Source organism: Pristiophorus japonicus, chromosome 21 (assembly GCF_044704955.1).
Source record: "Pristiophorus japonicus isolate sPriJap1 chromosome 21, sPriJap1.hap1, whole genome shotgun sequence".
Classification (NCBI taxonomy): Eukaryota; Metazoa; Chordata; class Chondrichthyes; family Pristiophoridae; genus Pristiophorus; species Pristiophorus japonicus.
Genome location: NC_091997.1, coordinates 8,708,333 through 8,844,462, shown reverse-complemented (window position 1 = coordinate 8,844,462; position 136,130 = coordinate 8,708,333). Strand labels below are relative to the sequence as shown.

General features: G+C 45.0%; 2 protein-coding genes and 1 pseudogene across 3 annotated transcripts; 1 reads left to right on the top strand and 2 right to left on the bottom strand.

Annotated features, from left to right (window-relative positions):
• The first annotated feature begins 37,819 nt into the window (after positions 1 to 37,819).
• On the top strand, positions 37,820 to 88,850 carry vat1 (vesicle amine transport 1). Its single transcript, XM_070864366.1, has 7 exons — positions 37,820 to 37,931; positions 38,067 to 38,389; positions 47,178 to 47,385; positions 55,780 to 55,950; positions 56,350 to 56,439; positions 65,556 to 65,791; positions 84,027 to 88,850. The coding sequence occupies exons 2-7, from the start codon at positions 38,075 to 38,077 to the stop codon at positions 84,129 to 84,131; spliced, it is 1,125 nt and encodes a 374-aa protein (XP_070720467.1). The 5' UTR covers positions 37,820 to 37,931; positions 38,067 to 38,074; the 3' UTR covers positions 84,132 to 88,850.
• On the bottom strand, positions 46,245 to 46,479 carry LOC139234232 (U2 spliceosomal RNA; annotated as a pseudogene).
• Positions 88,851 to 92,632: 3,782 nt separating the features above from the next.
• On the bottom strand, positions 92,633 to 116,224 carry LOC139233815 (uncharacterized). 2 transcript variants are annotated; one of them, XM_070864364.1, is made up of 7 exons: positions 116,200 to 116,224; positions 115,807 to 115,893; positions 114,731 to 114,911; positions 105,558 to 105,661; positions 100,833 to 104,117; positions 98,394 to 98,605; positions 92,633 to 93,000 (listed from the first exon to the last, which is right to left on the bottom strand). In XM_070864364.1, the coding sequence occupies exons 3-7, from the start codon at positions 114,903 to 114,905 to the stop codon at positions 92,931 to 92,933; spliced, it is 3,846 nt and encodes a 1,281-aa protein (XP_070720465.1). In that variant the 5' UTR covers positions 114,906 to 114,911; positions 115,807 to 115,893; positions 116,200 to 116,224; the 3' UTR covers positions 92,633 to 92,930. The 2 variants fall into 2 exon arrangements, with proteins under 2 accessions (XP_070720465.1, XP_070720466.1); XM_070864365.1 differs by lacking the exons at positions 105,558 to 105,661; positions 115,807 to 115,893; positions 116,200 to 116,224 and having other exon boundaries at positions 114,731 to 114,804.
• Between the last annotated feature and the right edge of the window lie 19,906 nt (positions 116,225 to 136,130).

The window sequence follows — 136,130 nt, the reverse complement described above, 5'->3', positions numbered from 1 at the left end:
AGTATTCATCCTCGAGTCCTTAAGGGAATGGGGTCTGTATTATGACAGTCACTGTCTCACATATTTACCAGTTCTCTGTGATCTGGGAATGTTCCATAGGTTGGAGGGAGACCCACGTAATGCATATAAAAGGTCATCCCCACTCCCTCCCCAAAGGGCCTTGGAGTGGCAGATGTTGTTCAATGTCAATAAATGGAGTAATGATACATTTAGTCACAGTAATTCCAGGTTTGTGTGTACCATGCAGAGTTGCTTACTAAAGGCGGTGGAGCAGGAGAGAGACCTAGGGACTGTTGTTCATGGCATGTTGACATTTCATAACCAAAAGTCGTGAGGCTGTAGAGTAAGGTTCGGATGAGTGAGGTGTTAGGATGCATACCTAGGACAATCAAATACTAAAGCAAAAATGCAATAAGTACCTTTGTAAGGCACTTTATAAGGCACTAGTATGTGCCCAGTTTTGGTCGCTTCAAATTGTGGAGGATATCGAGGCCCTGGAGAAGGTCACGAGGAGGACCAGGAGGATAGAACGGTAAGCCAACTGACTCCATTTTGAGGTCGTTGCTGCCCTCTTAACTCCAATTCGGCCTGATGAAAATTGGCCGTATTGAGTTAGGTTTAATAACAACCACAACTTGTATTTATATAGCACCTTTAATGTAGTAAAATGTCCCAAGGCGCTTCACAGGAGTGTTATAAGAGAAAAAAATTGATTTGACAGCAGAATGTGCATCTTTCACAGAGAGACACTGAGATTTGGAACAGATGGAATCACAAAAATATACGACACAGAAGGAGGCCATTCGGCTCATCGTGTCTGCACAGGCCAGAAAAGTGCTATCCAGCCTAATCCCAGCACTAGGTCCATGGCCCTGCAGGTTACGGCATTTCAATCCATATCCAATAACTTTAAATGTGGTGAGGGTTCCCGCCTCTACCATCCTTTCAGGCAGTGAGTGCCAGACCCCCACCACCCTCTGGGTGAAAACTCCCCTCACAGATTGTCAAACTGTGTATCAATTCAGTACAGTCCTGAAGGGAGACGCATAAGTTCCTGAAAGTGGAAGACATCTTGAGTTATTGAAGGGAGGTGGGGCTAGCTGCGATTAGTGTATCAATTACTGCAGCCACCAGGAGCTTACTTGATTATCTTCAGGAGTGGGAGAGGAATTTCCCAGTGCTTTTTCCTGAATTGGCTTATGTTTCCCCCCCCCCCCCCCCCTGTTTTTGCCTCTCCTAGGAGATTTGTGTGACTGGAGGAGTGGAACACAGACTGCTTGGGCCAAATGACCGACTTCTGTATTGTAACTTCTCTGTATTAAAGTGATGGAAAGAAAGAATTTGCATTTGTACACACTTTTTGCAAATGGGGACATCCCGAATGTGTTACTTTTGAAGTGTAGGCGGTATTGTTGTGTAAGTAAACAGGGCAACCAATTTGCAACACAGCAAAATCCCACATACAACAAATGAGGTAAATGTACCAGCGAGTCTGATTTTTGGAGGTGTTGGTTGAGGGAGCAATGTTGGCCCAGTTACTGGTAAAATCCTTGGCCCCGATATTGGTGGCCTTCCGAGGTTTGCTGCTGCTTTTCTCTCCTCACTATTTTCCACTTGGGCTGGAGGGGAGCAACAGCGGGAACCGCCGGCTGACGTCCTCTGGCGGCCAAGCCGGGTCAGTGGCCTCCCGCCCGCCGAGCCGCCAGATTGGTGTGGGCAGGAGTCAGCGGGAGTTGGCGCCAGCAGGGGGAAGGACTGCTGCGTGGAGGTTGTCCTAGCCCCGGTGGTAGGTGTGAAGATCTGCAAGAAACGGTTAGTGAAAATCTTAAAACATTTTTTTTTTATAGCAACTTACCTGGATGGGGTCCCCTGAAGGTGTTCTGGTGTTTTTTTTTTTGGTAATATCTTTTACTTTTCAGGTCTTTCACCCTCCCTGGGCCCGACTCCATCCTCAGCAGCACTTGGGCGGCAAGCTCAATTGCTGCCAAGATTGAGAGCTCCCGTTCGCTGCTGCCCAGGTTGACAGCGTAAGCCGTTATTTTGCCGCCAATCGGTACCACCACCTCTTTTAGAGGAATCTTTCAGGCAAAGTACCGCCCGGTCTCTCGGCAGTCATCGGCGGTCCTTTGGGCAGCAAATAGGCGGGCCTTGCCGCTCATGAAAACCGGGGCCATTTTCCTTCTTCAAATAGTGCCATGGAATCCTTTACATCCACCTGAACAGACATACAAGTCATTGTTTTGAACCTTCTGCCTAAATATGGCGCCTCTGACAATGCAGCACTCCCTTAACACTGCACTGAAGTGTCAGTCTAAATGATGTGCTCAAGTCCTGGAGTGAGGTTTAAACCTGCAATCTTTTGATTCAGAAACAAGGGCAACCACGGAGTCAAGTTGACACTTACTAAAGCCAAAGGCAACAAGTTACGCTGCCAGTTCTGCACCATTCTGTGCTCACACCTCTGTTGTGATGCCAGTGAATTTTTGAATGCCTTGTTGGCTCTTTACTAACATTCAAAATAGAAAGTGAATTTCTTGGAATTTTTTTAAACTTTAAAAAATAAAGATTTAAAAGGTGATTTTGCGCTCGGTGCAACTATACTTCAGCCAGTACAAAACTTGAGTGGGAGAGAAAGCCTTTAGCTTCTAGAGGTCATCTCACACTTGCCGACATTCAAATTGGCCTCATATTTTGAACCACAGTTATACTGTATTTTTAACATTGAAAACTGTTGTAACTTTGCAAAAACTGCAATAGAATTGACTTCTTCAATGAAATCTCCCACTAGTGGGCCAAACTACTGTATTTAAAGTCCTTTACATTGCAGAAGTCTGTGGCTAACATCGGAGTGATGCAATATGTGAGTGTCCTTTTACAATTAGGATTTTAATTTGAATCTATCCTAATTAAACAGGATAAGCTTCTCTAATAGTTGTTAATGACTCAAATGCAAGGCTTAGGAATTTTAACCTTTCCTCATTAATGGAAGTCCACACTGCTCATTGCTTGACACAACTTGGGCAGGAAGACCTCGTTTCTGTAGAAAATAGCAATGCCACACTTGTGCAGCAGAGGGTGCTATTCTGTGGCTGGCACAATGCATCTCGGACTCAACAGTATATCACAGGAAGTGAACATTACAGGGTAGAGTTCCCACTTGTTTCCGCTAGTAATATTAGCACAATCTGTAATGTAGGAAACGTGGCAGCCAATTTGCGTACAGCTCGTTCCCACAAACAGCAAAGTGATAATGATCAAATAATCTGTTTTAGTGATGTTGTTTGAGGGATAAATATTGGCCAGGACACCAGGGTTAACACCTCTGCTGTTCTGTGAAATAGTGATGTCTTTTACATCCACCTGAGAGGGCAAACAGGGCCTCAATTCAATGTCTCATCCAAAAGACGGCAACTCCGACAGTGCAGCACTCCCTCAGTTTCCTACATTACCACAGCGACTACACTCCAAAAGTACTGTAAGGCACTTTGAGACATCCGGTGAAAGGCGCTATAGAAATCCAAGTCTTTATATTCTTTCATTCAGTACGGCACTGGCGTGTCAGCCTAGATTTTTGAGGTCAATTCCTTGGAGTGGGACCTGAACCCATAACCTTTAAACTCAGAGGCGAGAGTGCTACCCTACCCACTGAGCCACAGCTGATACTTAAACCTAACCAAAAGCAACTTTGAGCGGAAACTCTACCCCTATGTTTATACCAGGTGCATAAAAGTGCAAAGATCCTATTCCCCACTCTCAACATAATTAGCACAAAGTTCACAGATTTCCTTTCATTTTGTTATTTTAAACATTAATAGGCTTGAACGGTCTCTTTATATTCATTTGATCAAAAACATAATGAAAAAACAAATTAATTAGACGAATCACATTTGCATTAAATAAAACTGCCCTCTGTGCTGGTCTTCAAAGCTCAGATTCAAGACCCCTGGAAATCTATGGGTAGTGGACACATAACAAATGTTAGCCATTATACATATCAAGGCCATACAGTCAAGAGCAGCAGGAGTGCATTGGTCTATTGACACAATAGGCCAGTTTAAAGAATCCAACACTTCATTTATTATTCCAAAAGACAGTCAGATTCATATGCTAATTTGCTGAATCAAGCATCCCTTTGAATGCTAAACAATCTGATCTTAACCACCGTGCTCCATTTCAATCATTGTTCTCCATTTCATTTATGCTGTGGTTGAGGCACTCAAACGGAGATCCTGACCTATGACTGTCATTCTCCCTGTTTTTATTCACATTGTGTAGCCGTTCCCATTGCGGGACCAGTACACGTGATGGCCCGATGGCAGATCTCAGCACCCATGAAAATTCATGTCCTGGACTGTCTCCCATGCCTCGAGCTCACTTGCTTTGTGCTGTCTTGATGCCCTCTGCTCTGAAAGTATCACGTGGATGCTGATAACAGCAAATAAAATAAATTGATGCCAAAATCATTAGAGCAACCTGGAGGTTTGGGAATATAAAAGAAAGACTTGGATTTATATAGCACCTTTCATGACCACCGGCGTCTCAAAGTACTTTACAGCCAATGAAGTACTTTTGAAGTGTAGTAATGTAGGAAACCTGGCAGCCAATTTGTGCACAGCAAGCTCCCACAAACAGCAATGTGATAATGACCAGATAATCTGTTTTTTTGTTATGTTGATTGAGGGATAAATATTAGCCAGGACACCGGAGTGTCAGCCTCAATGTTTGTGCTCCAGTTTCTGGCGTGGGACTTGAACTCACAACCTCCTGACTCAGCGGTGAGTCTGCCACAGCTGACAGCAGGAGTTTGTTGCCTGCTTAAAAACGGCTCTGGCAAATCTCATGCCCCTAGAGACATGGCCTGCTGCTTTCCTAACTCATTCATTTGTTCTTGCAGCTGCTTCACAACCTTACATTGCAATTTTATTCTGTTCCTTTACTTCATTCTGCAGGGACCAGCGAAAGAACACTACGGTTAAACTAAAAAGGTATCATGTACTGTCTGGCTGTGCATAAAACACACAACACATGTACGAGCTACACAGAGACAAACACACACACAAAGATACACTGACACGTGCTCACACCTACACTCACATGTACAAAAGCACACACAAAGACACACACAGTCCTTGCACGTGTGCTGCCCATGCCTCAGTAACACCCTCGCCTCTGAGTCAGCAGGTTGTGGGTTCAAGTCCCACTCCAGAGATTTAGAAACATAGAAAATAGGTGCAGGAGTAGGCCATTCGGCCCTTCGAGCCTGCACCGCCATTCAATGAGTTCATGGCTGAACATGCAACCTCAGTACCCCATTCCTGCTTTCTCGCCATACCCCTTGATCCCCCGAGTAGTAAGGACTACATCTAACTCCCTCCTGAATATATTTAGTGAATTGGCCTCAACAACTTTCTGTGGTAGAGAATTCCACAGGTTCACCACTCTCTGGGTGAAGAAGTTTCTCCTCATCTCGGTCCTAAATGGCTTACCCCTTATCCTTAGACTGTGACCCCTGGTTCTGGACTTCCCCAACATTGGGAACATTCTTCCTGCATCTAACCTGTCTAAACCCATCAGAATTTTAAACGTTTCTATGAGATCCCCTCTCATTCTTCTGAACTCCAGTGAATACAAGCCCAGTTGATCCAGTCTTTCTTGATATGTCAGTCCCGCCATCCCGGGAATCAGTCTGGTGAACCTTTGCTGCACTCCCTCAATAGCAAGAATGTCATTCCTCAAGTTAGGAGACCAAAACTGTACACAATACTCCAGGTGTGGCCTCACCAAGGCCCTATACAACTGTAGCAACACCTCCCTGCCCCTGTACTCAAATCCCCTCGCTATGAAGGCCAACATGCCATTTGCTTTCTTAACCGCCTGCTGTACCTGCATGCCAACCTTCAATGACTGATGTAGTCACTGTTGTAATGAAGGAAATGAAGGATTTGAGCGCAAACATCTAGGCTGACACGCCAGTGCAGTGCTGAGGGAGTGCTGCACTGTCGGAGGTGCCGACTTCCAGATGAGATGTTAAATCAAGGCCCTGTCTGCTCGCTCAGGTAGACGTAAAAGATTCCATGTCGCTATTTCAAAGAAGAGCAGGAGAGTTATCCCCTAATTATCACTATACCACCACAGGTCAGGGCTATAAATAGAGTTGGAGAGCCGGGCCCTGGAACATAGTGGGCGAATGAGGGTATGGGGCCCAGAAGAGCCGAGGGCCCAGAGGCAGCACAGGCCAGCCTATACTGCGATATTTGTGCGCATTAGGTCCATGCAGCAGAGCAGGTCTCCAGCCGTCCTGGTTCAACCCTTGCCACTGGATAAAGGCCCAGCTCTGTCAAGCCCGTGTGGTGGCTGATGTGCAACGGTCACCACACGTTAAAAAAATCCACACACAGGCATCTTCCACCCCCTCAATTGGAGTTCAGGACTAGAACATCGGGTCCTTCATTGAAACATCTGTGAACTATTGTGGAAGCAAGTCATCCTCGCTCGAGGGACCGCCTATGATGATGATGATCCCGAAATCAACATCTCTAAAAAACAGATTATTTGGTCATTATCACATTGCTGTTTGTGGGAGCTTGCAAATTGGCTGCTGCATTTTCTTCATTACAACAGTGACTACACTTCAAAAAAGTACTTCATTGGCTGTAAAGTGCTTTGGGGCATCTGGTGGTTGTGAAAGGTGCTATATAAATGCAAGTCTTTCTTTCAATGTGTTGATCAGTTTTCTTCAGATGACTACTATGCCATAGCTATTATGGGGTCAAGTTTCGGCCTGAGTTGCTCCTATTTTTTTGGAGCAACTAGTTCAGAATGGAGTATCTTAGAAATTGCAATTTTCGGCCTTTAGTTTGCTCCAGTTCTAGTGAGTTTGAACAGTTGCATTTTAGAACAGATTTTTTTTTTCAAAAGGGAGCATGTCCAGCCACTTTCACCTGTTTTGCAAGTTTAGGCAGCAAAAAATTACTCCAAACTAACTTAGAATGGAGTAAGAGTAGATTTTTGTACGCTCAGGAAAACCTTGCCGACACTTATAAATCAGGCGTAGGGAATGAGAGATGGGGGGTGGGGGGGAGGGGGGTTTACAAACATTAAACACTTCACTTTTACAAATAAAGAGCCATCATCAATAATAAATGATAAATAAATCAATAAATAAACCAATAAATCAATTCAAATAAATTAAAAATTAAAAAATTGAAAAAAAATTAAAAATCATTCAATAAATAAAAAATTATTTCTACTCACCTACTGCAGCACCAGGGAGAAGAAGGGGGGGGAGAAGAAAAGAAGATGGGGGGTGAGAAGAAGATGGGGGGGGGGGGAGATCTTCGGGCGGGGCCCGCCCCAGCGAGAGGCCGGGCGGGAGGGCCCCGCTGCCGAGGTAAGATGCGCAGGCGACTCGGCCGGGGATAGGGGCGACGTCCCTTTGGCCTGGGGTAGGGTCGTCGCCCCGGAGACAGGACCCCGGCAGCTACTGCGCATGTGCGCGGACTCCACTGTGCATGCGCGCAGCCGCCGGCACTGTTTTCGGCGCAGGGCCGTAGCTCCGCCCCCAGCAGCTCCTGCTGCGCGGCGCCGAGGTGGAATTGGGCCGACAGCTATCTGAGAATCGCGAGGTAAGTATTCGGCGCTATTTTTGTTCTATAAATTAGGCGGGCCTCTCCGATGTGCGCCGTTCTAGCGGGCGGCCAAAACTTGACCCCAATAAGTTGAGAGAAAATGACTGTATGGGATACAAGTTGTCCATGGAAAGGAATGACTGGGCAGGGAAGGGTGAGCAGTAATGTAGAGGCAATTATACAAGTAAGAATGCTGTACATCATGTAGAAGATTTAATTTCCAAGTTGGTGGTTGGTAGAGAGGTCATGGGGAATCGAGGGTCACAAACCCCCAAAAACATATTGTTCACACTTGATTTGGTACATCGCCAGCACTTTGGAGCAGACTGTTTGCAGACACTTCAATATACCACCTCGTGATATACAAAAACACACTATACAGTTAAAATATACAAACCCGACATCCCTGAGATCTCAGTGAGTTTATCAGGTGAGAAGCTGAGCCATATAAACAAAGAAGGGCAGTCAGCCCACAACCAGCCCACAGTCAGTCCACAGTCAATCACTATAGCCACCCGAGAACTGTAACAAAGCTGTATTCAGCATCCAAGACTTCTGGCCGGTAGCATGTCAGAATTGATAAGGAAAGGCATCATCACCCTCATCTACAAGCAGAAGGGGGAGAGGGAGGAAATCAAAAATTGGCGGCCCATTTCGCTGCTCAATGTGGACTACAAGATCCTGTCAAAATTCATCGCCAACAGGGTCAAGCCTGCTCTGGAGCTGGTGATTCACCCGGACCAGACCTGTGCTGTCCCCGGCAGGAAGATCTCTGATAGCCTGGCGCTACTCAGGGATACGATCGCCTACGTGCGGGACAGGGGGGTGGACACCTGCTTAATCAGCTTAGACCAGGAGAGGGCCTTTGACAGGATATCGCACACGTACCTGATGGACGTGCTCTCCAAAATGGGGTTTGGGGAGGGTATCCGCAATTGGGTCAAACTGCTCTACAGAGACATCAGTAGCGCAGTTCTAATCAACGGGTGGGAAGCTGAAAGCTTTCCGAACAGACCTGGAGTCAGGCAAGGCTGTCCTCTCTCCTCTGTCTTGTTTGTGTGTTGTATCGAGCCCTTTGCCGGGTCCATCAGGAAGGATGCGGGCATTAGAGGGGTGACGATCCCAGGCAGCGGAGGCGCTCAGGTCAAGACCTCCCTGTACGTGGACGACGTGGCCATCGTTTGCTCGGATCCGCAGTCGGTCCGCAGATTGCTCACAATCTGCGACCAGTTTGAACTGGCCTCGGGAGCAAAGGTCAATCGCAGCAAGAGCGAGGCCATGTTCTTTGGCAACTGGGCCGACCGATCCTTTATTCCTTTCACCGTTAAGCCAGATTATATGAAGGTGTTGGGAATATGGTTCAGAGCGGACGGGGCGTGCGCCAAAAACTGGGAAGAGCGTATCGGCAAAGTGAAGAAAAAACTGGGATGGTGGAAGCTGCGCTTCCTCTCCATGGCAGGAAAGAACCTGGTCATCAGGAGTGAGGTGCTCTCGGGGTTGCTGCACGTGGCACAGGTCTGGCCCATCCCTCGCTCCTGTGCCGCGGCAGTCACCCGGGCCGTCTTCCACTTTGTCTGGAGGTCCAAAATGGACCGTGTCCGCAGAGACACGATGTACAAATCTCTGGACAGTGGAGGAAAGGACGTTCCGAACGTGGCCCTCATCCTGATGGCCACCTTTGTGTGCGGCTGCATCAAGCTGTGCACAGACCCCCGGTACGCAAACACCAAGTGTCACTACATGCTGAGGTTCTACCTGTCCCCGGTGTTGCGAAGGATGGGTCTGGCCACGCTGCCGTGAAACGCCCCCACCAGCTGGACCATGCCTGTCCACCTGTCCTTCGTGGAAAAGTTTTTCACAAAAAACCCCTTTGACCACAAGTCCATAAAACAGTGGTCAGCATGTAACTTCCTGGACGCCCTACGAAAGGAGAGGGTGGACCCTGTCGGGTGGTTCCCTGAGCAGACTGTCGAACTCGTTTGGCAGAACGTCTCATCGCCAGAGCTTTCACACAAGCACCAAGACGTAGCTTGGTTGGCGGTGAGGAGGGCCTTACCTGTCAGAGCGTTCATGCACAGCCGACGTCTCAGCAGCACGGCACGGTGCCCCCGAGTCGGCTGTGGGGCGGACGAGACTGTCACCCACCTACTTCAGGATTGCGCCTTCGCAAGGCAGGTCTGGAAAGAGATACAGTGGTTTCTGTCGAGGTTCATCCCGAGCAGCTCTGTAACACAGGACTCTGTGCTCTACGGGCTGTTCCCAGGGACACACACCGAGACAGACATCACCTGCTGCTGGAGGGCCATCAACTCAGTCAAAGACGCTCTTTGGTCTTGCCGAAACTTGCTGGTCTTCCAGAGCAAGGAGATGTCCACGTCTGCATGTTGCAGACTGGCGCAATCCAAGATCCAGGATTACGTTCTGAGGGACACACTAAAAATTGGTGCAGTCGCCGCAAAGGCACGGTGGGGAAGGGCCACAGTTTAAAGCCCTTCTGCCACGGTAAACCCAGGGGATGGAATCTGTATAAAACTCCCCTCGGGCTGCAATGGTAAACCCTTTGTATACATAGAGCACCCTGATCTGCAAACACCTGTGTAGTGCCATGTATAATGCAAGCTCTGTTGCGTAATGCATGTTGGAAAGAAATGTAACTGTACCCTCACTGTGTATCGTTTGGTGACACATGTAATGTAACTTGATGAACGTACCACAATGTATCCTGGATTGTATGAATTGTACCTTGAAATGTAAAGTAAAGAAATGTAGTGAACGGAACTGCGGTCAGCATCCAAATGTACTGAATTGCTTTTGAATGTATTATGCACATTTTAATATGAATAAAGTATATTTTGAAATAATTTTTTTTTTAATCCAAGATTGCAGTACAGACTTAGAAAGCTGAAGTTTACAGTCTGTATTTGACTAGTATTTTCCAGTCTTAAAATTCTCCATTTGTGACATAAGCACAAGATCGAGCTTTCCTCCTGGAGTAGGCTGGTTGCCATGGCACCAGACAGTTCTGCTTTCCTCTGGGATGTTTGGCTTCATCTTGGAGAACTCCTGTGACAACTTATTATCCATTGTCATTGCCTGATTTCTTCAGTCATCTTCTTCCCTTCCAGCTTTTGCTAATTGTGCTCCCATTCTCTGTGGTGTTTTGTCCTGTACTTTCTCTCCATGTTTAGAAACTGAAGCTAATGAACCAACTGTTTCATCAAAGCACCCAAAGATCTTCGCTTATGTTTAGACTAAACATTTAACTATTCATAAATCTTCCAGTGGTACACCTTCTCAGCTTTTGAAGACATGCTTCAAAAATTCTTTACATCGGCCCAGAATCTAACCTTTCTAAAAACCACCTGACATCAAAAACTTTCTAGCCTTCCTGAAAGGCTTCTGAATTGGGTAATCAATGTGTCACCTTAAATATCTTAAAATATCACAAAAAAATTATAACTAATGGACATGACCAATAGTGACCAAACAAGGTGGTCAATACCAACACATGGATCCTTTTCCCAGGAATCGCTCAACTGAACAGACACATGTCAGAAACTATAATTGCCAGATTTTAATTAGTCTGACAAACAGCAGATTTCCAAATAGGCATTTTGCTCCTTCTTTCTAAATGCTTAAATTACAATAAAGAGACCTACTTTTTGATATCAGTTCTGTTCCAACATCTCGTTATCTTGCTCAAAGACCATGTTAATCAGTCTTTTATTCTTCAATATTGGCAGCCCGGCTCAGGCTGGTACAAGTGTGTTAATTAGGAGCACCTGGCTGTACCAGAATGTGTGAACGCCTTTTCTGTTTTACTTGGATTTCCCAGAATGCAAAGATTAACCATTTTAACTGAGGGTCTCCCAGAATGCACACAGAATGTCTTGCAAGAGGAGAGCGGGCAGAAATGGGAGGGGCAGCAGCAGGAGAGCAGGCAGGAGTGGGAGGGGCAATGTCAGCAGGAGAGCGGGCAGGAGTGGGAGGGGCAGCAGCAGGAGAGCGGGCAGTGGTGGGAGGGGCAATGTCGGCAGGAGAGCAGGCAGTGGTGGGAGGGGCAATGTCAGCAGGAGAGCAGGCAGGAGTGGGAGGGGCAGCAGCAGGAGAGCGGGCAGGAGTGGGAGGGGCAATGTCGGCAGGAGAGCGGGCAGGAGTGGGAGGGGCAGCAGCAGGAGAGCGGGCAGGAGTGGGAGGGGCAGCAGCAGGAGAGCGGGCAGGAGTGGGAGGGGCAGCAGCAGGAGAGCGGGCAGGAGTGGGAGGGGCAGCAGCAGGAGAGCGGGCAGGAGTGGGAGGGGCAGCAGCAGGAGAGCGGGCAGGAGTGGGAGGGGCAGCAGCATGAGAGCGGGCAGGAGTGGGAGGGGCAATGTCAGCAGGACAGCGGGCAGGAGTGGGAGGGGCAGCAGCATGAGAGCGGGCAGGAGTGGGAGGGGCAATGTCGGCAGGAGAGCGGGCAGGAGTGGGAGGGGCATTGTCAGCAGGAGAGCGGGCAGGAGTGGGAGGGGTAACAGTAAAATCTGCAGCTAGACGTCAACAACAACAACTTGTATTTATATAGCGCCTTTAACGTAGTGAAACGTCACAAGGCTCTTCACAGGAATATTATGCAATAAAAATTTGACACCGAACCGCATAATGAGAAATTAGCGCAGGTGACCAAAAGCTTGGTCAAAGAGGTAGGTTTTAAGGAGCGTCTTAAAGGAGGAAAGAGAGGTAGATGAGGCGGAGAGCAACAGAACAGGAGTGGGGGAGTCTGCAGACCAGGATTGAGAGAGAGAAAGAAAGGAAGAAAGGAAGAAAGCAAGAAAGGAAGAAAGAAAGACATATTTTTGGAATGTAGTCACTGTTATATTGAAGGAGGCAGCACCAGCACAAGATGTAGTGACAGGTGACCATACAGCTTTAGGACTGGCAGCAGGAGGACAGATGTGAAAGTTAGAGACGTAAGAGGTACGTTACCGTACACTTTACAAAACTGGCCCACCGTGCCTCGCTTACCTCTTGTGCTACAGATGTTTGTACCTCTCACAATGCAGCCCGTTCTCTCCTGCACTGTCATCCTATCGCTCTTTTTCTTCTGCAGCTGGGGAAGAATTCTGTTGGGTCGGTGACCCAGGCAAGCTTTTGCTGGTATTTACAGCTGCCAAAAAACTGAGCAAATGCTTGACACCTAAGTTATAGAATGCATTTATACTATAATTGCAGCAAAACCACTTTGCATGAACGCTATCGTGTAAATGCAACCTGAATCCAGAATCAGACTCCAGTCTGACAGTCCAACATGTTAATTTATGACACTATGAGGCACTGGAGAAGATACCAAATTGATAGCTGGGATTGGACTCCTGAATTACGAGGAGAGACTGCAGAAGCTGGGAATTTTTACACTGGAGACTAGAAGACATAGTCGAGATTTTGATAGACATCTGAAGGTTTAGCATCACTGCATGAATGAAATCTGATTCCACTTCATTTTGAAGTCAGTTCGAGGATTAACGTCTGATTTACCCTATGCAAGGTTGACCAAAACTACACTGCACCGATGCTAGACTCATAGATCAAGTATATTCTGAAAATGGGTAAATGCAGTATCCCTGCATGCACCCTTGTCTACACCCCTGGAATGTTCATGCTTTCTCCGACCTGCCAGCTCCAGAAACTACCCATAGCATAGACAGGTATTCCTTGGAGGTGACCACTACAAGCCCAGACTGTGGCCACCTATTACTGACCATTTACTGCAAATCAAAGAGAAAAGCAGCAATAGCGTTAATCTGTGTTTTACATTGTAAACTTCACAGCGCTGACTGTGTTTTGTTTTCAGCGAGTGCATTTCGAGCAATGGGAAAAAAAGTGAAATCTTATCAAGGAATGAAGTAAAACTGCAATTTTGAAAACTTATTAATGAATAAGCAAAACATTGTTGGTCTAGGAGCATGTTTCTCGCTCACGGAATGGTGCTAATCGTAAATGCGAGCGGTCCCGGGTTCAAATCACAGACGAGCCCCGCCATGTACTCAGCTGGAGTATTGTGTCCAATTGTGGGCACCGCACTATAGGAAGGATGTGAAGGTCTTAGAGAGGGTGCAGGAAGGATTTACGAGAATGGTTCCAGGGATGAGGGGCTTAAGTCACGTGGATAGGCTGGAGAAGCTGGTGTTGTGAGGAAAAATAATTTATGCAATGAGCAGTCATGATCTGGAACTCACAATGGAAGCAGATTCAATAGTAACTTTCAAAATGAAATTTTATATTTACTTGAAAAGGAAAAAAAAAATACAGGGCTATAGGTAAAGAGCAGGGTGAGTGGGACTAACTGAATAGCTCTATCAAAGAGCAGGTAAAGACACAATGAACTGAATGGCCTTCTTCTGTGCTGTATGACTATGATGCACATAGTCTATGATTCTATGCCACACCCCCTCCCTTCTATTTGTTTGCTTTGTATAGTGGAATCTTGTCAGCCCTTCAAAATCATGAGGGGTTTAGACAGAATAGATCGAGAGAAACTGTTCCCATTGGCAGAAGGGTCGAGAACCAGAGGACACAGATTTAAGGTGATTGGCAGAAGAACCAAAGGTGGAATGTGCTGCCTGACAGGGTGGTGGAGGCAGACTCAATCGTGGCTTTCCAAAGGGAATTGGATAAGTATCTGAAGAAAAAAAATTTGCAGGGCTGCGGGGAATGGGCGGGGAAGTGGTCTTGCAGAGAGCCGACACGAGCTCGACAGGCCAAATGGCCTCCTTCCGTGTTGTGATTCTAAATGAGATCAGTGTCATTGTTGCTCCCCTGTATCTTGGGTTTCATTTAGTGGGTCAATGTGGCTATTAACATGTAAATTTATGAAAATATGAGGCTCTGGAGAAGATACTAAACTGATAGCTGAGATTAGGCACCTGTATTATGAGGAGAAACTGCAGACAGCTGGGAATCTTTACACTAGAGACGAGAAGATGTGGTCAAGATCTTATAATCACGATCTTGCTAGACAGCAAAACATTTAGCCTCGCTACAAAATCCGCTGGCTGATGAACCTGACAGCTTTTTCCCGGCGGGAAGCTGCCAGTGGCTGACAGGACGGAGAGAGGCAGCATCAGCAGGAGAGCTGGAAGGAGTAGGAGGGGCAGCAGCAGAAACAGCAGCTAGGTGCCAACAGGAGCGGGGGAGTCCACAGACCACGAGTGAGAGAAAGAGAGACTTGCATTTATATAGCGCCTTTCACGCTCAACGGGCGTCTCAAAGTGCTTTACAGCCAATGAAGTACTTTTGGAGTGTAGTCACTGTTGTAATGAGGCAGCACCAGCACAAGATGTAGTGGCAGGTGACCATACAGCTGTAGAACTGGCAACAGGAGAGATGTGAAAATTAGAGGCGTACGAGGTACGTTACCATACACTTGCCCCCTGTGCTTCACTCACCTCGTGCTACAAATGTTTGCACCTCTCACACTGCGGCTGGTTCTCTACTCCACTGTCTGGCAATGACTATTTCCATCAAGCGAGAGTCTAACCTCCTCACTTTGATATTCAAGGGCATTACCATCGCCGAATCCTCCACCATCAACATCCTGGGGGTCACCATTGACTAGAAATTTAACTGGACCAGCCACATAAACACTGTGGCAACAAGAGCAGGTCAGAAGCTGGGTATTCTGTGGCGAATGTCTCAGCTATTGACTCCTCAAAGCTTTTCCACCATCTACAAGGCACAAGTCAGCAGTGTGATGGAATACTCTCCACTTGTCTGAATGAGTGCAGCTCCAATAACACTCAAGACGCTCGACCCCATCCAGGACAGAGCAGCCCGCTTGATTGGCACCCCATCCACCACCTTCAACATTCACTCCCTCCACCACTGGCGCACCGTGGCTGCAGTGCGTACCATCTACAAGATGCACTGCAGCAACTCGCCAAGGCTTCTTCGGCAGCACCTCCCAAACCCGCGACCTCTACCGCCTAGAAGGACAAGGGCAGCAGGCGCATGGGAACACCACCACCTCCACGTTCCCCTCCGAGTCACACACCAACCTAACTTGGAAATATATCGCCGTTTCTTCACCATCACGGGATCAAAATCCTGTAACTCCCTTCCTAACAGCACTGTGGGAGTACCTTCACCACACGGGCTGGAGCAGTTCAAAAAGGTGGCTCACCACCACCTTCTCAAGGGCAATTAAGGATGGGCAATAAATGCTGGCCTTGCCAACGATGCCCACATCCTGGAACAAATATTTAAAAAAAACATATCTACTGTTCCACACCAAGTAGCAGCAAACACACAAGGAATGGAGGAGACTTTCATCTCATTTAATATCTTGCTTTATTTCTGCATAAATTATTCTTTGAAGCTAGATTTCTTTGTCAGTTCTAAAATGATTCTGGGTATTGGGAAATTCAATTTATGAGCTAGTAAAAAAATTGCGATTAAGCCAATACACTTTAATATTAAACCAACACACTGCTTGAGGAATACCGTTTATTTTTCACACCAAATTGCTCCCACCACCAATGATCGACATGTAACCATGGCTCAGGAAGCTCTCTCCAGAAATGGCCATGTTGGGAAAGAACAACAACAACTTGCATTCATATAGTGCCTTTAACGTAGTAGAATGTTCCAAGGCGCTTTGCAGGAGCGTTTTCAAACAAAATTTGACACTGAGCCACATAAAGAGGTATTAGGGCAGATGACCAAATGCTTGGTCAAAGAGGCAGGTTTTAAGAGGTGTCTTAAAGGAGAAAAGAGAGACGGAGAGGTTTAGGGAAAGAATTTCAGAGTTTAAGGCTTGGCAGCTGAAGGCTCGGCCGCCAATGGTGGAGTGATTGAAATCGGGGATGCACAAGAGGCCAGGCGAGGGCCTGTGAAATTCCTGGAGAGGCCTTTGTGGAGTGGATCTGGGGGGATAGTGAAAATTCTGCCATGCCCACTGCCGATGTCCCTGACCCTGTCCGAATTCCCGGAATCAGACTATTTTATACATCGTGAAGGGGTGTGCGCATAACTGAGGAGCCTGGCTGATGGGATGGGGGTTAGGAATTTCCCTGCAGTGTTAGTGGGCATATGAGGCTACAGAGATTTGCTGGCTCCCTCTGCCAGTTCCACCATACAATCCATCAGTCTGGTTCGATAGCATTGTGAAAACAGTCTTAAAAACTTTCTGAGTGCCACAGACTCACAGATGCCCCTGGCGACCAACACACCACACAACACATTCTTTTTAATTATTCATTCCTGAGATGTGGGCATCACTGGCAAGGCCAGCAATTATTGTCCATCTCTAATTGCCCTTGAGAAGGTGGCAGTGAGCTGCCTTCTTGAACTGCTGCAGTCCGTGTGATGAAAGTACCTCCACAGTGCTGTTAGGGAGGGAGTTCCAGGATTTTGTCCCGGTAACGACGAAGGAACTTGGAGGAGAACTTGCAGGGGATGGTGTTCCCATGCGTCTGATGCCCTTGCCCTTCTAGGTGGTAGAGGTCACGAGTTTGGGAGGTGCTGCCAAAGAAGCCTTGGTGAGTTGCTGGACTGCATCTTGTAGATGATGCACACTGCAGCCACGGTGCGCCGGTGGTGGAGGGAATGGATGTTGAAGGTGGTGGATGGGGGGCCGATGAAGGGGGCTGCTTTGTCCTGGATGGTGTCGAGCTTCTTGAATGTTATTGGAACTGCACTCATCCAGGCAAGTGGAGAATATTCCATCACACTCCTTATTGTATATGTAGGCACTCTGTTAATGACTTCATGAGGCAGGGTATGGTACTTAAACTGTGAAAACTGTAGTCCTTTATTGCAGCTCCTAGAGTGAGGACACCAAGAACCCCTTTTATACTGGGTTACCTGCAGTGCGCAGGTGACCCTTAGGTCTCCAGCAGCAGCACCCTCTGGTGTACAGTTATGATGTATACAGGATGAAGGTATATTCAGTGTTACAGTGCATCATAACATAGTAGGCATGCATACATTACATTTCTGACTTGTGCCTTGTAGATGGTGGAAAGGCTTTGGGGAGTCAGGAGATGAGACACTCACCGCAGAATACGCAGCCTCTGACCTGCTCTTGTGGTCACATTATTTATGTGGCTGGTCCAGTTAAGTTTCTGGTCAATGGTAACCCCAGGATGTTGATGGTGGGGGATTCGGCGATGGTAATGCTGTTGAATGACAATGGGAGGTGGTTAGACTCTCGCCTGTTGGAGATGGTCATTGCCTGGCAATTGAATGGTGCAAATGTTACTTGCCACCTATCAGCCCAAGCCTGAATGTTGACCAGGTCTTGCTGCATGAGGGCAGGGACTGCTTCATTTTCTGAGGAGTTGAAAATGGAACTGAACACTGTGCAATCATCAGCAAACATCCCCACTTTTGACCTTATGATGGAGGGAAGGTAATTGATGAAGCAACTGAAGATAGTTGGGCCTAGAAAAAGTGCCCTGAGGAACTCCTGCAGTGATGTCCTGGGGCTGTGATAATTGACCTCCAACAACCACAACCATCTTCCTGATTCCCATTGACTTCAGTTTTACTAGTGCTCCTTGATGCGTCACTCAGTCAAATGCTGCCTGATGTCAAGGGCAGTCACTCTCACCTCACCTCTGGAATTCAGCTCTCTTGTCCATGTTTAGACGAAGGCTGTAATGAGGTCTGAAGCCGAGTGGCCCTGCCAGAACCCAAACTGAGCATTGGTGAGCAGTTATTAGTGATCAAGTCCCACTTGATAGCACTGTCGACGACACCTTCATACACTTTGCTGATGATTCAGAGTAGACTGATGGGGCAATAATTGGCTGGATTGGATTTGTCCTGCTTTTTGTGGACAGGATCTGGGTAGTTTTCCAAATTGTCGGATAGATGCCAATATTGTAGCTGTACTGGAACAGCTTGGCTAGAGACGTGGCTAGTTCTGGAGCACAAGTGTTCAGCACGAAAGCCGGGATGTTGTCGGGGTCCAGAGCCTTTGCTGTATCCCGTGCACTCAGCCGTTTCTTGATATCATGTGGAGTGAATCGAATTGGCTGAAGACTAGCTTCTGTGATGGTGGGGACCTCAGGAGGAGGCCGATATGGACCATCCACTCGGCACTTCTGGCTGAAGATGGTTGCAAACGCTTCAGCCTTGTCTTTTGCACTCACGTGCTGGGCTCCGTCATCATTGAGGACGGGGATATTCATGGAGCCTCCTCCTCCCATTAATTGTTTAATTGTCTACCACCATTCACGGCTGGATGTGGCAGGACTGCAGACCTTTGATCTGATTCGTTGATTGTGGGATCGCTTAGCCCAGAATATAGTATGCTGCTTATGCTGTTTCACATGCATGTAGTCCTGTCTTGCAGCTTCCCCAGGTTAGCACCTTATTTTTAGGTACACCTGGTTCTGCTCCTGGCATGCTCTTCTGCACTCCTCATTGAACCAAGCTTGGTCCCCTGGCTTGATGGTAATAGTAGAGTGAAGGATATGCTGGGCCATGAGGTTGCAGATGCTGGTGGAATACAATTTTGCTGCTGCTGATGGCCCACAGTGCCTCATGAATGCCCAATTTTGAGATGCTAGATCTGTTCTGAATCGATACCACTTAGCACTGTGGTAGTGCCACACAACACAACACTAACAATGCTGTCATGGACAGATGCATCTGCAACAGATAGATTGGTGAAGACGAGGTCAAGTAGGTTTTTGCCCTTGTGTTGGTTCTCTCACCAACAGCCGCAGGCCCAGTCTGGTAGCTATGTCCTTCAGGACTCGGCCAGCTCGGTCAGTAATGGTGTTACCGAGCCACCCTTGGTGATGGACATTGAAGTCCCCCACTGAGTACATTCTGTACCCTTGCTATCCTCAATGCATCTCCAATTCATGTTCAACATGGAGGAGTACTGATTCATCAGCTGAGGGAGGATGGTAGGTGGTAATCAGCAGGAGGTTTCCTTGCCCATGCTTGACCTGAAGCCATGAGACTTCATGGGGTCCAGAGTCAAGGCTGAGGACGCCCAGGGCCACTCCCTCTTGAATATACCCATATGCTGCACCTCTAGTGGGTCTGTCCTGCCAGTGGGACAGGACATACCTAGGGATGGTGATTGAGGAGTCTGGGGCATTGGCTGAATTGTATGATTCTGTGAGTATGACTTTGTCAGGCTGTTGCTTGACTAGACTGTGGGACCGTTCTCCTAATTTTATTACAAGTCCCCAGATGTTAGTGAGGAGGACTTTGCAGGGTCGACTGGGCTGTGTGTGCCGTTGGCATGTCCGAAGCCGGTGACAAGGTCGATCTAAAACTTTGCTGCCCGTATCCTTTCCCGCACCAACTCCTGCTCACCCATCACCCCTGATCTACATTGGCTTCTGCTCCTTTAACTTCACAAATTTAAAATATTCATCCTTGTGCTTAAATTCCTTCACATCCTCGCCCCTCCTTATCCGTAACCTTCTCCAGCCCTACAATCCCCTGAACTCTCTGTTCCTTTCACTCTGACGTCTGGTGCAGAAACCCCACCCCCATCACACCTTTTGCCCCAACATCGGCGGCCATACCATCAGCTCCATGCTCAGAGAATTCACTCCTAAAGCACTTCACCTCCCTCTCGTTCTTGAAACCCTCCTTAGAACGCATCTTCTTGACCAAACTTACACCCCTGTCCTCCGCCAACTGTTTAATTTCTCTCTGATATCAAGCGGAGCATCAATGTAGTGTTATTATCATCATCATCATCATAGGCAGTTCTTCAAAACGAGGATGACTTGCTTTCACGTCAAAAAGGGATGAGTTTACAGGTGTTTCAATGAAGGACCTAATATTCTAGAGCCCGATTTACATGTTGAAGGGTGGAAGATGCCTGTGCGTGGATTTTTTTAACGTGTGGTGGCCGTTGCACACCAGCCACCACACGGGCTTGACAGAGCGAGGTCTTGGTCCAGTGGCAAGGATTACCCAAGACGACTAGAGACCAGCTCTGCTGCACGGACCTAGTGTGCACACATATCGCAGTGTGGGCTGGCTCGTGCTGCCCCTGGGCCCTCGCCTCTTCTGGACCCTGAACTCACGCCTCTCCTGGATTCCGATCACGTCCCTCTACGAACCCTCACCACTCCTCCATGCTGACGTCGACTCTCCTTTGCCCCGACCTCCCCGCTCCTTCACCCCGACCTCGCCGCTCCAGCTGTACCTGTCAATGTAGTGTACACTGTCAGTCGCATACATCCCATACAGATGTTTGATTAAAGTTCCATGGTGGAGAATGCAGCTAAAGATTTAAATCTGGTCTGGTGAGGGCGATAGTTCCTCTGGGGAATACAGCCAGAGCCAAGTACACGGCATCACGGATGGCTCAGCTGTACAGGGGAGAAGGAGAAAGATCAGGAAAGCAATAGTGGTAGGGAATTCAATAGTTAGAGGTTGCTAGTGCTGTTGGGGAGTGTCATGTATGTATGCTTGGGGTTACTAGCTACCGGTAGCGCCACTGTCGGAGGTCATTGGGCTGTACGCACGTGTGTGCAGCCCAGGTATAAAAGGCAAGCCATCATGTAATGTAATCACTTTGGGCCCGAATAAAGCAGAACCAGGTTCGTACCTGGGTTAGTTTACAGTATTCAGTCTATCGAGTTATTACATACATAACATTTGGCAACGAGGTAACTTAAGAAACTTTGCATCCAAAAATGAGCACAATTGGAATTCTGGAGAGATTCGTGGAGAGAGAGGACTGTGCAGATTTTGTAGCTCGCCTGGACAAGTACTTCGTGGCCAACAAAATGGAGGAACCCACTGATGCAGTTAGGCGCAGGGCGGTCTTCCTCACAGTTTGCAGTCCGAAAATCTATGGACTCATAAAGAATCTTCTCTCACCTGAAAGTCCAACGGACAAGGACTATGAGGAATTGTATGCTCTGGTACGTGACCATCTCAAACCAGAAGAAGGCATCGTCATCTCACGATATCGATTCTACAAGCACGTTCATTCTGAGGGCAAGGATGAGTCGGAATTCGTTGCTGACCTAAGACGTCTAGTTGGACCCTGTAAGTTCAAAAATGCATTGGGAGACATGCTGCGGGACTTCTTTGTAATCGGCATCAACCACGAGGTGATCCTGTGTAAGCTACTGGCGGCGAAGACGCTGGATTTGAGCAAGGCCATCACGATTGCCCAGGCATGCATGACGACGGACAAAAATGTAAAGCAGATATCTTCGGAAAATCGGAACTTGGCAAGTATTGTAAACAAGATTGCATTGTCGTTTGGCAGAGCTGCGTTTGGCAGGGCCTACTCGACTGCATATGCGAAACCTGTGGCTGCCCAAAGTCCACCAACAGGAATGAATCCGATTTCACCGTGTTAGCGTTGTGGGGGAAATCATCGGCCTCATCAGTGTTGGTTTAAACAGTACATTTGTAAAGGGGCATCTCTAGCGCATGTGTCCACAACTGAGCAAGCGTGCTGCGATATACCACGTGGAGGATGATGACCAGTATAGCGTGGATCTGGATATGCAATCCGAGATACCAGAGAGAGAAATTTGTACATGACCTACATAGCACTCATCCCGATATTGTCATAATGAAAGCCATTGACAGGTCTCACGTATGGTGGCCTGGAATTGACTGTGATCTGGAATCATGTGTGCATCAGTACAACACTTGCGTGCAGCTAATTAAAGCACCAGCGGAATCGCCGCTGAGTCTGTGCTCGTGGCCATCTAAACCATAGTCCAGGAACCACTTCGACTTTGCAGATCCCTTCTTGGGAAAGATGTTTTTAGTTGTGGTGGATGCATATTCCAAGTGGATAGAGTGTATAATCATGTCATCCAGTACATCCACAGCTACCATTGAGAGCTTTCATGTCATGTTTGCCACTCATGGTCTGCCCGACATCGTTGTAAGCAAGATACTGATGGGATAAAAATTGATAAAGAGGAGGTACTAGAAAGGCTGGCTGTACTTAAAGTAGATAAGTCACCAGGACCGGATGGGATGCATCCTAGGATGCTGAGCGAAGTTAAGTTGGAAATTGTGGAGGTACTGGCCATAATCTTCCAAGCCTCCTTAGATGCAGAAGTGGTGCCTGAGAACTGGAGAATTGCAAATGTTATACCCTTGTTCAAAAAAAGGTGTAAGGATAAACCCGCCAACTACAGGCCAGTCAGTTTAACTTCGATAGTGGGGAAACTTTTAGAAACGGTAATCAGGGACAAAATTAACAATCACTTGGACAAGTGTGGATTAATTAAGGAAAGCCATCACGGATTTGTTAATGGCAAATCGTGTTTAACTAACTTGATCAAGTTTTTTGATGAGGGAACAGAGAAGGTTGATGAGGGCAATGTGGTTGACGTGGTAATAATAAGATTATTATTAAATAATATTAATTTGGGAGAGATTACAAAATGCTTCGGTACAGAGGGATCTGGGGGTTCTTGTGCATGAAATGCAAAAAGTTAGCATGCAGGTACAGCAAGTAATCAGGAAGGCGAATGGAAAGCTGGCTTTTATTGCAAGGGGGATAGAGAATAAAAGGAGGGAAGTCCTGCTTCAACTGTACAGGGTGTTGGTAAGACCACAACTGGAATACTGCGTACAGTTTTGGTCTCCTTATTTAAGGAAGGATATACTTGTATTGGAGGCAGTTCAGATGAAGGGGTTGTCATATGAAAAAAGGTTGAGTAGGTTGGGCTTTAGTTTTGAAGAATAAGAGGTGATCTTATTGAAACATAAGATTCTGAGAGGGCTTGACAGGGTAGATGCAGAGAGGATGTTTCCCCTCATGGAGGAATCTAGAACTAGGGGGCATAGTTTCAGAATAAGGGGTCGCCTATTTAAAACAAAAATGAGGAGGAATTTCTTCTCAGGGGGTCGTGAATCTTTGGAATTCTCCACCCCAGAGAGCTGTGGAGCTGGGGGTCTTTGAATATATTTAAGGTGGAGATAGACAGATTTTTGAATGATAAGGGAGTCAAGAGTTATGGGGAGCGGGCGGGAAAGTAGAGTTGAGACCAGGATCATATCAGTGATGATCTTATTGAATGGCGGAGCTGCCTCGAGGGGCCAAATGGCCTTTCCTGCTCCTATTTCTTATCTTATGTTCTTATGTAAAGAGAAATCCTGTGGGAAGGAGGAAAGTAGGAGGACAGTAGGAATATGTTTGAGTTTGTGTGTATGTACATACCAGGCGGAGCCTGGTCTCCAGTCATCTTGGATCCTCTTGCCACTGGACCAAGACTTTGCTCCGTCAAGCCCGTGTGGTGGCTGGTGTGCATCAGCCACCCCACATTAAAATAATTAACGCACAGGCATCTTCCACCATTTCAAATAAGTTCATTAGTCACCTGAGTACTCATTTTTAGTGTGGAAGCAAGTCATTCTCGACCCCAAGGCACAGCCTATGAATGAATGGTTGATGTGGTGTACATGGACTTCCAAAAAGCATTTGATAAAGTGCCACATAATAGGCTTGCCAGCAAAGTTGAAACCCATGGAATAAAAGGGACAGTGGCAGCATGAATAAGCTAAGTGACAGGAAACAGAGAGTAGTGGTGAACGATTGTTTTTCAGACTGGAGGAAGGTATACAGTGGTGCTCCTCAGGGATCGATACTCGGACCACTGCTTTTCTTGATATACATTAATGACTTGGACTTGGGTGTACAGGACACAATTTCAAAATGTGCACATGATACAAAACCTGGAAGTATAGTGAACAGTGAGGAGGATAGTGATAGATTTCAAGAAGACATAGACAGGCTGGTGAAATGGTGGACATGTGGCAGATGAAATTTACCGCAGCAAAATGCAAAGTGATACATTTTGGTAGGAAGAATGAGGAGAGGCGATATAAAGCAAAGGATACAATCCTAAAGGGGGTGCATAATCAGAGAGACCTTGGGGTATATGTGCACAAATCATTGAAGGTGGCAGGGTGGGTTGAGAAAGCGGTTAAAAAAGCATACGGGATCCTTGGTTTTATAAATAGAGGCATAAGAGTACAAAAGCAAGGAAGTTATGATGAACCTTTATAAAGCACTGGTTCAGCCTCAATGGAATATTGTGTCCAATTCTGGGCACCGCAGTTTAGGAAGGATGTGAAGGCCTTAGAGAGGGTGCATAAAGGATTTACGAGAATGGTTCCAGGGATGAGGGACTTCAGTTACGTGGATAGATTAGAGAAGCTGGGGTTGTTCTCCTTGCAGCAGTGAAGTTTGAGAGGAGCTTTGATAGAGATGTTCAAAATCATGAGGGATCTGGACAGAGTAGATGGAGAGAAACTGTTCCCATTGGCGGAAGGGCCGAGAACCAGAGGACACAGATTTAAGGTGATTGGCAAAAGAACCAAAGGCGACATGAGGAAAAACGTGTTTACGCAGCGAGTGGTTAGGATCTGGAATGCGCTGCCTGAGAGGGTGGTGGAGGCAGACTCAATCATGGCTTTCAAAAGGGAGTTGGATAAGTACCTGAAGGATTTTTTTTGCAGGGCTATGAGGAAAGGGAGGGGGACTGGGACTAGCTGAGGTGCTCTTGCAGAAAGCCGGCATGGGCTCGACAGGCCAAATGGCCTCCTTCTGTGCTGTAACCATTCTATGATTCTAATGCTTTTTAGCATTATACTTTGAGAGGAAAATTGTAAGCATTTATTAAGCTTGAGGATGACATAGATAAGATGGTGAAATGGGCAGAAGCCTAGTAGATGAAGTTCAAAACAGAGAAGTGTGAAGTGATGCACTTTGGGAGGACTAATATGGAAAGACAGTACACTGTAAATGGCACAACTTTGAAAACTGTTGGTTAGCAGAGAGACCTTGGTGTCCATATCCATTAAAGGTGGCAGGGTTAAAGGTTGATCAGGTTGTTAAAAAATGCATATGGGTTACTTGGTTTTATAAATAGAGGAATAGAATAGAAAAGCAAAGAGAGCATGCTCGAACTTTATAAATCACTGGTTAGGTCTCAGGTGAAGTATTGTGGACAATTCTGGGCACCACACTTGAGGAAATATGTTAAGGCCTTATAAAGGGTGCAGAGGAGATTTACAACAACAACTTGTATTTATGTAGTGTCTTTAATGTAGTGAAACATCCCAAGACCCTTCACAGGAGTATTATGAAATAAAATAATTTGACAGGATGTTACCAGGGATGAGGATCTTCAGTTATGAGGAGAAGTTGGAAATGTTCGGTGTGCTCTCCTTGGAACAGGGAAGGTTAAGACCAATGTTCCTTCTAAATTTCTTTGGTGCACGGTACCTTTAAATGTACGCAGTATCTTAGCAGGAAGGGCCTGTGAGCGGCCTGCGTGGTACCTTCCCGATTGCTGTGCGGCTGTGCACATTTGCAGCTTAGAGAGAACTTAAGACGTAGCCGAACAGAGTTGTTCAAGATGAGAGATTTTGGTAGCGTAGTTAGAGAAAAATTATTGCCTCAATAACTAGGGGACATAGATTCAAAATCATTGGCAAAAGATCTGGTGGGGAGATGAGGAGAAACGTTTTCACTCAATATTGGGCTGGAGTTTTGTTTTGATTGTGCCTCTATTAGCATCCCGGAAGTGCGGTAATGGGTCTGGAAATGGATTCTGCCCGGGTGGCCAGTTTCCAGCGCCCCGCTGGGAAATTTGCTGCCAGTTTTGACAGCGGTATGATATTTGGTTGGAGCGGCACCTGTAGCGCCCCGTGGTGAGACCGCCAGGGAAAGCGGGCGGCCAGAGCTGTTCCGGCAGCGGGTGTGGGAAGGATTGAGTGCATGAGGTAGGTGTGATTGTTTTTTTTTTTCTTTTGGCGTTTTATCTTTATTTGGGGTCAGTAATACATTGGGAATGTTGTCGGGGTTTTGTGCACCTATTTGTTTTTTTGCAGGGAGGCCTCTCTGAGGGCCGCTCTTTAGCGACGGATTTTCCGTTGCTCACCCGGCCTAGCGCCCGAAGAGAAGTGTGGAACTCCTCCCTTAGCGCTCCGCTCCACACTCAGGGCCCAGCTGCTGAATTTTGTGGCTGCAGACACAAACCATTTCCCGGCGCAAAATTTACCGTCCCGCCGCCATTAGCGCCCGAATTAGCCTCCAACCGAAAATCCAGCCCAGAGAGTTGTCGGAATCTGGAACGCTGTGCCTGAAAAGGTGGGGGAAGCAGATTCCATAAATAATTTTAAAAGGGAGTTGGACTGGTGTTTGAGGATGAGCAACTTACAGGCTTACGGACAAAAAGCAGCGATGTGCGACTAAGCATGACTGATCTTTCAAAGAGCCAGCACAGGCATGATGGGCCGAATGGCTCCCTTCTATGCTGTAATTTTCTATGATTCTATGGTTATTCACTTAAGATATTTTATTTGTTTCTTCCACAATCGCTTTGCTGATTAAACCCAAAATTTTCTGATTACAAACTTCCTATTCTATTTTTAATTACAAAAAGCTAGTATTTACTCACAACTGAATCCATCCGATTTTTTGATTCAATCTCAGGGCGAAAAAAAACAAAACCTGAATATCAGTAGACTTACTTCTAAACCTCTAAGACAACTCCCTGAAGGCTAAGGGCCCGAAAATGAGCCTGCCAGTCAACCCTGGCCCTGACCCTACTCCAAATCCTGGAGTCGGATCAATTAGTGACAGGAATGGATGCCTTGCCATTTCCAAAGTTTCCTGGGAATCTGCCCTGTAGTGAGAATCCCACTCCAGGGACTTGAGCACATAAATCTCGGCTGACACTCCAGTGCAGTGCTGAGGGAGTGCTGCACTGTTGAAGGTGGCGTCTTTCAGTTGAGATGTTAAACTGAGGCCCCGTCTGCTCTCTCAGGTGGATGTAAAAGATCCCATGACACTATTTCAAAGAAGAGCGGGGGAGTTATCCCCAGTGTCCTGGCCATTATTTATCCCTCAATCAACATTACAAAAACAGACTATCTGATCATTATCACATTGCTGTCTGTGGGAGCTTGCTGTGTGCAAATTGGCTGCCGCGTTTCCTACATTGCAACAGTGACTACACTCCAAAAGTACTTCATTGGCTGTAAGGCGCTTTGAGACATGAAAGGCAAGTCTTTGTTTTTGCAACTCTTTGAAGTTCCCATTAGGAATAGTTATGGGCCACATTTCCACCAGGATGTTATCCTGGCATGCAAGTGCACCTGCCCATTCAGGCGTTCTCTGCATTGAAGAAAGAAAGAACTTGCATTTATAAAGCGCCTTTCACGACCTCAGGATGCCATAAAGCACTTTACAGCCAATTAAGTACTTTTGAAGTGGAGTCATTTTGTAATTTAGGAAACACGGCAGCCATTGAACAGCAATGAGATAATGACCAGATAATCTGTTTTGGTGATGATGATTGAGGCATAAATATTGGTTAGAACACTGGGGAGAACTACTAGCTTTTTGTAGTTAAAAATAAAGCCAATTGGGAATGACTTACTTCCATGCCAAAAAAGGATGAGTTCACAATGAAAGACCTAATATTCCGGATCCTGAACTATATCTTGAAGGGTGGAAGATGCCTGTGTGTGGATTTTTTTTAACGTGGGGTGACCGTTGCACACCAAGCCACACGTGCTTGACAGAGCTAGGTCTTGGTCCACTGGCAACGATTACCCAAGACGACTGGAGACCAGCTCTCCTGCACAGACCTAGTGCGCACACATATCGTAGTGTGGGCTGCCCGTGCTGCCCCTGGCCCCGAACTCACACCTCTCCTGGGCCCTAATCACGTCCCTCCACAGTCTCTCGCCGTTCCTTCGGCCCGACCTTACAGCTCCTGCTGCACCTGCCCATGCTCGCTGTTATATATGTGGACTTGTATTTTTTTACTCTGTACAGCCACTAGAGTTCCAAGGGATCCCATAATCCCTTGGGAGCACAGGTACTTAAGAAGGCTTCACAGGTTGGAGAGGCACTCTGGAGACTTGCAATAAAAGACTGTCACACTTTGCTTTGATCTCACAGTGTTCAGTCTGACTCTTTCTCCATATACAGCAACTGATGATGAGATATAGATAGCAAACCCAAAGATGCAAAAAACAGTGGGCATTCTGGAGAAACTTTCGGAGGGAGATGATTGGGAAACTTTTGTGGAGCGACTCGACCAATACTTCGTGGCCAACGAGCTAGATGGGGAAGACAGCGCTGCCAAACGTAGAGCGATCCTCCTCACTGTCTGTGGGGCACCAACGTATGGCCTCATGAAGAATCTGCTCACTCCAACGAAACCCACGGAGAAATCATACGACGATTTGTGCACACTGGTCCAAGAGCATTTGAACCCGAAGAAAGGGTTCTGATGGCAAGGTACCGGTTCTACACGTACAAAAAGTCTGAAGGCCAGGAAGTGGCGCATTGTGTTGCCGAGCTAAGACGCCTTGCAGGACATTGCCAATTTGAAGGACATTTGGGGCACATGCTCAGAGACTTTTTCATACTTGGCATTGGCCACGAAACCATACTTCGCAAACTTTTGACTGTAGAGACCCCAACCTTGAGTAAGGCCATAGCGATAGCTCAGGTGTTCATAGCCACCAGTGACAATATGAAGCAAATCTTTCAGCACACAAGTGCTGCTACAAGTACTGTGAACAAAGTGATGTTGTTTTCGAATCGTAACGTACAGGGCAGGTCACACATACCTGCAGCTACACGTCCGCAGATGTCTCAGAGTCCACCATCAAGGGTGATGAATGCAAGGCCATTAACACCTTGTTGGCGCTGCGGGGGTGATCATCATTTACATTCATGCCGCTTCAAAGGATACGTTTGCAAGGGCTGTGGAACAATGAGACACCTCCAACGAGTGTGCAGAAGGGCTGCTAAGCCTGTTGAACCTGCAAACCACCATGTTGCAGAGGAGGATCACGACGAAACAGAGCCTCAGATAGAGGAGGCAGAGGTACATGGGGTATACACATTCACCACGATTTATCCCCCGATAATGCTGAATGTTGAACTAAATGGACTCCAGTTGTCAATGGAGCTAGACATGGGCGCCAGCCAGTCCATCATGGACAAAAAGACTTTCGAAAGGTTGTGGTGCAACAAGGCCTCAAGGCCAGTCTTAACTCCAATTCGCACGAAACTAAGAACTTACACTAAAGAACTGATGCCTCTAATCGGCAGTGCTACTGTAAAGGTCTCCTACGATGGAGCGGTGCACAAGCTACCACTCTGGGTGGTACCAGGCGATGGTCCCACGCTGCTCGGCAGGAGCTGGCTCGGAAAGATACGCTGGAACTGGGACGACATCCGAGCACTATTGCCCGCTGACGACACTTCGTGTGCCCAGGTCTTAAACAAATTTTCTTCACTATTCGAAGCAGCATCCAAGGAGCAAAAGTGCAGATCCACCTAATTCTGGGGGCGTGACCCATCCATCACAAGGTGAGAACAGTACCATACATTATGAGAAAAAGTGTAGAGATCGAGCTACATTGGCTACAAAAAGAGGGCATCATTTCACTGATCAAGTTCAGTGAGTGGGCCAGTCCTATTGTCTCACTTCTCAAGGGAGACGGCACTGTCAGAATCTATGGCAATTACAAAGTAACTATCAATCGTTTCTCCTGCAGGACCAATACCTACTACCAAAAGCCGACGATCTCTTTGCAACGCTGGCGAGAGGAAAGACGTTCATGAAGCTGGATCTGACATCAGCCTACATGACGCAGGAACTGGAGGAATCATCGAAGGCCCTCACCTATATCAACACGCACAAAGGTCTTTTTGTTTATAACAGATGCCCGTTTGGAATCCGAACAGCAGCGGCGATATTCCAGAGAAACATGGAAAGTTTACTGAAGTTGGTCCCACACATTGTGGTCTTCCAGGACGACATCTTGGTCACAGGTCGGAACACAGTCGAGCACCTGCAGAACCTGGAGGAGGTTCTTAGTCAACTCAAATGCGTGGGGCTCAGGTTAAAACGCTCGAAATGTGTTTTCCTGTCACCTGAAATGGAGTTCCTAGGAAGGATTGCGGCAGACAGCATCAGGCCCACCAATGTGAAGACAGAGGCAATCGAGAACGCACCGAGGCCACAGAACGTGACGGAGCTGCGGTCGTTTCTTGGACTCTTGAACTACATTGGTAACTTCTTACCGGGTCTCAGCACCCTGCGAGAACCATTGCATGTCTTACTATGAAAAGGGAGTGAATGGGTTTGGGGCAAAAGCCAAGAAAATGCCTTTGTAAAAGCGAGAAAATTGTTATACTCAAACAAATTGCTTGTGTTGTATGATCCATGTAAGCATTTGGTACTAACATGTGATGCGTCGTCATATGGCGTCGGGTGTGCATTGCAACAATGATTTCGGGAAACTGCAATCGGTTGCTTATGCATCCAGGAGTCCGTCTAAGGCCGAGAGAGTCTATAGCATGATTGAAAAAGAAGTGTTAGCGTGTGTCTATGGGGTAAAGAAAATGCATCAATACCTGTTTGGGTTAAAATTCGAATTGGAAACTGACCATAAGCCACTTATATCCCTGTCTTCCGAGAGTAAAGGGATAAATACCAAAGCATCGGCCCACATCCAGAGATGGGTGCTCACATTGTCTGCATACAACTACGCCATCCGCCACAGTCCAGGCACAGAAAACTGCGCCGATGCTCTCAGTAGGCTGTCATTGCCCGCCACGGGGGTGGAAATGGTGCAGCCCGCAGATCTAGCCATGGTTAAGGAAGCATTTGAGAGTGAGCAATCACTCGTCACTGCCCGGCAGATCAAAACCTAGACAAGTCAGGCCCCCTTATTATCTCTAGTCAAAAGCTGTGTGCTTCACGGGAGCTGGTCCAGTGTCCCAGTGGAAATGCAGGAAGAGATAAAGCCGTTCCAGCGGCGCAAAGATGAAATGTCTATTCAGGCAGACTGCCTTCTGTGGGGCAATCGAGTAGTGGTCCCCAAGAAGGGCAGAGACATCTTCATCAATGACCTCCACAGTACCCACCCAGACATCGTAATGATGAAAGCGATAGCCAGATCCCATGTGTGGTGGCCTGGTATCGATGCGGACTTAGAGTCCTGCGTTCAAGATGTAATACATGCTCACCGCTAAGCAATGTACCCAGGGAGGCACCGCTAAGTTTATGGTTTTGGCCCTCCAAACCATGGTCTAGGGTACACGTCGACTATGCAGGCCCGTTCTTGGGTAAAATGTTCCTTGTGGTTGTAGACGCGTACTCCAAGTGGATTGAATGTGAGATAATGTCGACTAGCACGTCTACTGCCACTACTGAAAGCCTGCGGGCCATGTTTGCCATTCACGGCTTACCCGATGTCCTGGTGAGCGACAACGGGCCATGTTTTACCAGGGCTGAGTTCAAAGAATTCATGACCTGCAACGGGATCAAACATGTCACATCTGCCCCGTTTAAACCAGCGTCCAATGGTCAGGCAGAGAGAGCAGTGCAAACCATCAAGCAAGGCTTGAAGAGGGTAACTGAAGGCTCACTGCAGACTCGCCTATCCTGAGTCCTGCTTAGCTACCGCATGAGACCCCACTCACTCACTTGGATCCAACCTGCTGAACTGCTCATGAAAAGGGCACTTAAGACAAGGCTCTCGTCAGTTCGCCCTGATCTACATGAACAGGTTGAGAGCAGGTGGCTTCAACAAAGTGCATACCATGATAGCGCAAATGTGTCACGCGAGATTGAAGTCAATGATCCTGTATTTGTATTAAATTATGGACAAGGTCCCAAGTGGCTTCCCGGCACTGTTGTGGCCAAAGAGGGGAGCAGGGTGTTTCGGGTCAAACTTTCAAATGGACTCATTCACCAGAAACACTTGGACCAAATCAAACTCAGGTTCACGGACTGTCCTGAGCAACCCACCTTGGATCCCATCTTTTTTGATCCCCCAACATACACACCAGCGGCAACCGGCACCACGGTTGACCACGAAGCAGAACCCATCATCCACAGCAGCCCTGCAGGGCCCAACACACCAGGTAGCCCAGCAAGGCCAGCTGCACAGCAGCCCAGCGAGGGCCCAACAAATGATTCAACAACACGAGCTTTCACACCGAGGTGATCAACCAGGGCAAGAAGGGCCCCAGATCGACTCACGTTGTAAATAGTTACCCTATTGACTTTGGAGGGGAATGTTGTTATATATGTGGACTTGTATTTACTCTGTACAGCCACCAGAGGGCTCATTCCCCGGAGTCCCAAGGGATTCCTGCAATAAAAGACTAAGGTCACAATTTACTTTGCGCTCACAGTGTCCAGTCTGACTCTTTCTCCATACACAACACTCCCATCACCGACCTGGATCTTGCTGACGTCACTCGTCGCTGCCAGCTCGTGGTGCTCCCTGAAGTGGTATGCCTCCACGCTGCTCCCAGGCCGCTGCTCGCCGCTCCTTTTATGGCCCTGACCTGCCGCTGGTGTTCTCACACAGGTCGGGGCCTCCACGCTCCAGGTGCAGTGCCTTGCTGAGCATCTGGTCTGCAATTGTGCAGCTAAATGTATTCAGCCTCTCTGCATCTTTGGACTTCCTGCTGTGTGTATTCAATGATTATAGATTTTAACATGTCTTGCCCTGACTTGATTCTGTGTATTTGTAAGCAGTAAATGCTTTTGTCTTTTTGCAAAGTTTGCGGTTCTTGTTGCTGTTTGTGTTCATCTATCACTCAATACTGAAACATAGAAACATAGAAACATAGAAAATAGGTGCAGGAGTAGGCCATTCGGCCCTTCGAGCCTGCACCGCCATTCAATGAGTTCATGGCTGAACATGCAACTTCAGTACCCCATTCCTGCTTTCTCGCCATACCCCTTGATTCCCCTAGTAGTAAGGACTACACCTAACTTCTTTTTGAATATATTTAGTGAATTGGCCTCAACAACTTTCTGTGGTAGAGAATTCCACAGGTTCACCACTCTCTGGGTGAAGAAATTTCTCCTCATCTCGGTCCTAAATGGTTTACCTCTTATCCTTAGACTGTGACCCCTGGTTCTGGACTTCCCCAACATTGGGAACATTCTTCCTACATCTAACCTGTCTAAACCTGTCGGAACTTTAAACGTTTCTATGAGATCCCCTCTCATTTTTCTGAACTCCAGTGAATACAAGCCCAGTTGATCCAGTCTTTCTTGATATGTCAGTCCCGCCATCCCTGGAATCAGTCTGGTGAACCTTCGCTGCACTCCCTCAATAGCAAGAATGTCCTTCCTCAAGTTAGGAGACCAAAACTGTACACAATACTCCAGGTGTGGCCTCACCAAGGCCCTGTACAACTGTAGTAACACCTCCTTGCCCCTGTACTCAAATCCCCTCGCTATGAAGGCCAACATGCCATTTGCTTTCTTAACCGCCTGCTGTACCTGCATGCCAACCTTCAATGACTGATGTACAATGACACCCAGGTCTCGTTGCACCTCCCCTTTTCCTATTCTGTCACCATTCAGATAATAGTCTGTCTCTGTTTTTACCACCAAAGTGGATAACCTCATATTTATCCACATTATATTTCATCTGCCATGCATTTGCCCACTCACCTAACCTATCCAAGTCACTCTGCAGTCTCATAGCATCCTCCTCGCAGCTCACACTGCCACCCAACTTCGTGTCATCCGCAAATTTGGAGATACTACATTTAATCCCCTTGTCTAAATCATTAATGTACAATGTAAACAGCTGGGGCCCCAGCACAGAACCTTGCGGTACTCAACTAGTCACTGCCTGCCATTCTGAAAAGTACCCATTTACTCCTACTCTTTGCTTTCTGTCTGCCAACCAGTTCTCAATCCACATCAGCACACTACCCCCAATCCTATGTGCTTTAACTTTGCACATTAATCTCTTGTGTGAGACCTTGTCGAAAACCTTCAGAAAGTCCAAATACACCACATCAACTGGTTCCCCCTTGTCCACTCTACTGGAAACATCCTCAAAAAATTCCAGAAGATTTGTCAAGCATGATTTCCCTTTCACAAATCCATGCTGACTTGGACCTATCATGTCACCTCTTTCCAAATGAGCTGCTATGACATCCTTAATAATTGATTCCATCATTTTACCCACTAACGATGTCAGGCTGACTGGTCCAGAATTCCCTCCTTTTTTAAAAAGTGGGGTTACATTGGCTACCCTCCACTCCATAGGAACTGATCCAGAGTCTATGGAATGTTGGAAAATGACTGTCAATGCATCCGCTATTTCCAAGGCCACCTCCTTAAGTACTCTGGGATGCAGACCATCAGGCCCTGAGGATTTATTGGCCTTCAGTCCCATCAATTTCCCCAACACACTTTCCCAATTAATAAGGATTTCCCTCAGTTCCTCCTTCTTACTAGACCCTCTGACCCCTTTTTTATCTGGAAGGTTGTTTGTGTCCTCCTTAGTGAAGACCGAACCAAAGTACTTGTTCAATTGGTCTGCCATTTCTTTGTTCCCAGTTATGACTTCCCCTGATTCTGACTGCAGGGGACCTACGTTTGTCTTTACTAACCTTTTTCTCTTTACATATCTATAGAATCTTTTGCAGTCCATTTTAATGTTTCCTGCAAGCTTCCTCTCGTACTCTATTTTCCCTACCCTAATCAAACCCTTTGTCCTCCTCTGCTGAGTTCTAAATTTCTCCCAGTCCCTGGGTTTGCTGCTATTTCTGGCCAATTTGCATGCCACTTCCTTGGCTTTAATACTATCCCTGATTTCCCTTGATAGCCGCGGTTGAGCCACCTTCCCTTTTTTATTTTTACACCAGACACGGATGTACAATTGTTGTAGTTCATCCATGCGGTCTCTAAATGTCTGCCATTGCCCATCCACTGTCAACCCCTTAAGTATCATTCGCCAATCTATCCTAGTTAATTCACACCTCATACCTTCAAAGTTACCCTTCTTAAGTTCTGGACCATGGTCTCTGAATTAACTGTTTCATTCTCCATCCTAATGTAGAATTCCACCATATTATGGTCACTCTTCCCCAAGGGGCCTCGCAAAACGAGATTGATAATTAATCCTCTCTCATTACACAACACCCAGTCTAAGATGGCCTCCCCCCTAGTTGGTTCCTCAACATATCGGTCTAGAAAACCATCCCTTATGCACTCCAGGAAATCCTCCTCCACCGTATTGTTTCCAGTTTGGTTAGCCCAATCTATATGCATATTAAAGTCACCCATGATAACTGCTGCACCTTTATTGCATGCACCCCTTCCCTGAAGGAAGCCCAGCCATAGTATGCTGCTGACCAAGGGCCGTGCGGCTCTTTGTCGGCCGGCGCGGACACGATGGACCGAAATGGCCTCCTTCTGCGCTGTAAGTTTCTATGTTTCTATGTAACTGCCCTGCTCTTCTTCGAATAGTGCCATGGGATCCTTAATGTCCACTTGAGAGGGCAGACAGGTCCTTGGTTTAACATCTCATCCAAAAGACAGCACCTCCAACATTGCACTGAAGTGTCAGCTTGGAATATGTGCTTTAAGTCTCTCGAGTGAAGCTTGAACCAATAATCTTTTGAGTTAGAGACGAGAGTGCTACCAACGGAGCCACAGCTCAGTAAGAAGGCAGAACAACCAGCATTTCTGACAGGTGACCTAATCCGGCCAGTTCGGACAGTTTTTTTGACCTCAGCATTGGGGGGGCAGTGGTTGCAGTGCGAAGAGGTAATGGACACATGAAGCATTTCCCTCCACTTCTGGGGGAATTTTTCCACAATAAAATACTGGGTAGAGATCCAGCAGATTTGGGCCTGGCCATCCAGCCCACTCTGCAACAACTCCAGGCAGGCTCAGGACTTTTTTGGTCTTAATGGTATTGTGCTATATAGAGAAGTTTCAAGGATTCCTCCCAAGGCTGCGCTGAGTTAGCTGATCTCCGCTAGGACTCCAGTTTGGGTGCTGCATTAGCATTCTGAGGCTCGAGACGGGAGAATTGGCTGAAGTTCTTGCTCTTGATTGCTATCTGGAATCGTGGAAAGTGCACGTTTGCAGACATTGGGAGTGGACTGGAGTGGAGTTCTGCTGTGATGTCCCCCCTGTTGTTAAATGTCCTGCCAAAATTAATTCCCAAGACACACACGTCAAGAATGGTAATTGGAGCAGCAAGCTGGAGGATGGCCAGCACTCCCTGAACCGTACCCCAGGAAGAGTTATCGGTGTAGATTTTCAGCTAACCGCCTGGCTGTAAAGCTGGCTTGGGCACGTCGGCTGCCCGTTGTAGAAACAGCCCAATTTTAACCTACGTTGTAATCAATGGAATTGACAATCAGGAAGTTTCTGTAACAGGCAGCCAATCTACAACGTTGGTTTTATGCACAGAAGATGAAAATCTACTCCAGTGTCTTCAAAGTAGAGGGACATGAGGCAATTGTTTAAATGCCAAGTCTCCCTGTCTTAGTTTGTGACACTGCCTGAACCCCTTAGCCTTGTGATCACTCCTGCCTATCCATTAAACCGTATATAATTCCTGAAATCTTGCAGTAACGACAACACAAATTCAATCTTTTAGCATTGACACCAGGGAATATTTCGAGCTGTCAACATTCACACAGGAAGTCTGTATTGCACTGGTAAAGCATATACTCCACATTAAATGTGGCGGGGAAGGGGATTGACAAAGAAAAATTGCACAAGGCACATTCTTACAAACATCCTGCCAACCGTCCTCAGGAAGCAGTACAATGGATCAGACCGTGTCCTTTGTTATAAGCAGCACTAGTGTATATAAAATGTTTTTAAAAAATCTGTGTGGGAGAGGTTACAGTGGAAATTATCTCACTTCACTGTCATTCCAATGTATCACTATCACGACCTACATTTAAGTGATCCCCATTGTGTCAACGTTAAGACGTCTAACTCTGCTTCTAAATCGTGAATTTAGACTTGAATAAATCTGGAAAATTGCTTTAATAATTTTTTTTCTTAAAGGGGTATTGTCTTATTAGGGGAGGCGGGGGGTTTAACCAAACCTTTCCTTGTTTGAAGAAGAGCCAGTACAGTCATGCGCTACTTTAACCACAAGGATATCGCATGAAAATGAGTCAATGGTGCATTTTGACATAAAGTGTGTTTCTAAACCAACGTGTTAAAAAAAAAGTTCCCTTTAAAGGTCACATTAATTGGCCAATATAACCAGTATTTTTTTTAAAGTGCTAATCTGCATACAATCAGCACTTGAGCTGGGCTTCGATGTCTGCAAGTGGAGGAGTGGAAAAATCCGAAGCGTGACACGCTTTAACAAAATCAATCCACTGGTTAAAGACTGGGTGACGTTCGCGCTGCATAAATTCCGGTTGCAGGGTTTCATTTGGCTCGCTAGCGGTCCAGGAGGAGCTGAGAGTTGCTATAAGTCTACAGCCGTTCATTTCCCTGGAAACTGACGGATCCGGCTCGGGAAGAAAGGGTGGGGGGAAATTCCTTTTGAGGATCAGCATTTGCCCTTTATATTAGCGAGAGAGAGAAAGAAATATATATAATATATTTGTGTGTGTGTGTGTCTTTTGTTGTCGGTCTTTGGTGTGTGTGTGTGTTTCATCAGAAAGCAACATGTCTGTGGAAGAAGTCAAGGAACCCCAGCAGGAGGCTGAGCCAGTAGCCAAGGAATCCGAGCTCTCGTACAGAGCCATCGTCCTGACTGGCTTCGGGGGCTACGACAAGTTGAAAGTGGAGGTCAAGAAGGGCGTGCCCGCCCCCAAGTCAGGTGAAATCCTGGTCCGAGTCAAGGCTTGCGGCTTGAATTTTGCCGACCTGCTGGTCAGGCAAGGGCTGTACGAGCGTTCCACTGCCTCCCCTCCGCTGGTCCCGGGCAGGGAGTGCTCTGGTGTGGTGGAAGTGATCGGGGACGATGTGACCAACAGAAAGGTAAGGTGCTACCTGTTTTTAAAAAAAAACCCTGTTTTATTTTATCCCCCTCTCTCTCCCCAAAGGTATGGTGCTACCTTCAACCCCCCTCCCTATAACATACCCCCAATACCTTGCAACAAAACATGTTGCTATTTTGTCGCTGCTCTCACATCTCTGTCTAAGCCACCGCCCAAGTCACCGAGCACAGCAGCTGCGCATGAGTAATTCTCAACTCCTTGAGCCCCAATAGAAAACCCAGGTTCAGGAAATGGGAGGTTTTTTTGCCTTGTTTGCAAATCCCAAATTGTGTTCTTTTAAACGTGGTGGGAGGGGGGGGGGGGGGATGGTGAAGTGAGTTTCCCCACCCCTTCTAGACGTTCCAGTCAGAATTTTTTAGATTTGTTCTAAATCTAAACTCTTAATAATCTGAATCTAAACTCTTAATATTCTAACCAGGGACGTGTATATTTTGTCTTAATGAGAATATAAGGGGTTTATCGTTGGCTTTGCAGACCTGCAGCAGTCAGTCTCTCTCTCTCTCTCTCTCTCTCTATTCTAGCTTAAAACCCATCATTAAAATATTCTGCCGCCTATCTGAAAGTATCTTGCTCTTAAAAGAAAATGGAACTCCATATGTTTAAATGGGGCTGGAAATAATGCCACCCCCATTTCCCTTCTGTTTGCATAGAAATTGGAAGGACCTATTTTCTTGGCTCTGTACATTACTGTAAAGATCTCTATGCTATTTAAATGTTATTTCTGAAGCCTTGCCGATTTGCTTTGCTCACTCTGCTCCTTGATTTCCCCTTATTTGTCAATGATTTTCCTGTTGCCATGATGCATTAATAAGAACATAACATAAGAATTAGGAACAGGAGTAGGCCATCTAGCCCCTCGAGCCTGCTCTGCCATTCAACAAGATCATGGCTGATCTGGCTGTGGACTCGGCTCCACTTACCCACCCGCTCCCCATAACCCTTAATTCCCTTATTTGTTAAAAATCTGTCTCTGTGATTTGAATACATTCAATGAGCTAGCCTCAACTGCTTCCTTGGGCAGAGAATTCCATAGATTCACAACCCTCTGGGAGAAGAAATTCCTTCTCGACTCAGTTTTAAATTGGCTCCCCTGTATTTTTGAGGCTGTGCCCCCCTAGTTGTAGTCTCCCTGACCAGTGGAAACAACCTCTCTGCCTCTATCTTGTCTATCCCTTTTATTATTTTAAATGTTTCTATAAGATCTCCCCTCATCCTTCTGAACTCCAACGAGTAAAGACCTACTCTACTCAATCTATCATCTCCGGAATCAGCCTAGTCAATCGTTTCTGTACCCCCTCCAAAGCTAGTATATCCTTAAGTAAGTTGGCCAAAACTGCATGCAGTACTCCAGGTGCGGCCTCACCAATACCCTATATAGTCGCAGTAGGACCTCCCTGCTTTTGTACTCCATCCCTCTCGCAATGAAGGCCAACATTCCATTCGCCTTCCTGATTACCTGCTGCACCTGCAAACTAACATTTTGGGATTCATGCACAAGGATCCAAAAAGAGTTTCATGCACAAGGACCCCCAGGTCCCTCTGCACTGCAGCATGTTGCAATTTCTCTCCATTCAAATAATATTCCCTTTTACTATGTTTTTTTTCCCCAAGGTGGATGACCTCACACTTTCCGACATTGTATTCCATCTGCCAAACCTTAGCCCATTCACTTAACCTATCTAAATCTCTTTGCGGCCTCTGTGTCCTCTACACAACCCGCTTTCCCACTAATCTTTGTGTCATCTGCAAATTTTGTTACACTACACTCTGTCCCCTCTTCCAGGTCATCTAATGTATATTGTAAACAGATGTGGTCCCAGCACTGATCCCTGTGGCACACCACTAACCACCAATTTCCAACCTGAAAAGGACCCATTTATCCCGACTCTCTGCTTTCTGTTAGCTAGCCAATTCTCTATCCATGAACATGCATTTCCTCTGACACCGCGTACCTTTATCTTCTGCAGTAACCTTTTTGTGTGGCACCTTATCGAATGCCTTTTGGAAATCTAAATACACCACATCCATCGGTACACCTCTATCCACCATGCTCGTTATATCCTCAAAGAATTCCAGTAAATTAGTTAAACATGATTTCCCCTTCATGAATCCATGTTGCGTCTGCTTGATTGCACTATTCCTATCTAGATGACCTGCTATTTCTTCCTTAATGATAGCTTCAAGCATTTTCCCCACTACAGATGTTAAACTAACCGGCCTATAGTTACTTGCCTTTTGTCTGCCCCTTTTTTTAAACAAAGGCGTTACATTAGCTGCTTTCCAATCCGCTGGTACCTCCCCAGAGTCCAGAGAATTTTGGTAGATTATAACGAATGCATCTGCTATAACTTCTGCCATCTCTTTATACCCTGGGATGCATTTCATCAGGACCAGGGGACTTGTCTACCTTGAGTCCCATTAGCCTGTCCAGCACTACCCCCCCTAGTGATCGTGATTATCTCAAGGTCCTCCCTTCCCACATTCCCGTGACCAGCAATTTTTGGCATGGTTTTTGTGTCTTCCACTGTGAAGACCAAAGCAAAATAATTGTTTAAGGTCTCAGCCATTTCCACATTTCCCATTATTAAATCCCCCTTCTCATCTTCTAAGGAACCGACATTTACTTTAGTCATACTTTTTTCCATTTTGTATATCTGTAAAAGCTTTTACTATCTGTTTTTATGTTTTGTGCAAGTTTACTTTTGTAATCTATCTTTCCTTTCTTTATTGCTTTCTTAGTCATTCTTTGCTGTTTAAAATTTTCCCAATCTGCTAGTTTCCCACTAACCTTGGCCACCTTATACACATTGGTTTTTAATTTGATACTCTCCTTTATTTCCTTGGTTATCCACGGCTGGTATCGCTTCTCTTACCGCCCTTTTTCACTGGAATATATTTTTGTTGAGCACTATGAAAGAGCTCCTTAAAAGTCCTCCACTGTTCCTCAATTGTGCCACCATTTAGTCTGTGTTTCCAGTCTACTTTAGCCAACTCTGCCCTCATTCCACTGTAGTCCCCTTTTTGTTTAAGCATATTACGCTCGTTTGAGACACTACTTCCTCACCCTCAATCTGTATTACAAATTCAACCATACTGTGATCACTCATTCAGAGAGGATCTTTTACGAGGAGATCGTTTATTATTCCTGTCAACGGGATAATTTTTTGAAGTCTCTCTTTTGGCTTTTTTAAAAACATAATTTCACATGAGCTTAGGCAAGTGACCTGCTTTGTCTTGTCAATGCAGATTTAGGTGGTTGGTAGGAGACCTGCAAGAGTGAGTGGGGATTAACTGTTGGCCAATTGTGTGTTTGTCTGTCTGTGTCTCTGCTCCCTGCAGTGGGAGTGGTGCAAGTATAGGCTTCTCCTTGACCTCTGGCCACTCCCTGCAGTAGTGCTGTTAATTGTAGATGTATAGTAAAGAATGGGAAGTGTTAAAAGAGTAGCAATATATTTTTTTACAAAGTGTTTGCATGTGTGCAATTCAGTAACTCAATTTTTCCCTGGATAATTTCACTTGGCTCATCTTGAAATGTGCTGGCTTCTTCCTGGATTAATGTTTCCATGGGTATTGGGTACCATTCTGAGATCTTTATTCATATGCAAAGCTCACAGCAACAACTTTGCATTTTTATATAATATCTTATGTGGTCCTAAGGTGCTTCAGAGAGATGGTCAGACAAAAATGAATACTGAGCCAGTGAAGGCGATATTGGGAGGGGTGACTAAAAGCTTGGTCAAAGGCAGGTTTTAAGGTCGGTCTTTAAAATGGATAGGGTGACTGAGGGCTTGGGAAAGGAATTCTAGAGTGCAAGGGCTAGACCATTGCAAGCAAGGCCATCAGTGGTGAGGTGGGGGCATGCGGGGGGGGGGGGGGGGGGAAAAGGAATGCTTAAGATGACAGGGTTGGAGAAATGGAGAGTACTAGAGGTGGGGTTGTAGGACTAGAGGAGATGAGAAAGGGGCAAGGCTCTGAAAGGTTAAAACTGGTCAGCATTGCTGAGTGATTGCTGAGCAAGACTTGGGATAGAATACAGGCAGCAGAGTTCTGAATGAACTGAAGCTTACTGACCATGAAGTGGGTGTCGGCAGGCAATTCAGCTGGGGGAGGATAATCGGCGGAGGCCAGTTGTGTCCTTGCCTGTTGTCTGTACACCTATGCTTAAAGCAGAAGTCAACGGGTAACAGTAACCTGGCTGAAATTTCTCCCCTTTTGCCACCCTGCCCTTCAATAACCCAGAGACACTAAAACCAATTGTAACATCTGTGTTGCTGTTTAGACTGAAACCACTTGGCACAGACTAAAGGTTTATATAGCTGAGCTAATTGAATAATTAGCCATGGGGAGGGCAAGGGGGGAGTCGGGGGAAGCGATAGTCTCAGTTCAACACCTATTGTTATCTGCACATGAGCACAATTTAGAGTTCATGGAATCCAACTTTAGCTCGGAGAATTACACGGGTTATATTGACTAGTGGAAATCTTGAGGGAGCTGCTTGCTGTAAAAAATATGGAAAACTGCATTAAGAGTGCGACACATTGAGCAATTGAAAGTGCACAAATTTACAAACATGCCAAAATGAAGGACGGGAAAAGACTATCTGGTCCAACAAGCCTGTCCCACAATGTCACAGCACTACCTCTGCATAACATGACCTCCATCTGCCCTGCCTCCACTCCACACGTGCAATCTGAGGAAAGCTTTGGGCCAATTTAGGAAAACATTTTGGGGAAATAATTTCTGCTACTCCTTGAAGATGATCAGGAGATAACTTCTAGGGAAGTGTTGAGGCCAAGATCAGATCAGCCATCATGATCCTATTGAATGGTGGTGCAGGCTTGAGGGGCCAAATGGCCTATTCCTATTTATCATGTTCTTAATAGTGACTGGTAACTGCATTCCCAATACACACTTGCCCTCTACATGTCGTTATAGTTGCCACCCTCAGGAACTCACAGTTCCTTTTTTTTGAATGCTAATTGTAAAATGTAGAATATTTGATGCTTCTACCTTTTGTGTATATGCAATAACAAGGGAGTTTTCTGTGAAGTGCACTTTAGGTAATCGTGTTTGACTGCTGCCAACTAATGCAGAGACAATGCCATTAATCAGTATTTAGCTGCATTATCCAGCAGCTTTTAATTTGGAGTTGCATACATGGTTCATTCCTGTGATACAGGTATTTGGCCTACAACATTCAGATAGTATGCAAGATTGGTCTGCACAGTGCACTTCAAACAGAACTTGCAAGATGTGTATATCATCTGATGTGGAAAATGTATATGGACACCTAATGGTTGTACAGCAATTTAAGGTACACCACCACTAGTAATGGAAAATATTAGGGAAGGAGGAAGAATTGAAAAGATGCAAAAGTGTGATAAAATCCATTTTAATGAATGAAAAGGGAAACTTGGGCAAAGTGTTAATTTTCTAACCTCTATAAACTGAGCACATGGGCGTGAGGTTGAGTCGTGGTATTGTGCAGTTTTAAAATTATTTGCTTCTGAAGATGACAGTAATAAGTAGGTTGGCAGAGCAATGGAAGCAGAAAAGATGTGTGGTTTGTATTTTGCTATTAGTAAAACTGGGAGTTTTTGTATGATTGCAAAATGCCAGGAATGTATTGAGCAAGATGAGGTGGTAGTGGAGAATTCAGTGGTTTAATGAAGTGATGCTGATGTGGTATTAGTGAAACCAAATATGGAATATTGTGTGGTTTTGTTCACCATACCTGTGACAAAGGCAACGGAAAAGGTTCAACAAAATTGGTTGGATGTGGCTGAGTAATTGAGGGCCTGAGGAAAACAAAATTGGGATATATGATCTTAGAAAGTCTGTAGGATAGATGTTAAAGATTCCTGTGAAATATTTGGTTCTTTTGAGATGTCAGACACTAGCTAGCTAACAAAAAAAACTTTCTTGACTTGATGGTGTTAAAAAATTAACATTAACTGAAAACTCTGCTGGGTGCTGAAATCCATACAATTCTTTATTGATTCAGCAGTGCTTAATGGAGTAAAATTGCATGTTAAAATAGATTGCATCCCAATTTGAGTTTCTTTTGAAGGATGTGCATCTTAAGTGGTCAATAATAACAGGCGGCGCGGGGAGGGGAGGGGGCGGGGGGGGAAAGAAGAGACTAGGAGTTAAAATATAATGGTTTTACCAAGTATAAAATGTTTTGTCTTTGCCCTTGCAAAAATGAGCATTTCCCTTGTCTTACAAAGGACATCAGTCCAAATGAAAACCAGCCCATTATTGCAAAGCTGTTGCTGTGAACAGATGCTGGTTCTTTGGGTTTGGGAGAAATCTCTACAAACTCAAGTGGTGTAGTGACAGCGTCACTAAACATCTGAGCTTGTGAGTGTGCTGTGGGTGCAGCTGCTTGGGGAAGGGGATGTAGAGGGGAAGAAGAAAAAGGCTTTTCTTCCTTTTCTGCAGTAATGCACTTGCTGCTTCAGGATACTCTGAACTGTGGCTGAATTTGTTGTTGGGTGGGGGAGCTAATGCTGAGCTAAGTGGGGTTAACTTTCTCTAACTTCCTTCTATAGTCTGTCTGAGATTAGCCACATGGAAGGAGTCATTGTGAATGACCCGTTACATCTCATCACTCGATGCAACAGACTATTGGTCTGTCAGCATATTGTAGCCGTACCATCAGCTTTACTCGTATAGCAAATTTCTCTACACTCGCATGGATGCTATTGATTGCTTCCATTGGGTAGGATTGAGCCAGTCAGATTTTCATGATCCTGTGCTTTATCTGCATCTATAGCAATCCAACAAAGCCTCAATCAAACAGTGAATGGAACGTGGCTGGGATCATCTTTCAAGGCTAAAAACACATCTGGCTGCCTGGGATAGGTAATTCAAAGGCACTGCATTGCCCCAGTGTCATGCAATAATAAACCAAACGGGGAGAGAGGAGAGGGAAAGACTTGAATTTATATAGTGCCTTTCATGACCACCAGGTCATATAAACAGCAAGGTGATAATGACTAGATAATCTGTTTTAGTAATGTTGATTTGAGGGATAAATATTATCCAGGACACCGGTGATAACTCCCCTGCTCTTTTTTTAAAAAAAAATAGTGCTATAGGATTTTTTATGTCTACCCAAGAGCACTGTTTAACGTCGTGTGCAACAGTGTAGCACTGCCCTGAAGTGTCGGCCTAGATTTATGTTCAGTCCCTGGAGTGGGACTTCATCCCACAACCTCTAACAAATGAGGCACGGCTGGCAGTGTCCCCCTCAAGGAACAACTAAAACGGCGTAACTTTTTAAACTATTGTCACCCATGTCCAGTTGGAGGTGGCTCCTTGGGGGCAGTTGCTCTGGCTGCCTGCCGCTCTTCCATGGCCCTGGAGAAGGAGCATGCAGTGTGGGCGGATATGCTTGATGCCTTCTGCGACCGATGGGTGCCACATGGACTGGAGGATGGCGGGGTGGGGGGGGGGTTGATTTTCTGTCACCGATCAGAAAATATACTTTTACTGAAGTGCATAAAAGTTGTGACCACATTTAAAGGAAAGCATCTGAAATGCTGCATAATCCTAGAAAGTAGAAAAGGTGAAACATGTACTGGCACTTTGTTCCATGTTGGCACATCCTGTGCTTTAAGACAAAGACTGCCAAAGTAGTCTAGGAAGCTGATACAATTTCCCCACTTGCACTTTCACCTCCACTTGACTGCTCCTTATCACTACTGTCATTTGTTTTTTTTAAATTCGTAGCCAATCGTTCCAATTCTTTGTCAAATCACAAACGCCAGAGGTCACCCTGCACATGCCAAGGATCACTCTGCGCCAATGCTCTTAGCCAAAAGGCCTAGAGCCACTGCACCGTTCCTGGAAGTACTGCAATACCAGGTTCGTGCCATGGAGGTGGATGGGTCAGGTCCCCCACACACCTCCGTGGAGGTGGATGGGTCAACCCTCCCCACCCACCTCCTGTTTCCAAAAAAGCAAGCATATACCTTCCTGACCAGGGAGAAACCACCCGGAGGTCATGGTGGCTGGTCAGAAACGGTACTACACTTGATCTTAGCCAAAAGGCATCACTACTGTCATTTGTTGCTGATCATCTGGCATTGGTCACAGGTAATCTGCACTCCAGAGCACAAATGTAATGTTTAGTGGTTAGCCTAACCTGTCCCTCCTTGAGGTAATCCCTGTGAGGAATTGATTTTAAATGGGCCCTGCAATCCAGGTTTTAATGGTTATGGCAGATTTCCCGATGTGTGTAAAAGTTCAGCTGCAGTTTGCGGAGGCCACACCGAGATGCTTTTTGGAGTGTAACTATCTGGAGAATGACTCACCAAATTTCTAATTGTACAGAGAGATGATAAATTTGCAAATAAATGCCTAATTGAGTCAACACATTGAGCATAATTGCTGGCAGGGGTATATTGAGTTGTCGGCAGTAGTCAAACATCTGGGTTCAGAAATGAACCTATATATACTTTACAAAAACAAAATACTGCGGATGCTGGAATCCGAAATAAAAGAATACTGGCAATCTCAGCGGGTCAGGCAGTGTCTGTGGAGAGAAACAGTTAACATTTCAGGTCATTGACCCTTCCATCGACCTGAAACATTGGCTCTGTTTCTCTCCACAGATGTTGCCTGACCTGCTGAGATTTTCTGTTTTTATAACCTCTTATACTTGATGTATTTAAAAGAATGCAATGCTGTGCTTTAACTTCAAGCTGTTGGCTGTTTGCATAAGTCTGTCCCTGACTCTGGCTGTGTTTCTCTCTCTTAAGGTTGGTGACAATGTAATTGTGATGAACCGAGAAGGATTGTGGGCAGAGCTGGTTGTAATTCCAGTCAATCATACCTTCCTGATTCCTGAAGGGATGAGTTTTGAAGAGGCAGCTGTTATCCCTGTTAATTATGTCACTGCATATATGATGATCCATGACATTGCAAATCTGCAACCCAATCAGAGTATTCTCATCCATATGGCAGCTGGTAAGAGCTCTTGTCACTGTGTCTAATGTCTCTCTCCTCGGTTAGAGTTTTGTGTATACAGTAGGAAATTTGAATTGTATCTTTGACCACATTGTAACCTGCCATTTCTAACCAAATTACTCTGAATAGTGTTCTGCACCAGTGACCCAAGGAGTGAGATTTGATTGAATTTTTTTTTTTAAACCACCAAGCTATTGCACAGTGAAGAATTCTGTAGCCAATCTTCTGAGCTCCTAAATTTTGTCCTGACTTGTCATTTCTAGCATCATTTGGTTGGTTAGTAGTTTTATTAGGCATTTTTAAACAAAACATTGGGATGTGCTCAGCAGTAATAGATTTTGCTTCATGCATAGTTAACAATGCCTAAACCATGATATTCACACTTCAGCCATGGGGGATACAGAAAATACTTTAAAGTTCTCCTAGGCCATGTCATAAGTGGGGTGCTTTCTGTATATGGGGGCTGAAATTGGTGGAACAGATAGTCTGCCTGTTTTTCAGCGATCCGTAGGTGGTTGGTCGTTTTCTACCGCTGGGGTGGAGTGGGCGGGAATTTCATCCATCTTTTTTTCTCGAAGAGAAACAGATTGTTGGGGGGGGGAGGGAAAAGGGGGAGGGGGGGTAAGGGAAGAGAAAGGAGGGGAGGGGGAGAAAAGGGAAGAGAGGAGGAGGAGGGGGGGGGGGGAAGGGCGGAAGGTAAGATAAGAGAGAGGAGACGACGTGAGACTGGGTACATACTGCCCACTGATAATTGACTTAAAATCACCTTTTCCAGGATGGTCTGCAGCTCTGGTGGTAAATCTCGAATTTTGTAATTTTGGGCGGTATGTTGCTGATCTGCATGGGCGGGTGGGTATATGGGTGTTTCTTGACTAATTTTGTAATTTTCAGTGGTATCTTGGCCCCATGGTCTGTTGTTTGTGCCTTGCAAGTACTGATAGCCTGGCAGTTGCTTCATTATTTAAAATCTGCCAAAGCCAAAAAACTGCTTGTCGCGATTAACCAATGCTTCACCTTGCCACACAATGGCCCAAGCAGCTGTGTTGCTGCAGTAACTTGTAACAGTAACTTGCAATCACTCTAAGCAAATGTAGCAATCATTTTGTGCACAGCAAGGTCCCGCAAACAGCAATGCGATGCAAGTTTCATGGCAAGAATTTTGCAGAAGACACTGAGAAAATGTCCTGCTTTATTTTTGAATAGTGCTAGTGGGTCTTTTACATCAGAAAATTTTAGTTTAATGTATGATCTTAAAAATGGCAGTTGAGACAATGCAGTGCACTTGGTACGCCATTGAAGTCCCAACTTTGGTTATGTACTGATGTCCTGAGGTGGAACTTGAACCAGCAATCTTCTGACTTGGGTGAGTGCTGTTGCCAAGTTGACACTTAATGAAGACTTGGTATCATTGAATGTTGCAGCACAGAAACCAGCAATGTGACTCCTGTTAAAAGATAATAGCTTCAGTTTATTAAAGCTGTTTCATGCATGGTATTTTATGGCTTGGGTACCTTTTTTCCCCTCTGAGCTAGAATACATCATTAATTAAAGCATGCATGCCAGGTACAGTCACCCATTAAGTGACTGCAAACTGGTTCCACTTTTTTCAGATTGGAAGATGGGAGTTGTGCACATGCTTTGTGACAAGATCAGTTTGTGAATATTTAACAGCGTCTGCTTGAAACAATCACATTTTCTGAATCTTCTATTGCTTCTGACCTCCACACTGGAATTGCATGGTACTGTAGTAATATAGAACATAAGTTACTGTAATATTGTAATTCAATACATTGTCATTTTTTAATAACTGTTCAAACCTGATTTACTTCCCTCCATTTTAAACCTAGAGTTTAGGTGAGTTTTCGCAGTTTACGTAGGGCACAGTGGTGACTGACTTTAAAAAAAAAAAAAATGTTTTTACAACATCTCAAATCCGGCTGTCTGAAAACCCCATTTGATATTTGGTAAACTAAAATCTGGAATTATTGTCCAAAAACTGATGGGCCGGACTAGTTATCTGCTTCGCCGCTATGTTTTAAATGGCGTGTGGCGTGCGATCGGTCCAAGCCTTGCCAAATGACCCTTGACCCACTCCACCATTAGTACTTTGTCTCAGTAACATATGTATGCTCTTGATTTTTCTTGTCTGAAATCGGCACGGTCTAGGTCCTGAGGTTGCTGGATTTGAGATGTTGTACCTGTAGTGTTGTAATGCAGCAGCCAATTTGCACAAAGCAAGCTCCCACAAAGTGATGAAATAATGCCCAGTTAATGTTTTTAATGGTGTTGGTTAGGGGACAAATGTAGGCCAAGAAACAGGAAATGTACCATGTGCTTCAAATAATGCTGAGATCTTTTACATCTACCTGAGGGTAGATGCAGCCTCAGTCTGACGGCACTTCTGACAATGTAGCACTCCCTCAGTACTGCATTGGGGTCAGCCTACAACAACTTGCATTCATATAGTGCCTTTACTGTAGTAAAACATCCCAAGGTGCTCTACAGGAGTGTTCAAACATATGGTCAGAGGTTGGTTTTAAGGAGTGTCTAAAAGGGGGGAAGAGAGGTTTAAAAAAAGGCAGAGGTTTAGAGCGGGCATTCCAGAGCTTGGCCTAGGCAGCTGAAGGCACGGCCACCAATGGTGGAGCAATTAAAATCTAGGATCGTGATGTGGAAGAGCAAACAATGTAGGCTTTTCACAAGTAGATGAAACAACAATCTATATAGCTGATATAGGTTTGCTTCTAATAAATATTTCTTGAAAGCCCAAAACTGAGAATTAGTTCCGAAAGGGAAGGATCAGATGTGAATCGTGCAAGGGTGTGGAATGGGTGGAAATTGAAGCGTGTATCGTTCTCTGAACAAGAGCAGGGAGGTGCACCAATGTTGGGAATGGAGAGGGGTCAGGGAGGGAGCCGGAGTATGATTGGAACAAAGTGCTTCAGATATTCACTTAGTTGAGACCTGTGTGGGTTCTCGGTCACCTTTTTTAATCAGGAGCAAGCGAGTGGAGTTAAAAGTTGTTGTTGTGCCAGGTGCAGGACATTGGTGGATAGGAACTGGTTCTGCTGCTGTTCAAGGAAGAAGCACATAACCTAGAGCATGCACTGGTGAAGGTTGGCAGTAAGGAGGTACTGTCATCCATAGTGAAAAGAAAATTGGGGCTGGAGAATGGATTCCTCTTTTTTTTTTTTTAGGGGAGGTGCACCTCCCTGCAAAGGAACTTGTCCATTCTGAAAAAGGATATACAAAAACATAAGAATTAGGAGCAGGCCATTCGGCCCCTCGAGCCTGCTCTGCCATTCAATAAGATCATGGCTGATCTTCTACTTCAACACTTTCCTGCACTATCCCCATATCCCTTGATTCCCTTAATATCCAAATGAGATATATATTTTAGATAGATAGATATAGATGCATAAAAATAAAAAAGGGAAAGTGGCTCAACCGTGGCTATCAAGGGAAATCAGGGATAGTATTAAAGCCAAGGAAGTGGCATACAAATTGGCCATAAATAGCAGTGAACCCAGGGACTGGGAGAAATTTAGAACTCAGCAAAGGAGGACAAAGGGTTTGATTAGGGCAGGGAAAATGGAGTACGAGAAGAAGCTTGCAGGGAACATTAAGATGGATTGCAAAAGTTTCTATAGATATGTAAAGAGAAAAAGATTAGTAAAGACAAATGTAGGTCCCCTGCAGTCAGAATCAGGGGAAGTCATAACGGGGAACAAAGAAATGGCAGACCAATTGAACAAGTACTTTGGTTTGGTATTCACTAAGGAGGGCACAAACAACCTTCTGGATATAAAAGGGGTAAGAGGGTCTAGTAAGGAGGAGGAACTGAGGGAAATCCTTATTAGTCGGGGAAATTGATGGGATTGAAGGCCGATAAATCCCCAGGGCCTGATGGACTGCATCCCAGAGTACTTAAGGAGGTGGCCTTGGAAATAGCGGATGCATTGACAGTCATTTTCCAACATTCCATTGACTTTGGCTACCCTCCACTCTATAGGAACTGATCCAATGTAACCCCACTTTTTAAAAAAGGAGGGAGAGAGAAAACCGGGAATTATAGACTGGTCAGCCTGACCTTGGTAGTGGGTAAAATGATGGACTCAATTATTAAGGATGTCATAGCAGCGCATTTGGAAAGTGGTGACATGATGGGTCCAAGTCAGCATGGATTTGTGAAAGGGAAATCATGCTTGACAAATCTTCTGGAATTTTTTGAGGATGTTTCCAGTAGAGTGGACAAGGGAGAACCAGTTGATGTGGTATATTTGGACTTTCAGAAGGCTTTCAACAAGGTCAAACAGAAGAGATTAATGTGCAAAGTTAAAGCACATGGGATTGGGGGTAGTGTGCTGACATGGATTGAGAACTGGTTGTCAGACAGAAAGCAAAGAGTAGGAGCAAATGGGTACTTTTCAGAATGGCAGGCAGTGACTAGTGGGGTACCACAAGGTTCTGTGCTGGGGCCCCAGCTGTTTACACTGTACATTAATGATTTAGACGAGGGGATTAAATGTAGTATCTCCAAATTTGCGGATGACACTAAGTTGGGTGGCAGTGTGAGCTGCGAGGAGGATGCTATTAGGCTGCAGAGTGACTTGGATAGGTTAGGTGAGTGGGCAAATGCATAGCAGATGAAGTATAATGTGGATAAATGTGAGGTTATCTACTTTGGTGGTAAAAACAGAGAGACAGACTATTATCTGAATGGTGACAGAATAGGAAAAGGGGAGGTGCAACGAGACCTGGGTGTCATGGTACATCAGTCATTGAAGGTTGGCGTGCAGGTACAGCAGGCGGTTAATTAAGCAAATGGCATGTTGGCCTTCATAGCGAGGGGATTTGAGTACAGGGGCAGGGAGGTGTTACTACAGTTGCACAGGGCCTTGGTGAGGCCACACCTGGAGTATTGTGTACAGTTTTGGTCTCCTAACTTGAGGAAGGACATTCTTGCTATTGAGGGAGTGCAGCGAAGGTTCACCAGACTGATTCCCGGGATGGTGGGACTGCCCTATCAAGAAAGACTGGATCAACTGGGCTTGTATTCACTAAAGTTCAGAAGAATGAGGGGACCTCATAGAAACGTTTAAAATTCTGAGGGGTTAGACATGTTAGATGCAGGAAGAATGTTCCCAATGTTGGGGAAGTCCAGAACCAGGGGTCACAGTCTAAGGATAAGAGGTAAGCCATTTAGGATCGAGATGAGGAGAAACTTCTTCACCCAGAGAGTGGTGAACCTGTGGAATTCTCTACCACAGAAAGTTGTTGAGGCCAATTCACTAAATATATTCAAAAAGGAGTTAGATTTAGTCCTTACTACTAGGGGGAATCAAGGGGTATGGTGAGAAAGCAGGAATGGGGTACTGAAGTTGCATGTTCAGCCATGAACTCATTGAATGGCAGTGCAGGCTAGAAGGGCCGAATGGCCTACTCCTGCACCTATATTCTATATTTCTATGTTTCTATGTATTCTGAAGGGTATAGAGCTAAAACATTAACCTGTGCTTTATCCCTAAAATGTTTAGTTCCAGTGCATTCACTTCATGTTGATCCACTCAGAACTATATTGGCTGACCTCAGCCAGGTAGCAATAAAGCAAGGGCATTAAAATGGCCCTGCCTTTCTAGGATGGAGGGGAACAAAGCAGTCCAGATTTCCATTCCTGTTTTGAGTTGACTCTGCGTGTCCATGTGTATTTATTGTGTACTGGATGAAGGTGGGGAATGTACATTTTGCTCTCTAGATTCTCTGTCCAATGGCCTGCTGGTGCTCACTATTGGCATGCATAATGGCTGCTCAATGTCTCAAACCCAGCTGTTCAAAAACCGGACCTTTGAGAAAATCCCATTTGATAATCCGTAAAATAAAATTCGGAACTATTGTCCAAAAACAGCAGACCCGGCTAGTTATCGGCTTCACAGCTATGTTTTAAATGGTGGCGCACGATTGGTCTAAGCCTTGCTGCATGACCCTCGACCCGACCTGACCGTGCCAGCATTAGTACTTTCTGTCTCGGTAGCATACATACGCACTTGATTTTTCTCATCTGAAATCTGAAAATCGGCACGGTCTCTGTCCTGAGGTTGCCGGATTAGAGACATTGTACCTGCATTAGTCTATCCACTGTCTCCCTCACAATTGCTGCATTTAAGGAGAGAGAACTGGGAAGGTGGAGCTGGGTAAAAGCTTCATGATGGAAGGCAAGGAGACTGTTCATAAACGCATGATTTTGCATGGAAATTGTGACCTAATTGATGCATGTTGCTGCTTCCAAAAGAGGATGGTGACCTTTGAATAAAACAATCTGGTGGCACTGGGCCTAATGCTATTCCAGCCTGAAATCCCGGTTGTTTATCGTGAGTGCAAATGACCGTTGACCTGTTCTTGGAAAGATTACGCCATTAAGCAATGAGTGGGGTGGGAATTGCACAGTATCTGTTTTTTGTTTTAATATAAATAGCCATTTGTGTACAGGCAACCTAAGATTACAACTCAAACTAGAAATTAATGTCATAAGAACTTGTTTGATTAAATTTTAAATTTTAGCAGAAGGTTGGTGACATTTGCTGTAATGGATTGTGGAGTGTTGGCTTTAAACAGATTCTTGGGTGGATGCCATTAAGGAAAAAGATCATAAAGTCTTTCCTGAACAAATAGCTGTTCCCGAAAGAGTTCAAGGCCATGTTAAACTGCTGCTTGCCATTAGAATTAGAGGAGCAGTAAGCTTGTGGAGGGGAAAATAAATGCTTGGTAAAACTTTATTGGTGGGAGGGAGTTTAGAAGAGAAGAACTCCGTCATTTCATCACGTAATCAATGATAGCGATGGTACATTTTTATTGATATGTTACAAGAGGGGGGAAAAGGTCTTGCATTTATATAGTGCCTTCCACAACACCTGGATATCAAAGTGCTTTACAGCAAGTTACGTTTCTTTTTGTGGTCACTGTCCTAGTGCAGGAATGTTCTGTGTGTAAATGGTGGTTTTTTTCCATGAAAGTGGTTTCCCATTAAAGTAGCTCCGGTCTATATTGAATGACTCCAGTTATCCTACTTTGCAACTTAACCAGAACTGTCAGTTAAACCTTGACGCAAATTATATCCACTTTTTATTCAATTGGATGTGATCGAAATTACCAATAAAATCAGACTGCCCAATATGTCATTGCAGTTTCAGTATCAGAAGGCAGTCTTGTGTATTTGTGCCTTCGTACAGAGAAAAACTTAGTCCGGGCTAATTTATCAAAATAAACAAATGTAATTTTTTTTAATTGGATTTTGGTTCTGATTAAACCCTTGTCCTCTGCCAGCCCCCCTCCTTCCTTTTGCAATATTCTGCCTATTTTTTTTTTTTCCACCATCCATTTTAATCTCGGCCACTTCTCTTAACTAATGGTTAAAAATAATCATTTATTGGGCATGGGAACCCACTTAATTTGGCCAATAAAATCCAAACTAGCCGCACTCTTTGCTTGGACTGAATTTCGTCAAAGCTTTCACTTGTTGAGACGGTTTTAGTCAATGCCCTGCTCACCAAATGTTAAATTTAATAATCTACTCTCAGCTGGTTCCAGCTTCACAGCCGCTGTCTGCAAACTCAGGAAAAATTTAATTTTTAGTGCCTTTCTTTTTTACAAACTATTTGATGTCCTACCAGTCTCAGAAGTGATATTTCGCCAGAGGCACATGAGCTGGTTGACCAACTCCTTGGTTAGGAAATTGCTTAAAAGTGAGCTTCACTTAGCCTGTACTTGGCAGAGAATCTGGTTTTAATTTTGATTCTATTCTTGAATAACCTCTCTGATTCCAGTGCAAAAGGCATTTGGTCAGTTTCAAATGATCAGCCAAACCGTGCAATGCTGCATGACCTTTCTTAAATCTACAAAAGAAATGGTGCTTGTTTTTCCCATGTCACACCCTGCTTCCCCCAACACTGGGAGAGAAACATTTCCAACAGTTCCTTTCTGCCTACTCATCCTGCAACTCTTGGACAGATCCCTGTTAACTTCTATTATTGGAACTGTTGGGATTTTATTCTCCAAATCGACACCGCCAAACTAGAAAGTTGAATTAGAAAGATAAGGAATGACTACGTGAAGCATCGTGCCCTTTGAACTCCATTGTAACCTTTGACTTCATGTTGTTGTAATACTTGCCCGAGGGCAAGTGATGTAAATGTATGATTTACTGTTTTGCAGAGAAGATTTGAAGCTCAAATTCTTGGTGCGGAATGGAGTGTGACTGTTTCCTTTCTATGATCCCTTGAAGGCTTTTGTACAAAATGGCAGTCTTAATTCAGTCTCCATGTGCTTATATTCGCCATTCAAGTCCACGAACCAAAGTTGGGTAGCTACTGATGGATTTTCTTGTGTTGCTCCTTGCAGGTGGTGTGGGGATTGCTGCAACACAACTGTGTAAAATAGTTAAAGATGTGACCATCTTTGGCACAGCCTCTGCAGCTAAACATGAAATCATCAAAGACTATGGTGTGACTCACCCAATCGACTATTCCACCTTGGACTATGTTGAAGAAGTTCGCAAAATCTCCCCCAATGGTAATGGTGTGGAATGAGTGGAAATGAAATTACGTTCATTGGCTAGAAGTAGAAAGTTGATCTGTTTAGGCATCCTGTGCTTAATGTTTAAAATGTAATTGTGTGTGCCTTCAGCAGAAAGCTCATTAGATTAAGTACTGGACAGAATAATATTTAGGTCTTGCAGGGATGTGATGCACTTGGCATCCCATAGCATCAAGTTAAAATTGTGGCTTAATGCCGAACCTCTCCCCATTTTCCTTTTTTTAATTAAAATATTTGCTCATCATTCCACTGATTTGCATAGTTAACATTTTTGAGCCACAATTTAATTGACGTTTTATCGATTGCAGTAGTGGAACAAATTGGCGTGCGATTTCACTGTTTTGTACTTATTTTCACTTTTCCCTTTTTTTTTAGGTGTTAACATTGTTTTGGATTCCCTGGGAGGAGGTGACACTAACAAAGGCTTTAATTTGCTCAAACCAATGGGCAAAATCATACTATATGGTAAATAACATTGCACGAGTCAACCACTGGAATACTGGATGGAAAGAATTGCTCTAGTCACTGGCTGTGCTTTTTGAATGTTTGACATTGCTACACATGCTATTTCCTTTTTTATATATTCTTCTGGTACACTGATAACATTAAATGTATTGCCTACCCTAGTTGCCCTGAGGTGGTGGTGGTGATCTTAAACCACTGCATTCCTTAGTGACTGTTATCCCACAGTGGTGTTGGGTAGGGAATTAAAGAATTTTGACCCAGTGATGGGTGAATGATATATGTCCAAATCAGAATGATGTGATTTTGGAGGTGGTGATCTGCTCAGTAGTAGTGAGTTTATTTTTTTTTTAAAAGATACATTTAAAAAAAAAATTGTTCCTAGGATGTGGCAAAGCAATATTTTATTGCTGGCCTCTCTCTGCTCTGAATATTTAAGAGTCAATCATGTTGTGGAGGATGGGTCATGTGAATGCTAAGCTGGGTATGGATGGCAGATTCCATTCCTTGGTTTTTAATGACCATTCTTCATCTTTTCACGGTCACTTTGCCAGATTTATTGAATTCAAATTTCACAAGGTACCGTGGTGGGATTTGAACTTGTCATCTAGATTACTAATCCAATACAATGATCATTAGGCTGCCATACCTATAGTGCATCCTGACAATTATGTGTTGAAGCTTGATTGTACTGAGGATGGATACTTGGTCTCCAGGAATCTAAGCTATAAACATGACTTTGCAACAGTACATGAAGTTTGTTCTGTTTGGTAAGGTGAATAAGTTTGTGTATGATTGTCTCTGTCTCTGCTACAATGCCTGTGTCTCTGTCTCTCTGCTACAATGCCATTCTGATAATGAGGAGTGGAGGGCAACATTAAAATTTGACTTTATTCAAATTTGTTAATCAGATGAGCATTGTCCACAATAAATAAATAACCTAATTTAGAGACTTTTCCAGAAGTTTTACATATTGATGTCAACTTCAACCTCCTGATCTCCCAAGTTGAGTGGGCCTTTACAGCTGATGTATGTAATGCCAGCTAGGCCACAACTTCCAAATATATTCCTGAATTTCAAATAAATTTGCTGGTACCTGTCCCATTCTAAACCCTGCCAAAGGAATTGATGAATTTATTTGTATTTCTACGGTACAATGATCCATTGACTTAGAACAATGACATATCACTCTAAATAGGATGTTTGGTGAGTTAAATGCAATATTTACAAGTAAAGATTGTGTACATTGAACGACAGTCATAGCACCACAGCAGTATCAATTCTGTGTCTGCTTAGTTAGCTTTGTATTGCTGGACAATACATACTGCTTGGAGTTTAGAAGAATGAGGTGATTTTATTGAAACACAAGATACTGGGGGGGGGGCTTGAGATGCAGAGAGGATGTTTCCCCTCGTGGGAGAATCTAGAACTAGGGGGCATAGTTTCAGAATAAGGGGCCGCCCATTTAGAACTGAGAAATTTCTTCTCTGGGTTGTAAATCTCTGGCATTCTCTGCCCCAGAGCTGTGGAGACCGGGTCATTGAATATATTTCAAGTGGAGACAGAGTTTTGAATGATGAGAGTGAAGGGTTATGGGGAGCGGGTGGGGAAGTGGAGTTGAGGCCCAAGATCAGACCAGTCATATTAAATGACTGAGCAGGCTCAAGGGGCCAAATGGCCTACTGCTCCTATTGTGTTCTGGTGCCTTATGATCAGGATCAGCATGCTAATATTGAAGGAAACATGGATGGGTACCTTGGTTTTAAACCCTTGAACAGCTGGACACTGAGGAATCTTTGTTTTAAAGATCAGAGGCAAATCCATTCAATGATCACATCTCTTGACTGACTGACTAAAAGGATGCTAATGGCTTCAAGCAAATTGAACATTGCAGGCCCTATTTATAGTAAGGAGCTGAAAGAATAATCATTGTACCACATTTTAGAAAATTGGGGGGGGAAAAAAACACACTTTGGTATCGCACTATATGAAGGACGAGAACTGACTTTCTCAACCGTGGTTGCTAGTCACTGATGGTAAGCAGGAGTGATTTTTTATTTGGGTGGTTTAAAGAAAAGTTGCAGCCTGACCAGCTTTAGATGCATTCTTTCTACCCCTGCCTCAGTACAATGTTTCTTGGATATTTTACCCATCTTCCTATTGAACACATGCTGCAACCTAATCTATGTTCAGGGCTGATATATTGTGGGAACACTTGTATTACGATTCAGATTAGGTATTTTTTTATGGGAACTGTACTCTGTGGTGGTCCATGTTTGTTTAGCTTTGTCTTAAATGTTATGACTTGCCTACCTAGATCTTGTTGTCCTCATTCTCCTGCTCCTTCTCCCCTAGCCTTACCACTGCAGGTTTTTTAAAAAATCTACTTGCCAGTGAGTCATCCACAGCCTAACCAGAGGTCCTGACATTCTGGTGTTTCTCTAACTGCCTTGAATGGAGATCTTGAACCCCTGTTTCTTCCCTCCACAGCAATGTCACCCCTCTGTTCTCACTCTGCTTTCTTCTGCACTGAATCCACTGCTGCAAGAGCCATGTTCCTGTTTGTTTAAGCACTTGGCTACAGGGATTCTGTCTGAATGTCCACCAGTTCAACACTAACCAGGGGTTGATCCTGCTCCATATCATTGGCCATTACCCACTTAAACCTGTTTGGCACATGCTATTTTATTTTAAATGAATTTTAAAGCGATGACTCTAAATATTGGGAGTAGCACCCTGCGGCATAGCTTGATGGGATGCAGGTTTGTGTCTGCTATTCCGAGGGTCAAATGGTGCAGTTCTTTTTCTTGCATTTCACCAGTGGGTGGAGGGGACAATGTCCGAGGAGGCTCTGCCTACACCTGTCATGAACCCTGGACCACCATTGCTAGCTGCAACCCCCACGTACATGGAAATATCAGGGGACTTGTCTTCACTAGATGGGTGGCTACTGGTGACCATCCAATGGCCTATAGGCAAAGAAAAAGTTGATATTTAATTATGTTCGTGATATTTGGCCACATCATTGGCCATTATTTAGGAAGCCGATTGGATATTGTCGGTAAGGGGCAGTTCACGGCTGTATTATGGATGGAGAAGAAAGTTTGGGGCAGCCATGGACCCTTTGCATCCATGGCTGCTCACCCCACTGAAATTCTCTTGATAGCAGAGGAGGATTCTGGCTGGCAGCCTGAGCAGCTGTCTCAAATCTGCCACCTCCCTCTTGCAAGAAAATTTCAGCGTGTATTAGAAAGGACAGTGGTTGAGGACGATGCCTGAAATGGTATACAGGGTGTGAATCCTAACCATAACCATGCCATGCTCTTTGGGTCCCAAAAGAAATGTCGTCCACCCTGAACGCATTTACTCTTCCCTGATGCCAGCATAACTTGGCCTCATTTTGCAGCCAGCTAGCCTCCATAAATACAGCTTGCTTCTGCACTTTTATTGGAGTACCTCTACTATAGCACCCGACCTTTTTTAGTACACTTCCTGCAGCAGAACCCCCATGTTGCCCATGCGTCTTTGCTATCCCATTAAGATCCGCTACTTTTTATCTCCACCACAACTTCCCCTTTAATGACTAGTGGCAGCCCTTTTCAAGAGCTTCTCCTTCACCAAATGTTCCTGTCCCCAGCCATGTGCGCTATAGGTTAAGCCTTTCCTGTACCTGTAGCCTATTCAAATTAGAGGGTGGGCTCCCATTGGGGAACATTGGGTGGGGCCAGCCCTCTGTACTGCTGGTGTTTATGCAGTTGCGTAGCTCAATCCCATTTTATTTCCTCCTTCTACATTTATCAGAAAATCGCTGCTTGTATATTCTAGTGACTTCAGCTTTACTGAATGACCTTTTCACAACGGAGATGTTCTAGGCAGCACTTATTAACGCATGCATAGACTAAGTAGCATTCCCCAAAATGCTTGGCCGTAATGAACTCTGGTGCACGATGTTGGTTAGTGAATGCTTGACAAATAATTTGCATTTATTCAGTGCCTTTCTGCATCTTTTAGCAAAGTGCTTCACATACTGAGTTACTTTGAAGTGTAGGCACTGTTGTGTAGCCAAACTCTAGTCGGGTCCCACAAGGATAAATGACTTGGCCTGTTTGGCTTGGATCTGGTTAGGTTATTGTAGTGGACAAGTATTTATTTTTGATCAGGTAATTAAAAAGTTACATGGTTGCCAAAACACTTTTTTTTTTAAAAACATGGATTTATATAGTGCCTTTCACAATCAGCAGATGTCTCAAAACGCATTACAATTAAGTACTTTGTGTAGTCACTGTTGTAATGTGGGAAATGCGACAGACAAATTGTGCACAACAAGCTCCCACAAACAGCAATGTGATAATGACCAGATCATATTTTTTTTGTAATAGGAGCAGGAGTAGGCCATTTAGCCCCTCGAGCCTGCTCTGCCTTTCAATAAGATCATGGCTGGTCTGATCTTAGCCTCGACTCCACTGCCCTGCCCGCTTATGTTGATTGAGCATAAATATTGGCCAAGACATCAGGGATAACTCCCCTGCTCTTCTTCAAAAAATGCCATGGGATCTTGTACAGCCACATGAGCAGACAAGGCCTCTGTTTAATGTCCCATCTGAAAGATGGCATCTCTAACTGTGCAGCACTCTCTCAGCACTGCACTGGAGTGTCAGCCTAGATTTATTGTTTTTTGCTCTAGTCCCTGGAGTGGGACTTGAACCCACAACCTTCTGACTGAGGTAAGAATGCTACCACCCGAGCCACAGCTGACACACATGGTTTTATAATGCCACGACAGAGGCTAGTGAAAACCGTGGTGATGCTTGTGCATATTTTTAAATGGTTGTGGTCAACATGGTGAAGGCCAATGCAAGTATAAACCTAATTCCTCATGACCGAACAGAGTAGTGGTTTCTGTGGAAACTCACCATTTGTCCTGCTCGTGGCTTCTTGAATTCTCTGCACAGGAAACCTTTGTTGCTGAGTGATCCAACATTTTGTATGGGAGGGGAAGGAATAGGAATGGTGTTCTACAATTCTGTACATTGTGAAAAGCAACAGGAAAAATGTGTACAGGGGAATGGAAGTCTGCAGCCTGTATTTGTACCTGACTTTGAAATGGAGTAACTGCCAAAACTCTGAATCATTGGTGCTTTTGGAGGGGGAAAATAATCTTGGTCAGCAAACTGGTATTCACTTGGTTCAGTGCAAGAAAACAAAATGCACTATCTCAAACAAATATTGAAATAAAGCCAGGAGATATTCATTAAACACTTGTATGTGACACGAGATAGTTCTTGTACAGTGGAGCTAGTTTTTGGTAGCTTGCCCAGATTAAAATATAAACTGCTCCCCAAGTGGGAGGTTACTTTAACCATGCATTTTTGTCATCTGTCTGTGATGTATCAGCTTTGTGAGAGGCTAGTGTTGACACCTGCCCAGTTTGGGGCTGGACAGTTTAGTTTTAAAGATGCTGTGATGTCTGAAATATAAATATGGCAACAAAACTAAACTTGTGAATGTCTTTTTTACTTTTTGTGAAAGTATTTATTTGAGATTAATGAGGCTTTCAATTTATTTTCTGCAATGTAAATCAGAAATTTGAATCCAATTCCTTTCTACCACTGATTTTTGGACTTTCAAAATGTGCCATCGCTGCATATGACCAATACATAACTTTTTTTTTCCTGGAACAGTTGGTGTATTTTCTTTCTTTGTGGTTTGACACTGGACATCTGTTTCACATCCGAAGTTGGATTGGAATGTGACTTGCCTTCACTGGTTCCATTCTTGGCCCTTGTCTCCAGTTACTGCATCACAGCTCTTGAAACCTAAGCAATATTGTACTTATGATACGAGTTGTAAGGTCACAATAATCCAATATTCTTTGAATCCAATATTCTTTGAATCCCTGCTGCACACCCTTCAGCCTCCTCAATTGGTAGGTAAGCTACCATTCATAAATAACGTCACTATGTGGCATCCAGCCAGTTTTACTTCGCTATGTTCATGGTAAATCTCAGTGCCAAGTTTTACCAAAAGCAGTTCAAGTTCTATGTTTGCATTTTAATTACCCAAGTTGTGTTGATCACCTGAAGAGATGTGTTCCACTGGGTGATTATGACCTGAACTAACCTAGTGGTTAATTCATGATATCCCTGGGATTGTTCACTTGAGAGTAGGCAATTTGTACTGAATAAAAGCTTGTATGCATCTGTCAAAAACAATTGATTATTTGAAACCAGGGATCCATTATATGCTGGATGTCTTAGTTTTTTAAATTGCTTTTATGTGGTGAGTCACTTAACATCATTGGCAAGCCTGTGGAGCTGTATTCAGCGTCCAGATACACTTGCCTGCTGTTAAATGCATTCTGTTGGGGAGGGGTGGGGGTGGGACTAGGGCTAGAGGTGCAATGGCTTAGTGCATTAACCCTTCTTCCAGGGTGTGTCTTTTTTTTTTTAAATTTGAACCTGACTGCTAGATTGAGGGTCTTTGTTCACTCTGCAGATTTTGAGTGAGTGAGTTGGAGCAGTTTCATCCCAGTTCTTAAGCCACATCAGAAAAATACTCAAACTTGGCATTGATTGGGTATCTCATTCGGAGGCCTTGCAGATGGTTACATGAATGACCAGCTTAAACTCTCAAATATCCTGAATATAGGCCTATGATTTATAGTTAGAGGGGCACAGGCTTGTTATATGTAAACTACAGGCAGGCATACCTAACATTCCATAACTTGTATAGGCAAAAAAATTCTCTCAAATTGAAGGTTATTGTGGCTATGTATTGGTACTTCTGAAATAGTTTATACGGCTGTCTAATATGGAGGCACTGATTACTTGCCCTTGCTTCCCTGCTGATGCTGGCACTGACACTTGTTACCTTTCCCTTTTCTCTAACTTTCTGCTGCCCCTGGATATGCTCTTTTTTTTTTCCTATCTATCTTGTGGGTGAGAATTTCTGCTCATTTGTGTGCTGTGACTTTTCTCCACTGCTAAGCAGACTTGGTGCAACACAAACCATTTGGATGAATGAGGGGGAAAAATGGAAAAGTTTGAATGTGGGGGGGAAATGAAGAAGTTTAACGGGTATGGTGAGGGAGCGCTCGTCTAAAATTGTGGGCTGAGTACAGCGGGCTTGCTCTGTAGCTTGCTGTACTTGACCCTTACCAAATCTGCAGAATATTCAATTACCCCCACACTAGTATATCCTTCATTTAAAAAAAAAATGTACACAATTCATCCAAAGGCTAAATGCAGTGAATAAGTGTGTTGGGTAAAACTCTCTGGGGGTCATCAACATAGCCAGTTGTTCACTTTGTGATTAGCAACTCCTACAGGCTTCGACACTGCTCGTCGCTATGACGCTCAACAACGCACATGAGCACAATGTTTGTTCCCTTCTATTCAAAAGTCGATGACCTTGCAGCCCTGGCACTTTAATGGGAATGTGGTGGATGTCTTGAGTACAATTACGAGCAAATAAAATCTAATTTTGTAACTAGCAGCATTTGTTCTTCGCTCTGCTCCTCCTCCGCCATGCCATTCCCCTCATACTCATGAGCAAAGTCTCTGGCTTGTCCCACATCCAGAACACTGCAATTCTTGTAGCGAGATGACAAAGGCTACATTGCAGGCTGACTGGATGTGTAGAGCGGTTTACATTGCATTGAAAATGTGCATCAAATGTTTACAAAACAATTTCAGTTTGCCATGTGTAATGTGTACTTACTACTGTGGATGTTGCTGGCAGTAGGGTATGACTGGAATGGCATGACCCGGTCAATCCACCCTTCAGATGGAATGTTGTGCTGCTCGCGTCTGGATTTTGCTAGACAACTTGTATTTATAAAGCGTCGTGAAATGTGCCAAGATGCTTCACAGGAATATTATTTTCTTCGTTCGTGGGATGTGCGCGTCACTGGCAAAGCCAGCATTTATTGTCCTTGAGAAGATGGTGGTGAGCCACCTTTTTGAACTGCTGCAGTCCATGGTGAAGGTGCTCCCACAGTGCTGTTGGGGAGAGTCCCAGGATTTTGACCCAGTGACGATAAGGGAACAGCGATAAGCTTCCAAATCAGGATGGTGTGTGACTTGGAGTGGAATGTGGAGGTGGTGGTGTCCCCCTGTGCTTGCTGCCCTCGTCCTAGGTGGTGGAGGTCCTGTGTTTGGGAGATGCTGCAGAAGAAGCCTTGGCAAGTTGTTGCAGTGCATCTTGTAGATGGGGTACACTACAGCCACGGTGTGCTGGTGGTGGAAGGAGTGAATGTTGAAGGTGGTGGATGGTGTGCCAATCAAGCGGGCTGCTTTGTCCTGGATGGGGTCAAGCTTAGAGTGTTGGAGCTGCACTCATCCAGGCAAGTGGAGAGTATTCCATCACACTCCTGACTTGTGCCTTGTAGACAGTGGAAAGGCTTTGGGGAGTCAGGAGGTGAGACATTTACTGCAGAATACCCAGCCTCTGACCTGCTCTTGTTGCCACAGTATTTGTGGCTGGTCTAGTTAAGTTTCTGGTCAATGGTGCCCCACCCCCCAGAATGTTCATGGTAGGTGATTCGGTGATGGTAATGCCATTGAATCTTAAGGGGCAGTGGGTAGACGCTTGTTGGAAATAGTTATTGTTGCCTGGCACTTGTGTGGTGCGAATGTTACTTGTCACTTATCAACCCAAGCCTGAATGTTGTCCAGGTCTTGCTACATGTGAGCATGGACTGCTCTATTTTCTGAGTTGTGAATGGAACTGAACACTGTCATCAGTGACCATCCCCACTTCTGACCTTTTATGATGGAAGGAAGGTCATTGATGAAGCAGCTGAAGATGGTTGGGCCTAGGACACTGCCCTGAGGAACTCCTGCAGTGATGTCCTGGGGCTGTGATGATTGACCTCCAAGATTGTGAGATTAAAACAAATTGACAGACCTGGGAAGCACTTGAGGTTCAAAATGACTACTGACCAAGCAGCAGTGCCTTTTTCGAGCAGAATTAGCTCAGACCTTCTAGGGCTAGTTGTGTTGTAATCTCTGCATAGTGTACATTCCCTTCAGTTTTTTATATTATATTTTTATATTTATATATAATATATACATGTGTTTGAATTGCTTTGGAATTGACTTGTTTTTATTTCAAATCAGGTGCAGCAAATCTACTGACTGGACCAAAACGCAGTCCTTTAGCCATGGCAAAGATCTGGTGGAATAAGTTCAGTATTACTGGCCTGCAGATGTTGCACACCAACCGAGGGGTGTGTGGCTTTAATCTGGGCCACCTGGAGGTTGACCAGATTGCAGATGTTGTTGACAAGCTGCTTTCTCTATACAAAGAAGGGAAAATCAAACCCAAAGTAGACTCCGTGTGGTCATTTGACCAGGTAAGCAATTTCATTTAAAAAAATTGGCATGATTTTCCTTGGAGGTGGTAACATATATAATGGTTGGTCCACATTTGCACTGTTACTGGCTTGTAAATAATTGGCATCCGCCATTTTTATTCATGCCGGAATACTGTCCCAATGATTTTGCCAAGTGCCTGTTTATGTACAAGCCTTGGCAGAGTGCTGGCAGTCTATTTGACCACAGAATCATCCTGAGAAATATATCTACACTTTAGTCACACCCAAATCTCATTTTTTTTTTGTTTCTCCCTCATTCAGCATCCCCCTCTAAAGTAAGCTCACACTTGTGATGAATAAAAAGATAACTTTGATTATGAAAGTCCATGGTGAGACTGCTGTATTGATCTTGGCTGGAGCCAGTGGCATAGTACTGCAAATGACTTTGGCCTCCCCAAGCTAGGGGATGGAGGGAGAGAGCTATCGCTGCCATGAAGAGAATACCTTTTTGGGGGAGAAGTGAGCAGAATAAATGGTGGAACTGAAGCCAGGGGCAAAGTTGGTGGCAATGAAGGGCAACAGTAGAAGGTTTATGGACAGATTTGTATGCTTTTATTTCCCTGCTCGGATTGTTTGGTTTCCCCTAGCCCCCCCGACTCCACCACTATAAAGTAGTATTTGGAAAAACTCTTAATATAGTCGCAGTCTAACAGCCTTTTGTAAGCAGAGTAGTGACAGGCGTGGTCAATTTTCACTTTAGAATCTGCTCTACAGTGTCTTGTTGACTTGTAGCATTGCCAGATAGGAGGCAGCACTGACCTTTACACTGTTGCACTTCAGCTAACGTGCTTGTGTTGTAGTGTGTTTAAATATCAAAATATAGCCGACATAATTTGCTGACTACAGTCCAAAAGTAAATTATTGGGTGGATGAACTTTGGGAGGTCCTGAGAATGAAGTGTTCGCACCATAAAAGACGTTAATCAGGTGGTTGTTCCATTTCAGCTGTTTGTGTACAACGAGGTGGAGATCAGTGCGAACCCAAACGCAGTTGGCTGCAAGTTCACACTTTATTATAAATTCCCGAAATAGAATCTTTGAAACTTCACTTTTAAAGCCAGCAGAGATGTTGGCCTTTAAGTGAGGATTCTTTTTGGTCTTGGAGGGCAAATTTATAAACGCTGCCTTCGCGAGCCCCTTGGTAGCCAAGGGCACAGAGGCATCCAGTGTGGCAGCATGCCCTGTTCAATTGCTGGTTTGTGCTGTTAGCCGATTCCAGGTAGAGCAGCAATAGGGCATGACTAGTATATTTTGTGTCCTTGGGCTAAAAGCTTAAAATTAGCCACGGTTACTGCTCAAGCTTGTGACCCAGTGACACAGCTGGAATGTGAGGACATTTATTCCAATTCTCTTTAAAATAGTTTGTGTCTCAATGGCAGCTTGTGGTAAAGCAGTCCATGACCCTCTAATGAAAAATGTCTTTAACATCTTCCCCTTTTTAATATCCTCCTTGTTACTAATTCACCAACAATGGAAACTATTTTTATGATCTTGAAATACCAATTTTTAAAACCACTTTTTTTTTCCACCTTATTCTAGGCTCAAGCCCTAATTTCTCACGCTTTACTGTTTATGAATTGACACGCTGTGCATGTACCTTTTTTTAAAAAAAAAAATCGATTCACCAACGTAAACCTTAAAAGCTGAATCTACACTTGGACATCAAAAGCCTAAGCTTCCAGCACCTGGCTACATAGTCTCAACATAAAATAACTTAAACTGTCAGCTTTTGCTTTGCAAGACCAGAAGGTTTTTATTTAAGCATTAGATATAGACTCCTAGAATGTTTATAGCATGGAACAAGGTCATTTGGCCTGTCTAGCCCTGTGCCAACTCTTGGCTAGTCCCACTCCTCTGCCCTTTCCCTGTAGCCCTGCAAATGTTTTTCCTTCAGATACTTATCCAACTCCCCTTTGAAAGATATGATTGAGTCTGTCTCCACCACCCTTTCAGGTAGTGCATTCCAGATCCCAGCCACTCGCTGCACAAGTCTTTGGTTCTTTTGCCAAAGGCGATGCAAGAAAAATCACCTTGAATCTGTGGCCTCTGGTTCTTGACCCTTCTGCCAATGGGAACAGTTTATCTCGACTGTCTAGACCACTCATGATTTTGAACACTATCAAATTGCCTCTCGCTCTTCTCTAAGGCGAACAACCGCAGCTTCTCCAGACTAACTGAAGTTCCTCATCCCTGGAATCATTCTTGGAAATATTTTCTGCACCCTTTCTAAGGCCTACACATCCTTCCTAAAGTTGTTGTGCCCAGAATTGGACACAACACTCCATTTGGGATCAAAATCAGTGTTTTATACAGGTTCTTCATCATTTCCACACACTTGTACTCTATACCTCTATTTATGAAGCCCAGGATCCTGTCAGCCTTTTCTCAACCTACCCTGCCACCTTCAATTTGTGTGCACATACCCTCAGGTATGTAGGACTGTAGCATTTAGTTTATGTCCTCATTCACACTTCTGTTAAATTTTTGTCTCCCCATTTCACCAGCCTCTGTCTGTCTTTCTGAAGTCTATCACTATCCTCCTCACTGTTCACTATACTTCCAAATTTTGTCATCTGCAAATTTTGAAATTATGCCCTGTACACCCATGTCCAAGTCATTAATGTATCCAGAAAAGCAGTGGTCCTAGAACTGACCCCTGGGGAACACCACTGTATACCTTCCTCCAGTCTGTAAAACAACTCTTCACCACAACTCTGTTTCCTGTCACTGAGTCAATTTCATATACAGGCTGCCACTGTATCTTTATTCCATAGGCTTCAACTTTGCTGGCATATATGTATGCACGCTATCTTTTCAGCTGAGATGTTAAACTAAGGCCCATCTTTCCTGTTGGGTGGGTGTTATTATTCAGGGAGTTCTCCTGGTTTCCTGGCCGATAGTTATCCCTCAATTAACAGTACTAAAACGGATTATTTAGTCATTTATCTCACTGCTGTGCACAAGCTGGCTGCCACATTTACAACCCTTCCAAAAGTGCTCCATTGATTGTAAAGCACTTCGGAATGTTGTGGGGTTGTGAAAGGCACTATGGGCCCAAGTTTCCACACGATAAAAAACGGGCGCCCCTCCGAGCTGGGTGCCCGTTTTTCGCGCCTAAAAAAAAAAAACCGCGCTATTCTCGAGCGCCTTGCAGCTCCATGTCTGCCTGGTGTGGCATGCAGGGGGCGGAGCCTATCACTCGCGCCGATTTTGTAAGTGGGAGGGGGCGGGTACCATTTAAATTAGTTTTTTCCTGCCGGAGCGCGTGCGCGTTGGAGCGTTCGCGCACGCGCAGTGTGAAGGAAACATTGGCACTCGGCCATTTTTGTAGTTCTTTGTAGCTGTTTAATTTTTGAACATTTTTTAATAAAAGCACATTGCCATCAGCACTGAGGCTTCTTGCAGCAGTGAGAAGGCTGCAGGAAGCCTCAAGTTGAGCAGCCATTCCCGACGGCCCCATGCCGTCGGGAATGGCTGCTCAACTTCTGAGGCTTCCTGCAGCCTTCTCTCTGTCTCTGGATCCCCGCCCCCCCCCCCCCCCCCCCCCTTGCTGCGTTTGGTCAATCGGGCCCGCACTCCTGCCCGCCGTCTGGAACGGCTTCCTCCTTCACCCCCCCCCCCCCCCCCCCCCCGCCATCGGGAACAAACGAACTTGAGGCTGGCTGAAGCACTTTTTCTCACAGGTAGGAAGATGGTTTATTTAATCTTTTCTTTGCTTATAAATGTTTATTCAGGTTGGATTTATTTGTATAATATTTGTAGAAGTATAAATAAGGATTTATTGTAGAATTTAATGACTTCCCTTCCCCCCCCCCCCCCCCCCCCCACCTCGCTCTGGACGCCTAATTTGTAACCTGCGCCTGATTTTTTAATGTGTAGAACAGGTTTTTTCAGTTCCACAAAAATCTTCACTTGCTCCATTCTACTTTAGTTTGGAGTACGTTTTCACTGGAAACTTTGAAATCAGGCGTCAGTGGCCGGACACGCCCCCTTTTGAAGAAAAAATTCTGTTCGAAAGTAGAACTGTTCTACCTGACTAGAACTGCAGAAAAAAAAAATGTGGAGGATTGCGATTTCTAAGATAGTCCGTTCTCCACCAGTTGCTCCTTTTTAAAAAAAAAAAAAAAAATCCGGTGCAAATCATGTGGAAACTTGGGCCCTATATCCTTTTCTATACTATCAACGTTTGACAGAGCACTTCAATCCTATTGTACTATAGGCTTTGCATACCAGTGTTGATTTGTTAGCTTGGCAACTAATGTGTATACTGACTTAATGAACTCGAGTCTGAGCCAAAGATTGTTCTTTTAAAAAAAAAAAAAAAGCTTTATTGGATATTTAACCTTTAAAAATAACATTTGATTTAATAGGAAATTTAATTTCACTCTTAGCAGTTTGCAAAAGTACCAAATAACTTCCCATCCAATCATCTTGCTATTCTTGAGCCCTATTCCAAACCAGCAAACATTTTTACCTGTACATAGTATGCAGTATTTGATTACCATTATAAAAAAAGACTTGCATTTATATAACGCCTTTCACGACCATGGATGTCTGAGTTTTACAGCCAATGAAGTGTAGTTCCTGTTGTAATGTAGAAAACGCAGCAGCCAATTTGTGCACAGCAAGCTCTCTCAAACAGCAATGTGTAAGCAGATAATCTGTTTTGAGGGATAAATATTGGCCAGGACACCAGGGATAACTCCCCTGCTCTTTGAAATAGTGTCATGAGTTCTTTCACATCCACCTGAGAGTAAGTAGGGTCTCTAACGTCTCATCCAAAAGATGGCATGTCCGACAGACTGCACTGGAGTGTCCGTCTAGATTTTGTGCTCCAGTCCCAAGACAGACTTCAACCTACAACCCTAGCACTAGTTCAATATGTACAACTCTGACCATTTTAAAATCCTGCTGGCCGCACAGGCAAAATCCAGTGTCAAACCTAATTGATGAGATCTAATTGGGTCTATGCTGAAAAGCACTATAGTGGCCTTTCAATTGGCTTTTGGGGGCAGTTAGTATATTGTATTGTAGAAAGGGTCGCCTTGGGATGTTTAACAAAAAACTGCTAAAGCAGGAGACCTTGTATGTGAAATTTAAGTAGTCTTATAAGAAGCAGCTTCTCGACATAATTGTAGAACCGAGTAATTGGACTCCAGCAGTTAATTTGGCAGGATTACAGACATGACCGTGAAGCCTGTGAGCTAAGAATTTAACTTCCTGTGAAACTTGTAAAATAGGACTGCATCTGTGGGAGTAGAATTTTTAATTGACTTCCAAAGTAGTGACTGATTTAAGGCAGAAAGGCCCTCTTGTGCAGTTGTGATATCTTTTGTCACGAATGGAGATTACATTTGAGATACTGGCACTGTCAGAGCAGAGAAGATTAAGAACTGATTCATAGAAATTCTCTAAGGGGGAGGGAGAGACAGTAGAATACCTTGATGGTGAGTTGGGAAAGATTATGCCCTCTGGTTTAGGAGTCAGGTGAGGGGTTAGGCGAAATGTCTTTACACCTTGGGAGCATGGAATGCTTCACCACACAGTAGTCAAGGCTGAGACTATTGCATCCTTTTTAAGGGAAGCCTTTTTTTAAAATGGAGGAAAGTACAGGGCCTATGGGATAACTGAACAGTGGGTTTAGATTTGGATTATTCCAGCACAGACATGATTGTCAAAATGACTCTGCTGTAATTTTCTGTGAATAAACTTGCTTCCAAAATTTGAGTGCATGACAGCCAAATATGGTCATTAATAAATTGAGTGAGTTGGTAGAGATGCCAATATTGAAAATATCTGAGTCTCTCTGTAAATTGGTTCCCAGGTTTGTGTCTTAAATTCTCGATCTGTTAAATCTAGTTGTCAGGCACTTTAGAATCCTATTAAATCCCTGACAAAACATGTTCTCTATCACTGCACTGTTTCATGAGACACCTGTTCTTGAATCTGGAAACTTGAGGCAGACTTGCAACAATGTCAGTTTTTTTTGGATCCACTAAGCATTTAGAGGAATAAAGAAAGATACTGGCCAGTTTGAAAGGTGTTATAACATAAGGAAGTAACCTGGTCCGATTCTAGAAACAGACCTGTTTGGATTCTACACAAACTCAGTTCGTTTCAACCAAAGATTGATACTGCTGGAACTAGGATTGAGGCCTGAAGCTATTGATCATCATCTCCATCTGTCAGTGAGCACTTGGCAAACTCCTCCTCCTCCTCCTCCTCTCCAAGATGGTGACTCTGGTTTTGTGGGTGCTTTTCATATCTGTTCACGTGAATCTTTATTTTTGGCATGCTTTAGTTCATGCTGAGTGGCAACTCTGGCCCATATTTTTCATGTGACCCAGAGGTGTTCAGGTTGGTTGTACAGCCCTGTCATCCCAGCTGAGAATGCAAATTGTAGGTTTGTTCTCTGGTCTGTGATTATACTTAAATGTTTACTGGTTGCTGATTATACAAATGGCCTGCTTAGCATGAATATTTGGTGGTGTACATTATTTCAATAGGAACTTGATATGTAAACTTCCTGCCTGCCATTGACTTGGCCACTTGAAAATCTGGTTTGATTTGCTGCATTAGAGCCTGGTCATGCTCTCCAATTTAGTACAAGCAAAAAAGAAAATCATAACATGAATGAGACCAGATGAAACTGCAGTGAGGCAGGATACGAGCATACAAATTCTCCTGAAATTCCCTGCACCATCATTCTAGTGGAGATGTTTAGAAATAATGGCTTAATTCCTCCACTGAAATAGTGGATGGAGGAATTTCCGATTAACTCGTTCAGTGCTCATGCTTTAGTATCACTCTTGTTATACATCAGTGGATTTCCTCTTGATGCTCTAAATCGGTGGTGGTGTTTGGGCAAGAAGTGCAGTGAACTGATTTTTGTTTAGGTGCAAATCTAGAATTGGTTCATGGAGGCTTTCAATAAGGTGGCATTCAAAGACTTGTCCTGGTACCCATGCAGTGTGGCTGCACAGGACAATGTTTAGATTCAAATGTTGCTCTAAATGGTGCAGATTGCATTCCTAGAATGGAATTTAGTGTGATTTTTAAAATTGCATTAAAGAAATACAGATTTTTGGTGGCAGCATTATTATGCTTGATATATTGGGACTACTTTATTTCTCAGCTTCCTACTTCATTTTGTGATTTTGAGCTGTGAGCTCTAGGAAACTAGACACACCTGTGACCTCTACCCCCTAGAAGGACCAGGGCATGGGAGCACCATCACCTCCAAGTTATACACCATCCTGACTTGGAAATATATTGCTGTTCTGTCATTGTCACTGGGTCAAAATCCTGGAACACTCTCTCCCTAACAGCACAGTGGCAGTACCTTCACCACACGGACTGCAGCGGTTTAATGCGGCAGCTCACTGCCACCTTCTCAAGGGCAATAAGGGATGGGCAATAAATGCTGGCCTTGCCAGCCACATCCCAGAACTAACTTTTTAAGCTGGTATGGGTTTGTCAGGCCAAATGACCACCTGTGCTTTAACCAATCTATAATTTGAAGTCAAAATTACCCCTAATCTGTTTTTGCCTCTCCTCCCCCAAATTAAGTTTGATTTTTGTTTCATTGTGGTGATGTTGAGGGGTGTTAGGGTGACTCCCTACAGGAAGGAACCATCAAAAGAACCAGTTGCAGACGCTGAGGTGGTGTCCTGGGGGTGCATTCCTGCCCTATTGAGCACAAATGGTTTGTGGTCTTGCTAGCTTGCCCTCTCACACTTCATGTGGGGCACAAATGAGATGTGAAGTGTATATACTGTCGGGTGTCTTTGGAAGAGGAAGTGCTTGTTTTTTTTTGTGCTAAAAGCAAATGGAAGGGTGCTCTGATGGTAGCTGGGGTGTCAAACCCAAAGTGCTAAAGGTTAAATAACGAGCAAATAGTTGGCGGCTGTGGTGGTGTTTGAGTATCAGAGGTGTTGGGAGGATCGGCACATTCTTAACACCTAGACATGCAACAGATGTTTAACTTGTCCTTTGACTGTTTTGGAATTTGTTGGGAAGGTGCAGCTCAAAATTTAAATTTGATTAGTCACATTCCGTGTAGGATGCAAACTGCTGCATTGGACTCTGTTAAAGTGCCTTATACTGATGCTACTTTTGCACTTTGCAATCACTGGTTTTAAGTCTGCAGTTGGCTGATTGACAAGTTGGAACAAATACAATTCTGAATAGGGTCAATGAAGGTATTGAGGATAAATTCTACATGCATGTCCCACTAGTTTGAATTCTGTGTACAGGACATTGAGTGTACATAAAGCCACATTATCATGAGTCTCTGTCTTGCTGTGAGTTTCTTGTGGCTATGACTAAAAGTTGAGCTTTCCAGCTTCCTGAGTGACGAGCCCCTTCCCCTCATTAACTTGTTTTTCCAGGAGGATTAAATGATTCTATTTTCTGAATTCATAAAAATCTAGTGTTTGAAGGGTTTCACTGGCATTAGCTTGAACTCTGGTTGTTGGCTAGCCTGGTGCCTGTTTCTAACCAATTACATTTTTTTTAATTTGATTTTCATCATCCTCCTTTATACACTCTCTCTGCTGCTTCATGATTCAATTCTGTTTGTTTCCACTTCTAATTTAACTTTGCCTTGTAAGTACAACAATAACGCCAGTATTGATGGCAATTTTAAGCTGTTCGGCACCATTTTGCTTTAATTTCTCAATGGTTCCCTTTCCTTTCTTTATCTCCCCTTCTCTTTCTTTATCTCCCCTTCCCATTATCTTTCTTTACCCTTTAAAGAAAGGACTGGTCCATCAACCTATATCCACCACTGATTCCACACCTTCTGCAGTCTCAATCTCCTGGGAGAGTTTCTATTTTTTTAATACACACCCTTGGGCCAATTTAGGGAGAACTTTGGGGAAATTCCTCCAACCTCAAGATAATGGAGCAAACTCCAGGAAAGCATAATGACTGATCTCGCCAGTCCCTTTTTTTAATCACACCTGATGCCTACCATTTGCAGGAACTTGACCACTCTCTTTTGAAACCCCACTCTGAAGCATGTAATCACAGACTCGCTGCAGAAAGTACTTGCTAACTCTCTCTGCTTTTGTAACTTGTACTGATCCTCCTTCGTCCTCCCCTACAAATCTTACTTCGATGTTTTGCATCTGCATTTACATAGTGCCTTTGATTTTGAAAAATGCTCCATATGCTATCCAGTGTATAATCCTTCATTTATTTTGAACACCTGTCATACCCCTTTTGAGGTCTATGCTGTTATAAAATAAAAAGCACCAGTTCTCCAACCCTGTCCTGATGGTTAAGGGCCCCTCAAACTTGAGTAAGGAGAGTAGCTCTCCTGTGGGCCTCTTTCCCTGGGCTTGATATTCCCCACCACGTGAGGGCTGGATACACTGTTGTAGATGTGGCTGGATCAGGAATTGTTTCCAGATTGATATTGAATTGTTCCAGCTTTACATCCCATCACATTTTTTTTCATAAAAGCCTTGCGACAAGGACCTAGATGAGACTGGGTTACTGTCACTTCTCCGTGACCTTTAGTGATTCATGAACTGCAGCCACCAGGTCCTTCTCCTGCTTGGCAACCTTGTGCACACAACTATAATCCCCAACATGGGATCCACCCTGGAAGTGTTTGTTCCTCTGCCAATCTTCTCTGTCCACTCACCCTGGGTATCCTCAAACTCTTGATCCTTCATTCTGCAAGCTCTCTGACGCCTTTTATTGCAGGTTGCTCCTAATTTCAGCTGCACAAAAGTGAAAGTTTCCCACAGGAAATTCTGCTGGTGATTGATCAATGCATCTCTGCAGTGCTGGAGGAGGGGGTCGAAATGACTACAATTCTGGTGGGTTACCTATCTGCGACCACAGCGCAAACCTTGTGCACACATGCTAGTGACTGCAGAGTACAGGTGCAACGCCTCTCATCCGGCACCTTCAGGACTGACTCTGCCGGTTTATGGATTTTTCCAGATTTCGGACAAGAATATCTATGGGCTGAAAATTCTGGCCTCGCCGGGTCCATACCAAGTGCGCACGGACCCAGCGAGGCCTCACAAAAGCTGGTTTTCAAGGTGCGATGTGCATGCGCTGAAACAACTTTTCCGATCGGTCAAGATTTCTCCAAAGAGGATCCTCTGCATTTCCAAAGCCGATAACTAGTCCGACTAATTCCAGATTTTATTTTACTGTATATCACATGGGATTTTCTCAAGTTTGATTTTCGGACAGTCGGATTTGAGACGTTGTACCTGTAGGAAGAAGTGCTGATAACTGAGGATAATTCAGTCCTCTCTAGGCACTGCTATTTTGCCCCCTCGTACAGGGAACATAATGTAGAAGAGAGTAGTAAACAATTATGCCAAAATGTGTTCTAAATTTGCTGTATAAAGGAACAGTTGGAAGAACCATTTTTTGTATGTCCCTCCCTTCCAATAATGCTCTGAAACTGAAGTGAATCTAACCCACCTTCTCGACATCTGTCACTTCTGTGGAACACTTTGTCCTTTTTGAACTGCCGGGGAGGACATGTAATGCATCATGTGCTGATGAGGTATGTGTAACTGGTGTCCCTTTGAAGAATAATTGCTGTAAATCTAGAGGTTACCTACAGATTGATTGCAGTTGATCAGGGAAGTTTGTGCCTGTCGACTTCTGAATCCAGGTCTTAATAAAAAATGTCAATCATTTTTTTTTTAGAGCCCTGAATGTGGTGGATGGACACTGGATTTCATGTTTGTTATGCATGCCCTTTGCTCATCTGTATCTCTACTAAATCACCAATGTTCTTGGTGTCTGCAGATGTTTAGTCATTAAACTGTGTAGTGTAGATGTGCTGATATAGTATCTCATTAATGCAGTGTTGACTGGTGCTGTTTGAACTTAATTAGAAATCTTTAATAGTTTTGTTTGTTACACAACAAAGTCAATTCTTTAAACCTTTCTTCAGTTAAAATATCTTGCAAGTGGAATCATTTTATAGATCCATAACATTCTTTTTAATTCTTTACTCTGTTGGCCTTTTGAATTTTAATTGTATGTGTGGCAGTTAAATTGCAAGCAAACTAAACACTGATTTGGCATAAATCATTGAAATGTTTTTGTAATTTTTATGGCTCTACAATTCACCGAGCGTAGTAACTGTGCAGGAAAAAAATACATTTATATAGCGCCTTTCATGACTAGCGGACATCTCAAAGCACTTTACAGCCAATGAAGTACTTTTGGAGTGTAGTCACTGTTGTAATGTGGGAAACACAGCAGCTAATTTGTGCACAGTAAGCTCCCACAAACAGCAATTTGGCATGTCTCTGAAGGTTGGGTTAGAGTGCTACCTTTTGACTTCAGCAGTCCTTGGCAAGAGAAGGAAAACAAACTGAGCAAAAAGGCTCCCACTCCTGATTTGAGCAAAGTCCATGTGTGTGGATCTTTGATAAGGACAGCATTGAGTTTGGTTGAGATGCCATGATAGTTGAAAAGCTAACTGACATTTGCTGTCAAGGCATCCTATGGATAATAGTCGAGGTGATTAGGGATGAGTCCATGCTTCCTTCTCTCTTCCCCCACTTCACCCTTCTTTCCAAAGAAGTTGAGGTTGGCTCACTCTCTCAGCTTTTTCAAGGAGGCTTTGAGGGTGTCTGAAGTGTTTCCTCTGCGCACCTGGGGCTCGCTTGCCGTGTCTGAGCTCAGAGTAGAGTACTTGTTTTGGGAGTCTCTTGTCAGGCATGCGGACGATGTGGTCCGTTCGGCGGAACTGATTGTGTGGTCAATGCTTTGATGCTGGGGATTTTTGTCTGATCCCCATCGACACCAAAGTGGAGGAAAAGCATCCGGGAAGATGCTGAACACTGTCGAGAGCAAGCTGAAGCCAAGCGTCAACAGTGGAAGCAGCATGCAGCAACTGGGAGAGAACCTCCCGTTTCTCCAACCACCGTCTGCCCCACCTGTGACAGACTGTAGGTCCTGTATCGGACTCTTCAGTCACCTAAGGACTCATTTTTAGTTGGAAGCACGTCATCCTCGACTTCAGGGACTGCCTAAGCAGTAAAAGCTTTATGACCTGATCTCATGAAATGAATTTAATACTTAGTGATTGAGATAATGTCTACTTGTGTCCTGTGTTAAAACAAAGTATTGCTAACCATAGAATGTACTGGACTCAGTGTGTCACCAGTTTCCAGCCGCTGTCTTGGGTTGAAGCTGACAGTTCACATCCTGAGTGGAGTTTCTATCCAATATCCCTTCCAACAAAGACTGCCTACTTCCACATCTGTAACATCGCCCATCTCTGCCCCTGCCTCCAGGCTCTCCTATTCCAGTGCACTCTGTCCAGCCTCCCATTCTCCATAAACTTCAGCTCATCCAAAACTCTGCTACCTGTGTCCTAACCAAGTCCGCTCACCCATCACCCCTGTGCTCTACAATTCATTGACTTGAGGTCCCTCACATCCCAATTTAAAATTCTAGTCATGTTCTTGCCCCTCTCCAGCCCTACAACATTCCTGAACTTTGCTCTTGCACAGCATCATTGGTGATGCTCCCTTCAGCTATTTAGGCCCTAAGCTTTGGATATCCCTCCCTAAAGCTCACTACCTCCATCTTGTTCTCATCCAAGACTCTTGATTTGCCTTGGGATATTTTACTAGTTGGGGCCACTATGTAAATACAAGCTGTTACCTCGGACTAAGCTTTGTCACCCCTTCTAATGTCTCCTCCTTTGCCTCTGCTCATTTTTGTCTGGTTACATTTCTGTGAAGCACCTTGGGACATTTTTCTCCATGTCAAAGGCACTACATAAGGTGTAGGCTTTAGTGGTGGTGGTCGTGCTGAATTGGGTCATCTCTGGGCTGAACAAACTGCCTTCTGAAACTCAAATTTCAGCAGGGGAGCTTGTTCTAATAGTTCTAGAGCTGTGCAACAAAGCCCATCTTTTCTGTTCAGGAGCTAAAGCCACTTAGGTTTTTTCCTGATCTTTCAGTTGCCTTTTCTTTGTGTATATATGGTCAGCTAAAGCATCAAAGGAATGGGAAGTGACCGTGAACTAGAAACATAGAAAATGGGTGCAGGAGTAGGCCATTTGGCCCTTTGAGCCTGCACCACCATTCAATGATCAGCCATATTATTCACCTCTGTACCCCTTTCCTGCTTTCTCTCCATACCCCTTGATCCCTTTAGCCATAAGGGCCATATCTAACTCTCTCGAATATATCCAACGAACTGGCATCAACAACTCTCTGCGGTAGAGAATTCCACAGGTTCACAACTGAGTGAAGATGTTTCTCCTCATCTCTGTCCTAAATGGCTTACCCCTTATCTTTAAACTGACCCCTGGTTCTGGACTTCCCCAACATCGGGAACATTGTTCCTGCATCTAACCTGTCCCGTTCTGTCAGAATTTTGTGTTTCTGAGATCCCCCCCTCGTCGTCAAACTCGTGAATACAGGCCCAGTCGATCCAGTCTTGTCAGTCCTGCCATCCCAGGAATCAGTCTGGTGAACCTTTGCTGTACTCCCTCAATAGCAAGAACATCCTTCCTCCGATTAGGAGACCAAAACTGAACACAATATTCCAGGTGAGGCCTCACCAAGGTCCTGTACAGCTGCAGTAAGACGTCTCTGCTCCTATACGCAAATCCCCTAGCTATGAAGGCCAACATGCCATTTGCTGCCTGCTGTACCTGCATGCCAACTTTCAATGACTGATATACCATGACACCCAGGTCTTGTTGCACTGTCCCTTTTCCTCATCTGCCACCATTCAGATAATATTCGGCCTTCATGTTTTTGCCACCAAAATGGATAACTTCACATTTATCCACATTATACTGCATCTGCCATGCATTTGCCCACTCGCCTAACCTGTCCAAGTCACCCTGCAGTCTCTTAGCATCCTCCTCACAGCTTGCACCACCACCCAACTTGGTGTCATCTGCAAACTTGGAGATATTCCTTTATCTAAATCATTGATGTATATTGTAAATATCTGGGGTCCCAGCACAGTCCTGCAGCACCCCACTTGTCACTGCCTGCCATTCTGAAAAGGACCAGTTTATCCCAATTCTCTGCTTCCTGTCTGCCAACCAGTTCTCTATCCACATCAATACATTACCCCCAATACCATGTGCTTTAAGTTTGCACACTAATCTCTTGTGTGGGACCTTGTCAAAAGCCTTTTGAAAGTCCAAATACACCACATCCACTGGTTCTCCCGTATCCACTCTACTGGTTACATCCTCAAAATTCCAGAAGATTTGTCAAGCATGATTTCCCTTTCATAAATCCATGCTGACTTGGACTGATTCTGTCACTGCTTTCCAAATGGGCTGCTATTTCATCCTTAATAATGGATTCTAACATTTTCCCCACTACTGATGTCAGGCTAACTGGTCTATAATTCCCTGTTTCTCTTTTTTTTTAAAAAGTGGTGTTACATTAGCTACCCTCCAGTCCATAGGAACTGATCCAGACTCAATACTGTTGGGAAATGATCACCAATCCATCCACTATTTCTAGGTCCACTTCCTTAAGTACTCTGGGATGCAGACAATCAGGCCCCAGGGATTTATCTGCCTTCAATCCCATCACTTTCCCTAACGCAATTTCCTGCCTAATAAGGATATCCTTCAGTTCCTCCTTCTCTCTAGATCTTCTGACCTAGTATTTCTGGAAGGTTGTTTGTGTTTTCCTTAGTGAACAAAACCAAAGTATTTGTTCAATTGGTCAGCCATTTCTTGTTCCTTATTATAAATTCACCTGATTCTGACTGCAAGGGACCTATATTTGTCTTCCCTAATCTTTCTCTTTGCAAAAGCTTCTGTAGATATGTAGTCAGTTTTTATGTTGCCAGCAAGCTTCTTCTCACTCTATTTTCCCCCTCCTAATTAAACACTTTGCCCTCTGCTGAATTCTAAATTTCTCCCAGTCCTCAGATTTGCTACTTTTTCTGGCCAATTTAAATGCCTCTTCCTTGGATTTAACACTCCCTAATTTCCCTTGTTAGCCATGGTTGAGCCACCTTGTTGTTTTTACTCCAGACCGGGATGTACAATTGTTGAAGTTCATCCATGTGATCTTTAAATGTCTGCCAATCCAGTGCAGTGGGCTTCAGCTACCCCTATTACTCAACAAGAGAACTGTGTGGAGAGAATACAAAAATCCAAGCTGTCTAGCTGTTGAACATGGGACTCTCAAACCACATATCCCCCTCCGGCCTGGACTTGCTTACCCCCATTTGTAGGTCTCCCAAGCTCTCTCGCAGCCCTAAAGGAACCCCTGCAAACCAGAAGATTGCTGCACCACTGAGTAACCTGGCACGATCATGTACATTGGTGATTTGAGATTTCATTGCCTAAAAATCTAAATTTTGCTTTGCTGAAATGTCGCCTACTCCCATAATAGTGCCACTAAATTATGCCCCACTGTCTTTTTATTTAAAAAAAAACACATGCACACTTCTTGCAATAAAATTTTACAACAGATAAGAAAGCCTTTTGGCTCATTTTACCTTTGCTGTATTTTCAAGTTATCCACTTGGTCTCGGTCATGTGCCCCTTCCTGTCTTTCTCTTCTTCCCACCCCCCCCCCCTCAAAAAATTCTGTTTATACAGGGTAGTAGCATATTTATTGTGTAATGACCATGTTATAATAGAAACTAGTATTCTGCCTTGTTTATTTTTAGTGATGGTCTTTATGTAACCTAGTTACTCATTTACCAGTAGAAAGTTTTTCCCTATTTATCTTGTCCAAACTCCTCCATTTTTAAACCTCCCCATGACATTTTTCTGTCCTAGTGAAATGAATGCTAGTTTACCTCATCTCTCCCCTCTCCCCCTCTTTTTTTTCTCCCCCCCCCCCCCCCCCCTTAAATGCATCTATATTATTTGCTTCAATCACTCCCTGTGGTAGCGAGTTCCACATTCTCACCACTCTGTAAAGTTTCTTCTGAATTCCCTATTTGGATTTCTTGGTGACTCTCTTCTATTGATGGCTTATATTTTATATTGATGGTCTCTCATTGCAGTCTTCCCCTACAAGTGGAAATATTCTGTATCCACCCAAAACTTTCATAAATTTAAAGACTTCTATTAGGTCACCCCTCACTGCCTTTTCAAGAGAAGAGACCCAGCCTGTTCATCCTTTTCTGATGCGTATGTTCTCACATTTCTGGCATCATCCTTGTAAATTTTCTCTACCCCCTCTCCAACCAGTACCTCCCCATCTCCTTTTTATAATATGGTGACCAGAACTGTACGCAGATTCCGTTGTACTTCTGGTAATATTGGATAGGGAGCATGACTATCCTCCGAATCAGTGCTATTGAGGCTACCTTTTGCAGCTCAGTACTTGGCTTTTCACTTACACATGGCATCAAACCCAAGTTTTTCAGGATTCTTAGATTTATGAGCACGTCATAAACAGAAACAGACTTTTTGAGAGTCAGTCATCTTTTCCTGTACTGCCAAGATTTCAAATTGAATAACCAGGGAGTGGAGCAGTGTCTGTGCTTGGAAACATGTGCACAGAACACTTTCTCCTTGCGATCGATGTATGTGAATTCAGATTGGTATTTGAAATCTAGTCTTGCCCTCTATTCTGTAGCTACCTGTCTGCCTGGTATATCCTAAATCACTACCGTATTAAATATTTGACCCCCTACAGAACAAACTGTAGTGGGTGAAACCCAATTGTAAATCTGAAAGTCCAAGACAGTCACTCCATTCCTGAATTCCACCTTTTTTGTTGGGTATTGTGGTCAGTAAAGGCCAAACTTGGCTTCTGCAACATTCTGTTTTGTATAGGGCGCCATCCTGTGGTGACTCTGCAATTACTGGTTAAAGAATCTGCTCCAAGACTTCTCAGATAGGGCTTGTACTTCTCGAGTGTCACAGGAACACAATTTTTTCAGACCTGGCAAAGGTGCTATTGCTCTATCCGTAGCCTGTTGGGAATTCCTGTGTACTGTGACTCACCTAGGAAATTTTGATTTTAACTATAGTCTTTTACTTCGTAACTTAAAAATACTCGCTGTGCATGTTCAGAATGTTATTGGAGGATTTTTGGACTAATGCAACTAAAATGTGCACTTGTTAGATCCAGTCTGTTCTTTTCATGTGTTAATAGTTGAATGTCATTTATATCAACAGTCTGCAGTTTAACTAGTGTTGATATTAAAACACACATTGTCATGTATACCCAGTGTGATTACAATACCGTTTGCATTGATGAGTTTGTGTAATCTTTTGGGTCGGAGGTCATTGTGTGTTGCTCCAGCTTCACACTAGTACAATTGCAACTGATACTAAGCCATGTAAAATTGCACAAGTGAGCGATTGGGAACTTTTTGCTTTAAATCGCCAGACTGAAGCAAATGGAGGGAGGAAAAAGTGTTGGATATTCCTCAAATGTATCCAATTAAATGGTTCAGCCGGTCGTTCTATTTAATTTGGAACAATTGGAATGTCACATGTGGTCTGGGGAGGGTCAGTCTAGTATTTCACTGTCATCACTACACTGATGACTTCATTGAACTATAGGCTTTGATTTGATCATTTAAAACCGTCCCTTCCTCCCCAAGTTGGGATTTTTAAGTTCCCATTACATGGCTGCCTTGAACTGGGAGGGTGGATTGGTAAAGACTATCTCCCCGGCCCCCTCCCTCAAGTGTTCTGCCCAACTGAGTGATTAAAATTGCTCCAACTGTGAAGGGTTTATTCAAGTGCGAAGCAATTTGACCATCTGCTTAGTGAATCAACTCTAATTGTTACTTGGCAACACTTTTTTTAACTGCTTGGCAGATTTTCTAGTGGACCAAATTTTTAGCACTTCAATGAGATTTTTCTTGGTTTTAAAATGTTCCTCTGTGGAGAGGATTCTTTCCTACTAAATATTTAAATTGACAGTGTGCCTGTTCGACTTTTTTTGGTTTGGCTTTTTAAACCGCAATGAATTGTTTGGTTTAAGAACATAAATAGGAGCAGGCCATTCGGCCCCTCGAGCCTGCTCTGCCATTCAATAAGATCATGGCTGATCTGATCATGTACTCTGCTCCACTTCCCTGTCCGCTCCCCATAACCCTTTACTCCTTTTATCGCTCAAAATGTTGCCTTTTTAAAGAAAAAAATTGAACAAAAGCATGCAGAATATTCATCTCAAAATGGATCTTTTATTGTTTTCTCAATTTGTGTTTGACACTGCCGATTTTCTTAAAGGTATGAATTTCCTTTCCTCCGGCAGATTGGAGATGCCATGAAGCAAATGCAGGAGCGCAAGAATATTGGGAAAGTCATTCTGGTCCCTGAAGTAAAGAAGACTGAAAATACTGAGCAGGCTGAAAATTAGAGTCCGACTGTTTCCAATAGAAGGCAGGGAATAACGTTGTGAATTAGCTAAAAGTGCTAACCTTTTATGACCTGAAGATGGACTGATGACAAGCTTGAAGCAGGGACTGACTATTCTGGTAATCAGATGTATTGAGAGGTAGTTTGCTCTTTGCAAAATACCATCCTAATGGCCTTTTTCATACAACTTTTATCCTTCAAGCTTGCTTTTTCCCCCCCCCCCCCCTTTCTAACCCCCCCACCACCAAAAAAAAACCCATCATAAAACCTTGTTAAAAGCATCTCCTAAAATTGAGTCGTGCTGCCTTGGCACTTTGTCCAATAATTTGAGACAAGGACTACTGTGAATAGTCCTTCTGGCCTTGCATGTAGATCAAAGATCCAGCAAGATGGAACTGATTCGTGCTGCTTAATGGCATCCTGCAGCCAGGGGCACAGGTTTGACCACTTGCTGTGGACAGCAGGAGTGGAGCAATTGTAAAATGCTTTGAAACTACTTTTAATCAATGGGCTTGCTCTGTACAGCTACACTGGAGATGTCCGACTTCCAGAAACTGCTGCATGTGTAATCTGTGTGCTGAACATCCCCCTCCCACCCTTCTTTGGAATCTGTATCAATTATTTCTTTTCATCCATTCTCCCCCTCCCCCTGCAAAAAAAAAAAACTGCTGTCTCCTGAAGATCCCATCCATCCATGTATACAACCTAAAGGGTTAGTACTAACTGATTCACCAGTACAGAGATGGTTGATCAGTTTGAACCCATGGAGGTGTTAATTGTACAGGGGGGGTTGGGGTTTAAGGACTCCATTTAATTAAAAACAAATGCAAGGCTGTAATTGATCACACATGAAGCTGTTTATCAGGGTTGTAACTGGGGCTGTGCACAGATCCAGGCAATTGACTTGGCTCCACCAAGCTCTGGAACAGATGAATAGTAAACGGTCACTTTAAAACCCAGCTAAGTGGCAATTCGTTTTCTTCATGTACTGAAAGCATCACAGGGAAATAGTAACCAGTAATAATTTCTTCACTGGAGTCGGATCTTACTGTGTGTTGAATGATAGTGACTGGGACTGGAAGCAGTTTGAGCCTTTAGGTATGTCCATTCTAATTTACAGTAATGTTCCATTTTCTTCCAGTCTACTAGAGCTTTAAAAAGTCACCAAGTTGTGCACCGATTGGCATGGTGATCAAATCCTGGAGTAGCTGCATGTCCCCAGCTATAACCTTGTCAAAGGCGATTGATTTCTGTGCTGTTTGGTCATTAATTCCAGGTTAGACCAGTCACCTTTTTGCTTAATTAGTACAAATTATTTTTGCCCAGTGCTACGCTCATCCTTTGTCCCTGTCATACAAATGGGCTGCACTGCTTAGAGCTGCTGTGTTCAAATACATGCAGATCTAATGGCACTTGCCACATTTCCTTGCTCCTGTGTTGCATGGCTTGTTCCTGTTTAAAGCTGCTTCCTGGCTGACAAAAGGATTTACGTGTCTTTTTTTTTTTAGAAGCCTGTAATTTTAGTGAGGCTACAAGGTGCACTGGCAAATGGGGGAGGGGAAGTACCTAATGTACTAAACTAGATTCATATTTAGAATGGGAACTCTGCTGACCAAATCTTGGACTGTTGCCTCCAAATGTTTAGGATCGATCCTGGAATAATACTGCATCCATATGTATGCATTTTACACTGAAGGAAATAAAAATCAACCATTAAGCTAAATCCAAATCTGGATGGTATGTCTGCTATACATACCCAGGACTGACCTTTTTTTTTAAAAGCATGATAAAAATGTGACCAGGCAATTGGTGTTTTTTATTTACTGAGCCACTAAGACCAATACGAGTTACTCCGTAAAACTCCTTTTTTGCTCTGTTTACATTACAAAAGAGCTTTAAGTGTGATTCTATGGGGCTGGAAGCTGGACCTCCTTTCTAAAGCACACTCTACCCATATTTGTGCACCAGAACTATAGGCGGAGTAGGTGGCTGCAGTGTGGATTTAGCAGTGGCACAAGCACGATTGCCTCCTGTGCTGAAGTAATTATTCTATAAACCAAGGACACGTTCCTGCTTTACTTTTGGGTTAATGCCTAGATAGCATCTGGACTTTTTACACTCCATCTCCTGTATCTGAGGCTGGAGGCTAAATATCCCTTGGATTTGTCAGTAGGGTTTAACTCCAATGCACAGGAGGCTCTGTGCTTATTTGGCATTTTATGGTGCCTAAAAGCACCAAGTATTCTTAACTAAAATATTGAGTTTCATATTAGTTTATAGTGTCATGTATGCCAGTGGTAATGATATAAACTAATAACCTCTGCCTATCAAACCTTCAATTGCCAGACAAACCACAGCCAGATAAAGCCAGAATATAAAATCCAGTGCCTTGTGAAGGAGTCTTTTTTAACTAGTTTTATTCCATTCTCGCACTGGATAATTCTGCAGAAAAATGTGTTGTCCAGATTCAGGATGAAATGCATTTTTCAGTAGCTAGTGAAAAGTATGTAATATTTTCAGTCAGTATTAAAACTCTGTACAGAATAATGTCCCATCTAATGAAGTTTCTGTTTAGTTCTACCTAACTTTAAAGGAGCCCATAATTTGGAGCCACTTTGCTTTGAGATTCAATGGACAACAACTGCTTTGGGCAGTGAGGGTCTGCCCCTGGTGTTTTGCCTCAAATGTATTTGTTTTTCCTAGATCCACAACTTTCTGCAAAGAATGGAGACTAATTTCTTGTGTCTCCAACTTGCTTGATGACTAGGATGTGTAGATGCATTTGGATGGGTTTATTTTCAAAATGGCTAAATCTAGAGAATTGGGATGAGCATATGAGCTTTCCTAAAATTAGTAGTTTACATTGAGTTTCTTTTGGATTTGAAATTTTATTTAATGAGTTGATCAGAACCTTACCCTTGCTAATGCACTGTCCCAAACCACTCACTGTTTGCAATAATTTTACTTAATTTACAGCAGTCTTCAACGTGTGCTAAGCAATGGGAAGAAGCATCTTTCGGCATGGGATTGTTTGGTAGATTGGCCCATCTGAGCTATCCATTAGACAAACGCCATGTCCTCTGATATACTTTCTGTACATTATAATGTGGTCTGCAGCAACATGATGAACAAGCTCTTGCCCTAACAGTTCAGAATGGCTTTCATATATTTTCAAAATGACTTTGATAAATGTCATCTTTTAATTGTCCTACACCTGCAGCACCATGGGCCAAATTGTAAAATGATCTGTGACCAACCGGTTTGTGGACTCTCGAGTGCAGGATGAGTTTGTTTCTGTTTGGTGCTGGGAGAAGAGACAATATTGTGAATCAAGAGGTGACTGTATAAGAAATAAGTTGAGTCCCTCATCAAAAATGCCCACTGCCCCACCAGTGTCTACCGCCCAATCACTGATATTTGGCACAGTCCTTTTTGGATGCAAAGCTTCATTGATGGGATAATCTCTCACGCTGTACTCTCTCTCGCATGCGGCCTTAATATCCTAGCCCCTTTCATGTGCTAAACTAATGGAAAGGTGGTATTTTTAACAAAGTTTGTTTCTTGGGAAATTGGGGGGGGGGGGGGAAATTTGGCATAGTCCCTGATGTGCTGAGATAAAAGTTCTCCTTTTTAAAACATGATGTGATGTAAAAGGAGAATTATCTTTACCAAAAAAACATCTACAACTGTGCAGAAATAACTGGGGACCAATGAACAGATGGAATCATTGCATATTACCCAAGTGGACAGATGAGCTGTGTGCCATGTGTATAAATACCAAGTCTGGCCCATGTGTCTTGCCAGAGAGGGAGCATTTTTGCTTTAATTTGTGGCCCTGTGGACTACCTAGGCAATTTGGGAACTACCCAGGTTATTTCACTAGTAACGCATCACTTGTGGCTTTACCAGTCCATTGGGCGCTCTCTCTGCTGATCTGACTGCTTATTTCACTAACCGTTTGTTTTATATAACTCTTCCATTACTGACTTCATTCAAATTTCCAACATAATTCCTCCATCCCATTTACTGCTTTTGTGAGGAGGCTGGGTGGGGACCAAACCACTCTGGCACTGCACTGAGTCAGATGCAATCCATATGATTTTTGCCTGGATAGCTTCCTTCAGGGTCCAGCCAGTAGTTGATCCTACAGCCAGAAGGGTACTAAGTTAGTGCCAGGTCTGCTGAATTAACTCGCCTAGGCAAGTGATGCAATTGGCCTCTGTACTCCTAGGCTACAAAGGGCCTGGAGGCCCAAGGTTCCTGCCAAAGTGCAGCGACCCCAGCTGGAAAGGCATTAGGCTGTGAAGCCTCCTGCAGTCAAATAGTTCCCCCCCCCCACCTGTTTCCTGTTCTTCTCTTGCCCCCCCACCCCTCATTCAAAAAAAAAAGTTACCACATGGATTATGGACAGGATCGGAGAAACGCGAAACATTGGCATTCACTCATCTATCCACTGAGGTAGTTAGAGACATCAAATACACACTGCCTTATTCAAAGCTGAGCCTGAGCAACAAAGCTCAATTGTCTTATCTTCTAACTTACAAAAAATGTGCCAATTATGACTTAAGAAAACCAGTGGACCAATTGGTTCTGAATGTCATTTCGGAAGAAATGATGTAATTTAACAGGTATCCAGTTCTCTGTGGTTGAGCTTGCTGTCAAAGGAAGGGATTATTTATGATCCAAATAAAACTTTGTCCATTGTCAGGAATTAAAAGGACCAAGTCGGCCTTCATGTGGCTTATTATGTAAACCTGCTATCTTTGATTTACAGTTGCAAATCCCCTTTATGATTAGTGTTCACATGCACATTCTGGCTGCTCGGGCTGTTCAAATGATTTGTTCCAATACTATCTAAATTGTAAAGGCACTTCAACTTTAAAGTAACGGCGTTTGATTGCTGTATCTGCTAATCTGAAGTGTCTGCGCACGCTTCTATTCTGGAGTAGGGAGTCGTGTGCTGATTGAAGTATAAGGTAAGCATATTGTCTTGATAAAATGATTAGGATATTGATTGCTAGGCTTGCATTTGATATCCATGCATCAACTAGCTGTCTATCCTCAAGTTGTTCTTGTGCAAGCTATTTTGTTGCAACATAGACCAACTTTTCCAAAGACATGGTGGCTATGGCAACTGTTTGGAGACTGTTTCAGCAAAAACAATCTTAAAACCCACTTGAATTAGTTCAGTCCTTGTTTTTTGTGTATGATCAAGTACAAATTGAGGAGCAACATCTGGCCATAATCTTGGCCTTCAATTTATGACCACCAACCCTAAAGTCAAAAGCATTTGCTGGATCCAGAGGCGCATAATCTCCTGGGTTGGTCAGAAGCACCTAGGATACAGATGAAAACCCTTTTTTTTTATTGGAAGAACTAAGTTGGCAATGGCTTGAGATGGATGCTGTAACTTGTGTTCCCATTACATATGGCAATTGTGGAGACCCACAAAGCCTGGAATAACATTGCCCGTACTGTGGACTGGAGCAGCTCGATTGGCATTTGATAACCAGAAAGGGTATCTTTTACACTAACTGTAGCTAAAGTTGTAGTATGAATGCAGCCTGAATCTGGAGCTGTGGCCCAACTTGATGCTGAAGTGAGGCTTAGAAGGAGTCTGACTCTATTTACATCACACCAGTTTACTTTTACTGTCTGTACAAAGCAGCAACTGATGTAAATGCACCACGTGTGCACATACACACACACACGCAACTATGCAAATCAGTGCCAACAGGCAGCAGAGCAAATGCTTTGCCAAAAGTAATTGAGTGCAATGGCAGCTCCTCTCCCAGACTACCGTCTCAAGCTACAGACCTAACGCCTCTCGGGTTCATTGCTGGTCACTTAGCATAGTTCATATTTGGCCTCAAGTGTGTATAGTGGTTTGTGGAGTAGTATTTCAGAAGGGGCTTGACTGACTCTGCTTAATTCATGATTGGGTGGAGCTGTAAGACATGTTTGGTTGATGTGTGGCAGCTAGCAGGATTTTGTGGGAAGGGAAGTGTTTATTGGAGGGGGGCTCTCTTGTGGCCATCCATGGGTGACAACTGGTGTGGAGGTGTCTGGCTCTCCAGGCTGAGAAACCCTGCCCAGACAGTCTGCTTTTTGAATTACAAAATGTTGGCCATTTGTTGACTTCAATGCTAGCTGTGATTTGTGGGTTTGCTATAGTATATTATGCAAAGTGTCAACACCATTTTAACACGCAGCAGTAAGGGCTCGAGGAACTGAAATGAATCTGCTCTTGATCAAAACAAATGTGCACTAGCAGGATTCCTCGGTGTGCATTTGTACAGCAGTTACATTTGTGGGCTGCTGGAGTAGGTTTTTAAAAATTAATTCTCAGGATGTCGGCTGGCAAGACTAGCACTTATTGACGATCCTTTGCCCTGATTTTGACTTGTTGGGCAACTCTGAGGGCAGTTTGGAATCTACTACATGTGGTGTAGGACAGGAGGCATATATCGGCCAGACCAGGTAACAGAACATTTCCCTCTAAAGGACAGGAGTGAACTAATTCCCGTGAAGGCGTCCTGCCAAACCTGATGTGGAGCTCTTCTGATGCAGAGGGAAACCATGTTAGCATGACTCCAGCTAGTCTTTAGTTGAGGAAAATTGAAACACTCTATACCATTGCCAGGCTAGTACTAATGTTGGGTCTGACGGCACCTCGTGTTCTGTTCCCCCAATATTGCAGTTGGCACCTATGCATGCAGACTTAATGGGAGTTGTTTGTCTTGTTTTCTTCATTCCTCCCACGCAAATGGGATCCTGCAATGTTTTTCAGCATATCGAATGGCTTCAAAACATGGCTTTAACGTTCCTTTTTTTAAAAAAAAAATGGTAAATCAGACATCCAGCAATGATATTGTGGCTTCAACTAGAGTTCTAGGACTGTATTCTTGCTGCCTTCCTTATACAGGTTTACCAAGGATGGCTGTCTCTCTGCAATTCAGCACTCCTGGTCCTGAGTGGCTAGTTGGTAACACAGCTGAAGATGGGGCATTTGTTTTGCTCCAAGCTTTAGAACAACTTCTGTGGGGATGACATTGCTTCTGTCTGGGAACCCAATATAATCCCCTTCCTGTTTAGTGTAATATGGAGGGGGAGTTTTTTTTTATTTGGGTGGGGGGAGGGAGGAGGAAAGAAGAAATCGGTCAAGAAGTCCTGATGAATCAAGATAGCAAAATGTTATTGCCTAACAACCTGTGGTATACTGTACACTGGAATGGAACTTTTTTTTTAAAAAAGTCCAAATTAAGAGTTTTCTAACTAGTTTCTCTAAATTTATAAACTGCACTTCCAGAAGAACAGTGGAGCTAGCTTCTGCCAAATGTTGAACACAAAGTATTGCTGCTCAGTTAAAGTGCAGCTTGTGTGCATTAGGACAGTGGCTTTATCTGGCACATCTAGTCTCAAAAGGGTCCTGCAACTGGAAATTCACTGAAGGCAAGAACTGTCTGTTTGTTTTTTTTTCTTAAAACAGGTCAAACATTAACTGCGCTTGGTTTATTCAGTGTTTTAATCTCGTAATAAAAGCTGCTTCTGTACGTGTGTTGAGACAGTTACTTAAAACTGTGCAGTTGCTGTTTAGATGGATTCTACAATGAAATGTAATGCTGTTTATGCCAGGTGTTACCATATGCCTTAAATGTTTAATAAAATGCATACATAAACCTCGTGATCTGTTTGGTCAGTGGGAAAGTGTTAAAGGTACTGTTTTGCTTTTGATTTCCCTTGGAGAGGAAGATGACATTGGGATCTTGCTATGTCAATAACTGCAGGCATGAATCTCATTCTTCTGGTTTTCAGACCCTTTTTTAAAGCTAGAAATTCAGGCAAACAATTTGCTGCTCAGCATCTGATATTTTTACATAAAAGATATTTCACCTGTTCATGCAGCATTAGCTCAGAAATGCAAGGTTCACCATAAAATGGAGTTCCTACTTGCTTCAAGCTCTGCCCCAACCTGATGGGATATGCCTTCTGGTCAGTTTGCTTTCAAATCTCTTGCACAAATCTTCATGCTTTCCACCACTTGGGTTGTGAACTTGTCTTTTGGAGAAATGCCTCAGACTGTCGTGTTGCATAACCTGAAGTAACCATCTCCTGCTCTTCAAATAGTGCTGTGGGATCTTTTGCATCTTATTGTAAGGGGAGATGGGAACCTTGGTATAGCGCCTTCGACAGTGCAGCACTCCCTCAGCACAGCAGTGGAGTATTGGCCTGGATTATGTGCTCAAGTAGAGTGTGTGGTTTGAACCTAACTGAGGCAGGAATGCTGCCACTGAGCCAAGTCTGACTCTGCCAATTCTGATACCTCTGTAGCTCTTCCAAGGAACTTTTCCCACATTTGCTGAAGTTTATAAATGTTAAGTCACAATTCTAAAACTGTTTTATTTTGTGAAATTGTAATTATTTTTTACAATCCTGATAGATGCTTATTTAAGACAAATGAGTTTTTATTCAGTGTAGCATTAAAATTTATTTTGCATCTAATTTGTGCCTTTCTGCACAAGTTCACACAAGCAACAATAAAAAATTAAATTCCAAGATTCACAGTAAACATTAGTCATTGTGTGGAATGTCTAAAATATCATCTACAAATGAAGACTTCCAACTCATTTTGAATCCAAGCATGATAAAAAGCCAAATGTGCTTTATTGCACATTTTTGAGTTTGTCTGGCTTTCTTTGGCATCTTGTGGTGTTTTTGAAAATGTATTTTTTTTAAAAACACAATGAAATGATCATTTCAATGAGGCTACTTCCACTGATTTGGTATTGTACTTCTGACTTCATTGAAGGCCATATTTCTCCAAAGCTGTCAAAACACTTTCCAAGTAGCTGGAGTCAGGATAACCATTCCTGTAAAGAAACAGTGCTTTTTTAAAAAAAAAAGAAATTTTGTTCCAAATCAGTCTTTAGAAATGAATCATTAGACTGGGGTAGCGCTTCAACTTTTTATACATTAAACAAACACCACACAATAAATCAGCCATTTTCTTACTTTCTATACTTCCCTCCAATATGCTAACTGAAGTAGTGCAACAATTCAACCAAGCCATTAATTCAATGTTGTATCTCTCTAGGCAATAAACTGCTGAGCAACAAATTACTTAAAGGCCACACTGTCAGGAATTTATTGCTGCACTCGGGCTTACCAGGGTTCTAAACTTAATTTTTCAAACTAAATTTGGTAGCTCCCTAATTGAGATGGTTTGGCTAACCAACCAGATTTTAGAGGTTCACTCAATTTGAAATGACCAACTACAGGAGTTGAGCAGTATATATATTATATATATATTTTTTTTCCCACTTTCTGCTGTCCTGAAACATTAACCCTATCTTCCCCTCTCCACAGATGCTGCCTGATCTGAGATTTCCAGCATTTGTAATATTTTGGTTTCTGTATTGGTGGTTAATTCATTGCTACTTCTAGAATCATAGAAATCATAAAAATTATGACACAGAAGGTCATTCAGCCCATTGTAGACATGCCGATGGAAAAAGAGCTACCCAGCCTAATCCTATTTTTGAGCACCAGGTCTGTAGCCCTGCAAGTTATGACTCTTCAGTGCATATCCAAGTACTTTTTAAATACAATGAGGGTTTCTGCCTCTACCACCCTTTTCAGGCAGTGAGTTCCAGACCCCCACCACCCTCTGGGTGAAAATTTGTTTCCTCATCTCCCCTCTTTACTTTAAATCTCTGCCCCCCTGGTTATTGACCCCACTAAGGGAAATAGGTCTTTCCTATCCACTCCAAGGCCCCCCATAATTTTATACACAATTAAATCTCTCCTGTCTCCTGTTCCAAAGAAAACAACCCCAACCTGTCTAATCTTTTTTTTTCTCGCTAAAATTTTCCAGTCCTGGCAACATACACAAACCTCATCTGTACCCTCTAGTGCAATCTCATCCTTCCTGTAATGTGGTGACTAGAACTGCACGCAGTACTCAAGCTGTGGCCTAACTAGTATTGTATACAGTTTTAGCATAACTTCCCTGCTCTTGTATTCTATGCCTCAGCTAATAGGGGAGATACAGAATGCTTTCCTTTATCACTTTTCTCTAATCCCATTCTGCCTTCCAATCTCACCAATTGTTGTGTTTTCACTATGCCCTCTGACCCTGAACGATCAGTACTCGGCAAAGGCCTCCGCTTCATCCCCTCATGTCCCCACCTCGAATTTCGAGCCTGGCACAATGCTGAGCTGTTGCTCTTTTGCTTCTGCCCATGTCTTTGACTAGGAGTGTCTTTCTCCCCTCCCCTGTTCCTAGCACAGTAGATTTTCTCCCTTCAGAATTCTTGTTCTACCTGGACCCCTCCCTCTGGCCTCCTTGTCCTCTTGATCTTTTCATTGAACTGCCAGTGAGACATCAGCTGTCTCAATTTCTCTACACTCACTCACTCACTCCAACCTCCCTCTCTCCCTCCTGAACTTGACGCACTCCGATCCAACCCTGACATTGTCATTAAACCTGTTGACCAGGGCAGTGCTATTGTTTGGTGAACAGACCTCTACCTTGTGGAGGCTGGAGGTCAACTCTGACTCTTCCTACCTCCCCCGGGACCACGACTCTAGCATCAAGCCATCAAATGGCCTCAAACCTTAGACTCCCAACCCTGTTACAGCCTGCTTCTGCCTCCTTCCCAAGATCCACAAACAACTGCCCTGGTAGTTTCAGCCTGTTCTTGCCCTACAGAACTTGTTTCATTTTTTGTTTTCACTCCACTTGTCTTCTAACCAACATCTGCAACTCTTCAGGCACCTTCTACCACTTTACATTTTTTAGTTTTCTGGTCCTAATCATCTCTTTTTTGGTCTCCAGTCAGTCTACATCTCCATTTCCCCCCCCCCCCCAGGAGAGCCTGAGGGACCTCCTCCAATTATTGAAGTGCAGCCCAACTGGTTCCCATCCTCCACCACTCTCCTTTGCTTGGCTGAACTTGTTCTTGCCTTGACCAACTTCTCTGACCAAGCCTGACTTTGTGGAACATTCTTTGTTCCAGTCCTATTCATGTCCTGTCCCTCATCTCTGGTACATTGATGACTATCAGTGCCGATTCCTGCTCTCGTTCCAAGCTGGAAAATTGACAACTTTGCTTTGAATTACCACCCCTCACTCTCCATCATATGGCTGACCTGTCTCTTCCCTTCCTTGACTTTGCTCTTTCTGGAGATGGATAGTATACCAATATTTACTATAGGCCCACTGAATCCCACAGCTACCTTGATTACAATTCTTTCCACCCCGCTTCCTGTAAGGACTCTTCTATTCTTCCAGCTTCTCTGTCTCCATCGCTTCTGTTCTGATGATGCCACCTTCCACACCAGTGCTTCCATTATGCCTTTTTTTCCTCAACTGAGGATTCCCTTCCACCCTGATTAACTGTGCCCTCAACCATATCCATCCCATTTCCCTGCAATTTTGCTCTCATTCCTTACCCCTCCCTCCCCAGAGTCACCTTATGGTTCCTCTTGTCCTCGCCTTCCACCCCACCAACCTCCACATTCAACAGATCATCTCTCCCCAATTCCAACATCCATCATAAGCAGTCCCTCAGAATCGAGGAAGACTTGCTTCCACTTGAGTTTTTTGGTTCTTGTATTGGACTGTACAACCACCTTAGTCTCTGTCACAGGTAGGACAGATAGTCATTGAGGGAAGGGGTGGGTGGGATTAGTTTGCCGCACGCTCTTTCTGTTGTACGTGCTCAGTGATGAGACTCGGTGCTCAGCGCCCTCCCGGGTGCATTTCCTCCACTTAGGGTGGTCTTTGGTCAGGGACTCCCAGGTGTCAGTGGGGATGTTGCACTTTCAGGGAGACTTTGAGGGTGTCCTTGTAACGTTTCCGCTGCCCACGTTTGCCGTGGTGGAATTCCGAGTAGAGCACTTGTTTTGGGAGTCTTGTGTCTGGCATGTGAACTATGGCCTGCTCAGCAGAGCTGATCAAATGTAGTCAGTGCTTTAATGCTGGGGATGTTGGCCTGGTCGAGGACACTAATGGTGCATCTGTCCTCCCAGGGGATTTGTAGGATCTTGTGACATCGTTGGTGGTATTTCTCCTGTGACTTGAGCTGTCTACTGTACATGGTCAACTTCCAACATCACCACCAAACTCATCGTTCCCTCCCTTTTACCTTTTTTGCTTTCCGAAGGGATTGTTCTCTCTGCAAAACCCTGGTCCATTCTTCACTCCCTTTCCCAAAGCACCTTCCCATTCTAAGGGTAGGAGATGCAATATCTGCCACCATTCAGCTCTTCTCTTCCCACTTTCTAGGGCTCTAAACATGCCTGCCAGGTGAAACAGCAATTTGATTGTACATCTTCAGTTTACTATACGGTATTTTCTGCTTACTGCATTCTTTACACTGGGGCGATCAAATGTAGCTTGGGTCATTGCTTTGCTGAACACTTCCATTCAGTCTTCAAATGTGACCATGAGCTTCTGCTCACTTGCCATTTTAATTTTCTGTCTTGCTCCCACTCTGACTTTGGCCTCCTGCACTGTTCAAAGGCAGCTCAAGCAACACCATCTCACCTTCCATTAGGCACTTCACATTTGAGTTCAACAATTTCAGATCATAACTTTTTTTTAAACACAGCAGGTTTTGGTAATGGTTTTGCTGTAGCCATTTACAGCTCCTTTGTTTGTTGTCTCATTACTACCAACACCCTTTGCCTTGCACTATCATCCCTATTGTCTCTCAATCACTCCTGCCTTCCACCCTATCACAGACCTTCCTTTTGGTTCTTTCCTCCCTTTCCCTGCTTCTACTTGCTTAAAACCTAGTGTAGTTCTGAAGAAAGGACATTGACCTGCAATGTTAACTCTGTTCATCTCTCCACTGATGCTGCCTGACCTAATGAGGGGTCTAGACCAAGAGAAGCTGTTGCCATTGGTGGCAGGGTCAAGAATGGGACACAGATTTAAGGTAATTGGCAGAAGAACCAAAGGTGACATGAGGAAACACTTTTATGCAGCGAGTGGTTAGGATCTGGAATGCACGGCCTTAAAGGGTGGTGGAGGCAGATTCAATTGTGGCTTTTAAAAGGGGATTAGATAAGTACCTGAAGGGGGGAAAAAAACTTTGCAGGGCTCCGGGGTAAGGGTGGGGAAGTGGGACTAGCTGAAGTGCTTTTGCAGAAAGCTGGCACGGGCCGAATGGCCTCCTGTGCTGTATCCATTCTATGACTGGAGTATTTTCTGATTTTATTTCAAATTTGCAGCCTTCTGTGGAATGAGTTTGTGCCTTTTAACTTTCTAAAGCACGTCACAGCCAATGAATCCATGTTGGAATTATTGGCACATGCAGCAGCCGATTTGAAAACAGGAAATGAAACAATTGATAGCTCTTTCCTCTTTCACATCCTGAGCAGGTAGTGCTTCCATTTAATATCTCATCCAAGTGATAGCCCTCTAATGCTGCTCTCCCTCTGCACTGTAGTATCCACCCCTACTCCCGGAACAGAGCTTGAGCCTACAACGTTGGAATTATATGGACTATGAATCAATTCTGTTCTGTATGTAATACTTGCCACTAGAGGGCATGACTGTTGGGAGTCCTAATGGTCACCTGCACACACGTGCAGGGCCAGTATAAAAGGTTGGCTGCCATGTTGTTTAGGCACTCTGGAGTTGTAATAAAAAAGACTACGGTCACACTAAGTTTAGCTCACAGTACTCGGCCTCGTGGAGTTCCTCTATACACAACAAATTCCATTATTGAACCTCCAAGTACATATCATTTGTTTAGGAATAATTCAATCCACACTGTTTAGAGATCAGGATTCAAGAAAAAAAATAGTATACCATGGTGTCTTGTCATAAAGCCAGTGGCTGGGGAAGAGAGTTTCTGGATAACATATATATACGAAATCAAATGTTTAATGTCCCTGATATTTTTAGCACACTGGTCAATGTCTTTGGCATTGACTTTGTTCCAAATTATTAAAATGATTAGGAGTAAATGCAGTTGTTCTATGTGCGTAGAGCTATGCTTGACAGAAACCTGGTCAGTCAGGACATCTCTAGCACTAATTTTCTGACCTGCATCCGATTTAACCAAGGTTTTCCCCCTGGAGAAACTTTTTAATGACTCTTAATTGCAGAGTGAATTTAATGTGAATGCGTTAACCAGTGTTCTAAACGCAACACAGAGAGAAAATTGAACCAGATAATGGCCAAAGATCAGTCTTCTGTAATAAAGGAATGGGCATACGGAGTTTAATAGTAGAAGGAAAAAAGACTTACTGATTTTTGCCTCCAGTTGTAGCTGTCTTGTGAGGGATATCACTCCATACTACCTGGTCCAGACCTGAGCGAGTTGATACTATTTTGAAGGTCAGGCCCCTATTAAAGGCTTCCTGTAACAATTTTAAAATCTTGTGCCCCACAGCATTGTCAGGCAAATAGGCGTTAAACTGCTTTCCTTTAAATGGTTGTCCTGGGTTCGGATCACATTCCTTTTTTAAAGAGGGGAAAAAAAAAAACAAGGATTCAAGACAGCAGATTTTTATTCCATGCAATAGAGCCAGTGTCAGTAGCAACTGCATTTTCATACAATGACTCCAGCGCATACAGGGATCTCTGTGAAGATTTGCCCATAGCTTACTAAAACCCTCAACCGCATTTGAACTGCAGACGGGAACTAACGCAAATGAAAATTGTTTTTTTTTTAAAATCCCATCTTTGGCCTAAGTTCCTGAGAGTCGGGGGGTGGGAAGGCAAAATGTCCCTTTTATAGCTCCATTAGCCACTTAAGGCCCGGGAGTTTGCAGAGATGTTGTCATGGCTACGCCGTGCCCCATGCTGCCGCGCAACCGGCGATGACGTCTTCTCTGCGCATAGCGACCCCTCACCGCCTGTGAGGATGTCAACGCCAGCTATCACGGACCGGTGATTAAAGGGGAGGATGCCAGCATCCCGGACCGACATCTTTTTTTTGTCGGCCGCCTCTCGGGTCGGCTTGACAATGTGGCCCCCTAGCGTGGTCCGGGCCGCCATCGTGCAGGCTGGCACTCCGTCCCACAGTGCCCTGGTGGCCCAGTAGAGGCCATCCGAGGTCGTGCAGAGTGCGCAGTGGCCCGGATGTTGAAGCGCGTCAGCGCTACGTGGAGTATCTGTGTAGCATTGAACGTTTCACCCCAGTAGCGCCCTGGGACCTGCCCCCAAAGGAAGTGATGCGCGGGAGATTGCGCTCCGCTTCCTTTTGATGGGGCGGTAAGCCCATTTCGGCGGCGGGGACAGGACCTCCGCGCCGGGCGCTAAAAGTCCCGCTCCCGGAAGGTTACTGCCCCCAAACGAAGTGCGGGGCAATTTCACCCCCAGAGATTATGTTCCCAACACTAAAAGGAAAATCGGCAAGTCATAAACTCAGCTCTGTGCCCGACAAGCGCACCTACCTTTACCGTCTATCTTGGAAACACATAAGGGAAACGCATGGCAGATGCAGTATAATGTGGATAAATGTGAGGTTACCACTTTGGTGGCGAAAGCACGGAGACAGAATATTATCTGAATGGCGGCAGACTAGGAAAAGGGGAGGTGCAACGAGACCTGGGTGTCATGGTACATCAGTCATTGAAAGTGGGCATGCAGGTACAGCAGGCGGTGAAGAAGGCAAATGGTATGTTGGCCTTCATAGCTAGGGGATTTGAGTATAGGAGCAGGGAGGTCTTATTGCAGTTGTATAGGGCCTCAGTGAGGCCTCACCTGGAATATTGTGTTCAGTTTTGGTCACCTAATCTGAGGAAGGACATTCTTGCTATTGAGGGAGTGCAGCGAAGGTTCACCAGACTGATTCTTGGGATGGCAGGACTGACATATGAGGAGAGACAGGATCGACTGGGCCTGTATTCACTGGAGTTTAGAAGGATGAGAGGGAATCTCATAGAAATATATAAAATTCTGATGGGACTGGACAGGTTAGATGCAGGAAGAATGTTCCCGATGTTGGGGAAGTCCAGAACCAGGGGACATAGTCTAAGGATAAGGGGTAAGGCATTTAGGACTGAGATGAGGAGAAACTTCTTCACTCAGAGAGTTGTTAACCTGTGGAATTCCCTACCGCAGAGAGTTGTTGATGCCAGTTCGTTGGATATATTCAAGAGGGAGTTAGAAATGGCCCTTATGGCTAAAGGAATCAAGGGGTATGGAGAGAAAGCAGGAAAGGGGTACTGAGGTGAATTATCTTATTGAATGGTGGTGCAGGCTCGAAGGGCCGAATGGTCTACTCCTGCACCTATTTTCTGTGTTTCTATGTTTCTAAGGGAAGCAAAATCATTGTTAAAACTCAGGGGCTGGGATTGAAGCTAACGGAAATAAAAAACGGGAGCGATGTACTACAGACTGCCAATTCCTATCACCTGTTTTACACTTGCACAAAATCAAATTACCCCCAGTGTGTGTTATGAATGTTAGAAATAAGCTTTGGCTAAATGTTCAGATTTACCCCAAGGAATTAATACTGTCCACAGCACATGCCCATTTAATGATTATCTTGTAAGTTCTAAATCTCTCTGAAATCATAATCTAAATTGGCATTTAGCCATTCCACAAAAAAAGTTTGTAGTCTCCACTATCAGCAGCATAAGACAAATGGGAAGTAAAATCTGAATGAAACAATACAAGTCTCCCATTACAGTAGTATACTAATGACTGAATTCTTCTTAACTGCACCAGACTACTTACCCGCTGGATACCATCAGGGATGTCATAGGTTATTTTCAAAGCCAAGTCTCTCTGAAATCCCATTAATGCGATGTTCAGAACTCTAGCCTCCATGGTACCCAAGCACTGGCTTCCATTTTTAATTGAGGCAGCACTTTGATAACATGCCGGACAAAATGGCTGATTAATTGTGTGACATTCCTTGCACAAAATGTGACCACAATCCACCTTTGATAAGCGAGCAATTTTCTTACAGTTATTGCAAGACATGGTTGATTCGTTTAGTTCTTGTGCATCCAATCCTATGGCCGGACTTCTGGGCTGATTTTGCTGAGAATTTTTTAAAGCCTTCCTTTCTTGCGACATCGTCCCACTGCCCTCATCTTGCTGCTGCACATATTTTTCTTGCACTTGATCTCTTGAATTCATAGCTGACTCAGAGGCATGTGGACCATCTCTATTTTGCTGCAACACTGATGTACTGGTGTAAGAAAATATTGGTAATGACTGTGTGCTATTGTCCAGTTTATTGCGATGCAAGCTGCTTTCTTTATCGTACCAATGGCTTTCCTTCACCAGCTTGCTGGCTGTAAAATGAAATTTATCAGGCAGTGCCTTCTTTGCCTTAACTCCCTCTACATCTCCAATCTGCTTCATCATCTTCTGACCTTTATAATCGGCCTGATCATGAAGTAACTCTGAACTGCTGTATTCATCGCTAAGTTTCGGTGATTTCTTCTGATCCGTAAGTGGATTGTGTTCCTGCCTTGAATTTGATGCATTGCAGTCATTCTCATTTGAAGACTTTTTCTGATGCTTTTGACATTCCTCTTCTACGTCTGGCTGAGAATAACAATTCTTCTTGGAATTTCCATTTACCTTCCTATGACCCGTAGCTTCAATAAGTTCTGACTGAAATGGTGAATGCTCTTCTCTTGCTTTTGCCGTTCTTTTCGGACTGATTTCATCCATATGGTGGACTGGAGTGTGGAAGTCATTTGGCTTCCTACCCTGAGGAGCCTGACCCAGTAATGAGGAATGTTCTGCAGATCTGCTAAGGTCCGCTCCCTCCATGTCTTTGAACTTTTCTGTGCCAATGAATGAGCACTGATTAGAAACTGAGATGGACGCACTTCCTGTCGCGGACGGGCCTTCGAAAAATGTATCTTTTAACTTGGGCGTACAAGTTTCTATTACTCTCACGCAATGTTCATATGTGGCAATAAGGTGGAAACCTGCCTGGCCTATAATGAATTTCACTTCCGGGAAGTTCTTTTTCAGACAGGTGCACCATTGCTCCAATGTTTTCTCAGTGTAGTCCTCAATGCCAAGGTCTGCGTATGAAAGATACTGTTGAGTCAAATGCTTCATTATCAATGTGTAAAGTGACAAAATGTCCTGCCTGGCAGATGTGATGTTGGCTTTATTCAACGCTGATAATTTTAGAATTGTTATATCTCCCTGAATCTGTTCATTCACCAGAACTTCACTTTTGGTACTTATGCTTCGAATAGAAGAATAGTAGACGTCTTTCAGATAAGACCATACAACCGAATCTAATGGGAGTTCTTCAGTGATTTGCACTTTTTCAGCAGGGCCGACGTTGGTGGATACTCCTTGGAAACTGTTGCCAAAGTCTCTGGAATGTTTTGATCTCAAGTAGTCGGAAAAACTGTTGGTTCTTCTCAGTGATGGTTTGGACATCTGACCTTCGGAACTTTTGGCAGTACTCATGGACTGGAGTGTCTGCATGTTGTCTAGCAGCTCTCCCTGGTGAAAGAGAGTACCAGCTGATGTTTCAAAGTGGTATGGCTTTATAGGACCGTATGCTTTGTTACTTTTGGTATATTGGAACAGTTTGTCTCCTTTATTTGTGCCAACAATGGAAGAGCCTTCATATCCCTTGAACAGAATGTCATCACCTGTTCTGTCAGGACTCTTGAGTTCCTTGGCCTGACCACTTAATACAGGAATATCTTTGTACTTAAGAGTGTCTTCGCCAGTTTTGTTGGCTACAACAAACTCCCCTGTTCCACTCGTCAATGCTTTGTCAGCAGAGGTAACCATCTCATTGCCTGTCGGACTGAGCCTGGGTTTTTGCAGCAATTCTGAACTCGACTGATGCTTGGTATCCACCAGTGGACTACTACTGCTACTATGGCCGGGCAACAATTTATCAGCTGCATGCGTTTGCTCAGGATTCAGAACCAAATCATCTTCAGCTAGTCGGCTCCCTGTCTTCAAAGTACTGACTTTTTCCCTGACACCGCTGAAGGTTGGAGCCAATTTGTGATCTTTTCTGGCATCTGTTTTTGGAAATCCTGCTGGACTAAACAAATTGTTGCCGTCAAATTCTTGCCGAGACTGAGGTGTACTGCTGGTGCTAGCCTGGTGACTTTCTGAGTGTCTGCTTGAAGTCGGATGCTTTCCTTTTCGAGATCTTACTGACAGTTCTTCCTTCACATCCTGTAGACATTTCTTGGCTAGCGAGCAATCATTTGAAGTGCCTATTAGGTAAAAATAATTTCCATCTTCATTGAAATTTATTTTGGGGAATTGTGCCTGAAGGCTTGCGTAGATGTTCTGTAGGAGTTTGACATCAGAGGTTAAGTCTTTCTTGCTGATCTGTTCTTTGCGGAGCCTGACCTCAAAGTCCTGGTAGAGTTTCGAAAGTTCTTGATGTGCTTGCAGCAGTGATGTGCTGCTGTCCAAATGCTCAGAAGCCTCATGCAGAATTAAGGTGGCAAAGTCTTCACTGATAATATCCACCACCTCCACATGGTGCTGATGCAGAATGCCTTGATACCTGTCGTTATAAAATTTCTGAATATACACGTAAATATCAGAGTCCATCAATAACGTGTAATCGTCAAAATTCCCAGTCTGTCGCTCACTGCTGTTTTGCAAATCCGTGTCTCTTCTGACACGTCCATGCGCTGAACTTTGCGTTCCAGTGTTGATTTGCGATTCTAACTCTTCCCCTCTGGTATTAAAGTCTGCATCTGATTTCCGAGCAACCTTTCTAATGCTGTTTGAACTGCCTTCTGAAGCACTGTTTCGTAAGCCATCATGTTGCTCAGTTTCATAAGAGTCACTGCCTTTTTGGTTGGGATTTAAAGTGAGCAAATTATGAATTTCTCCACTTAGTTCCTGTATGACTGAAAATGTTCCACCCATGGTGCATTGTTCTGTTTTCTGATCAAAGCTGAACTGAATATTTTTATGTGTCTTCTGAAAATGTTTCATTAATATTTTTCCACCTGGAAGTTTTCCATAATCTATTGTCATGGAAACATGGAGGATGATCTGCAGGGAAATAAGAGAAGACTAGCATTGGTTATATTCTACAGCAAGGCCAGGAAAAGATTTGTCACCGTATATGTAATATAAAGACTGACAGCAAGCTTGCCGTTTTCTTTAAATGGATGCAATCTGGTGAAATGTTAAATCAAAGACATATATTGCATTGACAACTCTTAAACAAAATTGATATTTCGGAAGAAGATTAAGGAGAAACTATAACAGGATTTGGAAAAGTACACAACAGTACAGAAAAGCAGGTAACGCTGAGCCCAGTGTTAAATTCAGAGCGACACACATCTAAACGTTACCAGATATGTGAAGTGTGATGTATTGTTGTATAATCGTGAATATTTGCAATAAAATTCGAGGACCGTTTTTTCTTACGGCATTGCACATAGTCGTTCAAGACCAGATGTAGGCTTCAGGTGAAGCGGGGGTTCGAGGCTGGGGGAATAACTGGATCAAGGTGTGCTGACCAATGTTTCCTTTAAGCTGTGCAGCGCTCTAGAGGACCCGCACAGCCAATGAGCTGGCTTTTAAATGTAAAAAAATGCACTTTCGCGGATTTAACAACCGGCCGCGCAGCCCCTTAAAGGGACCACGCAGCCCAAAAAGAATTAGTAGGAACACTGGTGCTGACATAATTCAATTTCGATTTTATTGTCGTACATTCTGTCTTTATTCCAGCATGAACACGATGGGCCGAATGGCCTCCTTCTGTGCTGTAATTTCTATGATTCTATGATTTTGATATTTGTACTGTAAATTGCTATATCCACATTTACAAGGGAAAATATCTATGTAAATGTGTCACACTGCAGCGCCTCCATTTGGAGGGAGGGTGTAATTATAGCACGACAAATTTACATAGGCAGTTTCCATTATAAATGTGGACATAGGAATATATAAACAACGATAAAGTATGCACAGACAACATTTTTTGATGTATTATAGATAGATATAAAATGGCATCCTTTGCGATTTTGTTAATTCGGCAACAAAAAGTAACAGTATAACAAATTTAACAGGCAGTCACAATACAAGAATACACAATATATTCAACTAATATCAAAAAGATTTCCAGACAGCTTGTGAAGAAAGCCTCAGCTTTATTTCATAAGCTGCTGTATAATGAGAATCAGAAAGCAATACATTCCTGAGAGTATCTTGCTTCTCACAAACATTTTCAAGTATATTTGCTATTTATCATCTAATTGCTGTAATAAGTGTCACAGTGACTGTAAACATTTATAACATTTCTACTGAATTTGTTGCACTCATTGCAACAAGCATGTTTCAGAACCTTGTCTTGTACCACAGCTACAGAATCTAAACCTTGAGTTTGCATGTCACAAGCGACCACCATCATAAGGCAACACACGGTCACAAAATATGTAAAGAATACACTAGATTGTGAGAATATTCAAGTAATTCATCAGTTACCTGATCAGCTTTGATCTCAGTACAAGCTGATTTTACTTTTACTTTGTGGTGTTTCCCATTAATTGCAAGAACATGACTTTCAAGTCGGAGAACTCGTTGAGCCACTGAGTAAGGAACATAAAAGATAAGTTAGTTAATACTATAGGCCGATACATGGGCTGAAATTTATTAACCAGGCCATCAGTCAGGATGTTTCAAGAGGTAAACATTTTTGGCCCTCTCATTCCCACATCCTTTATTTCTTGTGTAAGCAATGTCTCACTCTCCTCTGTCAAAACCACCAATACTTCAGCATCATCTGGAGATCAAAGAGAACCCCTGGCTTCTTCTCTCCATTACCACCCATCTCCCTAAACCCATCTCCTATGGCATTGTACATAGACGGTCAAGATCACATGCAGGCTTCCGGTGAAGCGGGGTTAGAGGCTAGGAGATAACTGGATCAAGGTGTGCAGTTCCTTCCCATCTCACATCCAACAAAAAGTGTGCAGAGCTGATGGACTTCCTTACTGTTGTGTATGGAGAAAGAGTCAGACTGAACACTGTGAGCTCAAAGTAAAGTGTGACCTTAGGCTTTTATTGCAGGTCTCCAGAGTGCCTCTCCAACCTGGGAAGCCTCCTTAAATACCTGTGCTCCCAAGGGATTATGGGATCATTTGGGACTCCAGGGGATGAGCCCTCTGGTGGCTGTACAGAGTAAATACAAGTCCACATATATAACACTCCACTGCCGCCCCCCCGCCCAAAGTCAATAGTGTAACTATTTACAATGTGAGTTGATCTGGAGCCCTTCTTGCCCTGGTTGATCGTCTCGGTGTGAAAGCTGGTGTTGTTGAATCATTTGTTGGGCCCTCGCTGGGCTGCTGTGCAGCTGGCCTTGCTGGGCTGCCTGGTGTATTAGGCCCTGCTGGGCTGCTGTGGATGATGGGTTCTGCTTTGTGGTCAACCGTGGTGTCAGTTGCCACTGGTGTGTATGTTGGGGGATCAAAAAAGGTAGGGTCCAAGGTGGGTTGCTCAGGGTAGTCCATGAATCTGAGTTTAATTTGGTCCAAATGTTTCCGGTGAATGAGTCCATTTGAAAGTTTGACCCAAAACACCCTGCTCCCCTCTTTGGCCATGACAGTGCCGGGAAGCCATTTGGGACCTTGTCCATAATTTAATACAAATACAGGATCATTGATTTCAATCTCGCGTGACATATTTGCGCTATCATGGTATGCACTTTGTTGAAGCCGCCTGCTCTCTACCTGTTCATGTAGATCAGGGTGAACTAACGAGAGCCTTGTCTTAAGTGCTCTTTTGATGAGCAGTTCAGCAGGTGGAATCCCAGTGAGTGAGTGGGCTCGTGCGGTAGCTAAGCAGGACTCAGGATAGGCGAGACTGCAGTGAGCCTTCGGTTACCCTTTTCAAGCCTTGCTTGATGGTTTGCACTGCTCTCTCTGCCTGACCATTGGACGCTGGTTTAAACGGGGCAGATGTGACATGTTTAATCCCGTTGCAGGTCATGAATTCTTTGAACTCAGCACTGGTAAAACATGGCCCGTTGTCGCTCACCAGGACATCGGGTAAGCCATGAGTGGCAAACATGGCCCACAGGCTTTCAGTAGTGGCAGCGGACGTGCTAGTCGACATTATCTCACATTCAATCCACTTGGAGTACGCGTCTACAATCACAAGGAACATTTTACCCAAGGACAGGCCTGCATAGTCGACGTGTACCCTAGGCCACGGTTTGGAGGGCCAAGACCATAAACATAGCGGCGCCTCCCTGGGTACATTGCTTAACTGCGAGCATGTATTACATCTGTGAACGCAAGACTCTAAGTTTGCGTCGATACCAGGCCACCACACGTGGGATCTGGCTATCGCTTTCATCATTACGATGCCTGGGTGGGTACTATGGAGGTCATTGAAGAAGGTGTCTCTGCTCTTCTTGGGGACCACTACTCGATTGCTCCACAGAAGGCAGGCTGCATATACAGACATTTCACCTTTGCGCCGCTGAAATGGCTTTATCTCTTCCTGTGTTTCCACTGGGACACTGGACCAGCTCCCGTGAAGCACACAGCTTTTGACTAGAGATAATAAGGGGTCCTGGCTTGTCCAGGTTTTGATCTGCTCACTCTCAAATGCTTCCATAACCATGGCTAGATCTGCGGGCTGCGCCATTCCCCGTGGTGGCCAATGGCAGCCTACTGAGAGCATCGGTGCAGTTTTCTGTGCCTGGACTGTGGCGGATGGCGTAGTTGTATGCGGACAACATGAGCGCCCATCTCTGGATGCGGGCCAATGCTTTGGTATTTATCCCTTTACTCTCGGAAAACAGGGATATAAGTGGCTTATGGTCAATTTCCAATTCAAACTTTAACCGAAACAGGTATTGATGCATTTTCTTTACCCCATAGACACACGCTAACGCTTCTTTTTCAATCATGCTGTAGGCTCTCTCGGCCTTAGACAGACTCCTGGATGCATAAGCAACCGGTTGCAGTTTCCCGAAATCATTAGCTTGTTGCAATACACACCCGACGCCACATGACGACGCATCACATGCTAGTACCAAACGCTGACATGGATCACACAACACAAGCAATTTGTTTGAGCATAACAATTTTCTCGCTTTTATAAAGGCATTTTCTTGGCTTTTGCCCCAAACCCATTCGCCCCCTTTTCATAGTAAGACATGCAATGGTTCTAGCAGGGTGCTGAGACCCGGTAAGAAGTTACCAAAGTAGTTCAAGAGTCCCAGAAACGACCGCACGTTCTGTGGCCGCGGTGAGTTCTCGCTTGCCTCCGTCTTTGCGTTGGTGGGCCTGATGCCGTCCGCCACAATCCTCCTTCCCAGGAACTCCACTTCAGGCGCCAGGAAAATGCACTTCGAGCATTTTAACCTGAGCCCCACGCGGTTGAGTCGACTAAGAACTTCCTCCAGGTTCTGCAGATGCTCGACTGTGTTCCGACCTGTGACCAAGATGTCGTCCTGGAAGACCACGGTGTGCGGGACCGACTTCAGTAAACTTTCCATGTTTCTCTGGAATATCGCCGCCACTGATCGGATTCCAAACGGGCATCTGTTATAGACAAAAAGACCTTTTTGCGTGTTGATGCAGGTGAGGGCCTTTGATGATTCCTCCAGTTTCTGCGTCATGTAGGCTGAAGTCAGATCCAGCTTCGTGAACATCTTTCCTCCCGCAAGCGTTGTAAAGAGGTCGTCGGCCTTTGGTAGTGGGTATTGGTCCCTTTCTCTCATCATGTACGGTACTGCTCTCACCGTGTGATGGATGGGTCGCTTCCCCAGAATTAGGTGGATCTGCACTTTTGCTCCTTGGAATTTCCCGATGCCTGGTTCGAACAGCGAAGGAAATTTGTTTAAGACCTGGGCGCACGAAGTGTCGTCAGCGGGCGATAGCGCTCGGACGTCGTCCCAGTTCCAGCGTATCTTTCCCAGCCAGCTCCTGCCGAGCAGCATGGGACCATCGCCCGGTACCACCCAGAGTGGTAGCTTGTGCACCGCTCCATCGTAGGACACCTTTACGGTAGCACTGCTGATTACAGGAATCAGTTCTTTAGTGTAAGTTCTTAATTTCGTGTGAACTGGAGTTAAGACTGGTCTTGAGGCCTTGTTGCACCACAACCTTTCGAAAGTCTTTTTGCCCATGATGGACTGGCTCGCGCCTGTGTCCAGCTCCATTGACACCAGGGAGTCCATTTAGTTCAACATTCAGCATTATCGGGGGACAATTCGTGATGGATGTGTGCACCCCATGTACCTCTGCCTCCTCGATCTGAGGCTCTGGTTCGTTGTGATCCTCCGTGGATCTGTCCTCCTCTGCAACATGGTGGTTTGCAGGTTTAACAGGCTTTGCAGCTCGCCTGCACACTCGTTGGAGGTGTCCCATTGTTCCACAGCCCTTGCAAACGTATCCTTTGAATTGGCATGAATGGAAACGATGATCACCCCCGCAGCACCAACAAGGTATTAATGGCCTTGCATTCATCACCCTTGATGGTGGACTCTGAGACATCTGCGGACGTGTAGCTGCAGGTATGTGTGACCTGCCCTGTACGTTACGATTCGAAAACAACATCACTTTGTTCACAGTACTTGTAGCAGCACTTGTGTGCTGAGAGATTTGCTTCGTATTGTCACTGGTGGCAATGAACGCCTGGGCTATCGCTATGGCCCTACTCAAGGTTGGGGTCTCTACAGTCAAAAGTTTGCGAAGTATGGTTTCGTGGCCAATGCCAAGTATGACAAAGTCTCTGAGAATGTGCTCCAGATGTCCTTCAAATTCGCAATGTCTTGCAAGGCGTCTTAGCTTGGCGACATAACTCGCCACTTGCTGGCCTTCAGACTTTTTGTAGGTGTAGAACCGGTACCTCGCCATCAGAACGCTTTCCTTCGGGTTCAAATGCTCTCGGACCAGTGTGCACAAATCGTCGTATGATTTCTCCGTGGGTTTTGCTGGAGTGAGCAGATTCTTCATGAGGCCATACGTTGGTGTCCCACAGACGGTGAGGAGGATCACCCTTCGTTTGGCAGCGCCCTCTTCCCCATCTAGCTCGTTGGCTACGAAGTATTGGTCGAGTCGCTCCGCAAAAGTTTCCCAATCATCTCCCTCCAAATATTTCTCCAGGATGCCCACTGTTCTCTGCATCTTTGGGTTCGCTATCTGTATCTCGTCGCCAGTTGTTGTGAATGGGGAAAGAATCAGATTGAACATTGTGAGCTCAAAGTAAAGTGTGACCGTAGTCTTTTATTGCAGGTCTCCAGAGTGCCTCTCCAACCTGTGAAGCTTTCTTAAATACCTGTGCTCCCAAGGGATTATGGGATCCCTTGGGACTCCAGCGGATGAGCCTTCTGGTGGCCGTACAAAATAAATGCACGTCCACATATATAACAGTTACCATCCACTTAGTTGCCTCTGTTGCTTTCCCTTTTCCCACCACACAACTCTTCTCAGACTCTGCCCCTGCCACCCTGAACCTGTGTGTCCCTCTCTCTAGTTTCTCTCACATCTTCCTCATGCCCTCTCCAAGCTCATCTCATCCATGAGATCCACCTCCTGTTCCCTTGACCCCACCTCCTGCTCCCTTGACCGCATTCCCACTTAAACTCCTGACCACCCAACTTCCTTTCCTGGCTCCGATGCTAGCTGACATTGTAAATGGTTTCCTCTCCTCAGGTACTTCTCCCTCCCTTTTAAAGTCATGTCATCACCTCCCTCCTCAAAAAAAAAGCACCCTTTACCTCTCCTTGCAAACTATGGCCCTATCATCAATTTCTAATCTCTCCAAACCCATGCCCATCTGTCCCACAACGCCATGTCTGAATCTCTCTAATCAGTTTCCTACTCTAATGCAGCAATAAAACGGTCCTAACCAAAGTCACAAATAACTGTAACTGCAATCGTGGTGCATTATCCCACCTTTCCCTCCTTGACTTCTCTGCAGCCTTTGACATGGTTCACCACACCCTCCTCCTCCAATGCCTCTCCTCCGTTGTCCAGCTCAGTGGCACTACTCTCACTTGGGACCCACTCTTAACTATCTGATCATAGTCAGAGTATCTCCAGCAATGGTGTCTCTTCTGCCACCGTACCATTACTTCTGGAGGCCCCCAGAAATTTAGCCTTGGCCTTTTCCCCCTCCTCATCTACATGCTGCCGCTTGGCCACATCATATGCAGACATGTGGGTCAGCTTCCACATGCTGAACAAACCCAACTCTACCTCTCCACCACCTCTCTTGCCATCAATTCCATCCCTCTCTCCGGCCACTATACTGGGCCCCTACTTAACCCTGAACTGAGTTTCTGATCTCATATCCTCACCATCACAAAGACCATCAACTTCACTCTGTAATATCTCCTGCCTCGGTCCCTGTATCAGCCCAGCTACTGCAGAAACCCCAATGCAGGTCTCTGGCATCTCCAGGCACAATGCTTCCCTGGTCAACCCCAGGCACAATGCTTTCCTGGTCAACTCTAGGCACAATACTCTCCTGGTCAACCCCAGGCACAATGCTTTCCTGGTCAACCCCAGGCACAATGCTTTCCTGGTCAACTCTAGGCACAATGCTCTCCTGGCCAGCTCCAAGACACCAGAAAGAAGCCCCCCAAAATGTTGCACATTGCCAATTTTGAGTAACCCCATGTGTAGAAATGTTTGAACCAATGCAACAAGTCAAATATGGTATTGTACTACAGCTGCAAACTGTAAAAATACAAGAGGTTTGTAATGTAATCACTAGAAATTGTTTGAATCATTGATATTGTACCTTCTGACAAATTACATACCACAGAGTGTGATAGCATTGGTTTAGTTTATTTAATTTACTCAAACATTACAAGGGCAAAGGTTAACCATACAGCACAAGGCAGTTGCACCTGGCCTGTTCTAACCTGTTAAATATCCATCTGGTGCTCTGTTGATTTTCTATTCAAACTCAGTACAATAAGGGGAAGTTAGATAAGTGCATGAGAGAGAAAGGAAGGATATGTTGACAGGGTGAGATGAAGTAAGGTGAGAGGAGGCTCGTGTGGAGCACAAACACCGACAGAGTAGTTGGGCCGAAAGACCTATTTCTGTGTTGTAAAATTCTGTCATAGTGCCAGACACAAAGTAGTAAATTTTAAGATGAAGTCGCAGTGCATTACAAGTCGGGAACAAAACTAGCTTAAGATGTATGCTCATAATCTGGGATGTAAATTTTCCAAGTTTCAGAAGCTGGTTAAAGGCCTGCATTGTACTCTGGAGTAACTGATCTGGGCAGGGCCTGATCTGATTTGCCTCTGTCAATTTAATCAAAATTGCCACTATCTCGCAATTAAAATTTTAAATTTCAATTCATCCTGCTTCTAATCACCTATTTAATCGTTGTCACCAGCATCGCTAAATATTTACATGACGGCTATTACCGTTTCTGGCCGCCATATCAGTTATAAGGGTGTGTGATTTGGCTTCTTTGCTAAAATGCCAGCCTTGTCTTTACTGTTGGCAGGGGGGTTATTTGTCTACAAGGGCAAAGGTTCATTTTCAGCAAGTTAAAAGGAGACTTGGTGGTTATACATGTTAGAATTAACAGCATAATACAGAGACAGACGAAGGTACTCAAAAATCTCTAACCTGAAAATGAATGTGAAAGTAATGGAAAGTTACTCTTAAACTCATTCCCAGCCTCTGATAAAGGCAATTAGTTCCCAAATAGAATGATCGGTGTAACTGACTGGATGGCAGCCTGCTCAACCCTCAACTCTGCTTCCAAATGACTTGAGCTTTCCCATTCCTCTCTTGAACCTTTCCCATTTCCATCCGCGGCCTGTTCACTCCTCTCAGCCTTTCCCTCAGTTTCCTGTTCTCAACCTGCCCCCTCCTCCCTCAGGCTTTCCCTCAGTATCAGCTGTGGCTCAATGAGTAGCACTCTCGCCTCTGAGTCAGAAGGTTGTAGGTTCAAGTCCCACTCCAGGAACTTGAGCACAATAATTTAGGCTGACACTCCAAGGGAGTGCTGCACTGTCAGATGGGACGTTAAACTGCCCTCTCAGTGGATGTAAAAGATCCCATGGTACTATTCAAAGATGAGCAGGGGGGTTATCCCTGGTGTCCTGGCCAATATTTATCCCTCAATCAACATACAAAAAAATCCCAGTTTATCTGGTTATTATCACATTGTTGTTTGTGGGAGCTTGCTGTGCATAAGTTGGTTGCTACATTTCTCACATTACAACAGTTACTACAATGCAAAAGTACTTCATTGGCTGTAAAGTGCATTGAGACATCTGGTGGTCATGAAAGGCGCTATATAAAGTTCTGGGCCTGTTCCCTCATGTTCTAGGCCTGCTCCCGCCTCAATCTGGCTTTCCCTCCCAGTGGGGCAAGTTGTCTAGAAATGTTTCTAAGACAACAAAGACCCCATTAATCAGAATCAACATTTGTTTAAAAAAATACTGTCTTAATTTGAAGTTGCTTAATTCAAAATATCTGATCATTCAAATTGAAACTGCATATAAAAAGACCCCTGTGCTGGGATACTGGGAGAGAAAGTCTGAGAGAGGAGGGAGAAGGTCGAAGGCGGGAATGGGATACTGGGAGAGAAAACCTGGGAGCGGAGGGAGCAGGCGAGAGTGGGAAAAAGAAACATTGCAGATAGCATGACCACGATGAAGAACATGCCCAAAACCTTTTTCTTGCTGATGCCAATCGACTTGCTCTGCATTTCCAGCATTTCCTACTTTAATTTCAGGTTTAAATGATTCAGTACACCATAGTTTGGTTCATGTTCTCTCATCTCCCTTTTCTAGAATTTACACATTAAGAACATAAGAACATAAGAAATAGGAGCAGGAGCTCCTCGAGCCTGCTCCGCCATTTAATACGATCATGGCTGATCCGATCATGGACTCAGGTCCACTTCCCTGCCTGCTCTCCATAACCCTTTGTTCCCTTATCGTTTAAGAAACTGTCTATTTCTGTCTAAAATGTATTCAATATCCCAGCTTCCACAGCTCTCTGAGCCAGCGAATTCCACAGATTTACAACCCTCAGAAGAAATTTCTCATCTCAGTTTTAAATGGGCGGCCCGTTATTCTAAGATTATGCCCTCTAGTTCTAGTCTCCCCTATCAGCGGAAACATTCTCTCTGCATCCACCTTGTCAAGCCCCCTCATACATTTCGATAAGATCACCTCTCATTCTTCTGAATTCCAATGAGTAGAGGCCCAACTTACTCAACCTTTCCTCATCTCTGGAGTCAAACTTGTGAACCTTCTGAACTGCCTCCAAAGCAAGTATATCCTTTCATAAATATGGAAACCAAAACTGCACGCAGTATTCCAGGTGTGGCCTCACCAATACCCTGTATAACTGTAGCAAGACTTCCCTGCTTTTATACTCCATCCCCTTTGCAATAAAGGCCAAGATTCCATTGGCCTTCCTGATCACTTGCTGTACCTGCATACTAACCTTTTGTGTTACATGCACAAGTACCCCCAGGTCCCGCTGTACTGCAGCACTTTGCAATCTTTCTCCATTTAAATAATAACTTGCTCTTTGATTTTTTTCTGCCAAAGTGCATGACCTCACACTTTCCAACATTATACTCCATCTGCCAAATTTTTGCCCACTCACTTAGCCTGTCTATGTCCTTTTGCAGACTTTGTGTGTTCTCCTTACCTTCTTTTTCTTCAAAGATAATGAGAGCAGAAGTTAACGATTCAGATGGGAACACTATCTCGATGATCTCGCCTCCTCCATTCTTGGACCGTAAGAAATGAATCATGAGTTTGTCTTCAAGGATCCGTTTTGAAATGCCCGTGGGCAGATCAGACACCTGAATGGTTCTATCCATTTTAATCTGCACAGAAAACATTTTGTTAAGACCTAACAGGGTTACATGTGGCTTCTGCGTTTCCCTACATTACAAGTGACTACACTTTAAGAATACTTCATTGGCTGTAAAGCGTTTTGAGATTTCCCGAAGACACGAAAGATGCTACATAAAATGCAAGTTCCCCCCCCCACGCCCCGTTTTTTTCTAATTATTTATCTACCTCTGGCTGTAAATTAGCTGTTTATAGCTAAATAGCTGCAAAGGTTTTAAAATAACTATACAAAACCTGTCAATCACTGGAGGGGGCGGGGCAATCAGTAATTGCCCATGTTAAATGGTGGCAAGTTTTTTTTCTATATTAATTCTCGGTATGTGGGCATCACTGGCATGGTTGATATTTATTGCCCGTCCCTAGTTGCCCTAACTGTGTAGCTTGTTCGAGAGTGCATTGTTTGTGAAACTGGAGTCACAAAGCGGCCAGACTGGGCAAGGGCAGCAGATTGCCTTCCCTAAAGGACATTAGTGAACCAGTTGGGTTTTTACGACAATCCGACAGCTTCATGGTCACTTTTACTGGTACCAGCTTTTTATTTCCAGCTTTTTAAAAACTGAATTCAAATTCTCAAACTGCCATGGTGGGATTTAGAACTCACATGCGTTGGAATATTAGCCCAGTAACACAAGCACTGTGCTACTGTACCCAGATAAGAAGGGGCTAAGCCATTTTAAAGATACATTTAGCCACATTATTCATCTGGCTTCGAAATGTAGCTCAGATAGGCCAACAGCCCAGTGTTGAATACTGAGATTGCAGATTAATGACCAATATATTTTTTAAGTACATCAGATTACAAAACTATAATAAAATCATAAAGCTCTCGAAGGTAAAAAGCACTCTTTTGGGACACAATGAACGCACCTTCTGGGTCTGAGCAACACTTGAGATCAAAGCTGGCCACAGAAGTAGTAGGCAAAGGCCTCCCTCACCCGTTCAAAGCGGACACATCTGTGCTGGCGAAAGGAGTGAGATTACATTCAATTTCAGGTCGAAGTTTGCTCTGCGCCATTGCAAAAACACACCGTACGCCCAACACAAACGAAACGCGTCTCCACGATGGGTGTCTGCACTTCCTTGTTGAAGGAGCTTTTTGCAAAAAGATAAATGCAGATTTTTCCCCCGTTGTATGTTCACTCGCAGACCTGCCCCTCGCCTTCCCGAGGAACGAAAGCCCGAGGAGTTTGTGGAAGTGTATTTTTTTGGGAGGGGGGGGTCAGATTTCTTGCCAGAGTACGAAATGCAGCAAATTCCTACCTCTGCCGTGCCTCTGTCCCTCGGATCCGCACTCAAAACAAAAGGCGGGGGGGGGGGGAGAGAGAGAGAGAGAAAAACCGTAAACGCAGCCAGAATCTAAGTATCGAAAGTGAAAGTCTCTGCGTTTCGAGGCTGGCCGCCTTCAGCGCTGAAGCCGGTCCCAATGGGAACAGCCAGCACTGCCCTCGATTGTAAAACACAACGGTCCCTCGGCAGACACACAGAACTTCAACCCTCTGGGAAATGTGGACAGCATTATCTTTTTTTTAAAAACTCTAATGCTGTACACAAGGATCATAGACAAGGAGGATCCTCTGACCTGCAGGGAAAGGGCAAGGGTGCCTCCCTGGCACTGGGGTCAGGGTGTTGAGAGTAGCGTTGCCAATGCCAACCCTTCAACATTGTCTTAATTTAACGTTAATCTCCTGGAGACTGTTGTGAACAACACAGGAGAAAAATCATAGGGGCCTTATAAACAATTGCTTTGTTTCATTTGCTGGAAACATAGAAAATAGGTGCAGGAGTAGGCCATTCGGCCCTTCGAGCCTGCACCGCCATTCAATAAGATCATGGCTGATCATTCACCTCAGTATCCTTTTCCTGCTTTCTCTCCATACCCCATTAGGCGTAAGGGCCACATCTAACTCCCTCTTGAATATATCCAACGAACTGGCATCAACAACTCTCTGCGGCAGGGATTCCACAGGTTAACAACTCTCTGAGTGAAGAAGTTTCTCCTCATCTCAGTCCTAAATGGCTTACCCCTTATCCTAAGACTATGTCCCCTGGTTCTGGACTTCCCCAACATCGGGAACATTCTTCCTGCATCTAACCTGTCCAGTCCCGTCAGAATCTTATATATTTCTATGAGATCCCCTCTCAGCCTTCTAAACTCCAGTGAATACAGGCCCAGTTGATCCAGTCTCTCCTCATATGACAGTCCAGCGATCCCTGGAATCAGTCTGGTGAACCTTTGCTGCACTCTCTCAAGAGCAAGAACGTCCTTCCTCAGATTAGGAAACTAAAACTGAACACAATATTCCAGGTGAGGCCTCACTAAGGCCCTGTACAACTGCAGTAAGACCTCCCTGCTCCTATACTCAAATCCCCTTGCTATGAAGGCCAACATACCATTTACCTTCTTCACCGCCTGCTGTACCTGCATGCCCACTTTCAGTGACTGATGAACCATGACACCCAGGTCTCGTTGCACCTCCCCTTTTCCTAATCTGCTGCCATCCAGATAATATTCTGCCTTGGTGTTTTTGCCCCCAAAGTGGATAACCTCACATTTATCCACATTATACTGCATCTGCCATGCATTTGCCCACTCACCTAACCTGTCCAAGTCACCCTGCAGCCTCTTAGCGTCCTCCTCACAGCTCACACTGCCACGCAGTTTAGTGTCATCCACAAACTTGGAGATATTACACTCGATTCCCTCATCTAAATCGTTAATGTATATTGTAAAGAGTTGGGGTCCCAGCACTGAGCCCTGTGGCACTCCACTAGTCACTGCCTGCCATTCTGAAAAGGACCCGTTTATCCCGACTCGCTGCTTCCTGTCTGCCAACCAGTTCTCTATCCACGTCAGTACATTACCCCCAATACCATGCACTTTGATTTTGTACACCAATCTCTTGTGCGGGACCTTGTCAAAAGCCTTTTGAAAGTCCAAATACACCACATCCACTGGTTCTCCCTTGTCCACTCTGTGAGTTACATTCTCAAAAAATTCCAGAAGATTCATCAAGCATGATTTCTCTTTCATAAATCCATGCTGACTTGGTCCGATCCTGTCACTGCTTTCCAAATGCGCTGCTATTTCATCCTTATTGATTGATTCCAACATTTTCCCCACTACTGATGTCAGGCTAACCGGTCTATAATTACCCGTTTTCTCTCTCCCTCCTTTTTTAAAAAGTGGTGTTACATTAGCTACCCTCCAGTCCATAGGAACTGATCCAGAGTCGTTAGAAAATGATCACCAATGCATCCACTATTTCTAGGGCGACTTCCTTAAGTACTCTGGGATGCAGATTATCAGGCCCCGGGGATTTATCGGCCTTCAATCCCATCAATTTCCCTAACACAATTTCCCACCTAATAAGGATATCCTTCAGTTCCTCCTGCTCACTAGACCTACTGTCCCCTCGTATTTCCAGAAGGTTATTTGTGTCTTCCTTCGTGAAGACAGAACCAAAGTATTTGTTCATTTGGTCTGCCATTTCTTTGTTCCCCATTATAAATTTACCTGAATCCGACTGCAAGGGCCCTACATTTGTCTTCACTAATCTTTTTCTCTTCACATATTTATAGAAGCTTTTGCAGACAGTTTTTATGTTCCCTGCAAGCTTCCTCCCATACTCTATTTTCCTCCTCTTAATTAAACCCTTAGTTAAATTCTAAATTTCTCCCAGTCCTCAGGTTTGTTGCTTTTTCTAGCCAAATTATATGCCTCTTCCTTGGCTTTAACACTTTCCTTAATTTCCCTTGTTAGCCATGGCTGAGCCACCTTCCCTGTTTTATTTTTACTCCAGACAGGGATGTACAATTGCTGAAGTTCATCCACGTGATCTTTAAATGTTTGCCATTGCTTATCCACCGTCAACACCTTAAGTATCCTTTGCCAGTCTATTCTAGCCAATTTACGCCTCATACCGTCAAAGTTACCTTTCCTTAAGTTCAGGACCCTAGTTTCCGAATTAACTGTGTCACTCTCCATCTTAATAAAGAATTCTACCATATTATGGTCACTCTTCCCCAAGAGGCCTCGCACAACAAGATTGCTAATTAGTCCCTGCTCATTACACATCACCCAGTCTAGGATGGCCAGCTCTCTAGTTGGTTCCTCAACATATTGGTCTAGAAAACCATCCCTAATACATTCCAGGAAATCCTCTTCCATCGCATTGCTACCAGTTTGGTTAGCCCAATCAATATGTAGATTAAAGTCGCCCATGATAACTGCTGTACCTTTATTGCACACATCCGTTATTTCTTGTTTGATGCTGTCCCCAACCTCACTACTACTGTTTGGTGGTCTGTACACAACTCCCACTAGCGTTTTTTGCCCTTTGGAATTCCGCAGCTCCACCCATACCGATTCCACATCATCCAGGCTAATGTCCTTCCTTACTATTGCATTAATTTCCTCTTTAACCAGCAACGCCACCCCGCCTCCTTTTCCTTCCTGTCTATCCTTCCTAAATGCTGAATACCCTTGGATGTTGAGTTCCCAGCCTTGGTCACCCTGGAGCCATGTCTCCGTGATGCCAATTACATCATACCCATTAACTGCTATCTGTGCAGTTAATTCGTCCACCTTATTCCGAATACTCCTCGCATTGAGGCACGGAGCCTTCAGGCCTTTCTTTTTAACACACTTTGCCCCTTTAGAATTTTGCTGTAATGAGGCCCTTTTTGTTTTTTGCCTTGGGTTTCTCTGCCCTCCACTTTTACTGTTCTCCTTTCTATCTTCTGCTTCTGACTCCATTTTATTTCCCTCTGTCTCCCTGCATTGGTTCCCATTCCCCTGCCATATTATTTTAACTCCTCCCCAACAGCACCAGCAAACACTCCCCCAAGGACATTGGTTCCGGTCCTGCCCAGGTGCAGACCATCCGGTTTGTACTGGTCCCATCTCCCCCACAATCGGTTCCAATGCCCCAGGAATTTGAATCCCTCCCTTCTGCACCACTGCTCAAGCCACATATTCATCTGAGCTATCCTGTGCTTCCTACTCTGACTAGCACATGGCACTGGTAGCAATCCTGAGATTACTACTTTTGAGGTCCTACTTTTTAATTCAACCCCTAGCTCCCTAATTTCGTCTCGTAGGACCTCATCCCGTTTTTTACCTATATCGTTGGTACCAATGTGCACCACGACAACTGGCTGTTCACCCTCCCTTTTCAGAATGTCCTGCACCCACTCCAAGACATCCTTGACCCTTGCACCAGGGAGGCAACATTCCATCCTGGAGTCTCGGTTGCGGCCGCAGAAACGCCTATCTATTCCCCTTACAATTGAATCCCCTATCACTATAGCTCTCCCGCTCTTTTTCCTGCCCTCCTGTGCAGCAGAGCCAGCCACGGTGCCATGAACTTGGCTGCTGCTGCTCTCCCCTGGTGAGTCATCCCCCTCAACAGTACCCAAAGCGGTGTATCTGTTTTGCATGGGGATGACTGCAGGGGATCCCTGCACTACCTTCCTTGCACTGCTCTTCCTGTTGGTCTTCCATTCCCTATCTGGCTGTGTACCCTTTTACTTGCAGTAAGACCAACTCGCTAAACGTGCTAATCACATCATTCTCAGCATCGTGCATGCTCCAGAGTGAATCCACCCGCAGCTCCAGTTCCGCAATGCAGCCCGTCAGGATCTGCAGGCGGATGCACTTCCCACACACGTAGACGTCAGGGACACTGGAAGCGTCCCTGACTTCCCACATAGTAAAGGAGGAGCATAACACGTGTCCGATCTCTCCTGCCATGACTTAACCCTTAGATTAACTTAATTTGGCAGCAACAATGTTAAAATGTTATTTACTGATAAAGAAAAGAAAAAGAAAAACTACTCACCAATCACTTACCCCTTTGGCTGTGACGTCTCCTTTCGATTTCTTTCTACTTTTTTTTGCCTCCTTGCTGCAGCTGCACCGGCTGGCCTCTCCGATGCTGGGCCTTAAGTAGGCCGCCCCGATCTCCCCGCTCCGCCTCTCGCCGACTGATGCTTTTGTTTATTAGTTATGTACATCTGAAGCTGGGGGTTGGGGGAGTTCTTTGGCTGGCCAGGGCGGTTGAAGGTGGGAGAGACCATATGATGTAACCACCGGATTGAGTCCAACTAGAATTGGCAATCCCAATTGAGAGGCGGGGCAATCTTAGCCAGGGATCAAGACAAAAGAAAGACTTGGATTTATATAGCGCCTTTCTCGACCACCAGTCGTCTCAAAGCGCTTTGCAGCCAATGAAGTACTTTTGAAATATGGTCACTGTTGTAATGTGGGAAACGTTGCAGCCAATTTGCGCACAGCAAGCTCCCACAAACAGCAATGTGATAATGACCAGATCATCTGTTTTTTTTTTATTATGTTGATTGAGAGAATATTGTCCAGGGCACCAGGGATAACTTCCCTGCTATTCTTCAAAATAGTGCCATGGGATTTTTTACATCCACCTGATTGAGCAGACGGGGCCTTCGTTTAACGTCTCATCCAAAAGACGGCACCTCTGCCAGTGCAGCACTCCCTCGGTACTCTTAGGCAGTCCCTCGGAGTCGAGGATGACTTGCTTCCACATTAAAAATGAGTCCTCAGGTGACTGAAGAGTCCGATGCGGGACCTACAGTCTCTGTCACAGGTGGGACAGATGGTGGTTGGAAGGGCCTGAAAGCCACGCACTCCTTCCGCTGTCGATGCTTGGCTTCAGCTTGCTCTCGGCGATGAGACTCGAGATGTTCAGCGCCTTCCCGGATGCTTTTCCTCCACTTTGGGCGATCTTGGGCTAGGGATTCGCAGGTGTCGATGGAGACGTTGCACTTTTTCAAGGAGGCTTTGAGGGTGTCCTTGAAGCATTTCCTCTGCCCACCTGGGGCTCGCTTGCCATGTCGGAGCTCTGAGTACAGCACTCGCTTAGGGAGTCTCGTGTCAGGCATGTGGACGATGTGGCCCGTCCAGCGGAGCTGATCGAGCGTGGTCAATGCTTCGATGCTGGGGATGTTGGCCTGAACGAGAACACTGACGTTGGTGCGCCTATCCTGCCAATGGATTTGCAGGATCTTGCGGAGGCAGTGTTGGTGGTACTTCTCCAGTGTTTTGAGGTGCCTGCTGTACATAGTCCATGTCTCTGAACCATATAGGAGGGCGGGTATCACTATTGCTTTGTCGACCATGAGCTTGGTGCTGGGTTTGAGATCTTGGTCTTCAAACACTCTCTTCCTCAGGCAACCATACTGCACTGGGAGCGTCAGCCTAGATTTATGTGCTCAAGGCCCTGGAGTTGGATTTGAACCCACAACCTTCTGACTTAGAGGTGAGCGTGCAACCCACTGAGCCACAGCTGACACTGAGACAGTGAGGTATTGAGAGAAGGGAGGTGGCTTGGCTTAACCCTGGGGCAGGGATAGTGAGAGGTGACGGGGACACAGCCTGGCACCGGGGTAAGGGGGCAGAGTGAGGTCCAGGAGACTCGATGGAGAGAGCATGTGCAGTAGATGTACATAACCCTGGCACCAGGGAGGGGGCGGGACAAGGAACACACCTGTCACCAGGGGACAGTAAGGAATGGGAGGAACTCAGCCAAGCACCCGGTTAGGGGACAGTTATTGTATTATAATCTATTAGCATTGGATCAGGCACCGATATCAAATGCAGTACAGGTGCAGCGCCTAAAATTCTGAACCCTCGGGATCGAGGCCGTTCCGGACTTTCAAACGTGTTTCTGATGTCCAAAGTCCAGAAAAGCCCGAGCCCAGGTTCGGGTATTTCCAGATTTCAGAACAGCAGAAGCACATCCCGAGTCCGGAAATGCCTGGGCCCAGGTTTCGATATTTCCGTTTTTTCAACGTGATTTTGTAGTTCTTCTCTTCACAGGCCTTGTAGTCCTCGTGTCTTCGCAACACATGGTAAGCCTCCCTCTCTTGTTTTTGTACCTGTATGTTTTGGAAGGTAGTCTGATGCCCGGTATACCTGTACCTATATTAAAAAGTTCTTAAAAGTTCTTAGGAACATACCCTGTAGTGTATTTTCACCATGTGAGCTTCCTGGCACAGCGCAGCCTTGTACCTTAGTCCTCGCTTCTTCCCAATGCATGGTAAGAGTCCCTCTCTTGATTTTGTACCTGTATGTTTTGGAATGTAGTCTGATGCTTTGTAACCCTGTACCTGTAGACTGTACAATGCAGAACATGAAAGGCTTCTATTTTCACTATACTTAATGTGAGCTTCCCGGCCTGTATCTTTTGCTACCATCTTCAAATTTGAAAAGGAATGTACAGTACTCAAAGCATGAAATATAATAAAGGTTTTTATTTGTAAAACAGTAAAGTTATGAAATATAAAACATTAAATGAAGGCTTTTATTTGGGAAACAGAGTAAAAAATAAATGTACAGTTACAATTGGCTGGAGGTTGTGCTTGGGGTAGAGGGCTCAGCTCTGATGCCTGGGGCTGATGATGGGCCAGCAATAGGATTATCAAATGTGGAAATAACTGGTGTAGTTGCAGGCTGTAGGTCTTGGGGCCTTCTGTTGCAACCTCTTTTGAAAGATATTTAATATTGTTGTTTGTTTAAATAGTTTGGGCTTTTCTTTCACTAATCTTTCCTGAATTCTGTAGACCTGCGGTATTTCTTCTTCACTTACGAAGTTTCGTTGCTCTAAGGCATGAATTAATTCTTGACAAAGATTGATTGCTTTGTCAATTGGCACTTTTTTGACTGGATCACAGGCGCCATCATCATCATCACTGCTTTCATCCTTTTCTTCTGGATGCAAAACCCTCTGCATGATTTCTTCATCTATCACTGCATGCACAACGGGAGCATCATTGTCTATGTCCATGACTTCTGTGACATTGCCCTCATTCAATTCCTGTGCAGCTTCGCAAGTCAGCCCTCTTGCATAATCCAAAAGTTGAGCAATGATTGCTTTATCCTTGGACACACGAAAGCCTTGAAAGTCCCGAGAAGCATAATCAGCATCATCGTCATCATCGTCAGCAAACATAGTTGATGGCCAGATATGCCAAGCATTGACCAAGGTATCTGCAGTTACTAAGTTCCATGTATCTGCAGCTGCCCATATGGCGTCCTTGAAAGAGAAAGCTTTTGAGAATGCCTTTATTCTCATGCCTGTGTTCACAGCATTAAGCAAACACCTCATAAACTCGTTTTTGTAGAGACACTTCATCGATCTCAAAATTCCTTGGTCCATTGGCTGTATCAATGATGTAACATTTGGTAAGTAGATTCCATGGACATTATCCTTTACCAGAAGCTCAGCATTGGGATGTGCTGAACAATTGTCTAGCAGCAAGAATATTTTGCAGTTTTCCTCAAGGCCAGCTTCCATGCAATGAGCACGCGTCTGAGGGACAAAATTCTTCTCAAACCAGTTCAGAAAGATTACTCTGGTTATCCATGCTTTCTTATTGGCATAATAATACACTGGCAATACTCTCAAACCCTTGAGACATCTTGGACGCTGGCTTCTCCCAATGACCATTGTCATGTATTTAACTGTCATTGTAACCCATGTATAAACTGACCTCAGTTGTACACTGTGAGAACATTGACCACTAGGTGGTGAACTTGTGGGAGACACTCCTAACCTGGACTTTCAGGTATAAAAGGGGAAGCTCCACCCACCTTCATCACTTCAGTGCTGGCTAATAAAGGTTACTGATCACAGAGTGACCTTCTCTCAAGTATGGGCCCCGTGTGCATTTATACTGCATAGTAAGGACATATTAAGCATAAGCTTACACTTATGTGTCCCAGCCGCATTTGAAGCAGCAAGCACAATCAACCTATCTTTAGCATCTTTTACACCTGCTGGCTGCGTTTCTTCTGCTGCTGCTAATGTCTTTCGCGGTACGTAGCGTCAAAACACTGCTGTCTCATCAGCATTGTACATTTGCTCAGCTGAAAGGTTCTCATCAGAAATTAGTTTGATGAACTCATCAATATAATTTTCAGCTTCCTCATGATGTGCTGAGGGTTTCTCACCACATACTTTCAGTTGCCTGATGCCATGATGCCTTTTAAATTTGGCTAGCCAACCAGAAGAGTACTTGCATGGAGTTTCAATCCCCAGTTGTGCATGGAATATTTTTAGCTTGTTGCACCACCATTGGGCCAGACAAAGGAACCTTTTCACTTCGCCTCTGTCGCCACCACTCCATCACTGCTCGATCCACATCATCACATCTCGGCTTATGCATACTTTTTCTCTTCGTCATTTCCTTATGATCAGCACTTTCTGCATAAAACTTCATGAGCTGTTCTTTCTGTTTTCTGATATCATAGATGGTGGAGAGTCCAACACCATACTCCTCACTCAATCTTCTCACTGAAACACCTCTATCTAATCTCTGGAGTTAACTCCACTTTCTTTGCAATTGAAAGTGAACTATGCTTCCTCTTTCCTTTATCTGAACCCATTGGGGTACCTGTTGGCCTTTTTGACATGTTTGCAATGACACGACACAAATTCACAATCTTTACCTGTGCAGCAGATCTTTAAATCAGGAACAACACCACAGCAATGAAGTCAGGTTGGGTGGAGTCTGATCATGGGATGTAGGAGGGTCAGCTGGGGTAGCCCTGGAGGAGCGGCGAGAGACTGTGGAGGGATGTGGTGGGGCCCAGGAGAGGCAGGGGCAGCAAGGGCCAGCCCACACTGCAATGTGTGCGCGCACTAGGTCCGTGCAGCAGAGCAGGTCTCCAGTCGTCTTGGATAACCCTTGCCACTGGACCAAGACCTAGCTCTGTCAAGCCCGTGTGGTGACTGATGTGCAACGGCCACCCCACATTAAAAAAATCCACGCACAGGCATCTTCCACCCTTCAATATGTAGTTCAGGACCTGGAATATTAGGTCCTTCATTGAAACACCTGTGAACTCATCCTTTTTTGGCGTGGAAGCAAGTCATCCTCATTTTGAGGAACTGCCCATGATGATGATGGTGATGATGTTTAATGCCACTAATTTTTTTTTTTAAATGCTGAATTTAAAAGTGCATGTACAGTACAGGTAGTATTTTTGATTACAGGTACAGCGGGTGCAAACTTAAAAATCGAAATCTGGTCGGGTCAGCTCAGGTGAGATTGGGTCAGCCCCGCTTGGAGTCATGGGGCGTGGCGATCCGATCACGGGGTTGCTGCTTCTGGGGAGCTGCAGTGTGCTGTGCAGAGTTTGATTCTGGCTGGGGGCTTGCGTGGGAGCTTGGCTGGTTCTGGCCGAAGGGACTTGTGTGCTGTGCAGAGTTTGATTCTGGCTGGGGGCTTGCGTGGGAGCTTGGCTGGTTCTGGCCGAAGGGACTTGTGTGCTGTGCAGAGTTTGATTCTGGCTGGGGGCTTGCGTGGGAGCTTGGCTGGTTCTGGCCGAAGGGACTTGTGTGCTGTGCAGAGTTTGATTCTGGCTGGGGGCTTGCGTGGGAGCTTGGCTGGTTCTGGCCGAAGGGACTTGTGTGCTGTGCAGAGTTTGATTCTGGCTGGGGGCTTGCGTGGGAGCTTGGCTGGTTCTGGCCAAAGGGACTTGTGTGCTGTGCAGAGTTGCTGCGGACCCAGGGGCAGCGGTGTGGTGACTGTGAAGACCTGGCCTGGAACAGGTGGAATTGGCGTTTTTATTCTTGCAATTTTTGTCATTGTACAGTCGTTGGATTTCATTTTTTGACTTTTCCGTGGCGGCGGTAACGGTTTGGCAGGGTGTCCGGATTCCGGGACATTTTGCGGCTTCTGGACGACCCTGCCACGGAACTCCAGATTTTCGATGCTGCACCTGTACTTTATTCTGAGGTGCTTCTCTTATAGTCCATCCACCTGTCTCTGGGGCCTGAGGTGCTCTCCTCATAGCCTTCCTGCTCTGACTCTTCTATTTACACACTCTCAGCTTTCCATCCGCCTGTTGTTCTTGTATACAAAACTGATACAACATTATATCAAAGCTGTACAACATCCCACATCTAAGAAATGGTCTGATAAATATTTCTCCTCCTGCCAGGGTTACGTACATCTACTCCACCTGAGGGAGCAGACGGGGCCTTGGTTTAACATCTCACCCAAAAGACAACACATCCGACAGTGCAGCACTCCCTCAGCACTGCAGCCTAGATTTTTGTGCTCAAGCCCCTGGAGTGGGACTTGAACCCACAACCTTCTGTCTCTTGGTGAGAGTGCTGCCAATGAGCCATGCCTGATACAGTAAAGATTTTTGTTGTTTTTTTCTCCACACTTGAGGCACCTCCTGACGCATTGTTCAAACTGTTTGCTCAAACCTGCGCACTATGTATTTCCTTAGCTTGTTAAATCCTCTGGTGTTTGCTAAGTATTCTATCTAATATTTCAGAACACATCACCAGATGAATGCCTTTAATAATCCGGTTCCCTGCCAAGGCCGCGTGTTCTATCAGTTCCCTGACTTTTCGTTTTCCTGCCATTGTTTTTCTGCGGTTTGGATAAAGAAGGGAAAGCTTAGCCTTGCATTCAACCTATGTTGTGCGTGATCTGATCAACAGAGACACTGGGAGAAAACAGTGAGGAACTGTTCCACACCATGGCACCAGGAATGACCTCAGCAGAAGGATTTCCAGTTCACTGTTTGCTTCTGTCAGTGGTTAACCAAGTCACACAATATTAGTAACATGACGACAAATGGATTTGTGTCAAGCACCTATTGGGTAGATTCCGCTCACATGACAGGGAACGCCCACGGTAACTGTAGACATTCGAGCCCCGATTTTAACTCGGGGCTGGGAGTTGGGCAGACAGAGTTCGAGAGACCCGGGAGATTTTAACTCTCAGGCCTCAGCGCTATAATCCCTGCCATGTCTCCAGCTCAAAGCCAGCAGCAATCAGCAGCGGGCAGGAGCAGATTTGTTGAGCAGCAGGAGGCCTGCCGCTGGAGGGCCCTCAGGTTCCCTGGCCCTCAGGCAAGTGATTGTGAGGGGGTTCAGTAGGGTCTCACAGTTGGTGGTGGGGCGGGGGTGAGGAGGAACAGGACAGCCTAGGTCTGAGGAGGCCTAACACTCCTTGTGGGGCCCAGAGAAGCACTTCTGCTCTTTTTTGGCCCCACAGAAAAGTTTTTTAAAAAGTCAAACCACTTACCTTTTTGGTCATGTTCAGGCCCCTGCAATCCTTCCTTCTACGGTGGCCTGGTGGGGAGACCACAATGGCTTCTCCACGCTGGCTTCTGATTAAAATTGCAGTCGGCCACCAATGACATAATCCGAACTCAATGTATATATTCATAGGACTGCGCTGGTTTCCCGTGGGTGTGTTTTTTTATGAACGCGTTTGTTTGCAACAGTGAAATGCTCTGATTGGGTCTCCTTGATCACATGGATTGCTGATTGGTTCCCTTGGAGGATAAGGCACACCCAGCAGTTTCTCTGGAATGTGGAATTAGAACTGCCCTGCCTACGTAATCAGTGACTTTGCAAAGTGTAATTCGAGCCATTCTGATTGCCGACTCCAGAAAAGAGAGAGCTCACTCTCATAGGTTAAGACCTCGTCCCCTCCCACCTCTCCCCCAGCCCAAGTTTCTGCCCCACTCCCACAGCCCAAGTTCCTGACACCCCCAGCCCAAGTTTCTGCCCCACTCCCACAGCCCAAGTTCCTGACACCCCCAGCCCAAGTTCCTGACCTCCCTAGCCCAAGTTCCTGACCGCACCCCCCCAGCCCAAAATTCCTGACCTCCTCCCCGCCCCCCCCCCCAGCCCAAGTTCCTGACCTTACCCTCCCCTCACCATGCCATAGATGGGGAATTGTGTGTGAGTCGCGGATTGTTAACAGGTTTATTGGCTATGAAGTGAATAGTGACAATGTCGTGACTTCCGGATTTCATCCACTCCAATGATGTCACTTGTTGCACATATACCGAGCTTTCCAAGAAATCAACCAGGTGCAGGAGGAGAGGGAGAACATGATGCGGGTATAAAGGGGATGGGGTTGGAAGAACGTGATCCATCTTCCCTGAATTCCCTCTCTCTTGCACCCCTCCGATCCCCTCTCCCCCATCCCCTCTCTCTCCCCCAGTCTCTCTCTCCCCCAGTCTCTCTCACTCTCCCCCAGTCTTTCTCACTCTCCCCCAGTCTCTCTCACTCTCCCCCATTCTCTCTCTTTCCCCCAGTCTCTTTCTTTCCCCCCCAGTCTCTCTTCCCCCACCCGCCCAATCTCTCTCCCTCAGTCTCTCACTCTCTCCCCAGTCTCTCTCTCTCCCCAGTCTCTCTCCCTCAGTCGCTCCCTCTCCCCCAGTCTCTCTCATTCTCCCCCAGTCTCTCTCATTCTCCCCCAGTCTCTCTCATTCTCCCCCAGTCTCTCTCATTCTCCCCCAGTCTCTCTCACTCTCCCCCATTCTCTCTCTTTCCCCCAGTCTCTTTCTTTCCCCCCAGTCTCTCTTCCCCCACCCCCCCAATCTCTCTCCCTCAGTCTCTCACTCTCTCCCCAGTCTCTCTCTCTCTCCCCAGTCTCTCTCCCCCCCAGTCTCTCTCATTCTCCCCCAGTCTCTCTCACTCTCCCCCAGTCTCTCTCACTCTCCCCCATTCTCTCTCTTTCCCCAGTCTCTTTCTTTCCCCCCAGTCTCTCTTACCCCACCCCCCCAGTCTCTCTCCCTCAGTCTCTCACTCTGCCCCCAGTCTCTCTCTCTCCCCAGTCTCCCTCTCCCCCAGTCTCTCTCGCTTTCCACCCAGTCTCTGTGCCCCAGTCTCTCTCTCTCTCTCTCTGCCCCAGTCTCTCTCTCCCTCTCTCCCCAGTCTCTCCCTCCCCCAGTCTATCCCTCTCTATCTCTCCAGTTTCTTTCTCTGCCCCACTCTCTCTCCCCCAGTCTCTCCCCCCCCCCCCAATCTCTCTCGTTTTCTCCCAGTCTCTCTGTTCTCCCAGTCTCTCTGTCCTCCCAGTCTCTCTCTCCCAGTCTCTCTCTCAATCTCCCCAGTCTCTCTCTCCCTCCCCCAAGTCTCTATTTCTCTCCCCAGTCTCTCTCTCCCCAATCTCTCTCTCCTCCCAGTATCTCTCTCTCTCTCCCCAGTCTCTCTCTCCCCAATCTCTCTCTCCCCAATCTCTCTCTCCTCCCAGTATCTCTCTCTCCCCAATCTCTCTCCTCCCAGTATCTCTCTCTCTCTCTCCCCAATCTCTCTCTCCTCCCAGTATCTCTCTCTCTCTCCTCCAAATCTCTGTCTCTCCTCCAAATCTCTGTCTCTCCTCCAGTAGCTCTCTCTTCACAGTCTCTCTCTCTCCCCCCCAATCTCTCTCTCTCTCCTCACACTCTCTCTCTCTCTCCTCCCAATCTCTCTCTTCCTCCCCCAGTCTCTCTCTCTCTCTCTCTATCTCCCCAGTTTCTTTCTCTGTCCCACTCTCTCTTCCCCAGTCTCTCTCTATCTCCCCCTGTCATGTATCTTACATGGCTACTGTTGGTACTATCACAAGGTGTGCCACCAGAGGGCACAGCAGTGGGAGACTCATAGCTTACCTGTACAGGTGTGCCTGACCTAGTATAAAAGGCAGGCCACCAGGTGTGATCCTCACTCTGGAGTTAACTAAAAAAGGACTAAGGTCACTACAGTTCAAGTACAACACACTGCCTCGTAAAGTCATTGTTAGAACATCTAAGGACACAACAACTGGCTACGAGATTACAAACTTTCACGCGGAAATGGCTACCCTTGATACGTTGCAGCAGTGCGCCAATGATGATCATTGGGACGCCTTTGTGGAGAGGCTAGAACACTTTTTCACAGCAAACGATCTGGCAGGAGATGACCCGGCCACACTGGCTGATAAGCGCCGTGCTATCTTGCTAACCAGTTGTGGGCCCAACGTCTATGGCCTCGTCAGGGACTTGCTGGCACCAGCGAAGACAATGACCAAGTCGTACAAGGAACTCGTAACCCTGATCCATGAGCAACTCAAGCCCAAGGAGAGCATCCTCACAGCCAGACACCGATTCTACACCCACCGACGGCCCGAAGGCCAGGAAATCGCGAAGTACGCCGCAGACCTCAGGAGGCTGGCGGCACTGTGCGAGTTCGGCACCCACCTCGACGAAGCGCTGCGGGACATTTTTGTCATTGGAATTGGCCATGAGGGCCTTCTTCACAAGCTACTGTCTGCGGACACCACAGTCACACTGCAGAAGGCCATCTCTGTGAGCCAGTCATTCATGACCTCGACCTGCGGCTCTAGGCAGATGACCCACCCTCAGGACTCAAGCCCAGCTGGTACTGTGCACAGAGTGGTGCCGTTCAGGAGCTGGACTGTAGAGCGCGAATCCTCTCAGGGAAGGGAGAACAGGCCCCCAAGTCCCTTAACTCAGTCCGCCGAGGGGGGCTAATCGAGTCGCAGCATGCTAGCGTTGCGGAGGAAATCACAGGGCTCACCAGTGCCGTTTTAAGGACTATGTTTGCAAAGGCTGCAGCACAAAGGGGCCACCTCCAGCGAATGTGTAAGAGAAATAGGACTTACTGTGTCGATGGGGAGTCTGCAGATGGCCATGAATCCAGCATGGATCATGAATTGTTAGACAGAGAGGCAGCCCAGTCCCACGGGGAGGTACATAGCATGTTTACCTGCTCCACCGAGTGCTCCCCGCTGAAGATGGAAGCCGAGATAGAGGGAAGTCCAGTCTTTATGGAAGTGGATATGGGGGCGAGCCAGTCAGTGATGAATCAAGGAGCGTTTGAGAGGCTATGGGACAATCGGCTGAACAACCTGAGTTGGCCCCAGTTCAGACAAAACTGCGCACCTACACCAATGAAATCATCCCAGTCGCTGGTAGTGTGAATGTAAAGGTACTCCATGATGGCGCGGTGCACAGGTTACCTCTGTGGATTGTTGCAGGTGATGGACCAACGCTGCTCGGCAGAAGGTGGATGGAGAAGATCCATTGGAATTGGGAAGATTTCACTCCTCCAGCGATCGAAGCCCTCTGCGCTCAGAGGCAAAGCAAGCCCACACCTGAGGGTGGATGCGACACCGATGAGCTGACCAGCACGGCACCCGAGACACAGAACGCTCAGCACGACTGCGTGGAGGTGATCCAGCTGAGATGTCCCAAACGTATCTTTCAGTGGCAGGGCTCAGGAGGGAGAAAATCGGATCAAGCATTGACTTCCCAACTGTGGAGGCAGAACCCAGGGAGAAGAGGATCACCGTAGTTGACATCGTGGATGAAGAAAAGATGGCGCCCGAACCACGAGGTGAATCGCTGAAGACAAAGATGGCTGCGGCCAGACCACTATGTGCAGCGCTGATGGAGCAACACGTGACACCAAACAGAGAAACGGATTGGGGTAAAGCAAGGCTCTCTTAAAGGAGGCCTGCAACCCACTTCAATTAAAGGGACAGTTCCACACATTTAAGCAATGTAACAAGAATTGTAAGTTAGAGACTAAAGGTGTAACGGGTTATGTAAAGTGTGTAACTGACCATGTAAAATGTGTAACTGATAATCGGAATTGTATACATGCAACCAGCGAGGAAAAGTCGCGCGATTATGTACAATGTGTAATTGATGACTTGAATTATGCATATGCAACCAGCGAGGAAAAGTTGCGCAGTCGTGATAGGACCCCTAGAGTATCCATCATAAGTAAGGAAAAGCTGTGCGATGTAGGATTCCCAGTGCACGCAGCCAATGCAGCGGGCAGACACCCATCAGGTGCACGCAGGTCCCGGGGACCAGAGTCATGCACCACAAAGTGTGGCCACAAGCAGCCAACACACACGAGCTGCGAAGCAAGTGACCTCAGCAGGGCAATGGCGGTGATACCATGCCCTGGGTCGGCTCCGTCTCTCAGGCAACCGATGGCACCAACTGCCACGAGCCTGAAGGAGCAGACTGCACTAAGGCCATACCCCTAGTTGTAGGGTCACCCGCCACTGTTTCCCCAGAGGAAACAAGCACCAGCCAGGATCCCAAACCAAGCGACGTTCAGGCCAGCGAGTCAGCGGTTCCCTGTGCACTGCTAGACGATAGCCCCTCAGGGAGCAGCTGGGACCCAGGGCGTAAAGAGAGGACGGGGGGGGTCACAGACATCTGCGAACCTGCCTGATGCTAGGGACCGCGGCAACAGCCCCGAGAGCAGGCTACGCGAGCCGACCGGCTTCCCACTGCCAGCACCAGGCACTGAGCCGCCACCAGACAGCAGGGACACCACCCAGCAGCTCCGGAACTAGCTTGTCCTATGCACCGCATCGACAAGGCATCTAACGCTCTTGTTGCACCACGGAACCACACACAAAAAAATGCAAAACCCACTTACCTGAACCTGAATGCACATAAATGTCAGGAGCTCCCGCTACACCAACGTCGGAAGGAGGGAGAATGGAGTGGTCAGGAACACACACACACACAAACAGCAACTATCACCTCACTACTGCACCAACTACCTACCCAAGGTTGAACTGGCCCGCCAGAGGTCTACCAGACAGAACCCATATAGAGCTAAGCAGTTAATGCAGAGGCGATTTGCACTGAGGGTTCAGGGGGGAGTGATGTCATGTATCCTACATGGCTACTGTTGGTACTATATCAAGGTGTGCCACCAGAGAGCACAGCAGTGGGAGACTCGTAGGTTACCTGTACAGGTGTGCCTGGCCGAGTATAAAAGGCAGGCCACCAGGTGTGATTCTCACTCTGGAGTTAACTAATAAAGGACTAAGGTCACTACAGTTCAAGTACAACACACTGCCTCATGGAGTCATTGTTTGAACATTTAAGGACACAATATCTCCCCCTCCCCAATCTCTCTCTTACTCTCTCCCAGTCTCTCTGTCCTCACAGTCTCTCTCTCTCCCCAGTCTCTCTCTCTCCTCAGTCTCTCTCTCTCTTTCTCCCCCAGTCTCTCTCTTTCCCCCGCAGACTCTCTCCCCAGTCTCTCACTCATTTTTTCTCTCCCACAGAAGGCCGAGTAAATGTTTGTGTAGATAATCACAGCGATATTATAGACAATAGAGCTGGAGATAATCCAAAAGCCCGAGAAGCAGCTCCAGCGGCGATGAGCTCCACGTGGTTCATGGATTGACCCCATTTCCAGCTTCCGCGTATGCCACACTGCGCATGCGCAGGACACAAAAAAGTTGTTACAAATAATCACTCCGTTTTTTTAATTAATTCATGGGATGCGGGCGTCGCTAGCATTCTTTGCCCTTGAGAAGGTGGTGGTGAGCCACGTTCAAACCGCAGAGGGTAGTTAAGTGTCAACCACATTGCTGTGGGTCTGGAGTCACATGCAGGCCAGACTGGATACGGACGGCAGATTTCCTTCCCTAATGGACATTAGTGAACCAGATGGGGTTTTAACGACAATCCGGTAGTTTCATGGTCACCATTGCTGAGGCTAGTTTTTAAATTCCAGATTCATTGAATTTAAATTCCCCAGCTACCGTGGTTGGATTTGAACTCACGTTTCTGGATCATTAATCTAGGCCCCTGGATTACCAGCCCAATAGCACAACTACTCAGCTACCGTACCCACGGGTTGTCCGCTCGCCTGCTTAGAATGATGTATGATTGGCAGTTTTGCTTTTTGAAAGTTTTTAATTCAATTTCCTTTGTTCCTGGCTGACCTTCAAAGATGATGGAAAGTATATGACCGAGACCCTTGTAGCACATTCTTCCTTCTTCTGAGACCATTGAGACAGGGCCTGGTGACTCCACATGACCAATGAAACCCCACCTATAATTATTCTGTGATGCATGCTGATCTGGGTCTGGTATTAGTGAATTACTGAAGGGTCATGTCATTTGTCATTTTTGTATTGAGGAGGTATAGATAAAGCTCGGTAAACTATTGCAATCTGCTGCATTGCCTCTTGCTACTGCTTATCTGTTATTTTTTTAATAAACCTGTTGCATAGTTTACAGCCGAAGCCATGATCTGATCGATTGCTCATTCTATCACCTTCTGAAGTTTAGAAGGTCACAAGGAGACCTGTGACATAACCAGTCAGCTAAATATAGTAAGAAAGATTTCTGTTCCATGTCTCACCACATTACTAGATATTGTGCACATGAAATCTTACTCTAATTCAGTCCTTGTTGACAGGAGTTCCCTTTGGCACTGAGTGCAGGAGAATTATTGGAGTGAAACCCAGAAACGCAACGCCGGGCTTCAACTTTGCAGCTACAAAAACATTGGGGTCCTTGAACAACGCTTCCGTTGCCTGGACTGCTCTGAAGGACCCTGCAGTACTCTCCGGAGCATGTCTCAAGACTTGTTATGATCTGCTGCATGCTGCACAACCTCGCCATCATGAGGACACATAGAAGCAAGTGTGACTGAATCCATGCACTTAACAATGATCCAATGTCGCCTCAGAAAATTCTGTAGGTTTTTACATTACATCAAATTTCACTTCTATTTCCTATGTTTTTTTAAATAGTATTAATAGTTTTGGGTTTTTTCTCCTTTACAATGGAAAGTATATGACCGAGACCTTTGTAGCACATTCTTCTTTCTTCTGAGACCATTGAGATAGGGCCTGGTGACTCCACATGACCAATGAAACCCCACCTATAATTAGTCTATATTTATATATTATCATCATTTTATATTTGATCATCATAGTTATACATCCTACTTCTCTATAAGCTCTCAGCACTAGTCTTGGACTTTTGGAAATTCATGCACTGTAACACCTCCGTCTCCTTTCCTTTCAAAATAATTTAATTGAGAACCCATCATGGTACACATATGCTTCACATTGGTCTTAACCAACAACTTATATTTATATAACACCTTTAACGTAGTGAACCTCCTTTACCACAAACCATTTCCAGTGGAAGAAAATTGGGGTTCTGAAATAACGGCAAAGATTAAAAATAAAATTCATTGATTTATTTGGAACTGTTCTCCAAAAGTGCTGGGTACTAAAGACGTTATACGTGTTACATCAGAGTACTATAGTGCGGCAGAATATTTCCTTCCAATGGGATTATGGAATTTAAATTTAGATTGGATAGACCTGGAATAATTACAATAAACTAAGAGACAATTCTATGCCTTTTATAGATAATTAACCCATGGTTAAGGATGCCATATGCACCAGATAAGAAATATTCTTACCATTATGAAGAGGGCAGTCCTCAACCAGTGAGATATGAGAAATCTCTGCAAGAGAGGCTAACTGAGAAACATGCGGCTGATAATGTGATTGAGTTGCATTGCACGCGTGAGTGGACCTATTTATCAAAGTCTTCCTGCTAACCACTAGATATT

What these genes read in the sequence shown, in the direction of transcription:
- LOC139233815 (XM_070864364.1), bottom strand. Translation starts at nt 114,905, where the DNA reads ATGGATAGAACCATTCAGGTGTCTGATCTGCCCACGGGCATTTCAAAA. An exon ending in TCCCTGATGGTATCCAGCGG is followed by an intron (nt 98,606 to 100,832) that starts GTAAGTAGTCTG and finishes TCTTTAAAAAAG; the next exon opens with GAATGTGATCCGAACCCAGG. An exon ending in ACAACTGGAGGCAAAAATCA is followed by an intron (nt 93,001 to 98,393) that starts GTAAGTCTTTTT and finishes GTTTCTTTACAG; the next exon opens with GAATGGTTATCCTGACTCCA.
- vat1 (XM_070864366.1), top strand. Translation starts at nt 38,075, where the DNA reads ATGTCTGTGGAAGAAGTCAAGGAACCCCAGCAGGAGGCTGAGCCAGTA. An exon ending in ACGATGTGACCAACAGAAAG is followed by an intron (nt 38,390 to 47,177) that starts GTAAGGTGCTAC and finishes CTCTCTCTTAAG; the next exon opens with GTTGGTGACAATGTAATTGT. An exon ending in GGGCAAAATCATACTATATG is followed by an intron (nt 56,440 to 65,555) that starts GTAAATAACATT and finishes ATTTCAAATCAG; the next exon opens with GTGCAGCAAATCTACTGACT.